Source organism: Mauremys reevesii, linkage group 10 (assembly GCF_016161935.1).
Source record: "Mauremys reevesii isolate NIE-2019 linkage group 10, ASM1616193v1, whole genome shotgun sequence".
Lineage (NCBI taxonomy): Eukaryota > Metazoa > Chordata > Testudines > Geoemydidae > Mauremys > Mauremys reevesii.
Genome location: NC_052632.1, coordinates 15,198,863 through 15,304,846, shown reverse-complemented (window position 1 = coordinate 15,304,846; position 105,984 = coordinate 15,198,863). Strand labels below are relative to the sequence as shown.

Genomic DNA, 105,984 nt, shown 5'->3' with positions numbered 1-105,984 from the left:
GGAGAGTCTGTCACGTGACCACAAGATTCCTCCACCAATGTGTAGGGCAGGCTGAATTGATTTCCAAGGAAGATCCAGTATGTTAGGCCAGTGAAGCTGACTGTCAATCACGCTGCTCTGTGCAGCACCCACCCAGACCGATCTATCTCTGTAGCTGGCATCCAAAGACCTTTGAAGAAGTGTCATGGACCATATCATAACGAGTCTCTTAATCCACTGACCACCAGAATATTTTGAACCTAGTTTAATTGTAATCTCAGAGACCAGCAGCACTCCATTTAGCTGTGCAAACAAACAAAACCCCTGGCCATCCAAAGAACAATGACACGCTACAGAACTGCATCCTTTTGCACACCTGTTTTCATACTCCTTCCCAGTCTTTCCCAGTGAGTGCAGCTGCTTGCTTGTAAGTGAACTTTTGCTGATTTCTCAAATCAGTGAATACAGCAAAAATTAATGGGCAGTGAATATTTACACATCTAGAGCATCAGGAATCAGACTGTGCATTTGCATGGTAAAACTACATATTGTGGGTCTGATTCACCCATCACTCACAGTGGTGGGAATTACACGTCACTCCACTGATGTCAATGGGCCTCATTCTCCACTGTCCAGTAAAAGATATTATTTCACCCACCTTGTCTCTCTAATCTCCTGGGACTGACATGGCTACGACAGGACTGCACTGCATTGCACTAGTGTAGTTATTTCCACCAAGTGCAGATTGGATGTGTGCTACATTTTCTTGCCTCCCTATCAGAGTGACTGGCTATTAAGAATAGGACCAATTTTTGCAGTCCCTTGAGCAGTGGTTCCCAAACTTCTTACTAAGGCGACCCACCAGCTGCATCTTTTTTTTTTTGTGACCCACCCTGCACCTGTGTCCCCTGTGGGATGAGTGTGAGGCAGGCTCGTTCTCCAACTTCCCCATGTGAGGCCTCCCCTCTGCACTGGGCCAGGAGAAGTGTACATTTACCTTAGCCAGGGCCTATTTATGGGTTAATCTGGCCCGGGATGTGGTGACACATCTAGAGCCTTCCTGTGACCCACTAGTGATTTGGGACCCACCATTTGGGAACCAGTGCTCTAGAGAACCGTGATGATAATGGTGCAAAAAGACATTGTGCTTAGAGCATGGCTCTGGGAATCAGCAGCTCTGGGTTCTATAGCCAACACTGACACCACTGTGTGATCTGGGAGAAAACACTTAGCCTCTGTAAACAGTGTCCTTATCTGTAAAATGAGGATAATTATTGTGACGTTCTGTACCTTGAGGGAGCACCACATAACTCCCCACATTCCTCATCTATATATAATTGTGATATTACCTTTAAAGCATGCCTTGTAAGGTATCAGGGGAAAGGTTATGATCTGCTGAACGTCATTTCTCTATCCAAAAATATATATCATTAATGTATGTGAAGTTATGAGAATTGTGTTGTATGGTTGTCGCTAAAACATGCTGTAAATTGGGGAATCAGCCAGATATTAGCTCCCCAAAGGAAAGTAGCCAACATCCGGGTGTGGAGTGAAACAACCCATCAACAACCATTGTCCAGCAAGGCAGCTACAATTCAATGAGGCCACACTAGGGGGATTGCTCAACTTTGCCTGGAGACTCAGCAGTGCCCCCCAGACATGCCTGGACTTGTGTTCTACAAGCACATGGAGTGGCTTGAGGGTATAAAACTGAACACAGGGGGGCCAGGTTTGGCCCATCTCTATCCCCCATCTACCCTGCAAGCAACTAAGACACTAAGAAGGAGACAAGACTCCAACAGAGGAGATTGGCCCTAAGGACTGCAATCGCCAGTGGGGTGAGAAACTGCTTAATCTAGTTGTTGCCCAGTCTAACAGGGTTGAGAGTTTAGACCACGTGGTTGTTTTATTTCTTTTGGTAACTAACTCTGACTTTTTGCCTATCACTTAAAATCTTTTATATTAAATACACTCGTTTAACTGTTTATCTTTACCAGTGAGTTTGTATGAAGTGTGGGGCAAATCTGCTCAGGGTGCAAAGTCTGGTGTAGCTCCACTTCCCATTGATGAAGTGGTGAACCAATTAATAAATTTGCAGTGCTCGTCTTGAGCAATGCAAGATAATATATTCCTGGGGTACAGTGCTGGGAACTGGGGGGATTTGGCTCTGGTGCCTTTCTCTGTGTGATTCATGCGTGGCTGTGAGAGCATTCGTGCAATCTAGCTGGGTGTGGGGTCTCCACATGTGGTTGTGCTGAGTGATAACAGCACCTGAAGGGGATGCGGCTGGTCACTAGCAAGGCATTGTGAGAGAAAGCCCAGGCTGGAGAGAGTTCAGGGGGCACAGTGGTCCCATGATCCCAGGCTGACCCCAGGAGGATCCCGTCACAATTATTATTATTTATTTGCACTGCAGTAGCATTTAGGAGTCATGGACCAGGACTCCTTTGCGCTAGATGCTGTGCAAACACGGAACAAAAGGACTGTTCCTGTCCCAAAGAGCTCACAGTCAAACTGGATGTCACATCTACGGTAATACTTACACACGTTCATAAAGCACTTATGAGACCCTTGGATGAAAAACTTTGTACAGAAGTGAAAAGCATTATGTCTTTGTCATGGGACCCAGACAATCACATCTGTTTTTATTGGAAGGGATGTGAGTTGAGTAAAATTCTAGTAGTTAAAGGATGAGCCTTTTTTTATGGCAATGTTTTAAAACATGTTCCATCTTTACTGCCTTTTAGTTTGAAACTTGAATACTGAGCTTCCTCTCTCCCAACACACGCACACACAGTATTTTAAAAGGGATGTCCAGAGAGAGAGAGATTCTACAGATGTTTTTGGACAATCTGGTGTAAAATTACTAATTTAGTATATTCTGATTTAATCTTTGTTTTCATCTTTCTGCTTTCCAAATAATAAGAAAGCTATGGGCTCTGATCTGAAGCCCGCTGAAGTCCATGGGGTCTTTCCATTGCCTCCAGCCTTTGAATCAGGCACATAGTACATATGATATCTACAAAGATGATTATGCACAATGAAACGAACAGTGTTAGGGGAAAATAAAAGCTAGAATAAGTTTTTACAGTCAGGGAAAAGGGTATTAATTAGATATTAGTTATCACCATCCATTAAAATCATTATAAAGGGAATTTCTGCATCCTTGGCCCCATTTTATGAAGCCATCTTTTATGTGTATAAACAACCATTTGCTTGTAAATTGCAGTCAGGTGACTTTAGCCCTATTACACTTCCTACAGGACATGCCTCCAGGTAATTAGAATGTGAACAATTCACTGGTTTTAAGGGTCTCTCAGTTACCGCGTTCACACGGGAGAGTGTTTGGAAGCACTGAGTGAGAGACATGAAAATATGCCTTTATTCCCAGTTCAAGGGCTAGATGGTCAGATTTGTCCTAGTCCAGGAGCAGTGTGTACAGAAAAGCTCTAATGCAGTGTTTCCCAAACTTGGGACGCCACTTGTGTAGGGAAAGCCTCTGGTGGACCGGGCCGGTTTGTTTACCTGCCGCGTCCGCAGGTCTGGCCAATTGCAGCTCCCACTGGCTGCTGTTCGCTGCTCCAGGCCAATGGGAGCTGCTGGAAGCGGCGGCCAGTACGTCCCTCAGCCTGTGCCGCTTCCCGCAGCTCCCATTGGCCTGGAGCAGTGAACCACGGCCAGTGGCAGCCATGATCACCCAGACCTGCAGATGCAGCAGGTAAACAAACCGGCCCGGCCCGCCAGGGGCTTTCCCTACACAAGCAGCGTCCCAAGTTTAGGAAACACTGCTCTAATGATTGGAAGATCCCCGATTCCACAGCAATATCAATGAATTCAGTAAAACATACCTAGTGTTCAAGCATTCACCTCTGTACCCCAGGTTGGCATGTGCTGGAAATTAAGGCCCACATTTTCCAGAAATGTAGAAGTCTAAGAGTTCGTGGCTAGATTTACCATAGGTGTGCAAACCCCGACTCCCACCCCGATGTGCTTGCACTACCCTGACTAACATGCATTGGAGGAAAAGGGGTTGCACACCTAAGTGAGGCATGAGCAAAACTGAACACACATTTAGCCATGCAGCCTGGAAGAATTGGCCCTACACTTGGTTGTGCAAGGAGACCGGAGGTAGTTTGAATGAGAATCTCTTCACCCATTGCGATATTTGGGACAGGCGTCCTGTCAGTAGAAAATTATCAAGGAACAGATTAATAAAGGATGTAGCCACGCCAATCCCTTTGGCTCATGGGGAAAGCCTGAGAACTGAATGAACCTCAGTAGAACCAAATTTTATGCATTTCCATGCTGCGGGAAATAGAAGGGGGTGAACGTTGAAGAACCAGTGTCTTTTGCAAACATTTCACGTATTGAAACAATTGTTTAACAAGTTAGAAAAACAAGAGTTCATCCATCTGAAGATGTTTATAAATGTGTGTGGGGGAGGAGGGGGTTAGTAAATGGTTATATATTTAAACGCTCTCGCTTTCTTGGCTACCACTTGTAGAATTCACAAACCCAACTATGAGATCGCTGAAAAGAGGAAAGGTAGCGCCTGAAATTGTTTTAAAACCTTTAGACTAAAGTGCCAAGATGCAGCAGCATGTACATGATCCACATGGCACCAGAGGCAACATCACAACGGTAGATGTCAAAGCTAGTCCCTGGGGCAGCAGAAGGCTCAAATGAAAAAAGGCCTTTCAGTTATACAGCAGTATGCATTTTGGTTTGTAATTTGTACTCGCTTTAATCACTTCTACTCTCAGCCTTAGCCTGACAGGACTCTTGTCAATTTATCATGTTGCATAGATTGTGATTTTTTTTGTGCAAGACACTGAGAACATGCTGGTAAGATTAATCACAGCATCTTAGCATGACCTACAGTTCCCATTAAGAGCATTGCTTTGACTCCTGTGAGAGTTTATTTTTGTTACAGATTGTTCAGTACCCTGCATTACTTGCCTGTTGAGAATTGTAGCTGTGTTATCAAACAGCCAACAATAAAATCTTTGCCTGAATTTGCAGAGATTTAGAGAGTGCAAGGCTTTAATGGGAGGGATATAAAGAACCTTATTTGCAATATCTTTCCCAGGATAGGGTAGAGGGAGATGTTTCCGGTTATGTCTTGTATCCAATAATCTTGCATCCAGTTGTGTATGGTGGTCGCAGACACAGGCAATTCTAAATTTGTCAAGTGGTATTTTGTATCATCACTATCTGAAACTGAAGTTCTGGCCCTAGGATGTCACCTGGCAGGTTCCCTGAGCTGCAGCTTTTCGACATGGTTCTTTTTCCTTCCAAATTACATGCTTTGCAACTGACAATATTTTTCTCTCAACCACTCCAGCATCTGTCAGTTTGCTCTCCCCAAAGAGAATGAAACGGAGACAGAGGTTGTACTCTGAATACAGGCTAACGCTTGAGGAAACGCTGAACACCTTCCCTTTGTCTCTAGCCTGTAGTACTCAAAAAGACACATTTAATCCTGGCCTTCAAGAAGTACATAGGGCTCAGCACCTGCAAAAATTGGTTTAAAATGCTTTAAAAAAATGGTTTGCACTTATAAATGCAATATGATCATTATGAAAGTTCCTGCGGGGGGTGGGGGGGGAGGGAGGAGTAATGTTCTCAAGGCCAGCATGGTCCTCCCAGATACACGGGGAAAGGGACGTTCAAGAGAGGACAAGGATAAATAGTGCACCGTTGTGGCTGTGTCGGAGACCTGGAGGAGGAGGAGTTAGTGGGAAAGGTGGGAGTGACACAGCTGCAATGCCAAGTTCTGTAGCATTTAACGTGTCATCCCTAAACACCACTTTCAATAACTTTTTGTGTGTCTGAAGGTTCATAATGAGTCTTACTTTCCTCCCTTAACTCTCTAACTCCTGCTTCCCACTTCTGTGCTTTCCCTAGGCCCATATCCAGTGGCGGGTTCAATGGGAGTTTTGCGTTTTAAAGCTAGTTCTGTTTTCATCATCTTCTCTTTCCTTTCTCCACTTTGTTTTGTATCTCTGCCTTGGTCTACTTTCCCTTTGCCTCTTTCCTGCAATCACTTTGTACACTTCCTTTTTTTTCTCTCTCATTTCTGGAATCCCTCCTTCCTCCGATCTTCCTCAGCATCTCCCTAGGCTCAGATAAGCAGCTACTGACACCTCTTTTATAGCTATTCTCCTTTAGCGGCTTGCAACAACTTAACTAGAACACACACTTGATGGATGAGATGTCCACCTTGAGGTTGGGATCCATACACCTTTATTTCATGAGTTTTAAATGACAGCACGTTGCTTTACAGCTGATTCCCATTCTTAACAGACAAACAGACGCAGGCTTCCAAGGGGTAATTGTATTTTCTTTGAACATTCTGATAGTGTAATAAGGGCATTGATATAATTAAATGTTGCTACTTATTCAAGTGTAACAGCCATTATGTTAATATTAATTAATTAATATTAATAGTCATATTTTTTCATAAATGTCCTTTCAATTTGTACATGATGCTTTTCATGGGACAAAAATCTCTACCAGATTTTGGCCCCGATGCTGGGCTGTAGTTGATGCACATACAGGCATGGTCAGGAGAGGAAGGTGCAAAGGTTTTCATGGGAAAGACATTAAGGACCTGATCCTGCTCACAGGGGGCCTGGTTTTCCCCTGCATTGTAGCATGTGTAGTCGTTTCCGCGTATGCAAAGTGTGTGTAAAACATGAACAGATCAGAGCTTCCCCTACTCACCTCAGTGGTGGCATTTTGCAATCGTAGTGCCCATACTTGGCACAGGTGAAAGTGACTGCAAAATGAGGCCCATTAACTTCAGTGAGAGCCATAATGGGCCCACAGTGAAGACAGTTGAGGATGGGCTATTCCAGCGAGAATCTGCCTTATTCAGCATCTTTGCAGCCCCCCACAAAACCCCTCACTAGCTTTTTGCCTTAAGTGCTCTGGTTCCATCTCATTATTGATCACTTTTTTCAGCCTATGGAATCTTGTTTTTTCACTGAAGTCTTGTCTAGACAATTTTGCAAAACTTTCCCACTGTTTCTAACACCATCAGTTAGCTAAGGCTTAATACTGCCAGCTTCAGTTCTATTGTCAGATACTCTCTGTATGAATCTGTGGTACTGTGACACTTTGGGGGTTCAACCCAGACCAGTAAGGGGTTGCATCACTGCCTCCCTTGGAACTCTGGGCGTCTTTGTGCTTTGTAGCCCGAGTTCAGAGCCCTGACACCAGTAGCATGCTCATAGCTCAATAGCCCCACCTTGGTTACGCCTTGCAAGGTGAGCCTACCAATCCCCCAGGCCCGAACTTCCCCCAAATTGGCTGTCCTTTAGTGCCCAGTTTTCTCCTGGAACATACAGAAATTACTAAGTTTGCTGCTTCTTTGAAGAGACAGTAAACAGCAGCTCATTAGTTTAACTGGAGTTTGACAAACACTCGTTTCAGTCAAAGCACTGGACTGGTTTATAGTAAAAGTAAAAACTTTATTAAACAAAAGATCAGAGGTCTAAGGGGTACCAAGTATAAGGAATAAAGGTAGAAAGGGTTACAAAGAAACAAAAGAAAAAATACACTTCTATGACCCAAACTTAATTTCAACAAGTTACAATCTTTGCCTAAACAGGCCTCTCACTTATCCTCAGTTCCCAGAGACTTCAGCCCCTTGGCCGAAGGAGCCAGTGCTATGTGATTTCCAGAGCTCTGACCCCTTCAGTCCCTCAAATGATGCCTGTCAAAATGGCTTTTTCCCTCTGCTTATAGCTTCCCAGAGTTCATTGACCCTGCTTCAAGAGGCAAGAAGGCTTCCTGGAGGTGCAGTCTCCATCCCCCGTCGAGATTGTTAAGTGGCCATCTTTCTCCACTTGCTCTGCGGATGGCTTTGTTTACCTTGCATGTAAATGTGTCTTCATCTGCAGGTCAGACCAAGCAATTTCAGGTTCCCTTGTCTAGGGCAGACGGCTTATGCATCCTTTGCCGAACATATTTTAAGAACGTAATTCTAGCACACATCCATAACTCTTTGTCCACGCCCCATACATACATCCCACAGCAATATTAATGATCAAGGTGTTACTAGTTTTCCAGTGATATATCACATGCCACCTTTTGAGTATATAGTGTGACAACAGTGTGTTAGGTGTAGTGATTCTGTCAGGCCTGACAAGAGTTGCTGACACAGAGCAGTGAACCACCACTGGACCCCTGTGTCACAGGTACCACACAGTAAGTTAGGCCCCAATCCTGCAAAGACTTACAGAAGTGCCTAGTAGTCCCACTGACTCCAAAGAGGTGAGTCACAGATAAGCCCTTGTGTAAGTCTTTGCAGAGCCTTTATTTATTTATTTCAATTTCTTGCAATCTCTAGGCACATTTACACAAGTTAAAAAAGACCAACCAACCAATTGCAGAGCTGTCCCAGGAGCCCTCCGAGGACCCGATGAAATTAGCAGTAAAACCTTCTGCCACCTCTTGAGAATTCTCTTTTACTATGTTGTACAAGAGAACAGGTTTTGCATTACCGTGACATTACTGTACTCAGCTACTGTATCTGCACAAACATCATCCTAACTAGGAACCATCCAGGAAAGAGTCTCAAATGCGATCGTTCTTAAAACAGTGTTGTTGTAGCCGTGTCAGTGCCAGGATATTAGAGAGACAAGGTGCATGAGGTAACATCTTTTTTTGGAGCAACTTCCATTGGTGAGAGAGATACAAGCTTTTGAGCTACACAGAGCTCTTCTTCAAGTCTGGGAAACTTACTCAGAGGGTCACAGCTCAATAGAAGGTGGAACAGACTGTTTAGCGTAAGTAGTTAATACATATTTCAAGGGACCATTCAAGGTGAACTGGCCTGTTAACACCCCTCCAGTCATAGGGAGGAAAGGAAGTGGGCGGGGAAGAAGCTGGGGGTGGGGAAGTTGTTAGTGGGTTACAGATTGTTGTAATAAGCCATAAATCCAGTGTCTCTGTTCAGTCCATGATTTTTAGTGTCTCACAAAGTCAGGAACTTAAGCTCCCAGACTCGTCCCAGGTTTTCTTTGAGGATGAGGGCCCAAAAGTTTGTCTCTCTCACCAATGGAAGTTGTTCCAGTAGAAGATATTACCTCACCCACCTTGTCTCTCTGTTATTCTTAAATATTATTTGTGTTGTGGTAGCACTTAGGAGCCCCAGACATGGGCCAGGACCCCAGTGTGCTAGGTGCTGTACAAATGCAGAACAAAGAAACAATCCCGGCCCTAAAGAGATCACAATCTAAGTAAAAAGATGTTTTGACATTTGCCAGCTTGCCATAATGGCTCCTCTGAATGTCTCTGTGCACACTCGTAGGACATTCAGGAAGCTGGGAACTAAACCATGGCTCTGTGCTAGAAGTCCAGTGGGTTAACACTTTATTGAACAAGAGAAGAGGATTGTCTGACTATACCAGAGGTCCTTCACTCTCCAAACAATGCTTCACTCCAGCATCAATACTTGGGCAGCTCCCCTGGTTTTCTTCTCTATTCCTCCATTTCCTAGTAATGGCAGGAGCCTTGCTTATCTCTGAAGGCGAGTACTCAAACTTGCTGCAAGGATTATATGGTTAAGCAGCTCTTAGCAATATGTCACCTGCAGCTTGCTATTTTTATCAGGCACTTCATATTTGCACTTCCTCCGAAGCCTCTGGAGGGTATCAATATTGTTAAGTAGGCTTTAGTGACCAGCATGCATAAGACCATCCCCTGGAAAGATGCATCTTAGAGTAGAGTTGGCAATAGCAAGCAGTGCATGAGTGATAATGGGCACAAGTTCTTGTTCAGCTAAAGGCTTGTTGGCATAGCATTGCTTGAAAAATCAATCTATTGAATGATATCCGCCCCGCCAGATGTGCTGATTGAAGAATATGCCAAATTCTTGAAAGTACGGTACTTCGTGCCAGTTCTAGGCAGGAGTAAATTTTTTTCCAATATATTTCTAAACAAAGCAGGATATAACTCTAGAGTGAGGTGAATAGCAAAAAACATTTTTGAGAACATCAGTGTAAATTGAATGAGTTTCTTTCTGCCGTGTTGACTCTCCTTTGTATTTACTTCTCACGGACAGCTGATTGATTGGCACAAATGTCTGCAGAAAGCAAACCACACGATGCTGCTGGAGTGAGTGTTTGTAGGAATAGAAATTAAAATTCACACATGCAAGGATTTGAACCAAAAGTGGTTGCAGGCTGATCCAATCAGGGCAGAGAATCATTGTAATGTGACTTGTCTGACATCACAGCTCAAATTCTGAATATTAGGGATCAGTCCATTTATAAATGAGCCCCACATTGGGCATAATTTTTGCACCCACAGATAACTGTGAATACGAAAGATTGGATTTAGTCACCTCATTGCCAGGTGCAATCAGGTTACATCAGCATCATATCACAGTTAACAGGTGGGCACACAAAGACTGGTGCAGTTAATTACAGGTGAAAAATTGAACCTACCAAATTAGGGGCTGTCTTTCCAACTCAGCCCTTGTGAGGGAATGAGAGTCTAGCTGAATCCTGAAAAGCCGCCCAGACAGAACATTTATCTGTTTAGACATCGCTTTATGTGTTTAGACATTGGTTCCTCTTAGACTGATGCGTGAAATCAGTGGCTAGAGCGACAGGTAACCACTTGGAAGATTTATTTGACCACAGCTAAACAACAAGCTGTATAAAATCTTGAGTCAGTGCCACAGACATATTTGTTTCTTGTTAGCCCCTTGGAGGGTATTACTTCCATACTGGGGACTGGAGAGAGAAAATATTTCTAAGTTGTGTAAAGTAGAAGTTGATTTCAGGTGATTTTTTGTTGCAATCTGTCTCCGGGTGGCTTTCTGACTCATCACCAAATCCTGCACATCAAGATTGTCTAAAAGAAAATAAAAATAACCCTCCACTGAAAGTTAAAATATGAAGGAAGCAACTACTTCCAGGAAAATCCTCCATGCCACAGATAAAATGTTCATCATCCCCACCACCTTCATCCCTCCCATAATTGTCTGCCCTATGGGTATGATCCAATGTCTGTTGAAATCTATGGAAGTCTTTCCATTAACGTCAGTGGACTTAAGATCGGGCCTTATGGTCATCAACCATTTAAGGAGGACTGGATTACAGCCCCTTCAGAGCCTGTTAACCCCTAAGGAATCTGAGGCTCATTCTGTGAGCTACAGCAAAGTGGGGGAGAGCCACTTGATGCCCCCAAACCCATGTTGCTGCATTACAACCATTTAAAGGAGCTAAATAGTTTTAAAAGGCCCTGTGGTCTCCTAGAACCTTACAAACATCTTGATCTTTTCCTGCTCTGTTTTAAGTATGTATTGGGAACTTTTAATAGAATTATCTTAAGATGTCCATCAATATTAATAGATTTTAAGGCCAGAAGGGACCTTTAGATCATCTATCTGATCCCATGTATAACTCGGGCCATAGAATTTCATCCAGTTACCCCACTGTTGAGACCAGTAAGGTGTGTGTGACTAAAGCATATATTCCAGAAAGGCATCCAGGTTTGATTTGAAGACATAAAGACTTGGTGGATCCACCATGTTCCTTAGTAGTTTGTCCTACTGGTTAAGCAACCTCATGGTTAAAAATGAAATATATTTACCACAGAATGCCCCAAATATTCAAACTGCTATATCCACTTCATTGATGGGCTCTATGATAGGATGTTTACCCCATACCAGCAAGGAAGGGTTTAAAAGCAGCCTAGGGAGGCTGCTCAGGGGCAGCCAATTGTAGAGAGGATGCATGGAGCAGCCAATCAGGGCCCAGTGGGCTCATATAAAAGGGAGCTGCAGGGCTAGATATAGTCAGTTACAGCAAGGAGCCCAAGGACTGGGTTCCTAGTGGGCTGCAGGAAGGTTGCACCTTGGACAGGGCAGTTGCTAACAGGGACCAGGGGAGCTAGAGAAAGCATGAGGCTGGTGAAGGATGTGCTGGGGCTGTTGGGAAGTGGCCCAGGGACCTTTAAACAGCACTGGTGGAGAAGTTAAGGAGAGGCAGCAGGAGATGCTAGTTACAGGGTCCCTGGACTGGGACCCAGAGTAGTATGTAGGCCTGGGTCTCCCCCACTTGCCACTGTGAAAATGGATGGACTGGAAGATAGTTCCCCCACAAACCCCAGAAGGGGGAAAAACATGGACAGTGACATGGTCAGAGGGCTGTGTCATGAAGAAGAAGCTGCAGTACTTGGCCTGAGGTGGGTCTGCAGACGGTGACAAGGATGAGTGAGGCACCACCAGGAGGGGGCATGCTGGCTGAGCAAGCTAATCCCCATGACAGCCAGCAAGAGGTGAGTGAACCCCATGACAGGCTCCAACAGCTAATGGACTCTACTACTCAGTGTTCTCTCAGAATTATGTCTGCAAAATTAGAGCATCACATTACAGCACTGAAAAGTTTGGGACTATTCTGCAATTGCTGGTGTGAGGGCCAGCCTCTTTTCTGCCTGGTTTCAGCCCTGCCTTTAAGAAGATGAGGAAATGCCTTTGCAAATGAACAGGGAGCAGATGAATATGATAGTCCCCAGGTGAGCAAATGGGCAGAGGTATATAGGGGCAGGTATTTATTTCCCAGGCCCCAGAAAAAGCAAATACTTTCCTGGAGGAGGAAGTTCTGACTGAGAGAATGAATTCCAAGCACTGCAAGGATTTTGCAGATGACTGAAATTTGCCTGTAGTTTTACTTGATTTTTCCAAGGGTTGCTTTCTTGCTTATTTTGGAGTCTGTGGGCTCCCTTCCCCTCTCGGTCATTGGCAGGAAGGCTCATCTTGCTGCTGAAGCACAAGGAGTTAGGAGAGCTGGATTCTAGTCCCACCTTGGTCACAAGCCTCCTATGTGAGCGCTCAGACACAGGCCTCTGTGCCTCAGTTTCCCCCATTGCTAAAGATGTGAACAATGATACTTCCAATATAATAGTGTTCAGTCTCACTTCAATTCATTGACAGTGTTTGTGAATAAAACTAATTGGTCATATCCCCTGAGATCTGCAGCTGAAAGGCACGATAGAAGGGCCAAGTGTCAGTATCACTTATTGATCATCTTTCTGTATATTGCAGGCTGGACAAGATCACCACTGACACCCCAGGCTGGACAATGATACTCTTCCTTGAAACAGATCCTTCCCCCGCCCCCCCAAGAACTATCTTTAAAACCTGTTTAAATATAAACTGGTTCACATTCCTCCAGATACCTTCAGCCATGTGCTTTGGAGGTTACACTGTTTCTAGAGATATTGGGCCAGACTTTCAGTTAGGGTCTGCCCCCCTACTCAGGTAGTGCACAGGAGTCCAGTTCTGGCCATAACTGGCTAGCTGATCATTCCCCTAGTTGGGGGATGGGGTGACTAGTTGGGAGATGGGATGACTACTGCTGTAAAACCTGCAAAGTAGTGTCTACCTGTGCTAATTACCCTCCCCCAGCATAGCGGGAAGGAAGAGGCAGGGTAGACATCTGCTTTACCACACTGCTGTTCAGCTGGCATGGGACCATGTGTTGTTGTCATCGGTCAGAGCAGCCCCTTGGCTGCTCTACGTCAGATTGGGACCAATGCAAACTGGCCCTCAGAATCGGGGAGCCATAACCAGTTTCCTGACACCCTCCCTACCATTTACTTGCAGAGTGCTGCAAGAGACAGCCTGTTCCCATCTCTATATAATTGGGCCTCTCATATATGATTGCGAACAGGGATGCTCCTGACAATCTTCATCATTTAAGATCACTCTCTTATCTGCCTCGATTTTATTTTTATAACCTTTCCTGTATCACCCCTGCATCTAAACCTGGGGGAATCAGCCTCATGTATCATCGCCCAGATGCCCTAGAATAGATATCAGGCTTTCCCTGATTAAAAGCCACATTCCAGATGGCTCCATCATATATCTTTCAAGGGAAAAAAGATAGTCAGAAGGTAATATGGCACATGGCTGTTATGCCAAGCCCTGATCCAGGTCTTCAGAAGAATGTCGCCTCTGCAGGACCTTCTGCATAGGGAGCCACCGAGAGGTGATTTAGGGTAGTGTAAAGGACTTGGGGGCATGACCCATATGCTGTAGACTCTCTGGGGTATGGACTATCTTTTTGTTCTGTTTGTACAGCACCTAGTACAATGGGGTCATGGTTCATGGCTGGGTTCCTAGGCACTATCAGTATGCAAATAATGTGTTTTAACAGCGACCTCTGGACCTGCCTGTGGCCAATTTTCCTCCTCCTCCTTGTGGATTGCTCTTGCATCGCAAAAGTAAAGTGTGGGGAGGGAAGGGGAAGGCAAGGACTAAATCCTCAGCTTATGTAATCGGCATAGTTCCATTGACTTCAAATAAGCTGCTGAGGATCTGCCACAAGGTTTTTTGAAGGGATTTGTACCTTCATGCTTCAGGACATAAGACAATATCTAAATAATGGAAATCAGGAAGAACCTACACACTGGGCAAGTTATTGCATAACTGCTTTCTTCAGAGCATCTTGTACCTTCCTCTGTAGCAGCTGGTGCTGGCCACTGTCCATGACAGGATGCTAGACTAGATTGCCCAAAAATCTGATGCAGGATGGGAAATCCTAAATCCCATGTCACAGAGTTTGGAAGGAGTTAGCAATTTTAAAAGGATTTTCATAGATTCATAGAGTGAGATCCTGGCTCCACTGAAATCAATGGCATAACTCCCACTGACTTCACTAGGGTCGGGATTTCGCTCAAAGACTTTAAGGCCAGAAGGGACAATCATCATGATCATCTGGTCTGACTTCCTCCTGCATAACACAGGCTATAGAATTTCATCCTAAATTTTTTTTTCTTTTCTGCTGTGTTATACTCCTGACCTAGCTGCTGCTTGATGCATTAAACAATGTGTGTCCTGAAACCATATACTTCATATCAATAATGTTTTTTGTTTACTTAATGTAGATCACCAGGGTAGTATGTAATAAACAGATTATTGTACAATATGTCATATAATAAGTAGCCTAACTTTTGGAAAGGCTCTAAGCTTTCCTTTCCCTTTCCTCCACCACCTACCCCTGTTATCAATGGACCTTTCTTCCATCTGCTGAATTTAATTATACTGGCAAGGTTTGCTCCCCAGGTGGGTTATTTCAAGTTTTTACAGCTCTTCCTTTAATATCTGGAGAATTGTATGCCCTTTGAAGATAAAACACATTGAAGTGTATAGCTCTTCCATAATTGCTTTATCAATAGGGACCTTGTATAACCATCTTTTGGATGACAGCTTTGACATAAAATGTTCTGGCACATTTGGCTGGAAAGAAATGATACTTAATGAGCTCACTGTCATCAAGTTCTGTACAAACAAAGAACGATAAAATCCCACTGCTTTCTGTTGGATCTGACGCGCCTGTATATGACTAAATTTAGGCCCCGTCCTGCAATGATCTCCATATGGGCACTGATGTCCATATGGGCACGTGCAAGGGGCTACTTGCATGTAGCTGATTGCAGGATCAGGGCCATATTAGCTACATGGAGCAAACTATTGCTCCTGACAGGTGATACTGCATGGTCACCACTTTAAATTGATATTGTTCCACTGGGGCTGGCTGTGTGGGAAAGAGCCATAGCCCCACCCTCTTCCACCGGTGCTGGCTAGGAGAGTCAGAGCTATAGTCCCACCTCCTTCCTTCCTTTTGGGCCTGCCTGAGCAGGAAGAGAACATTCCTTATGCTGCCATGAGCACAAGGGCTGCTACTCACTCTGCCTAACCTCCGTACAGGCTGCACTAGAGAGGAATGCTCCCTACTTGCCCTCCCTTACTAAGGGCCAGGCACAGTCTGCCCCTAAATTTGCAGTTGTGTATTAGAGAGAGATTCTTTTTTAATGTTTTGACTGAACATAGAGCTTGTGAAAGAAGTCAGAGAGACCACCTTGGAGACCTAAATTCTCTATCAACAGCACAGGCATCAGCAGTGCAGACTTCCCCACACCATTGAACAATTGGCCTGTGGAACTCATTGCCACAATATATAGCCAAGGCCATGAGTTTGATAGTGAAAGTCAATGGGTGTTATGCACCTAACTCACATAGGCACTTTTGTCAATCCTACTAGGTGCCTATCTGCATCTTTAGGTGCCAAATACCTTTGGAAATCTGGCCCCCAAACCCTTCAAATGCTTCATGGCTTAAGCCAACCTCTAACTTTGGGGGAATTAAAGTGGAACTTTCCACCTATAATTGTTTCTTGTACTTTCCTCTGAAACATCCACTACTGGCCAAGGCTGCTGACAGGATACTAGTCTAGACCGGGGGTGGGCACACTACGGCCTGCAGGCCGGATCCAGGCCCTCAGGGCTTTGGATCCAGCCCATGGCGCCGCTGGCACCACATCCCTGTGGCCCCCGGGTGGGAGGGCAGAGGGCTCCATGTGTTGCACTTGCCTCCAGGCACTGTCCTCCGCAGCTCCCATTGGCCGGGAATGGGGAACTGCGGCCAGTGGGAGCTTCGGGGGAGATACCTGAAGGTGCAGCAAGGGCATTGCACACAAAGCCCCCCTCCCAGGGGCCGCAGCCCTTCCGGGAGTGGCATGGGGCCGGGGACAGGGCAGGCATGCAGGGAGCCTGCCCTGGCCCCAGTGCATGCCACTGCCACCCCGGAGCCACTTGAGGTAAGCGGTGCTGGGCCGGAGCCTGAGCCCCTCCTGTACCCCCCCCCAACTCCCTGCCCTAAGCCCCCTGCCTGCACCTTGCACACCTCCCACACCCCAACCTCCTGCCCTGAGCTCCCTGCTGCACCCTGCACCCCAGCCCCCTGCCCTGAGGCCCCTCATACACCCTACACCCCTCCTCTACCCCAGTCCATTGCCCTGAGCCCCTTCCTGCACACTGCACCCCCTCCCACACCCCGCACTCCCTCCTGCACCCCAACCTCCTGCCCCGGCCCTGCATACAATTTCTCCACCCAGATGTGGCCCTCGGCCCAAAAAGTTTGCCCATCCGGGTCTATATGGTTCATTCTGGCACTTCCTGTCTTCCAGTGACCCACCAGCAGGCCTCAGATTCTGGATACCACCTCTAAGAATAAGAAGGTAATTGATTCCCACAGACAGAGAGAAACTGTCAGGTAAAGACAGACAGACTCATGCTGTAAGATTGTAAATCTTATACTTTTGCCTAAATCAATATAACTACAAGATGCCACCCTGTGTGTGAGGCTCTTAGCCAGGCCTTAGACTGGATATGTGCTTATACCACTCACTCTGATTTTCTCTCCTCTAACCTGACTAAACCAGGTTGTGTTGCAGATAATAGTTTAATTATTACCTCCAACTCCAAGGTATATTCTCTGAGCTGTTCTCGGAGGAAAGGAACCTCTGAGATCTAATGAGAGAAGTGGAAGGAGCGCAGAAGCAGGGAGTGCATAAAAAGTAGCTTAGGCTGGAGCAGTGCTTTAAAGGCATGAGGCAGAAAGGCACCAGTTCCCAAAGGTGCCATAAATTTGCTGGCTACAGTTTGCTGGTGTCCTGGGAAAAGTTTAAGAGGTCACAAGGAGTAGCATGAACATGGGGACCTCTTTGCTCTAGGCATATGCCACTGTGTGCTGATTGTGATAGAGGCTTTTGCAAGGAGGATCTCTAGCCACAAGGACCTGGGCTGAGATGCAACCATTCATTTTCCATGAAACCACCTACCAGATGTCATTCAGTCTAGGCTTTTCTGAACAGGGGCATATTGGACTGAGTACTAGGGTTACCAGATGGCAACTGAGTAAAAAATGGAACGGGGGTGGGAGGTAATAGGCGCCTATATAAGAAAAAGTCCCAAAAAACAAGACTGTCCCTTTAAAAATGGGACATCTGGTCACCTTACTCAGTACCTAAGAGGTAAAAGGCACTGACACCCACCCAGCCAGTCCATCTGGATATTATTTGTTTTGGCTCCAGTGGCCAGCAGCACGATGTGGATTCAAAATGATCAAATACACACTTAACAGTAATGTCCCACGAGAGCTATAGTGTTTTTTCTGTCAAATTTGAATTGAAATAGAAGATAAACCAACTGCAAAGAGTAATTTTTCCCTTCACCGTTCTCTAAATGAAATAAACCAGGAAGTAGAACCACTTAGCATAACAACAGCATGAATGTTTTGAAGATGCCTTAATCTCCTTTAATTATATTTCCCATCTAAATACATTTCTTCCATTGCTTGAGAAGCTGACATCTATTGATTTACATCCACTTTGACAAGAAGAGGTGTTAAAGGCACAGCAGAAAGCCCATCAGGTGACTGTCAGCTAATATGGCCACACAGTAAGGAAGCAAACAATTAAAAGGGGACACTAGCTGCTCAACTTAACATTATCTAGGAAGTGTGATGTCCTCTGTGGATCTGACTTAATGTTTGGGTCCAGGCTCAGTATGAACAAACCACACCTAGGCTCCCCCTGCTATTTGGGCAGTGCATTCCAATGGAGCTAACATTAAGGTTTTCAGAAAATTGAACTTAAAGCCTGCAAACATGTTTTCTATTTAGTGGAATGTACAATGTCTTATTTATCATGAGTCAATTGATGACTAACTCACCCAGCAAATTCATAAAAGCCTTAGTTTTGTATTTGTTGTTCACATTCAGAGGCATTATACATCAAAAAGTCAACACTTCCCAGCTAATTCAATTATAATGCAGTCATCTATCATACTAGTTCAGTTGTTGCCTCTCAGTTTTTGAAGAATGATGCAAGTTGGTATGTACACATTGGATACTCCACTTTAATTACAAACCCTCTCCGTGATACAAAACTACTCGGTGCTGGCTCACTGCAAACCCTGCTGCAGGCATGTTGTATCAACCAGGCAAGGTACTAACACATTTCAACAGGACTTTATTTTTAAAGTGGAAACCTCTTTACCAAGCTGCTGCTGCACCCTCTGTAACTCTCACTCTGCCTCCTCAACTCCTCCCCGCTCCTTCCTGTTTCCTGTCCTTTCAGACTCCCAACAGCCAGTGCTCCCAATTCTAATAATTACAAGCAACATCTAAACACCACAAGGCGTTCTCCTCACCATGTTTTTGTATAATACCCTCCATGATTGGTTTTCAAGGTGACAGCATGTGCAGCCATTGAGACTCCGACTTATACTATATTTTGAAGCTATACTACATCTATGCAGTTTGGAAAACAACAAGCACTGCAGCTGTTGTATTTGCCTGCAGTGTTATAAAAGGCCTGATGACTCGAACTTATTTATTTAGCCTTGTTAAACTAACTCTGATCATGGTAAGATACAGTCCAGCCTCGTGTTTAATGGGTGTAATTCCTCCTGCTGCTACTTCTGAAACCATTCTGCATGAAGCTCTTTGAGCCCTACATTTCAGGAATGGTTTTTTGAGGTTCCCTTACATTCTGCAAAATTATAAGCAAACACACCCTTATATAGCACCATTCATAGAGAATTTCAAAGCGCTTTACAAAAGTACACAATTCTTACCACACTGCTAATTCTTGGAAAACTGAGACACAAGAAAGCGGATGGCCCTCGTTCTGCACCAATATGTTCGTAATCGTTACTCAGTTGAGTTGTTTTGTTGAAGATTTACAGGGCTGCGACTTAAGGGACTTGCTCAAGGTCACACAGCAAATTAGTGGCAGAGCCAAGAATAGACCCCATATCTGCTGATTCAGCATGTCCTTAGTCTAACCACTAGAACACACTGCCTCCCTGTGGGTTACCACAACAAGCCGGGAAGTCATTTTTGTTTGTTTGTTTTTTAGTCTAAAGTGGTTCTAAAGCTTTCATCACAGCAAATTATCACTGAGTGCTAAAAAGCTCCTTCCTTTGTCAGACAATGTATTTAATCATTTTCTCTTTCCTGAACAGCTTTTTCTTGGGACAATCACGTCATTGTCTGGGGTATTTTTCCATTATTGGAACAGAGTTGATTCAGAGACACATGATAAATGCAGGATTTTGTATTTACATTTTCATTGCAATGTGTGGTAAAATTAGATGCATAACTCCTGAGATATGTACATTTAATTTCTTGAACATCACAAGCTGGGTAGCAGCTTCTGATCTGCTGGCAATGAATGAGCCAACTAAAAGCACAAACTTTTGGATATATTGCCATTTGAGAGAATGGGGTGATAGTAACAGAAGTCTATGAGAACTCTGCTGCATATCTAAATTAAATTATATAGTCCTAAATGTGTATAGGAAATGTAGTCCTTTAGTCTGGACATCAACAATTAATTTCTGTATGGCTTCCTACTGTTTGTATCATCTTTCGGGCTGATATTACCATTTCTATCATTAAGTTTATGGTTTTTATTTGCACCAGCTGAGCCATTTCCTTTAATACAGAGCATAACTGATCTTGATTAATTTTATCCCAAGAATACATCAAGACTAACATATATTTTTGCCAGTCAATGAATCTGCATCTGACGTTACAACTCTATGGTGGTTTATGCAGATCATGATCTTTCCCAGTGCATTTCTATGCAAAATCATACTGTGTATCAGAAAACACAATTAATTTTCAATTGAAACCCTCCAGATTTCCTGTGTATGAAAGCAGATTTTATTTGTGCAATGAACAAACATTTGGAAAAGGAATATATCCATTCAAACACCTACTCTGGGCATTGAAATGTGCATTATTCTATGTAAAGAAAAAAGAAAATGGACAGGATATTTGTTCCAAAACTATCTTAGCCCTTTGATTTTACTTTGACACATGACATACATGATGGGCATCTTGGTTAATGATTAAATATGCTAGTGTAGTGTCTGATGCCTCAAGATATGCAGCAATGCTGCCATGTGTCAGCAGACAGTAGGGAATCCAAAAGTGCCAGAGTGTCTGGAGTTTCCTTCTAGATGTAATTGTAGAATGAGGGACTGCAGTGAGCAAAGTGGAAATTGCAATGCCATAGATTGCTTTCAGTTTGGGTGGGCAGTGCCCGTTGACAAGAACTGGAGTCAGTGTGTGTGGCAGTAAGCAAACAAAATACCAAAAAAAAATATCTTTTATTCTGGTATCACCAAACTGAGCAAACACGAAAATAACACATATCACTGATGCCAACACTGGAGTTCAAAATACACTGGTTGAGATTTTCAAAAGTGCCCATTATAGGCCTAATTCTATTGCCATTGACATGGGCAAAACTGCCATTGACTTCGAAGCATGGACAGCCCGTTTGAAAATCCCACCCTAGAATGCCTGGCTCACAGTCAGAGCACTAAAAGTTGCCGTTCTCATGGACTACGTTGATTAAAGGACCTGCTGCTTCTTCCACAAAGCCAATAGAAGTCTTGCTATTGACGTAAGCGTGGGCCAGGATCTGATCCACAGAGAAATTGGACATTGAGATGTTCATTTGAGAATGAAGCTGAAAGCAAGTATAACAAATCCAGGTCCTCATTATTTCCCCAATACACTGCAAAATGAAAAGCTCAGTGTGGTTGTATTGTGGGGAAAAAATGACTTTGTTATAATGGGAATCCATGGTATAGAAAACAAGGGTGTGTAATGTAAGTGAGATGTTGCTTGCGGGTTACTGGCTCTTTCTTCTCTCCCCCTTGCATGATATAAAGGTTCTATTAAAGGGAAAAAATTATGTCGGCACCTTAAAGGAAGAATATTGTGATTTCAGAATAAATATAGCTCGGTCTAAAATGATCATTAGAATGATGTATTTAAAGTTTTTAAAAAAGGACTAATCTACACTGCACTGTTCCTTTGCAAAGGATTTGTGGGAGCAAGGGCTCATTTTCTATTGTTCTCTCTGTTTCACGTGGAACAAAAAATAATCAATTTTTATTAAACAAGATGATTTTAGGAGTTCTGTTATCAGAACCTGTTACTGGATTTGGGCCATCTGTCTCCTTCAGCCTCCTGCACGTTTTCTCATAAGCTGCTCCACCAACTCCAGCCGAGCCTGGGAAGAGAGTTAGCATGAAGCTGGCATATATAGTACCACGTTTCCCATTGTGATTAAACCTGTCATTAACAGACTCTCTCAGTCCACTTTATGAGAGAGAGGAGCTTTCTGTCTCACTCACACACACATTTCCTCATAAACTATTCAACTCACAGTAATAAACAGAACTCCCAGCTGCCAGCCCGAGTCCAGAGCACTTGTATACACACACAAGTCACAAATCATTCTTGTATTATGGCTGAGCCTGTCAACTCTCAATTTGTCATGTGTGTGCGATTGTTCCTCTCACTCCTTTAAGAAGCACCCTTGACAAACAGCCCCAAAGTGTACATATCTGAACTGCACAAAGGAAGTCACGGCTATCCATGCCATTTTCTCCAGATGGTCTTTGGCCCTTCTGGAAGAGGACATTGCTGCATTCGAATGAAGCCAAGATGCTTTGCTGCTTCTGTAGCCATAGCCAGATTTCTAAACTACTAGTTGCAGGATAACATTTTCAAAAACACCTATGTCCCAGGTGACTTTGGCACTTACAAGTCCCATGCAACTTAGGCATCTAAGTCCCTTAGGTGCTTTTGAAAACATTACCCATTGCATGCTGATGGTTGGTTACATCAAGACCCATATAACTTGTTGCCCGATAAATATTTGTCTCCCTGAAACAGCCAGTAATGAACTGTAGGCATGGCATTTTGCTCTTTTACTATAACTCACTAGAACAGCTCTAGCTGCGTGCTCTGCCTCACACAGATGTAGCCCCTGTGCCGAGAGTAAAAGTGTCTCAGTAGCTAGTGGTTTCTATAATAAGATTTCTTTACAAACTGATTGAGGGAAACCACCAGAGATTATTGGCTCCTAGCTAAAAAGAAATGGAGGAATTGCTCACATTTTATTAACATAAACAAGTGAATTATCTGCAAAGCTATTGTTGCTAATGGAGTATCATGCACACACATAGTGCTTTACACTTTATATGAGACATGGGCCCAGATCCTCAGCTGGTGTAAATTGGCATAGCTCCATTGAAGTCAATGGATCTACACCCAGGGTTCAAGTTGCGTGTTTACAGTCTAAATCAAATGTAACAGACAGAAACACAGAACAGGCAGGTGGACAGGGATGGCTGTGAGGAGCACACTATCCATGTTTGGTAGGCTTCACAAAGGGTGTGGGTTTTAAGGCGGGATTTGAAGGAGGACAGGGAGGAATTAGAGGATGTTCAAAGCCTAACAGAACAGCACAAGAATTAGAGTGTGGGAAGGCATCACAAGAACCCTTACAAGAGAGGATGAGGCTGATCATGGAGTAGGAGGAAGTGAGAGCAGAGATGTAAACAAGTATACAACTATAAGATTTGCCACATTACCTTTCAGTCAATGCTACAGATTCAAAGGCAGTGAAGGGGTTAATAAAACCTTGAAATGCACGATGGCTGGATGGTTCTTAAAAAGGTTCTCTCTCTTGGGTAAACATTTCACAAGGATGAAGAAACAGCTGTTAAATGGAGAGAAAAGATACAATATGGAAGCAACATTAGAGAATTCAGCTGGGTTTGCAATATGTTGTTGGAACAATTTTGTTCTTAAATGTATAATGTGTCTGAAAGATCTCTCAGAAGAAACATGTTATTTTGGAGAAGAGTTGTTTGCATTTTGCTAGTAAAAAGAGATTAGGCACAATCAAAGCAGTAAGGCATACAAAAAAATCATTGAAAACCAATTGTGGATTATATTGGTGACTGTCACAGGGGGCAGAAGGAGTATTTTTAATGAGGCAATGCATTAATTTAAACATCCTTTTTTACAACATGGTATAAATGTAACGAAAGAGGCGTAAGGCATGTGAAGCAAGCAATGCCAAGCAAACTGTAGAGCTGGCTTTCTGGTTTGCTCTCCTACTTGAGGCCATTTGCAAATTCACACCAGGGTCTAGATTAGTATTTCAGACATCTCTGACAATCTGAGGATGTTCAGATCTAGTTTCCATTTGGACTTGTAAATACAGTACAGTGAACTAGAAGTCAGACACTACTACGTATGTTGTGCCCTGCAAGGTGCAGTCATGTCATCAGCATTGAAGAACAATGACTTGGAACTTCAGATATTCAGATAAAATAACAACCAGTGCTGAACTTTGACCAATATTTGAACCAAATCCCCAAATTTTTATGAGGTCTGAGGAAAAAATGACCTGAAATTTTGTAGGTTTTTCTTTGCTAACTTCTTTTTGGACATGCGAATACTGCAATACCATAAGAAAGATTGTCCCCACGCTATTAGAGCCTAAAATGCCTGTAACTACTTTAACTCTCTTGAAAATCTATTCTTCTGAGATTCCCAGATTATTGAGGTTTTGGATAAATTCAGGTAAACCTCAACTAGATATTTTATGTAGTAGATGCTTAGTCAAAACTGAGAAACTTCCAAACCTTATGATTGTTTGTGGGAAAATAGCTTATTACTGACACAACATGGCTTGATTAGATGGAGATATCCATAGATTCATAGATTTTAAGGCCAGAAAAGATCATTATATAATCTAATCTGACCTCGTATAACACAGGCCATAGAATTTCATCCACTTACTCCACTATTGAGCCTAGTAGCCTGTATAGAAAGTTATCCAGTCTTGAAGACTTCAAGATATGAAGAATCCACCACCATATGAAGGCCCATTTCTAGGCATATTCAGATGTATTTTGTGTGCATGGCTCAATTAGCTGCTGTTTTATTTCAGTAGGTTACAAAATTATTGGTTTGTTCCTACAGTACCATGGATTGGAGACATTATGCTTATGTGAATTTTACTCTTAGCGTTATATGCTTCCACTGATTGTTCAGAATGTTTCTGGTATCAAGTCTTGCGCCTCACAAAGATTAAAGCAGGGGTGGCCAACCTGTAGTTCTGGAGCCACATGCAACTCTTCAGAAGTTAATATGCGGCTCCTTGCATAGGTGCTGATTCCGGGGTTGGAGCTACAGGTGCCAACTTTCCATGCTCAACCCCAGGCCCTGCCCCCACTCCACCCCTTACCTCAAGGCCCCCGCCCCTTCCTGCCCCCTCCCCTGAGCCTGCTGCACCCTTGCTCCTACCCCTCCATCCCAGAGCCCCCTGTACACTGCAAAACAGCTGATCATGGTGGGCAGGAGGCACGGGGAGGGAGGGGGAGGTGCTAATAGGCAGGGCTGCCGACGGGCAGGAGGTGCTGGGGGAGATGGGGCGGGCTTGATGGGGGCTACTGATGTATTACCGTGGCTCTTTGGCAATGTACATTGGTAAATTCTGGCCCCTTCTCAGGCTCAGGTTGGTCACCCCTGTATTAAGGCATATCCTCAGTGATTTCCTTCAAAGGCAATGCTATTTGAAGTTAATGCAAAAGTTGCTAAAAGTGACTCATGGTAGCAGGGAAATGGTGGCATGGATAATATTTCTAAGTAACTCTTTCTTTGAAGGACTATTGCAACGTTAACATAATATAGATTTGGTAGGGGTCAGTATGATTTAAAGAATATGGTCCAAATTGAGAGGTGAGTAACTTACACCTTCGTCCAGTCCCCATAGTATGTAATTTATACCAATTTAGGCTCCATTATAAGCCACATTCAGAGGTGATAAGCAAGAGAGTGTGAGGCCTGGTCTACACTAAGGGCGGGGGTCGAACTAGGGTACGCAAGTTCAGCTACGCAAATAGCGTAGCTGAACTCGAAGTACCCTAGTTCGAACTACTCACCCGTCCAGACGCCGTGGGATCAAAGTCCGCGGCTCCAAGGTCGACTCCGCCACCGCCGTCTGCAGTGGTGGAGTTCCGGAGTCGACCGGAGCGCGGGGGGAGTTCGAACTCACCGCGTCGACCCGCGCGGCAAGTGTAGCCAAGGCTTCATGATGGTAAGCTGGCGAGAGTCTAAAGGAGCCTAGTTATAAGAGAGTCTGAGTGTAATTTACATGATAAGGCCAGAAAAATGTATAAATTACACCATTTTAAACTTCAATTTTCCCCTATAATCCCCCCCAGCAAAGGGGTATGAGGGAAGAAAAGGGTCCATGACCCTACCACTGCTACAATCTGGTGATCCTTGGACACCAGAACAGCCCTCATGGGACACAAGCACTTGAGCATAAGTTAGAGCAGCCCTGAGTCTTCTTTAAATTGCACCAGGGCCAGGGCCGGCGCTTCCATTAGACGACCCTAGGCAGTCGCCTAGGGCACCAGGATTCGGGGGGGCGGCATTTTGTGCGCTCCCCACGGGGCGCACAGGAGCTTCCGGTTCCGCTCCCGTCGTGCCGCCGAAGAAGGACCTTCTGCCAACGTGCCGCGGAAAAAAGCAGCAGGCAACTGAGCAGCTCAATGACTGCCGCTGTCGCCTGCAGCATTTCAGCGGAGGGTCCTTCTTCGGCAGCGTGATGGGAGTGGAACCGGAAGCTCCCGCGCGCCCCGTGGGGAGCTCACAAAATGCCACCTCCCAACTTCTGCCTAGGGCGCCAGAAACCCTGGCGTCGCTCCTGACCACGGCCAAACCAACTATGCAGCGTATGTCTACACGGAAGCTGGAAGCGAGCCTTCCACTCCGGGTGGACAGACTCATGCTAACAGGGCTCAAGCTAGCATGCTAAAAATAGCTGTGTGGACAGTGAGGCTCCGGCAAAGACTCGGTCTCGTTACCCATCAAGCCTAGGGGATTGAGTTGGCTTGTGCTCAGGTGGCTAGTGCAAATCTTTCTATCTGAGTTTACTATCAGGTGCAGAGTGGACATACTGCTAGTGGCCTCAGGATAAGGGAGCTGCAAAGACAGTGGCTTAACAAGAAAATCTGACCCCTAGGCTCCTTTCTAAGTTTAGCCTTATAGACCAGGGATCCCCAACAGCATCTAAGTACGCCTGCGGCATTTCAGTGGTGAAGCCGAAATTCGGCGGCAACACCTCTGGATGATGCCGCTTGCCACTGACAGGCAGTGTCATCCAGAGGCGTCGCCGCCGAAATGCCACCGAATTTCTGCGGCATTTCGGTGGATGCACCTCTGCCACCACGGTCCTTCGTCTGGCGCCCGCCAGACGAAAAAGGTTGGGGACCACTGTTATAGAGCATCTGTGTCTTATGTAGCAACTGTTTAAATAAAAGATGTTCAGTCCCAGGCCTTTGGTCAGATGTTAACAACACTAAGAGCCTTCACAGCAGGAAAAATTGAATTTGGATTTAAAAAAATTGCAAATTACCTCATTATTTTCTCAGCTAGCCATTTTAACCTCATTTTATCCTGCTAACTGAATGTCCTGTGTGATTTCCATGCTGAGCGGAGTAGAATGTCAAAGTCATTGATCTTGGCTCTGGCTTGGTTTTTACAGGTTTTGGATCTACTCCATCTTGGCACCATGTTACTGGTTTTTATTAGTCAAAGAGCCTGCTCTACTGAAGTGGCTTTATTTTTTCATTCCTTTTTCAATGAATCCCTCTTGACCAGTACCAGAATGAGAGCCTTGGAGACGAAAATCCTCAGGTAATCCATGATGGGTAGTGGCTGGACAAGCTTCCCACATACTGCCATCCTTCCCCATATGCTCCAAGCATGACATGGAGGGACCTCCCTCATAGCAAAATGGGAGACCACTTGCCTTGCACACGTCTATTCTATATGCGCTTGTATACTGTGCTCATCACTGTAGTATCTGAGTGCCTTCCAGTTGTGTATTAAACAATGTGACTACACATCTGTCCCATGTTGGTTGTTCTGTCATCCTCTCCCCTGAGGGAGAAGCATGTAGAGTGGATTGTCTTGTTTTGTAGGGATTTTTAAAATGTGTTTATATAAATATACCTGTTGCTGTGTGTTTATATTTAAAAAGACACATTCAAAGAAATGCACCGTGCACTTGGAACAGAAACTGACAGTGTTTGTAATAGTCGTTACTTCCTGAGGGAGTTCATTCCACCGTCACAGACCATCCTAAGAGAAGGTTCTGCCTCCTGCACAGATAAGCTTTACTCTTGTTGTACCTTCACTGCTCAGCCTCTCTCCAGAGATGCCCAGGAACGATGCTGTTGCCAGTTCTGATGGTTTTTGTGGAGTGCAAGGAGTCTGCCAGCAAGGATCTGACTAGACACCACCAACCCATTCCACTTAGGCCACCTAACAGATATCAAGTGACAATGGCTCTAGTTACCAGCATCTTGAGTGGGGTTTGAACCACTGACATCATCAGATAACAGAAAACAATATAACAATGATTATTTGTGCAGAACACCTCTTCCCTGGAGATCAAAATATGCTTTACAGTGGTGGGGGGGGGCGGAGTTATCTCCTTCATAGAACCACAGAGTTAGAAGGGACCACAAGGGCCAAAATGCAGGATGTTTTGTGTCAAACCATCCAAGAGAGATGGCTACCTGGCCTCTTCTTAAAAACCACTAGCGAAGGAGCTTCCACAACCTCCCTAGGCAGTCTCTTCCATTGTCCTCCTGTTCTTACAACTAGGAAGTTTTTCCTGAGATTTCATCTAAATCTGCTATGTTGTAGTTCAAACCCATTGTCTCTTTTCCTGTCCTCTGTGGCAAGAGAGAACAATTTTTCTCCATCTTTTTTATGGCAGCCTTTCAAGTATTTGAAGACTGCTATCATCTCCCCCTGCCCTCCTAGTTGCCTTTTTTCCAGACTAAGCATACCAGTTCCTTCAGCCTTTGCTCATATGGCTTGAATTCCATCCCTTTGATCATCTTTGTCGCTTGACTCTGGATCTTTTCCAGTTTCTCTACATTCTTTCTTTACAGGGGTGTGACAAGGTGTACCAGGGCCTTTGAGGCCCCCTGGTAGAGGCCTCATGGTCCTACTGCTCCCCCCCACCCAGAAAAGAGCAGTTAAGGTGGGTCCTCCAAGCTTGCCTAGAAAGGCTGCAGGGAAGCAGCCAATTAGAGCACAGTAGGCACAGATAAAAGGAGCTGCAGGGCCTGAGCAGGTCAGTTCCTGGTTGGGACCAGAGGAGTAAAGGGGTGTCTCCTTGCTGGTTGCAGAAGCTCAAGGGAGAGCCAGAAGATGGGTTCTGGTGGTACTGGCATTCAGTGAGGAAGGAGAGGAGTGGAGAATTTCAGCCCTGAGGTAAGGATGAAGAGGAAAGGGTTACATGGGAAGGGGCTCAGGGAATAGCAGCAGCAACTATTAAAGGAAGCAGCATGTAGCTGCTATTTATAGAGTCCCTGGGTTGGGACCCAGAGTGGTGAGTGGGTGGGCTGGCAGAGTGGCCACAGTCCTAAGAAGGGGACAAGTTTTATTTTGTTTGTTTAAAGGCTCCAGGATGGGGGTGAAGACTCTGCAGAGCAGCAACCATTTATTGAACTTTGTTACCCTGGGAAGAGGACTAACCTTAAAGGAATAACATGGCTGGAGATCTGGGGTGAGAACAACTAATAAGGTAAAGAGACTCCAGGGAGAAAGTCCTGGGAGCACTGCTTCATACCAGGGCAGGGATGGACTTGAAGCTGAGCCAGAAGGGGCTGAGAACTGAGTCCAGAGACAGGGCTGCAGCTACCAATCAGGGTACAGTGATAGGCCCTATTGGACTTTTGTCACCCCAGATGAGGTTCCTTCATGGGTTTAGACTATGTATGGCTTAGCTGGAGGGCTGAACCAATGAAGACCTGCCTAATGAGGGCAACCACTGACAGGGGGCACCACAAAAAGAGAGAGAGAGGTGAGTTCAGGTTTGCATGCACCCAACAGAAGTGAATGCACACCGTCACAAATAGTGACCAAAATTGGATACAGTACTCCAGCTGAGACCTAAGCAGTACTGAGTAGAGTGGTACTATCACCTTTTCGGTGACTTGCATGCTATGCCTCTGTTAATGCAACCAAAATTTTGTGTGTGTGTGTAACAGCATTGCATTGTTGACTCATGTTGAGGCTGTGATCCACCATGACTCCTAGATCCTTCTCAGCAGTGCTGCTGCCAAGCCAGTTATCCCCCATTCTGTATCTGTGCAGTTGGTTTTTCTTCCTTAATTGTAGCATCTTACATTTGTCTTTGTTGAATTTCATTTTGTTGTCTATAGCCCAGTTCTCCAATTTATCAAGAATTTTAGCTTTATCCTCCAAAGCGTTTGCAGCCCCCCTTCCAGCTTTGTGTCATCTGAAATGTGAGCAATATGTTCTCTATTCCTAAATCTAGGTCATTAATACAGATGTTAAATAACACTGGACCCAGAACAGATCCCTAACATCATTCCATTCATAATTATTCATTCTTTGCAGTTGTTTAACCAATTATGTATCCACTTAATGGTAATTCTACTGAGCCTGCATTACTCCTGCTTACTTATCAGACTGTCATGTGGGACTGTGTCAAAAGCCTGGCTAAAGTCCAGGTATACTATGTCCACCGTATTCCCCTTATTCACCGAACTAGTTGTCAAAGAAGGAAATCAAGCTGGTTTGGCATGATTTGTTCTTAGTAAATCCATGTGGGCTACTAGTGATCACCCCTTCATCCTCCAGGTATTTGCAAATTGAATGTTTCATACATTGCTCTAGTAGCTACCCAGGTATCAAGGTCAGGGTAACTGGTTTATAGTTCCCTGGCTCCTCCTTCACTCCCTGTTTAAAGTTGGGCACCGTGTTAGCCCTTCTCCAGTCTTCTGGAAGCTCTCCTGTCATCCATGAGTTTGCAAATTTTATTGCCAGAGGCGCTGAGATTTCTTCAGGTAATTCCTTTAGCACCCTGGGGTGAATAGCATCCAGCCCTGCTGATTTGAATACAGATGGTGAAACTGAGGCACGGGGAGATTACTGTAAATGACTTGATCCAGGTCATAGTGAGTCAGTGGCAGTCAGGAATAAAACCCAAGCCTTCTGACTTCTAGGCACAAGCTCAATCCATTTAACAGCAGCTACCTTCACCTTCCTTTCTTCCTGGCTGAGGCACTGTATGCTCCTTGGAGCAGGGTTCTCATTTTCTACAGGTTTGTACTGCACCGACCACAATGAGTCCCTATCACAATATAAATGTCAAATAATAATGAAATCATCATCACATTTGCTCCATTAGCAGAATCGGTTTTCATCTGCCTATACTGATGCGTGTTGCTATAGTGCCACTTACTGGTAAGTATATCAGAGGCAATCAAAGAAAGATGGCTGAGTCCCAAAAATGTCTTGGCTCATGTTACACCTCCCTCTCGTGAATAGTGCAGTTATTAAAATGGCAAACTAGGTGCAGTTGTATATTAAATATCATGGTGTATATCACTATATTTAAAAGCATAAAGCAATCTAGGGCTGAGACTGTGAAAGAATTTAAGGGCGTTAGATGCCCAGCTTTCTTTAGGAAAATCCCTGTGTAAATAGCTTCCTGTTAAATCTTTCGTACAACTCCTTTTCTGCATTTAAAAGTTTCTGGTCCTTTTATTTCTCTCCTTTCCCTTCTCTCTCCCCCCACCATATCCCCCCAGAAGGCTCCATCTACTGCTTCCTGTATATTGTCTCTAGAAATGCGTACAAATCAATTTTTCTTCCACAATGATAAATTATACGAGGCACATTAATTATGAGGCTCACATTCATTTACTCACAATGTAATAAACAAGAAATATTCTCTATTTTTGAAAGTTTCTTTCTTGGATGAATGAAGGCTGAAGTGCCTAAAGAAAAAGACGGGGGGGAAATTACCTCCAAATATAAAAGAGTAGAATATTGAGCCAATATGCAGTATGGCCAAAATCACTTGGAAGACGTTCACAACTGAAACAAGTATGGAATGAAAGAATAAGTGTTAAATCAATGGGCTGAACAGTTAAAAACAAAATTAAAGGTGAACTGAAATGCTGTCTCAAACTTATTTGAGATCCCAAAGCATTAATGTTGTTATTATTAGATGAAAAGACTTTAAACGGTTCTAATAAATGCATTTGAGTTACCACTGCTCTGTGAAAGCATTAAAAGAAAAACAAATGGTCCTACTTGGATGACTTACTGATACACACTCTTCATAATAGGCCAAATCTTGTTCTCTGAGCACAGCCAGGTAAAAAGGAGGTGAGATTGGGGCAAGAGAGACCACAGAATCCTTCCTCCAGACCATATTGCACTAATGGAGCAATACTATAGCTGCTACTGTAGTCTCAGAGCTGAAGTAGCTTCTATGGCTGCTGATTTCTCCCAGTACCGGAATTTGGCCAGTAGAACTTCATTATCGTGGATTCCCTGGGCACATTCGTGTTAATGCAGATGGAGATGTTTATTTCTGAACTTCACCAAATAAAGTCAACCCAAAATGCTGTGGGGAAAGGGAGTGGGGCCGGGGAGGAGGGGTTAGCTTTGTGGCAGTTAGAAACCTACAGAGACAATATCCTAACACAACTGCATTGGATAAGAGCAGAGAATTCACATCTCAATGGACTCTCTGCACACAACTCCCATAACTAATCATTAAAGTCTGATGCTTCTACCAAAATCTGGCTACAAGTTAACTTCTTGAAGCCCGGTTGGTGGACCGTTCGGGAGGGGAGTTTAGTCTCTGCAGCCTTTCCTGGGCTGAGACTGCTAAAGGCAGGTGTTCTAGTCATGACGGTGAGTTTTGTGACCTGGATACGAATACAAAAGAGACTGACCTGAAATGCCCATTCATTTCACATAGGCCACAAAACAAGCATCGGATCACAACAGTTTCCAATTACTGGGCCAAACCCAAAGCAGGGTTCATGTTTGTGATGAAAAGCTCCCTATTGCAGGCCTTGGGCCATCCATTCTCACTTGCTACAAAGAAATGCGTTTTAGAGGTGAATTCTCTTCTCATTGGTTGGGACTACAGCAGGGATAGATCAGCCACTCCTTTCTTTCCCACAGCGATCTGGCATCTTCTGTCACCTCCATCTGCTTAGAGACCAGGAATCTCCAGGTGAGCTCTCTCCTGGACTTTCTACATGGCAGCTGTAATTGAGTGCACAGTAGGAGCCTGATTTGCCTCTACATTTGCACCTGTGTAAAGTGGGTGTGACACACTACCACTAACTTGAGCAGAGAATTCTGATCTGGCAACATTCTACAGCCACTTCACACAAGTATGAATGACAACTCAGGGTAGAAGGCATTAGAGAATCAGCCCCCTAGATGCCAGTCTTTAAATACTGGGGTCTGAGTCTAATCCGGCATTGGTGGAAATCAGGGGGTAAGACCAGTGAAGTAAACCAGGAGCAAAGGAGATCAGAATCAGGCCCAGAGCCTCCTCTTATGCAGGGCCGATGCAACCATTTAGGCAAACTAGGTGGCCGCCTAGTGATTGGGGGTGCCTAAAAGTCCCCTCAGGTGAGGCGGTGGAATGGAGGTGAGCTGGGGGGGCATGCGGGGAGGGCTGCCCGCAGTAATGGGGGGGAGGCACACAGGGGAACAGCTCCCCGCCCCAGCTCACCTCCTCCGCTGAGCACACAGCCCCCACTCTATGTCTCCTCCAATCGGCACCGCACACCTGGGTGGGGAGGAGAATTAGAGCGGTGCCAGCGTGCTCAGTGGAGGAGGCAGAGCTGAGGTGAGCTGGATGGGGGGAATCTCCCCAGGCAGGGTTAGCTTCCGTGGGGGGAATCTCCCCAGGCAGGGTTAGCTGCCAGGGCAGAGGGAGTCTCCCCGGGTGGGGTTAGTTGCCGTGGGGGGACAGGGTGGAGAGGGGTTAGGTGTCGTGGTGGGGGGGGGGGGTAGCTGCCGTGGGGGGGGCTCCCCGGGTGGGGGGCTAAGTTAGCTGCTGTGGGGGGGTGGGGTTAGCTGGGGGGGGTGCAAGGTTGAAGTTTCGCCTAGGCCGCAAAACTTCCTTGCACCGGCCCTGCTCTTATGGACACTCACCCTTTCCTTCCCCTAGGAACAAAGGGTAAGTGCATGCACCAGTTAGAAATGTGAAGCTGGACTTATGTGAGGGTCTGATCCAGCTCACATTGAAGTCTTCCCATTGGCTGGCTCTGGCCCCTTAAAGCACTCCAGAACTCTAAGCCTTAGGTAAAACATGCCAGAGGCAATTAACAGATACAGAGACTAATAGAGCAGAAAACAACTAGAACAATCAGAAAGAGCTGGTAAAATGAAGGGAAGTTGGCCTATGTAACAATCTAATAGCAATACTGGGGGACTGGTTCTCTTTTTTTTTTTTTCTTCCTTCTTCTTCTTCTTCTTTTCTTTTTTAAAAGAAGACTTGTTATCTGGGCAGAAGCCTCACCCCCTGTAATGTGCAGACACCATACCATAAAAAAAATGCTTTAAACAGACTAGCAAGGCTATTGTTCACAAAACTTAATTAGGCTTTTTCCTGCACAAAGTGTCATAGATAGCAAATAAAGATGTCTCATCAGACTCCTCTCAAGTGCTTTGCTACATATCTGTGTAGCAGAAAATGTGATATTTTGACAGTAACTGTGATTTATGAAGGCAAGCGTTATCTGCAGACCACACAAGATGAACACGTGATTAAGTGAATAAAAATCCTTCTGTGGAGGTGGTCTTAATCAATTAGTTTCCATTCCTTGAATGACAGCCAATATAAAATACATTCTTCAGGTTATTTCCAACTGACCCAGGAGCCTTAGGTTGCCAGTAATTTCCTATACTGGGCAGAAAACTTAAGCACCTACAAAAGAGAGAATGTAAGTGAATTATTAAGTCTTCAGAACTCCCTGTTTGCAATCCAAATCAGTCATTATTTTGTAGTTAATCTTCTGCCTATTTGTGGCAATGGGAGAGGCAGACGTTTAATTAGTTTTAGCAAAAAAATTCCATTAAAAATGGTCTTGCTCCTACTGAACAGCATTTATAATCTTTGTAGACAGAAACAATTGGGGGAAAAAAGATAAAAATATTCTACAGGGAATCCAAGGGAATCTGTGTCTCAGAACATTCTTTCCTGCACTCTGGGACCTTTGGGACCTGCAGAATCTGATAGAAAACACCTGCATTTTCCAGCTGTCACAGGCACTTATTTCATTTACAAAGGAGAAAAGAAATCCTAATTAATCATGGGTCCATTTTTAATTTGCCGGGTTAGTGATGTTTGAAAAACACAGATGACTTACCAGTGTGTTTGTATTGCCGTAAAAAGGATACAAATGTCTCCAAACATATAAAAACAGAAGGGAGGAGCTGTGCTCAGAAATCAGGGGATTTACTCCAGGCTGATGCAACATAGTTGAGAGCGGAGTTTGGCTCTGAACCTTTTCTTTCAATAGGATATTTTACTTAGGGCCTGATTCTGTAGTCATTGCTCACGTGCATAGTCCCACCGAGGCTACTTGTGTAAGTGCCTGTTGTGAGTAAGGTATACAGAATTGGGCCTTTAATGCAGCATTGCACTAGTGTCCCAGCACAAAGCAGTCCTACAGTCAGCAGATCCAACCAGTGGAGGATTTTTCCCACACAAGGAATTATTGAGGCAAAGAGCTACCATACCAATTTGTAAACCATCACTCCTGCTACCCAGCACAGGGGGCAAGTCTGGGGGAAAATGGATATAGCCCAGGCATCCCTATGCTCTGCTAATCCCCAGATGCCAGAATTCCTCAAAGCCATTGGCAACTACTATATATACTACAAAACCAGTTTCTTCTCCCTTGGTTTTCACACCTCAACTGCTAGAAGAGGGCCTCATCCTCCTTGATTGAACTAACCTCGTTATCTCTAGCCTGCTTCTTGCTTGCATATATATACCTGCCCCTGGAAATTTCCACTACATGCATCTGACAAAGTGGGTATTCACCCACGAAAAATCATGCTCCAAAATGTCTGTTAGTCAATAAGGTGCCAGAGGACTCCTTGCTGCTTATATATACTAGAGAAGCCCTGAGGTAACTCTAATTTATGCCAAGGACTGGACGGGGGTATTACATAGGTGGCTTAAAGCGAGATTTGTCTACCGGCTTTTGCTCTGAGCACACCTTGGCTGACCCTGAGAATCTGGGTCTAAATAATTAAATCCCAACCCCAAAAAGTTTTGAATGTATCTGACATATACAAAGTGTTCTCTTCCTCTCGCTCTCACTTGTTGTAAGTAACTGAGCACAGCTGGTGTATATAGTACACGGTTAAAGCTGATAAACCTTTTGGGATTAGGGAATCTTTACAACCTCCTAGAACTCTAGGGTAGGAGCCACAAAAGTGCTTGGGCACATCAGTCCCTGTTTTAGTTGCCTTAAATCCCAGTTTGGGCTCCACTAGAATCCACCAGACGCCTGCCAAATCCCATAGGCACCTAGCCTCTCTCTGGGCTTAAGTTTTTCAGGATAAGAGTTCCCTAGGCCTCTGGGCATCAGCACTGCTGCCTCACTCTAGAGCAAGGGGGTGTGATGCTGTAGGCCAGGGCTTAGGACACCCACCTAGGAGGGGGGAGATCTGGGTCCAGTCCCCCTCCTCTTTCACTATTTAGCCACAGTGAAACCGCCTCAGCTAGAGAGACTGAAGGAATCCTACATCCAAATATCCCGTAGCTCAGTGATTAGAGGATTCAGCTGGGATGTGGGAGGACCCCTGTTGGGAGCCTTTCTCCCCCTTCTGAAAGACATGGATGAATTGAACCTGGATCTCCCAAACATCAGTAACCCTGCTGAGTCCTCTAACCAGAGGATTGAGAGCTATCAGGTGGGCTCCTCTTCATCTGATCATTTTCTGTGGAGCAAGGCAGGCATCTGTCTCTATCCCTTTGCTGTATAGGGAGCATAGGCACCTAACTCAGCTTTGTGGATCGCAGTGTAGTTCCTGGATTTTCTAGGCACCTGAAGTTAAGTGTTGTGAAGCTCAACATTGCAATGCCTAAATCCCTTCATGAATCCCACCCGTGGCATCTTGGCAATTACACCTTTTAACATAGCTCTTTGAATGATGTCTGTTCAATGTGATTTTTATGAGACTATGGTCCAGTTCTGTTCTCTGTTGACTCTAATGGATCACTGCAGATCTACATTGGTATAATAGGGAGCAGAAACTGATCTGATCACAGTGGCTGACATTAACATCTTGTTTTTGTTTTTTACTCTCACCTAACAAACACTGCTGGCAGTTGGAGCTGTCCCTTTGTGGATAAATGATTTCACATAGCAATGCCACAATCCCCCCTAATTAGTTACTCGCTAATGCCATTTTAATTGTGACCATTGTGCATTTCCAATTAGCGCAAAAGTGGCCTAAAATCAAAGGAGGGTTAAAAGGAACTGATCCTGCTCATAGAAAGGGATTGAAAGAGACAAGGCTTTTAAGTCTTGTCTACACTACATGTTCCATCATGTTAGGAAACTGCTTTCTAACTCATTGTTCTTAAGAAGTGTTTCAATGAACATGGCGGTTTCATGGTGGCATTCTTCTTTTAAAAACAATTTAACAAAGTGTGATAGGATGTGTTCCCATACTCACCCTGAAGGGGTTAATGTAGGCCCCAGAGGACCTATTGGGCTGCAAACTGGGGGGATTATGCTGAGAGGAAAGCTCTAATTAGGGGAAGCTCACCTGTGCAGGAACAAGCAGGGCTTCTATAAAGCCAGGATGCTGAGAGCAGAAAGGGGCTATAGGGAAGTAGTTTGCAGTCACTTCCTGAGAGAAGGAAATTTGGCTGGCAAACCTGAGGGTGCTAGAAGGTGTAGGGAAAAGCTAGCAAGGTTCAGGATGGTGCAGACCTTGGCTGCTGATTAGAGGGTGGGTCTGGATTCCTCTACTAGCCCCTGAGGAAGTGATACTATGAGGTAGTGAATGAGAAGACTGCTGGTAAGGAAAGACTTTGATACCTGAAAGGGGGAAATACATGTTGTCACCTGACCAGAGGGCAAGTCACACAAGAGAGAGCACATTGAGTGGCAGACAGTGAGAGAGAGAAGCAGCAGCAGTAGGGGGTGCAATGAGCAGCATCTGGGGGCATTGGAAAGAGCTAATCCCAGAGTGGTCAGGAGGAGGCACCACTTGTGGTGAGTGGATCCCATGATGCAAAGTTATACTCCTCTCCACAGTAAGCAGCAGAACCACCTTAGGATCATAGAATATCAGGGTTGGAAGGGACCTCAGGAGATCATCTAGTCCAACCCCCTGCTCAAAGCAGGACCAATCCCCAACTTTTTTTTTTACTTTTTTTTTTTTTGCCCCAGATCCCTAAATGGCCCCCTCAAGGATTGAGCTCACAACCCTGGTTTTAGCAGGCCAATGTTCAAACCACTGAGCTATCCCTCCCCTGTCCAAGGCCTCTCTTTAAAATGCTGTTTTGGCCTATAGCTAGGTCTCCTAAGCTCTGCTTTAAAGCAAATAATACTTTCACCAGCACTACCACTTGTGGATGGATAGATACTCTTAGGGAAAAGATCTGGGCATCATCCTGGACAGTTCAATGAATATCTCCTCAATGTGCAGCAGTACTTTACAAATAAAATGTTGGGAAATCCTGGCGCTATTCAAGTCAATGGCAAAACTCCCATTGGCTTCAGCAGGGCTGAGATTTCATTCTTACAGTGCATATGGAATTGGATGGAAAATAATATAGAAAATGTTATAATGCTGCTGTATAAATCAATGCCACAGCCTTACCTGGAATACTGTACTCAGTTAGAATCATCCTGTCGCCAACAGGATAAGGAGGACTGGAGCTGGTTCAAAGACAGGTGATGAAAATGATGGGTTGCTTGGGAAAACTTTTTTGTATATAAAGAGACTGAAAAGTTTTGGGCTGTTTATTGTAGAGGAAAAGAAGAGGGGACATAACCGATTGGTCTGGAGAATGGAGATCAGGAACTTCTGTTTTTCTCATGATACAAGAACAGGGGGACAATCTTTGACATTGAGAGGTAGCCAATTTATTTCAAACTATTAAAAGGAAATACTTTTTCCACACAAGACAGCCTCTGGAACACCCTGCCACAAGCTGATTCTATCACTGAGACCAAGAGGTTAGCAGATTTCAAAAAGAGAGAAATGTTCACTAGCACAGATTTTTTGAATGCCCTCAAACAAGCATTTAGTAAGGGAAATAAATCCTCATGTTTCAGGGCATAATCTAGCCTCTCACTAATAGGGGCCTGGAAGAACCTTTCCTTGAGAATGTTATTCTCTGCCTGCCTGTCACAGGGTTTCTTGCCCCTTCCTCTGCCACAGTGTTGGAGACAAGATGAGATGGTTGACAAACAAGTCTGATCCAGTCGGGTAATTCCTGTGTCCCTATGCTGCAATTCAGACACTCATTTAGAATATGTTTTAAGAATATGTAGTACTTTGGCTCTAAAGAAGCAGGGCACAGAGCTAAACAAAATGTGAGTCAGAGGAGAGAACATACTTTATCACACACAGTGTAAGACTTATTTGTTTGGAAAGGCCTTTGATTGGCCTAATCAAAAGAGGAGGGTGGGTTACTTAAGCAATTAATTGTCTTGTTACTTAACAAGCAATTAATTGTTCATGGATGCATTCAACTATCCTGGTGATCGTTACCAAATATACATTTCTAAATGAGTGAATACTGTCTGCAATTAGGCAGCTTTCCAATGTGCCCTGGGCACTGCTAGTGCTGCAGCTTCGTGCCAGTCCCCAGCTCCCACAGAAGCAGTGGTAAAAATCTTGAGCATACAACCTATAAGAGGAAAAGGGAAAATGGAAAGCGGTATTTAGGCAAGCTGCTCTGGCTGCCCACCTGCTCTTCACTCAGGGCTCAGCAGTCTCTCTCATACACACTAACACCTGCTGGTATCTTACATTGTTTTTTAATGAAAAACACCTTTTTTTTCCAGTGGAAAATTGCTTGTCCCTCTGGGTTCTGGTCCATTTGCTCCTTTTCTTTTATTCCCTGACCCATTCTATGTGTCCTTGTACTAGGACCCAATCCAAAACCCATTGAAGTCAAAGGAAAGATTCCCATTGAGTTCAACAGGCTTAGGATCAGGCCACCGGTGACCAAGCCAAGCTAGTCATGGCCCCCTTCAGGTCTGTTTAGCACTTCTGCCACAGCTAGCCACAGGGGAGGACTCCTGCTAACCTGTCCAGCTCTGATTCTCAGTGCACAAAGAACATCCATATACTGTCACTCAGAATGACTGTAACAAGGTGGACTGGCCCTTGATCAGCCCTGTTCAATTAGCCCCACCTTGCTAGGGTGTCTGGCATAAAAGAAGCAAAGTCCAGCAGGTGAGTGGTGGCTGGGGAGGAGGATGGACAGGTTGTTCCCAACTAGCCTGAAGAACTGAGAGGCTGGGGAGCCAAAGCTGGGCTAGGAGGAGGCTGGTGAGGCCAGACTTGGGGAGGTTTTTAAAGACTGAGCCTAAGGGACTCAAGAGGAAGGAAGCCCAGCCGCGAAGAGCTGGCTGGAGTGAGGAGCTGGAGGAGAGCACAAGGCAGGTGGAGGCCTGTGCGAGATTCCAGGTAGGCAGACCTAGGTGTGGCTACTCAGGAAATAGCAGGGAGCCAAGCCCTGAAGGCCGAGGCTTACAGGAGCCTGGCAAGGGTGAAAGCTGTGCCAAGAGACTGGGCAGAAGAGTGCTTGATGCAGAGGAAAGACAGACTGACCCTTTGGGAAGGAGGTGGTGGGCCCTGTTTGAGAGTGTAGCAAAGACTGTGTTACTTGGACCGGGATTCCCTGGCAGGAGTGGACTTTTATTAATGACTTAGCTGCAGGGCCAATTCACTGCAGCAAGTCACCTCTGTGGTGGGAAGCCCAAGAGTTAGTTAAATACACAACACGTATACATGACACATATGCTGCCACTGCGGCCCAAGAAATTCCATGGGACTGATAACGAATGTATGGCAAAAATGCTGTGTCACCAGTCTTGGGGCTGCTGGACTCCTGCTGCTGTGCCCTCCTTAATTCAAAGTAGAGCTTGGAGCTTTAGTGGACAAAATAGTAACTAGAAAACTATGTTGCATTTATATATTCATAGGGTGAAATCCTAGCCCCATTGAAGTCAAGGGGAGTTTTGCTATTGCCTTTGATAAATCCAGAAGGGACCATGCTGATCATTTAGTCTGATGTTCTGCATACACCTGCCATGTAACTTCACTCAATGATTCTTCCATCAAGCCCAATAACCTGTGGCTAAGCCAGTCTCGATTGAAAGACTTCAGCCACCACATCCCAAATACTTAGTTACCCCTACTGTTAAAAAGTTGCATCTTATTTCTAGTTTGAATTTGTCAAGCTGCAATATCCAGCTACTGGATCTTGTTATGCCTTTGTCTGCTAAAGAGTCCTCTACTATCAATCTCCTCTCCAGGCAGATGCTTACAGACCATGATCAAATTGCTTTTTTCACCTCCTCTTTGATAAACTAGAGAGCCTGATTGTCTTAAGTCTCTCACATGTTGGCATGTATTCCAGTCCTCAGATCATGCTTTTAGCATTTTCTGAACACTGACTGATTTTCAACATCCTTTTTGAAGTATGGACAGCAAAACTGGACATAGTGTTATAGTAGTAGCCTCACCAGTGCTTTATCCAAAGGCATTACCACTTTCCTGTTTCTGATTAATCTGTCAGTTGAGGAATTTAAAAGGTTTGGCATCCATTCGTTCAGTTTAAAACCCCTCGAATGAGGTACAAAAGTGGGGGAGGGAATATCTTTTACTGGACCAACTTCTGTTGGTGAGAGAGACAGGCTTCAGAGCTACAGAGCTCTTCTTCAGGTCCTGAAGATATGACTTCGCCCACTTTGTCTCCCTAATATCCAGGTTCCAATATGGCTACAACACTGCAACCAGCGCTTAATCAGATAGGTATTGTTGTTGTTACAAGAAAATCCTGATTCATGCTCTGCTATTTTCAGCAATCTGTCAAGTCAGCACATTTTGATTATCTCCTCAGAGGACAATATTGAGGTCAGAATTGCTGTTCACCAATCGGAATTGTACACAAATAGCTGCATCCTAACTGGCTGGTGCTGATTTCCATCCCAACTCTTTTTCTCTGGACCTCTAACTTAAGCTCCTGTCTAAATATTAATTTAAAAGGATTAAGCATGCTGCCAGTTTTTGCTGATAGATGAATTTTTACCCTAGCTTTTTGAGGGTTTAACAGCTGCCTTTCACACAGTCTGGCTTCTTGTTTCACAGAATATTAAGATGTATTGTCCTTTAGGGTGAACATTGACTGAAGTGAAGTTGATGTGAATTTTTTAAATGATTTTATGTGAATTTTAATCCTCACAAAAGGTGATGGCCTGACACACCTCATGACTGGAGCCTTCTTTTTAGCCACAAAACAGACCTGGCTTTTTAATATGCCCTCGGCCCAACTTCCCTTTTCTCTCCCCCTCTGCCTTCCACAGTTGGGAGGGTTCAATCAGGTTGGCACTGTGATACAACCCATGCTGGCAAAGAGGGAGCACAGCACCATAGCTGCATAGATGTGTGCCTTGCAGGCACCAAAAGAGAGGCTAGGCAGTAAAAATCTGACCCAACAACCATTGAATGAGCAGCCGCAATATCCAGTTCCCTCCACCAATGCCTCAGTCCTAACCAGGATGAGCCTTTGACAGTCTTCTAGGTTATCTCCATGTCCACTCAATCTGCAGGGGATCGTGTTAATTTGTGCTCTGACTGGAGGCTTTTGTGATGTTGACACCTGTCAACAGGGCTCAGACTGTTAATCAGCCATCAGACGGTAAAAGCTTTGAATCCCTATGGATATGGGCTTGAGTGGCAATGAGGTACTGGGCTTTCCCATGGTAGCTTGTTGGTTCCAATCTCCTTAGTCATCCAACCTCCCGTAAATCCAGTATAAACAGTTCGAGTATCGGCTGGCAGTACCCATTTTGCAGATTGGAACACTGAGGAACTGATAGGTTATGTGATTTTTCTGTTGTCACACAGTGAATCAGCAGCAGACCCACAAATAGAAACCACAAGTCTTGACTTCCAGTGCCTTCCCTACTTACCTACTATCCCCACACTAGGACCAACTGTTATTTAGCAAACAATCTAAGACACTAGTGTGGACCAATTTTCCAGGCAAAACACTATGGGCCAGATTGACCCTAGTTTTTGTGCAGGAGTGCGGTGGAAGGAGAGTACAAGGCTACTTGCATGTCCCAAGCATGTATCAGAATCAACTGTATCAGCAGTCAGGAACATGCAAGGATGAAATGGCCACTTCCATGCACCCCTAGAGACCAGAAGTGGGAGGGCAATTGCCATGCCCAATGGCTCACGGGCTGAGCCATCCATGGAAAGAGGAGAAGGCTGCACCATTCTCAGCGGTACATCCCACCCTTTACAGTTAGGAGCACAGTCTCTCTCTGAGCTCCTCCTGGGCAACGTGGCTGTTCAATGCCACAAGCCCTGGCTGGTGCCTTAAAGACAGTTTGTCCCCCTATTAGCAAAGTAGCAAATACTTCGGCAGCATGAAAGCAGCTGTGAGGCTATTAAAAAATAAAATCAATCAAGGCTGCACACCAAGTGGCACTAAACCGCTATAAAATTCAAATAGGGCTGCAGAGTGTGGTACAAATCCTGCCCCCCACCCCTGATAGCACCATTATTAAATGAATGTGATTCACAAGTGCTGTAGAGAAAAACAATATGAAAATACCAGAGAGATGATGCATCATTTTCCCATCGCAAGGCTGTAAAATGGCTGTGCTAATAGGCTACCTATTTTGGAAGCATGAAACAGGCACGTTCTCTGCCCCGTCCCAGGACATTTTGATCAAAATCAGCCTGATCTTGGGTTCAGTTGCTGTTTGTAATCTGTGACAAAAGTGAGGCAAGCAGATTATAAAACAACATGGTTGAGTTTTGTGCTAAGTGGCACTAACTAGCTCTGTCACCAGAAACATAGCGTCTTATATGTGCTAATATCCAAACCCATCACTGGGGGGAAGAGGGGCAGAGGAGACGCAGTACAACAAAGAAGACGTTAGCAACGCAATCAAGCCATGCCTTTCAAGACTTCACTCACTTAAAGATGTTGGGGCTGATTCTCTATTTCCCTGATTCTTGCCATCAGTTCATCCCCATTGAAAGGAGAGTGTCAAATGACAACATTAATGCACAGGGATGGAGAATCAGGCCCGTAAAGAGAAGGCAAATCTAGGACATACAGTTACGTTGATGAGTACTGTTTACTAGAGACAGTGAACTAGCCAGCCCTGTGGGAGGATGTGGTTTTAGGTGGAATCTCCAGATTGAGCTCCCTTCAAATTGCATTGATTTCTAGAAGCACACGGGAGTAACTAAGCTTAAGGTAAAACATTCAAAGCCAATCCTTCAAGCCAGTCTGAGTCGCTCGTTTAGGTGCTGTGGTGCTCCACGAAGGATACTTTAGCCTACAATAACCCTGAGCAAGCCAAGCATTCTATGGGGCAGAGGATGGGAGGGCTCATGCAGTGTGGTTCCATCTCTCTTTTCTCTGTCCCCTTCCCTTCCCTTTATCTGGGGGGAGGAGGGGAAGTTAGGTAAGGGTTTAAGACAGAATCTAGCAACTCTTGGTCTAGTTTAAATTTTATTTCTGCATTTTTCTGACTTTTGAAGAACCAATCTAGTTTAATACTAAATCTGAACAGAAAACTATGAGTTGATGCAATCCCAGAATGCTGTTGTTTGGGCACAGTGAGTGGGTCACTCAGGTTTCCCCACTAGAAGGCGTTTTATTGGTTGTAATTATCTCTGGTGGGTCAGCTGTGTCATTTCCTTGGCCTCTCAAGTGCCAGATAACACTTCTTCCATGAATATATTAACACTCATCTGAAATGATGCTTACAGAAATGAGTGGAAATTTTCAGTAGGCAAACAGCAGCCATGGATAGTTACGCTCCGAGTCGGTGTTCGCTTGTTACACGCTAAATGTGACATTACCTCTTTGCAGAGGGCTATCACTTGGCCACTCAAACTGGGGCTTAAGTGGTGCATAGGCCTTGGGTTAGCCATCTGCACAGGGGTGACTTTCAATCTCATTGTTCCGTAGGATTTCTATATAAGTACGAGCTATGTGCTCTCGACATAAAGTAAGGGTGGGTGGGTGTTTGGGGGGGGGAGGGAAATTGCAGAATTAGAAAGCACACATGAATGGAAAGATACAGATTAAAAAAGTTATGAGTCAACTTTCCAATTGCAGCACAAAGAGTTCAACCCAAGCATACTTTGTAATGAATTAACTGTTTTAAGCAGGCTCATAAATATGCATTAGCTGACTCACAGCGTTGCCTTAGCTGAAACAAAAGTTTTAATCATTCTAGAATGAGATGCAGCGTCTCTGAACGAGAGCTATACTGTATATTATGACAATAATGATGAAACTGCCATTTCCTGTGGAAGGTGGCTGAAAGCCTCAGCTAGACCAAGTCTAAATTGGATCCTGAGACATTCTATCTTTAAATAACATACATTTAACTTCTGTAAAAGGAATAAAGTAGTAATCGAATTTATGGATACAAAATATCTGCAATCCTGTCCCCGCACTGATGATCATTTCTGACAGGAAAAGTGAAACCATTTCATATAATCACGAGTACAACAGATCATATTCAGATACTGTTAAGGAAAGAACTTCATAAATCTACACTTTTTAATCTAGTATGACATTCAAACAATAGGTCAACAGTTTGTTCCACCATTACAAATATCACTTGTACTTAGGATAAGGCAGATGCAGTGACAGCTTTTTAAGTGATTGCAGTATGAAGTTGGACAAATGACAGAATTGAGGTTAGCTCTACAATAGTATTTAGAGAAAAATCTTTAAAAACAAAGACGTATTTCAGAAAAATGGTTCTTTGAATGTCCCTGGTAAAGGTCTACAAAATTATCCTAGCTACACACAACCAAAAATAATAGAAATTTTTTAAAAGCAACCATTTGATTTTATAAATTATGGTTCGAACAGGCAAATATTAATATTTCAGGTTGTTTATGGGGGAAAAAACTGAGAACTAGGAGATGTAAGGAAACATTTTATAGTGTAACATGATTGTAATATGCAATATTGACTTTTGTGGAGATGAATATCAACACTTATTGTCCTGAGAGGTAAATATTGATTATAATCAACATTTTAGTCAAAAGGCAATAAATCTTAATTTTATTACAACTAGAAGTCAGTATATGTATTTGTCATGTACATGATTCATGTCTCCTTTATCAGAAATACTTGGAATTCTTTCCATTGGAGCCCAAATTTAAAAAAAATGCAACGCTTCCTGAGAAATAAACATTCTAAAGTGGAACTGAATTAGGCATTCAGAAACACCTATTTTCTTTTGATGAAGCAATCGGGAAGCAGAGATTTCAATGACATCTGATTGGCTCAAAAATAAATAATAGTTTTGCTCAACATGTCTGTAGCCAATCAGAATACCCCACTTTAGTATCTGTGATCCGATTGGCTAACCTTGTACCCTCAGAGTCTGAGCATCTGTAACCCCACCAGAAGTCAATGAGCTTCAGCAGCTCAGTGCCTCTGACAATTAGGCATTTTATTGTCTACTCAGTTGCTCAGCTATTTGGTATCTTCTAGCCAACCTTATACTTGGCTTTGGTTGGTTTTTCTGTATCGCTGAGATAACCCCTTAACCACTGATCTCTAGCTCTTTGTGGAATATCCAAAATACTTTCTCCCAACTTCATATGTTTCTTTCCAGAATGATTTAGCTTCCACTCAATGTGTCGTTTCAGTAGATCTCTTAAATTGCATGAGGAATGTTCCCACCCTGGCTTCCACACTTAGCACTTCCACTGACACTAATAAAGGCTCCAGACATAGATCTGTGGCAATACAATCCCCTAGTAGTCATTGACACAGTACCATATTTTTAAAAGCATGAGTTCTTTCCCTTCCTACTGGTTTTATGGTTCAGTTTTCTTGCCCACGCACAGCAGTGAACTAGTCATTGTCCAATGCCATTGCCAGCCAGACATTTGAATGAGCCCTTCTAAGCAGGGAGATGAGTACAGTAAGATAATTAGTCCTAATGGTGAGAGTTGTAGAATTCTTGGTTCTAATGGGAAACCTGACCCATCCTTTTCTTTACATTTGCCCTTCATTCTAACAAATGCCAAGCAGGACGCTAGCAAATTTTTGAAACTCTCGCACCTTCAAACTATGAAACTGAGGCAGCCAACAATCTGCGGCAATTCTACCAGAGCAATTTTTTCCCCACTAGTGGAATGCCCTGTACCCTGCTCAAGATATACCACACCGCGTTCATGCATATGAGGGATCTACTCCAGGAAGCTCTGGCCGCAATCGTTTGTGGGGGAATTTTATAGATGCAATTATTTCCATTTCAAATTATTTCCATTTCGTATTGACATTTCAAAACGACAGGCCCACAGATAACATTAATAACCATTCTAGTGTAAAATAACCCCCAAATAAGGCCCATTTGTAGAAAATATTTCTGTTGTCCAAAAACTCACATCTGCTGAATCCTTAAATGCTCCTAGGACTTGCCCCTGAATGCTTTGTGTATTTGTGTGAATATGGGGAATTGAAAAAATGGAGGATCAAGATTCTAATGTAAACCATTTTCATCCAACTCCCATTCGAAAGCAATTTGAATAGAGTCCGATTCATTTTAAAATCCTTTAGTTTTGAAGGAAACACAAAACCCATTGTAAATCACTAACAGATTTTCTTTTGAGTTATCATTTGTGGGAAATGAGAGAACTCAGCCCAGAAACGTATCATTTGGCTGTGGTTCACTCAGTGCTTAATATGCATATGAGCTGTATATTGCTATTATTCTGCACCTACTTGGGTAGATAAATACAGTTCAATGAGGAACATAAACATTTTCAGTTTAGCGATTGTTAATTATTATTACTTATGGTAGTGGTCATCTGGTCACATCAGAATCCAAGCAGAACATCAACCGTAAGTCAGTCCTTAAAGAAAAAGAGATGGAGAAACACTAATCAACACTTAAATAATTTTGTAATGGTGTTTTTATAAACTTCAATTTCTGTTAACGCTGCTTCCCGTAGAGAACAAATGGCTTAAAATGGCACGCTTCAAGCCTCTCTTTTATCTGAAATGGATTCTATTCTCTGGGTGAGAATTAAGCACAGTATGAATTTGGTTTTCAGGGAAGCCCCAAACACTAAAATCAGTGCTGCTAAACTGTTTAATAATGTATTTGCCAGTATGAAAGACTCTTGTACAGCTTCCGTAGGGTTTGCTTATGGTCCATGGAAGAATGATGGGGAGAAAAGTTTATTAAAGACAATACTTTGCCGTCAGACACTTGCATAAAGTAGGCAGAGTGGTTTGGTGGAATGAGCACAGGTTAGGAATCAGGAAGTAATGAGATCCGTTCCCGGTTCTGCTACTCACTTGCCATGTGGCCTCGTGACAGTCACTTTTCAGTTTCATACCTGTAAAGTGAGAATGATTATACTACTTACCCACCTACTTCATGGGCATATTATGAAGATTGATTAATGTCTGCACAATGCTTCCAATACATAAGGTACTATATAGAGCTCCTATTCAGCAAAATACTTGTGTGAGCTTAATTTTAAGCATGTGTTTACATCTCATTTAAGTTAATGGGGAATTAAGCACCTACTTAAGTGGGCTGTGGAATACAGAAGTCCTTGCAGAACCAGGACCGAAATGATAAGTAACACTTTAACTCCTTTGATTGGGTTCAAAGTTTAGAAATGGTTTTGTTTTTAATTTTCCAGGAGCCTGTTTGGCAAAAGACTGCAGTGATGACATGATGCAAGAATTAGGATTAACATACTTAATAAAAATTCACTCACTCACCAGCCTGTACGACTTGCCTCACCTATGCATTGCTTGCTCAAATAGGACTTAACATCAATTTGCACTGGAGCTAGACTGGCCTTTACATAATTTGAGGAGAGCAGAAAGAACTATCTGTTCTCTCTTTTGATGCATTCCCCAACTGTATCGTATTAGTTTAACACTATGGAGACAAACTCATACACTAAACACTTGATATGCTCAGGGGCAGGTCAAGATTCAAAGGATGACTGATTGTCTTTCACTTTAAGGTGATGCTGAATCTTTACAGACCTAAACCTTATTTAAAAGCTAGGCTACTCCTAAATCCAATGCAGCCATCCCCTTCCCCTATACTGGCCCCTGGCCCCAGATTCAGCCACTTTGCACTGTTCCAGTGATGCAAAGGGGCTGTCAAGCTGCTTACATGGACAGACTTGCAGAAGTTCTCAGCACACTGCAGCTTGCCATGGAGACCAATAGGAGCTGTGAGTGCTGAGCACATTTGAATATCTGGCCACTTCAGCCCGTGCCTAAGTGAGAGTGGAACTGTTTTTAAAAATCATGCCTGAAAAAGCAGCTGAGGATTCCCTGGCATGGGCCTCGCCTAGAACCAGCATAGCCTGGATCCTAGCATGGGAGGGTTCATGATAGGGAAGGGAGTTGGCATGGCCAGAGCACGTTGTACTTCTGCGATCCTTGGCCAGCATAAAGTGGGCTAATATAAACCACCATAATTTAAAGCAGCTCTAACAGTGCCTGAAGTTTTGCTGGAGGCTAAACCATCCCCAGGGAGTCACCGGAAACTGGGGGAGCGGAGAGATAATATAAAACCACACGTATCCCTCTTCGCTTCAGGTCCCATCCTGAGTGCAACCTGACCAGATCCAAGGACCAGCACCTGGCATGATGGAAGAAAAAAGTGGTGGCTTGGTTTTGTTTCTGTCTTAGCGCCAAAGCTCTCCTCCCACTGGTAAATTATCAAGAACGCGGCAGTCCTAATGAATATAAATAGAGCATGTATTTATGTAATTCATGACATTGACATCTACCAGTGCTTAAAATACCTACATTCTTCAATCAGGAGAAAAATCAACCTCAGTCAATCATTCTGCTATCAACATCTATCACAACATATTAATCTCGGTGATAGAATTAGTTTTAGATACGTCCTATTACCTCTCTCTGGTGCAAATGAGTTTACATAGTCTGTACTCCTGCAATCCCCATGAGAAGCAATGAGACCTGCTACCTCCAATTCTAATGATGAGCACAGACTACATATCCATATTTTTATAGACACCCTGGAGAAAGGCGGTTGTAATATACCCTGCATGAGCCTACTGATGAGTTATGTAGAAGAGCTGCCAGTATCTATTAGACCCTCTAATATGCTATAGTCTATTAGGATGGATACTGAGACTCAGTGAATTACTGCACTTAATTTATTTTATGGGTGTTAAGTGAGTGTGGATATGGGCAGAATAAAAGTTCTTTGGCTAATTTTCTAATCAGATGGCCGTTAATATAAGGTTTTGACTGGGAAAGGCTCCAAGAGAGAAAAATAATGTTCTCAGCTAGCAGTCAAGCTAAGAAAATGTACTGTGGGGCTGGGGGAGAGTTCTGGGGGGCATATTCCCCATAGACTTCTACTAGCTGATTCAGTTTAGCCGCTGTACAGTTATGAGCATAAAGTCTATCTAGTTGGTAATACTGAAAGCTGGTGGGGTGACTGAAATGTTAAAATCAATGGCTGTAACCTATTTAGGAAGGCTCGAGTGGGCAAAAGGGAAGGAGGAGTGGCACTCCATGTCAGAAATAGCATTATCTGTTTCTGAGTCACCGATAATTTTCTTGAATGTTTATGGTGCAATGTCCCAACAACACAAGATTGGGTATTAGTTGATGTCTGCTACAGACTTCCAAATCACAATAGTGACCAGGATGACCACCTCCTTATGACCTTGTCTATAATGTGTGCGCGGGGGGGGGGGGAGAGGCTGTATCATCATGGGGGACTTCAATTTGAGTGACATATGCTGAAGGTCTCATGCTGCCAGTTCTAAAATATCTTTGTAGTTTCTAAACATGACAATTTCTTAACTCAAGAAGTGTGGTAGCCAACATGGGGGCATTCTTTATTAGACCTTGTCCTAGCAGGCAAAGAAGAACTGATTCCATAAGAACATAAGACCGGCCATACTGGGTCAGAACAATGGTCCATCTAGCCAAGTAGCCTCTCTCCCAGAAGTGGCCAATGGCAGGTACTTCAGAGGGAATGAACACAACAGGCAATCATTGAGTGATCCATCCCTGTTGCCCACTCCCAGCTTCTGGCAAACAGAGGCCAGGGACACCCAGGCATGGTGTTGCATCCCTGTCCATCCTGACTAATAGCCATTGATGGACTTATCCTCTATGAACTTATCTAGTTCTTTTTTGAACCCTGTTATAATTTTAGCCTTAACAACCTTTCCTGGCAATAAGTTTCACAGGCTGACTGTGCATTGTGTGAAGAAATACTTCCTTTTGTTTGTTTTAAACCAGCTGCCTATTAATTTCATTGGGTGACCCCTAGTTCTTGTGTTATGTGAAGGAGCAAATAACATTTCCTTACTCACTTTCTCCACACTATTCATGATTTTATAGACTTTTATCATATCCCCTCTTAGCCATCTCTTTTCCAAGCCAAACAGTTCCCATCTTGTAGATATCACCTCACATGGAAGCTGTTCCATACCCTAATCATTTTTGTTGCCCTTCTCTTTGCCTTTTCCAATTCTAATATATCTTTTTTGAGACAGGGTGACCACATCTGCACGCAGTATTCAAGATGTGGGTGTAGCCTGGATTTATATAGAGGCATTATGTTATTTTCTGTCCTATCTATCCCAGAACTAAAAACTAATGGTAGCTTAGATACAAGTGATCATGACTTGATCACATTTATAATATGCAAGCAGAATAAAGTCCAGCCCAGTAATAAATATACCTGGAACTTTAATAGGACCAACTTCACAAAGTTGAAAATAACTAGGAACCAATTCAGATGGGAGTAAGAATTGTATCCCCAAAATGTGAATGATAATTGGGAATCACTTAAGAACACCTTACTAGATGCCCAAAAAGCCACAATCCCAGGACTGAGGAAGAAGGCTGTGCTGGTTAAGAGTGACCTGGTTTAGAGGGGAAGTGAAGGCACCTATAAAAATGAAATCTATCTCTCTCTCTCTCTCTCTTTCTCTCTCTCTCAAGCAAATGGAAGAAAGGGGCAGTTGATAGTAAAGAATATAAATCAGAAATTAGGAATTGTAGAAAATTGATAAGGGAAACAAGGAGAAATCTGGGCAGAGTTAATGACAATAAGAAGGAGTTTTTAAATATATTAGGAACAAAAAGAATCCTAACATTGGTACTGGAAGAAAGCTAATGTTATGACATTTTTAAAAAAGGATATGGGATGACCCAGGTAACTTGAGGCCTGTCAGCCTGACATCAACCCTGGGCAAGATAAAGGAGCAGCTGATGTGTGACTGGATTAATAAAGAATTAAAAGAGGGCAATGTAATTAATTCAAATCAACATGGGTTTAGGGAAAATAGATCCTGTCAGACTAACCTAATATATTTTTGATGAGATTACAAGTTTGGTTGCTAAGAATAGTAGTGTTGATGTAATAAACTTTTCCTTCTCTAAGGCATTGAGTTGGTACCACATGGCATTTTGATTAAAAACCTAGAACAATATAAAATTAGCATGGTACACATTACATGGATGAAAAACTGGTTAATGATAGGTCTCAAAATGTATTTGTAAATGGGGAATAATCATCAAGTAGGTTTCCAGTGAGGGATTGGTTTTTGGTCCTATGCCATTTAACACCGTTATCGATGACCTAGGAAAAACACAAAATCTTGATTGATAAAGTTTGCAGATGACACAAAAATTGGGGGAAAGGCAAATAATGAAGAGGACAGGCCACCGATTCAGAGCAATCTGGATTGCTTGGTAAACTGGGCGGAAGCAAGCAATATGCATTTTAATATGGCTAAATGTAAATGTACACATCTAGGAACAAAGCATGTTGGCCATACTTACAGGATGGGGGGACTCTATCCTAGGAAGCAGTGACTCTGAAAAAGATTTGGAGGCTGTGGTAGATAATCAGCTGAACGTGAGCTCCCAGTGTGATGTTAATGCGATCCTGGGATGCATAATCAGGGGAATCTGGATTAGGAGCAGAGAGGTTATTTTATCTTTGTATTTGGCGCAGGTGCGACCACTGCTGGAATAATGCATCCAGGTCTGGTGCCCACAATTCAAGAAGGATGTTGATAAATTGCAGAGAGTTCAGAGAAGAGCCATGAGGATGATTAAAGGATTAGAAAACATGCCTTATAAGTGATACTCAGAGCTCAATCTATTTGGCTTAACAAAGAGAAGATTAAGGAATGGCTTGATTACAGTCTATAAGTATCTACATGGGGAACAAATATTTAATAATGGGCTATGGGCTCTTCAGTCTAGCAGAAAAAGGTATAACATGATTCAATGGCTGGAAGTTGAAGCTAGGCAAATTCAGATTGGAAAAAAGTGAAAGTAATTAACCATTGGAACAATTTATCAAGGGTCATAGTAGATTCTCCATCACTGACAATTTTAAAATCAAAATTGGCTGTTTCTTCTAAAAGATCTGCTCTGAGAATTATTTGTGGGATGTTCTATGGCCTGTGTTGTACAGGAGGTCAGACTAGATGATCACAATGGTCCCTTTTGGCCTTGGAATCTATGAATTCATGAAGGGAGCTGTGGGAATGGAGGCAGCAGGTACTGAGCTCAGCTGTAGATACGGTGACCAGATAGTAAGTGTGAAAAATTGGGACAATGGGCTGGGGGTGGGGGGTAATAGGCTTCTATATAAGACAAAGCCTCAAATATTAGGACTGTCCCTATGAAATCGGGACATCTGGTCACCCTATCGATAGAGCCAGCTTCTTGTCCCCCTCAAATCAGGGCCAGAGCTCCATGCTCCGTGATGCTTGTTCTCCCCTATTGCATGTTCCCTAAAAAACTGGATTTGCTCTATAGTGTTTACAAGATCCTGCCAGGGGTGAAAAAGGAAACAGGGGGATAGTTCCCAAGAGTCAATTAAAAAGAGCCTTTTTTCTCAATGTGATGGGCTGTTCACCCCACACAAGGCCTGGAGGGGCTAAGATGGCTAAGTGGGCCAAGACCGGGAGCAGGGATTTAATTAGAACAGGCTCAGCTGGGCAGGAACAAGCAGGGCCTATATAAGACAAGAAACTGGCAACAGAACGGGGCTGGACAGAAGGAGTCTTCAGTCACTCCCTGGGAGGCAGGCAGGTGGTTTGGCAAGCCCAGAGAAGGGGGAGAACCAGAGAGGTAGGCAAGGCTCAGGGGAAAAGCAGGGAAGCATGGGGTAGGTCAAACCTTGGTTGGGCCACTGAGCCGGGACCCAGAGCACAAGGCAGGACTGGGCCCCCTAGCAGCTGCTGCTGAAGTGACACCACTGGGGCAGCATGCAGGAACACTGCCTGAGCCCCTTTGTCACGAGGGATTTTGATACCCTGGAATTGGGGAACACGTATGATGACCTGGCCAGAGGGCCAAGTCATGAGGAGGAGGCTGCAGTTTCTGGAGAGAGAAGGGTCCACAGAACGAGAGGACGATGGGAGAGACACCACTAGAGGAGGGTGCAATGCCTGGCCCGCACTAATCCCCAGAGCGACCAGCAGGGGGTGCCACCTGAGATGAGTGGAATCTGTGACACTCAACAAAATAATTTTGCAGAAAACTTTCCTTTTTATGAAATTTTCTATTTTTTACTGGAATAAAAAACAAAAGTAACCCCTCAGCCCCATTTTTCCTGCAGTACCAGAACATTCTGTGAATGTTTTGGGGAAGGAAAAAAACAATTTTTTTAATTGCTTTCTGGATTTTCCACAGCAAACAAATATCACTTTCCAACCAGCCCTCTGTATCAGAAAACATGTTGGTTTGGTTCTACTAGTGCACAAGACCTGAACTGTGTCCATTAAAGTGAAGGAAGAGATTTAAAAGGCTCAAATGCACAGGACCAGTGAAAAGCAAAATATGGCCAATTAGCACAAGATGTTCATTCCATTTTAGATAGTTAAATATTGAGATTAAATGTTATGAACTATTAAATAAAATTAAAACCAAAATTAACCGGAACGCATTTCATGCATCCCCCTTTTTATTATTGATGTTCACAAAGGGATCGGCCTCTCCACTTGACACAGAGAGATGGAAATATCCCTCAGCATTTGGGGCCTGAATCAGTTGGTGATCTGCTCTCTCAACTCCCACTGAGATCAGAGACAGCTGAGAGAACTCAGCACTTTGCAGCATGGGACCCTGTGGAGTGTCAATCACCGAGCTTGAAACAGCTGGTGATGCATTACAACCGATAACCATCATCCTAATGTTTCAAATGGCAGCACCTTTTTTAGAGCAGCTTTAAAAAAAAAAATCACCCTCCACATGTTCGTTAATTATTCTCGCCTAAAAATACATCACTTGCCCTGGAGACCAAGAGGAGATTTAAGTTACAGATTTTTAAAGAAGACAAGATATTTTTATGTGAAGAAAAATTCATAAATATATGGAAATTAACAAGCTCTCAGAAAAGGTTCTCTAATTTTAAATGAAGATGATGGTTATGCATCACCAGCTGTTTATAATGCACTGATTGAAGATCTAATTGACAAAGGATAATTGCTTATTCTTCCTAATATATGGTGAAATGCATTTTTCTTACTCAGCACATAGTGCTGATGAAGGGCCTTGTGATGGAAGGCAAAACATTTATGACAGACTCCATTTTGTTTTGAAACTAATGGATGAAGATTCTTCAGCAGGAGTAGGTCAGTTGTCACCATCATTTTGGGTTTTAATATAGTAAATTTTGTGGAGAATCATACTCAATTATGAAGCAAATATGTGACAGTGGTAATGGCTGGTTGTCCATAACTATGTGGCATAGTTTAGATGAGTTGCAGTATTATGACAGAATCAGCAAATCATTCTTAGTACAGGATCTGGACTCAAGAGAAGATGGACATTTTCTTTTTCTTCCTTCAAAAAAAATGTAAAATAAATGAGAATAGGATTTGAACCAAAAATGGCTCTTTGAAATTCTTGGGACTAGAGTATTCTCTATAGCTAGGGAATTAATTAATGCTGAAAGGCTGATTTTAAAACAGCTAAGTGTGAGCAACAAGAATATTAATTGTTGATCACTAAAATTAAAAGTCCAGCAGGTATTAATTAAAGATGGTTGATAGCTATGGAGAAGGATCATCAAAGAATGAGTTACCAAATCTTGACGACTGCTACAGGGTTTTGTTTCTTTGATGATTAGCACCTTTTCAAAGGCAGTGTGAAAAATGGGTTTTGAAAGCCAAACATCCTAACTGAGCCTGGGGGGAGGGGAGATTTTTTTCCAAAGCTCTCATGCTCCTTAAGCCACTATGTGCTTTTGAAAACCTCCTTCTAGTAGTTTTGGGGCTTGGCTTGAAGCTGCTAAGCACCTCTCGTGTAATGCCGAGTGCCCTCAAGTCCAGTGGATTTCATAGATTCAGGCCCAAGAGAAGTGAGATGTCACAATCCCCTATAATTATTATTTGTATTGCCTCACACGGGCACCAGTCAGGGTTGGAAACACATGGTGCTAAGCACTGTACAAACACACCAGTAGACAGGGTCTTTACCCTGACAAGTTTAATACTTTGGAACTTGTGCAAATTCTCCACATTATGTGAAATATTTTCACTGAGAGAAAATGTTCCAGTAATCTTCTGGGGACTATTACAACTGCCTCTGCCTCCATGGACACTTGCTGCAGAAAGGGCCTGAGCCGAAGCCCACTGAAGTCAATGGAAAGAGTGCCGTTGACTTCCGAGTGCTTTGGCTCAGGCTGCAAATACTCCACAGTGATATCTGACTCTCTGCCTTGTCAGACTTCCCAAGATTTCAGTCTGTGAGAAACTTTTGAAAAGATAGCTAACTATTTTCTGTTTGCTTTTTGCCTTGAGTAGAAAGATGTTCTGCCCAATCCCTTTTTAACTCTGGTTACAGTGAATAATGAGTCAAAACAAGCAGATAAGTAGCTAAATGTGTCTGGATTCTCTTTTAACTGCCTCTCTTGAAAATAAGCTGTAGCACGTTTAGTGGACTTAAAATAATTAAAGCTTATTCAGTACATTTTTCTGCTGTTCATTCCTTTCGTGTACCTCGACAGCACTTCTAATAGTTTGAAAGTAACTATGGGCATTTCTTATCATTAAAATTTGTTGTGGTGAGCAATAGCATTCCTAGTGTGTCCTTTAGAGGAAAAAGCAAAAACAAATCTCTTGAGTAAACTTGCATCCGAAAGAAGAGTAATAAGAACTTTCAAGTAAAATAAGATTAAAGATTATGTAAGCGTGCAAATTAAAAGTGGCCTTTTGCAAGAGCTGAGAAACTAGCTTCCATTGAATTCAAGGGGATATGTGAGCACTCCCACTATGAAAGAGGACAACGTTGTTTCACTGTTTTAAGAAGCCTCTATAAGCTAGCTAACCTGTACCATCAGGAAGGATTATAAAGAATTGAGGTGTGTGGATAGCTAACTGCTTGAAAGGAAGATCTAAAGATGGTGGAATATCCCTCCTGGAAAGTTCCACTGAATTCCCCAAGATACACATTTATTTTGAAGTTCCAGTATTCACAGCCAAGGCAAAGCTTTCCATTGATTGATGGGCTTTCCTGAGCTTTCTAATTTAGGTTGGGAGTGACAACTATGGCCATACCTATATAGCCATACCAAAATTTGTGCTCATTTCTTCAGTGAGGACCCACTCCACTTATACTGAATAGTGTTTTTCAGCTAGCTGGCGATGTAAAGATACACAAGGTTGGTCAGTCTGAGGAATCTGGCCCTTAGTAGTAGTTAGTTATTATAATGCTTATCAGGTACTATTAAGTGTGCTGTAATAGAGTTCGCATTTTACTATGGCATCTTGTTTTTCAATGTCATTACAGTATTCTGCTTTGAACCTTTGTTACGTGCAAACTGAAAACTGCAGATCAGAGAGGTCCTATTGTATATTTCAGGGCTCTGGCAATGATGCCTGACTAAGACAGCAGCCAAGCACGGCAGTACTGCTGAGTGCACCTGACACAGTAGACATAGATTTTATTGCAGCACACGGCAAGGTACACACACCACCCTGCCATTTCCATTTGTCCCACTAGTGGTGTTTTCCACAGGCCCTAGTGGTACCTCAAAGAAACTCTCTTCTTCGTAACTCATTGCCTTGGGCTACAAATCTGGACCAAACATAACAGAAAAGAGAAAATCAGGACAGTAGAAGATGGAAAATCATCACTACAACCACAATCATTCTCTCAAAGAGCTCAGGTTCATCCGTCAGTGCAGTTAGATGGGGCAGAGGCTCTGGTGTGGTATTACTGAGGTTCTGTCCCATAAAATGATACAATAGACCCGAAGGATGTTACATTTACCTACCTCTCCGGGGTGCTGTCAGGCTCGGTTAAGCTTGTTTGTAAAGGTAAAATGTTTTGTGATCCGTGGGTGACAGGTGCTATAGAAAGTCTGTGCTGCTGCCCTTTGCTTCAGATGGAAGGACTTGCACTAGCATTGTGTCAGTCACTACTAGTGGAGATTTAACACCCTTGCCACCCACTAATGTCTCTTTGCACTTCTGGAGCAATGGAAAAGAACCTTAAACCAGCCCTAAATGGTCAGCTGAGGATCGCTTTGTTGACTTCAGTGGGGTTACTGCAATGTAACAGGGTAGAGGTTCGCCCTTGCTGGCCAGACAACAATTAAAGCTGAGGGTCTGCCAGTGTAACCCAAACACCAGGTCACCAGTAGCAGCAGTGCCCGGAGTGCAGGTTGGCAGTGGCAGATAGCATCACCAACCCCTGCTCCATCTGGGAGCCCACAGCCTGCTGGTGCAGAGCAGAAAGTGCATAGTTCTGCCCAGGGAAGGGGCCTGACCAAGCCACCCGAGCAATAGCCAGGAGGGTTCTTGTGGAACCCCAGCTGCACTCTAATCACTCAAGTAGGGAGATGGCAAACACACTGGCACCTTCCCACCACTCGGTGTAAATCTGACTTGGGGCATAGCAACCCTACTGGCATAAGCAAGAACTCAGCCCTTGCTATGTAGCAGAACAGTGATACTGTACCATTCTACATAAGGTGCCAGTTACCCAAGGGCCTCTATATCGAGGGTTATGTGCACAAGCAAATTGCAGATTAACAAAACATTCCTTGCCTGCTTCTGCAGAAGTGACAATGACTTGGAGCAAGGCTGGAGTGTGAGCATGAGTGGTCAGTTAGTGAGCCTGCAGAGGAGATACTCAGGAACCCAAGTGCAAGAGAGAAGAGGGAGGAGTTAGTGATACAGGAGAGAGAGCCTCACTATGAAACAACATGATCTTCACTATGTCTGAATGAGACCATGGCCAGACATGAAGATGAGGTGGTGCTTCCCCAGCTTATAACTTGTATCCCAGTGGTTACAGCACTCACCTAGGATTTGAACTCAGGTCTCCCATGCCCCTTCTTCCCCTCTGGCAGAGCAGGGAGAATCAAACCTGCATCTCCCACATCCCAGCTGAGTGCTCTAACCACTGGGCTAAACGTTATAAAGGAGGTGCCTCCTCCTCCAGCTATTTTGTGTGGACAGAGGCAGGGACCTAATTCATTCCCACAAACAACACTGTAGGCATCTAAGCTGCCTGACTCTGAGAGTGGAGAGTACGCCCCCCTCTTGGCCGCATGTCCCATTGGCTAGTTTAGGCGACTCCCTCCCTAGCGCAGTGGTTTTTGTGGATCACATTCTAAGGTGCCTGTCTCTCTCCATTAATTGTACAGGGAGCCTTAGGGGGAACTCAGGCTTTCTGGACCCCTGTGATTTATCTAAGTGATTTATCTAAGTGCCTAAAAGTTAGGTGCAGTGATGCTCAGTATTGTGACATCCTCTATCCCTTTGTGGATTCCACCCTGTGTGAATGGGTCTGGGCCTATTCTCACTCACACCATGTGGGAGAAAAGAAATAACTACACTGAGGTCAACAGAGTAACAGGTGTAGAATGAGACCTATAATTGGCACCACAACCTCAGCTGGTGTAAACTGATGGATCTCCACTGAGATCTAAAGAACTATGCCAATTTATCCCAGTTGAGGATCTAACCCTGGAACTTGGTCCCTGGCAAAAGTCAACTGCACTTTGTTATGCTGCCCTGGAGTTAAAGGCATCAGATCAAATGAGTAAAGAGAAATATGAGAGAAAACAAAGATGTCTGTGCTAAAGATACAAACTACATAATTATATCTGACCCAGTTGTTTATTCCTTTAAAGAGGGAGGTAACTGAACTTGAGATCATTAAGGGCCTAGCACAGGAAGACCAAATGACCTCTGAAATGTTTGATCTGAATAGATAGTAATAAGTTAGGGTTCATTGCAGTTTTTAATTTCATGCATCTAATTGTCCTGTGTTTGGGGATAATCACTTTTCCATCAAAGACACACACACAACTGGGAAACAGAGATGTGAAAGATAATCAGCTTTCCCTGAAAATCAAGCCGAGGAGGACAGCAAAAGCAAAAAAGAATATCAGAAAGTTAACCCAGGAGAGCACAATGACAGCATGTGCGGTAATAAACCACTGCCTGACTCAAGTTTGCAGCAACCAGAAGAGAGATCCATGTAGCTCTGCAGTATCTCAGGGCTACCGTGCAATCTTTGTACAGGCTGGGGCCAGGGGAGGCTCTAAGCATTTTGCCACCCCAAGCACGGCAGGCAGGCTGCCTTTGGCGGCTTGCCTGCGGAGGGTCCACTGGTTCCACGGCTTCGGCGGACCTCCCACAGGCACGCCTGCGGGAGGTCCGCCAAAGCCGCGGGACCAGTGGACTCTCCACAGGCAAGCCATCGAAGGCAGCCTGCTTGCCGCCCTCACAGTGACCGGCAGAGCGCCCCCAGTGGCTTGCCGCCCCAAGCACACGCTTGGCGTGCTGATGCCTGGAGCCGCCCCTGGCTGGGGCTCCTCATTGTAGCACACTGTCAGCCCCACCTCCCTCTCACCACCAGCTGGACAGGAAGCAGCAGTGGTTGCTTGGGCCAGAGCTGAACGTGGAGTGAGAGAAAGGACATTTTTGTGACTAAGGCACTGGACTGGGACTCAGGAAATCTGGATTTGGTTCTAAGCTCTTTGGTACAGGAATTGTCTCTCACTAGGCATTTGTAAAGTGCCTCACACAATTGGGACCCTGATCTTGGGTGGGGCATTTTGCTACCACAAATAGTGTCCTTTGGTGCAGGTGTGAGCATGGCTGACCCTGTCAATGAAAGAGAAATTTGCAGCTTACTTTTTGCTATGGGCCCTCTCCATCTGGTGTGGAGTAATTTGGAATGATTGCTTTATCTTTAGATTCATGGCAACATGTTCTGTGAATGTTCAGTAAATCTTTGAAAATCAAACAGTGCTGCTTAGCTGGGATTGGTCAGATAAATTACATGGTATCCTTTCTATTCCCTGATCTGATGTATGTACAAGCAGTGCCAGTGCAAACACTTGAGTGCTTGTTTAAAATTTGTTAATTCTCATGCCAGGAAAAATTGATTTCTTCAATATTCATGGAAAGCAGAGGGTTCTGAGCAAGGCTGAAGTGAATTCAGCTGAAATGGGAGAGGACCAGTTGTGTGTAATTATTTTGCAGTATTTATCTAGCTTTCATTCTGACACTAAGTCAATATTTGTAGCAATTCATTCTCTTTACTGAGAATCCTGTTGGGTTCCCCATGAGCATAGTGCTCTCTTAGGCCAACGCTTACTAGACTACATCATCCAGATCATCAGGCTTCTTAGACAGCTTTTGCTGTAATTTAGGTTTCTTCCCAAGCAATTACATCCTTCTTCACTCTTTGCTGACTGCTAATTCAATTTGTGCATGCTGTTAATTTTGGAGTGTAGTTTACATTTTTATCCAAGTTTTAAAATGGTTAGAAGTGCTGCTGCTTCTTAATCTGTCCATGCGTCTGACTCTTTTGGAAAGAACATTTTGAATCTTTCATCCCTCCCTGCTATCTTGATGGATCAATTTCCCTAGGATTTTTTTTCACTAGATATCACTAGAGATGTTGAAAATGAACAGGAATCCTCTCTGAAGTCATTGCCATACACAAGGGATAAAGGGTGCCTCCTGCAGGGTGCTGTGCAGCCTTGACTCCCATGGGAACTGGACACAGTGCAGGAGGCACTCAGCACCTTGCAGCATTAAGTCCCAAATCAGGATATGTTAAGTAAGTTGTCCTACACTCAGCAGCAAGCAATTCTCAAGCTTCCAGCCCAGTCCAACTAAAAAGGGTCACTGCCATCTTGACAATGGACAGCCACAAAACCTGTTCTTTAGCAGCCCCATTTAAAGTACCAGTTTAAACACGGTAGTAACGAAGGGCAGTAATGAGTGGTAATAATGAAGGGCAGAATAGTGTGGGGGTACTGCATACTCTAGAAACACATCAGGCCTGATTCACCATTGCTCTGTACCTTGTGCCATCATTTACACTAGTGCAAAGCAGGTGCAACACTACTGTTCTGGTATTGTTGGGCACTCACTTTGCATTGGTATATTATTTGGATATGGTAACTTCTAGAGGGCCCATCTGATATCAGGCCCCGTTGTGTTAGACCCTGTTCAAATGCATAGTGATAGACAATCCTTGCCCCAAACACTTTACAATCTAAATAGACAGGACAGACAAAAGGAGGGAGGGAGGGAGAGGAAATGGAGGCTCAGAGAGGGAAATTGGCTTGCCCAAGATTACCCAGGAGGTTAGTAGAAGGGTGGTGAATAGACTCTATATCTCCTGCCCTAACCGCTGGATTGTTTTTCTTCTAACCAATTTGTAGAACGACTGAATTTGGCCCAGTGGCCTCAAGCAAGTGGATGCAGAGGGGACTCAGAACTGTGCAGTATCTGACTGTTTCATAATGGACAGCTCCACCCATGGTATTCGTTTTTATTCAATATATCCAATGTAAGTGGTATTCAGGCAGGCTGGAGAATGTATGATGACAATACATGGGTGGATTTGGCAGCTGGTCAAAGGGAGCGAGCAGCCATTGTAAAAATGAAAGAATATGAATCTCTGCCCCCAAAAATCTCTCCCTTTAGTGAACACTGGTCTAAAATTGTTTTTCATTCTGGGAATGTAATTTTGATTCTAAGAACATTTCTACTGGAGGCAACAATAAAAATTGCTGGTGGTTTGGTGAAGCACCTGATCACAGAGAATACAATTGTTACTGTAAGGGTTTCAACAACAAGGTAAAATCTTGGGGGTTTTCTTTCTGTAGCCTTTGCTGTTAACTATAGGATATTTAGGCAGCTTGTGTTGAATGATTCCATAGGCTCTATTAGCCAGTGTGGAATAAACATTATCATCATGTGTACACTGCGTTGGGACAGTGTATATGTCATGACTCCTAGATCTCAAACCCTGATCTGCAGGGTTCCTGGGCGTCATCTCGATCCAACCTCCACTTGATTCTTATTGGCATGTGTTAGGATCAGGCTAGCTGAAACCCAGCTCACATAGACTGCTCCACCCAGGGGCCCCAATTGGTGAATTCTGGAGTTCCCGACTGGCTTGCTCCCCCTACTTAAGCCAGAAGGAGAAACGGGAAGTTGTTTGTATAACTAGGCTCCACCGTTCTTTGGACTGCTTATCCAGCACTACTGTCTCCTGAGCTCCCTGTCTCCTGATTCTTGGTATCTGACTCTCCTTGGTATCCTGACCTCAGCTCTTGGCCTCCTGATTCTGAGTTCTGGCTGCTGTGGCCTGGACAGCATAGGGAAAAAGCAACTATACAGTACTACGTGCCATTTTAAAACTAAAAATTGAATAAAATTCAAGGACATTTTGAACTGAAATTGTCTCAAACTCAAAAGATTTCATTTTCAAAATGTCCAAAAAAAGTTTTGATTTCTTAAAAAAAAAAAAAAAAAATCCACCTTTTTTAGTTTTTTCCAACAACTAAGTGAAACTGACAAAATTTTTAAAATGTTCTGGTGTCCCTGAATCTGCATTGTTTTGCCAAAAAAAAAAAAAAAAAGTTAATGTGAAAAATTTCACCCAGCCTCAACCTTCCCATAACCATCATCTTGTTTCTCCTTTAGGGCTCTCTCACAGCTTCCCAATGTCTGCTACTAAAACGGCAGGGCCTAGCAGTTGTCAGCACCTCTCTGCTGAGCCAGTTCCTGTCTGAATTAAAATGCTGCATGCTCTTGTGTGCAGTGGCTGCTGGGAGCTGTAACCAAACCAATTTCGAATTGGGAACCTGAGGCGATATTTAAATTTTGGCTTGTACAGTGTTTCATAGCAGTCCAGCTATTCCTATTAGTAATTCACTTAAAAGCCCAGTTGTGGTTTGTTTTCTTTGCTAAATGTTCATGTAATTCCAGTCAACGCTAGAACAACAGACTCTCCTTTTAATCCAGTGTCTATGCATTATGGCTTATGATTCCTATTTCTCATGTAATGTTAAGATTTACACTTTAACATCTCTCTTGCTGTTAAGATCAGAAATGTAAGGCTGTTTTCAGCCTCAGTCATTGCCTTGCTTGGTTTGTCTAATAGATCTTTGAGTGATGCTTTAGACTACATGGTTGTAGCAAGATCCCGAGTTTGCTGCTCTTAAGCACAGTGCTCTGAAATACATCAGTGACTCGAGGTCAGAGAAAACAGCTGGTAAATGGCTAGCAGCATTCCAGTTGAGGAAGTGAGGCTACACAGCCTGCAGAGAGTATTTATCGGACTACAGGGAAGCTGACTTGCCTGCTAAGCAGTTGTGGTTGTTGTTTATTATTCAGATGTTCTTGAAAAAGAGTAAGTATATACGGTACTGATTGCTAGAAAGGAACCGCTTCCTACCCCATTGATCGTACCCTCTCCCTTAACTACTGCTCTCCTGACAGCTAGGATATATTGTTTTAAGTTTTTCCCAGAGCAAAATACATTGCTGTGCAGCAGAAGTCCCCGTCATTAACTGTACAGTGCCAGAAATTTGACTTGCATGTATCACTCATACAGGCCTCTTAAAAATGGAATGAAGTTTTTTGGGCACTGGGGTGAGGTTTCTGATACGAACCTTCTTGAGCAGTAACGGGGACCATACGTCTTCATTACAATGTAGAACCACAGTCTGTGCAGATGTGACCTTGAAGAACCTGGATGTCATGGTCTGATATCCACCTTCCTTTGAAAACATACATTGGTGTGAGGGCCGTTTCCCTGTACTTGGATGAGCTGCTGAGCATTTCAGTCATGAGCTTGCCATCTACCCAGAGCCCCGCTAGCAGCATTTGCTGGCCTGCCTAGGAAACTGTGGCTCACCTGCAGTCAGCACTGAATGTACCTGATCACTTACTGAGAGAACTAAGGAAACCAACATGTATTAATGTGCCATCTCTGCTATCCCTTTCCTGGCTCTAGGAGGAGTCCTAGTATTGCCAACCCCAAATGCTCAAAAATCACGAGTAAGGCCCAAACCAGTCAGATTTTAAAAAATCTTAGGACATTTGGAGTTATTTTCATTCGCCTTCTGGTTTGGGGGCCTTTAGGATATACTCAGTTTATGTTTTCAGGCTTTTCTCTGCCAGCATGAAGGCTAGAAATATACTATTGGTTTTTTTAAAACTCTGATTCTCAAATCTCATAACTCCAGGAGATAGGGCTTTAAGAAATACAGTAAATATAGTAGGACCTACAATAAAGTTGCAAGAGTTGGCAACCCTGTGATTACCTGAGAGATAAGGCACTGCTTTCAGTTGAGTAAGGGTATCGGACTCTGGCCCAGTGTTGGTAAAACAGGCCACTATAAAGTCAAATGCAAGCAAAGATAACTTTTTCTTTTTCTTGTCTATTTCGTGTCCTGCATTCCGAGAGAGCCTCATTTCTGTGCTTAAGGTTAAGCCATAAAATTCACATATAGATCAAAAGTTTTGAGTTCTTCAGATCTGGGGTTTTGATCTACTCTCCTCCAGTTTTAAAAAAAAATCCATATTACAAAGAATGCAGCAGAAGTCTGAATTCTTCCACTTCCATGTCTGAGAGAATGAGACAATGTGGCTGTGCACCAGTGACTTCAGCTTCCCTATTCACGATGATGGACAAGTTCCATTTCCTCTAATGGAAATTGGTTCTCACACCTGGAAAACTGCTTTCAGCTAACAGCTAGAGTAACAAAAGTGTGGGAGGAAGAAAAATCTTTTAAAATGTTTTCCCCCAAGCCAGTGAATGCTGAATTTCCCTGGGTTGACAGATGTGAAATAAGCAACATGACTAACTACTGGAAGGCACTCAGGTACAACAGTGATGACTGCAGTATAAGAACCTATAGTATGAAACTTTCCCCAAAGTCCTAACCAGAGCATCAAACTCCAACAGTAATCAGTGAAGATGAGATTCTAGATACCTTGAGTGTTATCCCTCTAACCATATTCACTGGTACTTAGTTTCTGTGGCATACACGTGATTGCTAGTCAGCAATACTCAAATTAGGTTGTAAACACCCTGATTATATTTCACAGCATAGAAATAATTTCCAGGTAGATTAAAGGACTGATTTTAAGTGCATTGAAGTCAATGGACCACTGATTCCAGTAGCTTTGGCTTGAACCCTGGAAGGAAAAGGAGATAGAAAGATACCTTAACCCTAATTTATATTTTTAATAGGAATTTAAAAAAATATATTTTTAGTGACCACTCAGCCACACTACATTCAGTTTGCAATCTCTTCTCATTTATTTTCTGCTTCGTAGAATAACTCTGTTGGAAACCTCTCACTGCATACACCCAAAGAAAATCACATCATCCATTTTGTTATTTTGATTGACATGTCAAATAATAAGAATTCCTCCTAGCCAGTGCTGTAAATGGCTTTGATAAATATAGAAAGCACAGTGCTTACAAATATTCTGAAATCTAGCAGCCTTGCCTCAACTCCAGAACTAACATTAGCCAACCAGAAAATTGATGCCTCATGTCAAAAGAATAGATGTTTAAAATACCACCTCCTTCTCTTAAATCCCAGCCCTCTCCACGCATGCACTCCCCTCCAAGTCAGTGGAAAGTACATAGTGTCAGAGAAAAAGGTCCTGCAAACACCTCCTACTCAGCTCTCTCTTCCATAAAAGAAAAGGATTGGGGAAGTCAAGTTCAAGTTCCTTCTAGGATAAATTATTCCTTTGAGGCCTGAACCAAAGTCCATTGAAGTGAAGGGAAAGGCTCCCATTCAGAGACAAGAGCCTGCAGAAATAAATAAGCCATGTACTGTGTTCTGAACAGCAACAAATTCTGTCTCTTTTGAACTGACTGGGGAAGCAAATACTGGTTGAAGATACTCCACCAAGAATACCCTGCCTCCTTGGAGACATGAGGAGAGAGGCAATCCCGGAGATATTAAGCTATTATCACTATATTGACAAATAATAAGAAAAAGCAAAGCAAGCCCAACAAATCTACCTCTTGGATGAAAAGCAAGCACTGGATATAAACTTAGGCCATCAGCGCTTCTACTAGCTAACGTTCATCCAGTCACACTTACGGCAGGTCTACACTAAAAGCACTGCATCGGCGCAGCTGCGCTGCTGTAGCACATCTGGTGAAGACACTCTATGCCGACAGGAGAGTGCTCTCTCATCGGCATAATTACTCTGCCTCCGCGAGACATAGCGCTGGTGTGGACAGCGCTTAGGTCATTGTAACTTGCGTCACTCAGAGGAGTCTCTTTTTCACACTCCCAAGCAATGTAAGTTAGAGCTACTTAAGCAGTAGTATAGACCTGCCCTCTAGCAAAGATTTGCACACATCCTACACTTTAAAGTTTACACACTGCAAGTAGCCCAAATAAAGTAAATGAGACTATTTACAGTGCCTAAAGCCAAATACACATAAGTCATTGCAGGCTCTGGGCCCTGGAACATTTCAAAGGTTACAAAATGCAAACTAGTATATTTCCATCTGTCATACTGTACAATATCTGTTGTGTAACTAGGAATTACAGGATATGCATGGTCATAAACAGTGGTTAAGGATTTCTAAACAATCCTCAATAAACCCCAGAAAAGGAAAACTGGTGCTTTGTAGATACAGAAAATGCCTGCCTTAGCTGAATCAATTAGCATTTCTTGCTGCTGAGTACTAGGGATTTCTTCTGTGGTCCCTCTTGTATTGATAACACTCAATACTTCAACACATCTGTAAATAAACATTAACAATTCATCTGATAGCCACCTTTTAAACTGCCTACCACACATGGCTGACATATCATCTTGACAATCTTCCTCCTCCTTTATTGCAGCACTTTGTGAACACACTCACCGCAACTTGATTGACTGGAAGTTCTCTTCGATGATAATTTTTTCACAGAATTTGCCTTTAATTAAGAATCCATGTAGCCATCTGGAAAATTCAGAGTTGCCTTTTTTTTTTAATTTGGGGTTTATTAAGGTTGAAGTGGCTCGTATAAAGATCCTCTTAATATGCAGTTGCTATCAAATCAGTTGACGATAACCTGGCCACACCCACAATTTTTCTTTTACTAGAATAGACCTGATGATTAATGAGACAATGCCTTGTGCATGATGTTGTCCTAGAGGGTTTTTGTTTGTTTGTTGTGTGTGGTGTTTGCAATTGACAGTGAATAGCTGTTACGACACTAGAGTTAGGCATTTGAGTTGCAATTTTGACCTGAATGTTAGGAAGGATAGCCAGAATTAGCAATAGACTTTAAAAAAGGACAATTCAACACATTCAGTTGAAATGCTTTTCATTTGACATTGTAGGAATGACAATAGCCATGGTGTGACAATTTAAAATGGGGGAGGGGGAATTATGGAGCTACTCAGCTTGGTCCTGATCCATATTCCAGTGAAGTCAGTAGAAGGGTTTCCATTGACTCCAATGGACTTTTGATCAAGCCCTTCAAAAAAGGGATGTGAACACATTTTAATGTATATTCCCTAAAGGAAGCCCATTTTAAGGGCACAGTCTGCATGCCATGCATAGTGACTGATTAATTGTGGTAGATGTCACACTCAAACTAGTGTATTTAATTACCATATACATTTGTGGCCTAACCACCCCAGCTGCTTTCTAGTACCAGGTGCAGAAGAAGCTGAATCAAATTTAAGCAAATGATACCTTCCACCTTCAGGGCTTCAGTGGAAATGCTCTGAGTGATTCTGTAGCTGTGGCATTTGCTGTGAAACTAAGCATTGCCCTGGAATCATGCTTCCAATTTTTAGCTTTAATTAAAGGGTAAAATTGACAGGTACATTCCAGCTGCACTGCACCTCTCTGACCAAGCATGCATCCATATATCCATCTGAACACTGCTGTTTTGGATGGCTGGAGAGGCACGAAACAGCCAGAGTGTACCAGTGAATCTGTCCTTATATTCCTAGAGCTCATTGCTGCAAAGATTGTCTTCCAAACAAATGTAACTAGTGCAGTCATGTCCCCAGAAGTCTGCACACAGCCTGAAACAATAGCTGTCATTTCAACTGAGTGTTAGCTCCCGAGCCTAATGATGACTCAGGAAGTCATCCCTTATTAGGACAGTATTTAAGCACATTCTTCCAGTGAAGCACATTCTTTAGTGATGTCCTGAATAGGGATGGATTCAAGCATGTACTCGAGTTCTTTCCTGAACAGCAGAAACATCCAGCTATTGTACTTATCCCACATTCACAAATTGCCACCCACTTGTGTCAGGATGCCAAAAGCCCCAATTGCCCTGTACTCAGCCTGAAAAAAACTCTTAGTTTCTTCTCCATGAACATTTCCACCAGACACTTCTGCATTTGCTGCAGAGGGGGAACCAAATCTCCAGCATGTTGAAAATAAAAAATTTAGGGGCAGAATGAAATAAATTAAATTAAATGCTAAATCACATAACACAAGCAGTGCTAGTGTGATTATGATTCATATTTAATTCAATAAAACCTTCAGATATTTAATTTATCTCTAGTCTGCTGTGCTAGAGTCCTGCATCATCCAAGGATTTTGACATAGGATATAGGTCAAGCTTGCTGAACAGTACAGTGCTGTAAATGTGATACATAAGAATGGCCATACTGGGTCAGACCAATGGTCCATCTAGCACAGAATCCTGCCTTCCACCAGTGGTCAGTGCCAGGTGCTTCAGAGAGAATGAATAGAACAGAAAATCATTGAGTGATCCACCAGCTTCTGGCAAACAGAGGGTAGGGATACTGAGACCATGGGGTTGCATCCCTAACCATCTTGGCTAATAGCCATTGATGGACCTAGCCTCCATCCCTCTGGCTGCAGTTGTATCCCAAGAAGTATTTGCATCAAAGTGTTCTTTCTGATCACATAAAATCATAAGAAGGAACCACAGTGCCTATAAATTCACTGATTCTCCTGTTTTGCACCTTGTGTTATCACATCAGTGCAAATGGGTGTAAAACAACCTCCAACCAAATTGGGAAGGTTAGAGTCTCAGTCCACCGGAGCTTCAGCCACTTATAAGTCCCTTTCTCACTGAACTAGTGGTACAAGGAGGGCTTAACGCTGCCTAAAGGCAGCAGTAATGAATTCCCCTGATAAGGGAATCCTCCCCAGACAGAGGCCTGAAGAATCCCAGGCATAAGGGCATTCTGAGAATGGCAAAGCCAGGATGGAAGCTGGGAGGATGTATGAGGGTGACAGGAGGACGCAGCAGCTTATGGGGCTGGACTGGAGGAAGACTCCCTCGCTGGTAATTTATCAGGAGAACAATTCTCTAATTAGCCTCCATCTCTGCCCAAAGTCACACTGAGTGACTGCCAGGGGAATAGTGATGTAGTTCATCGCTTTCACAAACTCCCTACAGTTTCCCCTCCTCTCCCTTCTTCCTTAACCTCCTTTCCTTTAGTAGCTCACTCTTGGGTATGTATCTTACTTTCTATATATAAATCTTTTGACACGACCCCTTGCTCTATCCCTTCGAATCATCTGCCCCCCCCACCCCCATACACACGCTCCCTCTGGCGCCTTTTCTGCAGTGATTAAGACTTCCAGGATATCTCCATTCTGATGAAAGTTTCCTTCAGTCCCACTTGCCTCTCCTATTATTGTCTTGTTTCTCTTCTTCCTTATGTCTCCTAGCTCCTCAGGCGTGCAGGCTACACCTGCTGCCTCAAACTCCTCTCATCCAATTCCCTCTCAGATCCCTCTCCAACCTGTTCTGCTGTTGCCAAGGTCACCGTTAACCCCTCCTAGACAAGTCTAAGGGCCTCATCGCTATACTTTGCCTCCTCAGTCTATGTGCCACTTACCCACTAATGAATCCCAGCTCAATGTCACACTGGTACCTATTGGTATTTTATTTTTTTTACAATACTTACATTTTTCACAGTTCCATAATAGGTGGGCTATTTTTTACATGCACAGTAAAACACTAGCTAATAAAATCACTACACTTGGGGCTCTCTTTCACCTCCCATTTACCTTCTGATCAGGGAATTGTAGCATATTTTGGATCTGACTCCGGAAAGCACAGTTCAATTGGCAAAGCAAACATTATGATGCGTAGGAAGGGACCTGAGGGAAAAAAAATAACACCAAGACAGCTGAGATGAAAACTACCGCATAGAAAGTAATGTCCCCAAAGGCTAAACTATTGAAAGACTTTGAGGAAACAGATGCCCTTCATTTCATATGCACTGCTTTACACTTGATGTGCCATGGCTCCATTGCTCATGGAACTTAACAGAAGATTATATATTATACCAAGCAGAATGTGAGACCGTAGTTGTTATTGCTATGTGAACCTAGCCCTTTTGCAGTGATGAAGGTATGATTTACATATCACGGTGCAATGAATTTAAATTCAAAGTTATAATAGAACTGTCTGTTTCCTGGGCCAGTAGCAAGCAAGGCGTAAAGAAAAGTTAACTCTGAGGGAGGTGCTGAAGCAAATTACTGCATTAACTTCACCCTCTGGAGTTAGTGTTTAAACAGTAGTTTGCAGTAGTTTACTGACAAATGTTGTCTGTGACACAAAACCAGCACTCACTCAGGAACACATTGGACTAATCAAGATCCTGCACTGAACTGGGAGGAGCTGTGTCCTGTGCTACCAGATCTTTGCAGGGAAGCTTGTTTGTTGCCTACCCATACAACGATTGGTTCTAGCCGGATTATAGAGATGATGGGGAATATTTTCAGGAGATTTTTCAGGAATATTTTCCCTTTTGCATGCCACAAAACTTCTGCATGCATCTTTGCTCCTGACGAGGAATTGTGCAGTGTGTCAGGGTGTACAGCCCCCAAACTGGAAAAGAAGCAGTTAAAGAGCAAATTTGGAGACAGGCAGCTCCACCCTATCAGACCAGCAAAGCATGTGTAGGCTGGAAAAGGAGCTTAAAAGGCAGCAGAACAGCTCACTAGGAGGTAGACAGATAGTGGAGAGGAAAGGACTTACTCGCTGAGCCTTAGGTCTGATTAGAGTGACTTGGTCAAGGCCACAAAGGAAGGACTTGCGACTCCTTGAAGAGTTGAGACTTTATTTGAGTTCAGTTATTTAATGACCTGACTTTATCTGTTGGGAAGAGAGGAAGACTGGTGGAGGCAGCAGGATAGCACTTCAGGGTACAGGACTTAGCTGCCTACAACTAGGGTGACCAGATAGCAAGTGTAAAAAATTGGGACGGGGACAAGGGGTAATAGGTGCCTAAATAAGAAAAAGCCCCCAGAATATAAAATCCCTATAAAATCAGGACATCTGGTCACCCTACCTACAATTGGGCCCTGGACTGGAACCTGGTGGAGAGGCTGGGCCCAGGGTCCCTTACTAACATCAAGGGAGTGTTGAAGACAGAAGTCGATTCTGGGTGTGATGAATCTAGTTGAGGGAAGGCTCTGCAGATACAAGGGTCTGGACCACAAGATCCTGATTCAAGTGGAAGCCTGAAGTCACTTGTGTAACCCAGAGGATTACCCCATTGCTGGACTCTTTATATACCAGATACAAATGAGCGACCTGGCAAGAGGGCTGAGTCAAAGAAGGGACAGACCACTACAGGGCTATAGGCCATCAACAGAGGGTGCCAAGAAAAAGAGTGCCTGCCATGCCCCTCGACAACTAGTCAGTGCCAGCAGTGAGTAAACTCCTTCACATGCAGACACATCCGAGTGGTTGCCTCTCTGAGTGTCTGATCCATACAAATCAAATAGTTAGTCTAAGCATCTACATTTGTGCCTGCAGTTCATTGTGGCAGATCTAAAGATGTTTCATTAACTTTTAGGGGTACAAATTATCCCCACAAAAGGAGGTTAAGCCTCAGCCCCTTCCTCGTACCTACATACCTCTAACTGTCAATGTGCAGCCCATGAATTAACTTGATGAGCCATAAAAATTCCTTTTGGGGCTATTAAAATCGACCAGTTCAGTTAAAGATGTAAGTACCGTGCTGCCTTCATGCACATGGCTGTCTGCCTCATTTCTTTTATTGCACAGTGGCATAAGACAAGACTGAAAATGTCCATTCACATTAGCCTTAAATATGAAATATTCCTTCTGTGTAAATTGTCAGGCACCTAATGCTATTTTAACACATTTTTTCTTCTTGAATTCATATTACACCTATACCTGGCAAATACTTATTCTCTCAGTTATAAGAAACTTGAAGTGATCAAACATTACTTATGAGAACACAAGTTAGTCATTGGTCTTCTCCCTGTTTTCAAGTCTGAACTATACAAATGATTGATTTTTATCTATTTATATTTAAATCTCTGGATACTTCCTAGAATTGCATCTGATTCCAGGCAGCAAAAGGTATATTCTACTGCCTTGCCTGATGGAACTGATAAGGTAATCTTTTCATGCTATATCTTGGTTAAATTAGGATGGCCTGAGATGAGGAATTCCAAATGTGTATAAACTCTGTGGGCCAGGCTGCCCTGTTACTTTAAGGGCCAGGAGGCCTGAGGCAAGTCAGCTCTGTTCAATTAGTCCCACCATCCTACACCTGTAGGAGGTGTTGGACTTAAGAGAGAGACAGCCCTGCAGTTGGGGGGTGGGGCTGACTGGGGAAGACAGCAGACAAGCTCTTCCTAGGTAGGGCAAAAAACCTGACTCAGGCTAAAAATTGTCTGAAGTTTACAGCCTGCCAGAGGCCCTTGGCAGGAGGACAGACCTGACCGGGATTGTCAGGTTGATTGGAGCTAGTTAGGCAATAAGACGAGCCATTGCTGCTAGGGCCTACCTGCAAGGAAGGGGACTGAAGGCAGAGCTGACGAGTTTTTGGATGCTGTTTTTGGACTTGGATTAAGACTCTTATGCTAGAAGCGATGAAAATATAAATGAGACCTGGTCAGAGGTCCAAGTCACCACCCCAGGCCACAGGGGCCTGGAGAAAGAGAATGAGGTGGAGAGGCTGCAACACCAGGTTATACCATGAGGGGTGCTCTGGGATGGTGAGTTTTGTACACTCGGTAACATTGTTCCCTCTGGCCGTTATCTAGGTACCAGCTAATTCTTATGAAAACTATATCTCAATGAACACTTATGTCCCATCTATCTATTTCAGGTTTCTTTAAATGTATTTCAAAGGGTGATTACTAGCCTCGAACAGTAGTAACTCTTGAAATATAGCAAACTTTCTATTCGTAAATCTCAGACTTTGACATCGATCAGTAACTGCAAACATTTATTGCCACAATGTCATTCCAATCACACGGTTTAAAAAAATGTAACTAAGAAAGGCTTACCAGAAAAGGAATGGCTGACTCTCTAAAATGTGGAGCATTCCTTTGTTTTAAGGAATTCTTTAATTTAGTTTCCTTTATTGATACAAGCTATGCATTCCTAAGCAGTTCAGTTGCATAATTGTAGCTAGAGCTATTGGCAAGGTTAGAAACAACTTAAGTTCAAGGTTACCACGAAAGTGATCAGGCTATTGAAATCTGAAAGTACTATAGGTAAGTAGGCCAAATAACATCTTATCGTAGGACTGTTAAATAAAAGTGTATTAAGTAAAGCAATTAGGATGAGGTTCAAGCCACTGTGCAATTTCACCCTGTGCAGTAAATAGATGAAGAGTACTCTAAGTGTGTTATCTTATATAAATCTGTTATGCTAAAGGTCTGAAGAGTTGGCTTTCAATTCCTATCGGACAATTACCTTGTCTCTCTGCTGACTCTCCATCACAAACAGGGATAAATCTCAGGGACTCTGTACTGATGTGCAAAGCCCTCCAGGGAACTGCCCTGTGTTAATACTCGAACGATACAACTGCTGACCAATAGGGGAGACATGTGAGTGTGAGAGACAAAACTTACACAGAAGGCCGGCTCAGGCCTGGTCTACACTAGGAAATTAGGTTGGTGTAACTACGTCTCTCAGGGGTGTGAAAAATCCACGCCCCTGTGCGACACAGATAAACTGACCTAACCCCCAGCATAGACAGCAGTAGGTCGACAGGAGAATTCTCCCATTGACCTAACTACTGCCTCTCGGGGAGGTGGAGTATCCACGCCGGTGGGAGAATCCCTCCCATTGGCGTAGGTCAGTGTTTCTCAAACTGTCGTCGCCGCTTGTGTAGGGAAAGCCGCACAGCCCGGCAGGAGCTCGCAGCCCCACTGCCCAGAGTGCTGGCAGCATGGTGAGCTGAGGCTGTGGGGGTTGGGGGACAGCAGGGGAGGGGCCGGGGGCTAGTCTGCCTGACTGGGAGCTCCAGGGCCGGGCAGGACGGTCCCACGGGCCAGGTGTGGCCTGCGGGCTGTAGTTTGCCCTCTTCTGACCTAAGGTCTTGTACTAGCTTTCAAATGCTAGTTAATTCTGGGGAAGTTTTTCAAAGGCCCAAATGGCAGTTGGGCACTTAACTGCCATTGACAGTGAACTGGAAGCTGGATTTCTAATGCCCATTTGTGGCACTTGTCCATGCATAAAGTCAAACAGACATTTTTGAGGGTTGTACTTTCTAGGTTTTTCTACAATGTTCTTAGTATATTAAGGTTACAATCAATGTAGGAATAGAGTTGCTTTGAAAACAGGGAAAATGTCTTAAAAAAAATCCTGCATTTTTAAATTAAAAATTGAATTTTTAATTTAACTGATTTAATTTAATTTTAGTTAACTTCCTTAACTGATTTTTAAGGGAGGAAATCATGAAAAATTATTGTAATTTCTCTGGATTCCCACCCCCATTTCAACTTTTTGCTAAAATTTGATGTATATGTGTTTGCAGGATTGGGGCCTTAGATTGCAAGATCTTTGGGGCAAGGATTGTTTCTTTAATATATTGAGAGACTTTTAGGGCCAGAAGAGAGACCATTAGATCATCAACTCCAGGGATCTCAAAGTCCCGGCCCGCGGGCCATCTGCGGCCGAAGAACCACCCCAATTCGGCCTGCAGAAACTTTTTTAAAAGTTCTTTCATCTAGCCCTCATGGCTGCTGGCCGAGGGGCGGGGGAAGGAGGGGAGCAGGCAGGAGAGACCCATGCAGCCAGGATGCCAGCTTTGTCTGCTGCAGGCACCGCCCCCCTCAGCTCCCATTGGCTGGGGAGAGGGACAGAGGTAGCATCACTAGTTGCTGGGCAGAGTCAGCCATGGAGGCACTATCATTAGTTGCCTGACAGAGTCAGCCATGGATGCAGTGTCACTAGTCGCCGGGCAGAGTCAGCCAGGGCGGCATGAGTGACATTATTGGCCTGCTAGGAGGCTTTGAGGACTTGCATTGGCCCTAAGGTAAACTGAATTTGAGACCCCTGATCTACTCTAACCTCCTGTATAACACAGGCCGGAGAATTTCACTTAGTAACTGGGCTCTGTGCAAGGGTAATTAAGTGTTTTTACCTCACCTGGCATATTGGAGCTCCAGTTTTGGTTGGGACCTCTAGACATTCCCATAATACCTCATTATTATTATTTCACCTCTACCCCGATATAACGCTGCCCTTGGGAGCCAAAAAAATCTAACCACATTATAGGTGAAACCGCGTTATATCGAACTTGCTTTGATCCGCCAGAGTGCACAGCCCGGCCCCCCACGGAGCACTGCTTTACTGCATTATATCCGAATCTGTGTTATATCGGGTCGTGTTATACTGGGGTAGAGGTGTAATAGTTATTTGTATCTACACATGCAAAAGTGTAGTAAATGTGTAAATTTTGCTAACTTTTTAAAGCGTTGTCAGTGTAAAGGCTCATAATATTTTCCAGTTCCCTCAATGAGATTTGCTTTGCTTTTTCCCATTGACTATATTAAGCAACATATGAGCTACTAGATTTTTTTTCCCCAAAGAGTTACTAGCCGAACAAACATTGCTGTGTCATAAAATGAATGATTAGACAGCTAGAGTAGTGGTGCTCTCACGATTAATCTTCCCTAAATATTTCATTTCTTCTCTTTGAATTATGAACCTCTTTTTATACAAATAGCATCAGAGTTTATAAATCATTCCTGTATGGCATAATTTTGATAAGAAAATGAAAAACACTGGGGAAAACTTAGGCCTTAACTAATGAACAACTTTGTCATCTACAGAAGAATCTATGCAATGTCAGATGAGTCATTTAAATAAGTTTGATAGTACATTTATTTTGACTAAGAGTGTTATCATATGAGTCCTGTGCTACTTCTGCAGTTGTTGGCTTAATGTAATAAAACATTTGCTTGGGATAGAACTGTTAGTCACAGTCAGTGAATATGTGCGAGATTAGCTGTTCTGCAGAATTTTAGTGCTACACGTATTTTGTAATTCATTGAGATAGTTGTCAATAAACATTTGCTTCAGAAGACTTGGGGGTCTGAGAAATCCTTAGGCGGACAAGATGCATGACTGCTGGGCTGCAATCAATATAAATTACAGTGTTAGTAAAGGATAAAACCACCTCTGTCCTTGTGCACTGGAATCTATTATGACCATCTACAAACCCAGATGCAAAACTATCTTGTGGAAATCAGAGTCTTTTATTTACAGTTCATTTGGGGGAAGTCTCAGTGAGACCTGTTTGTGCAATAACAGTAGAAAGATTTACAGAAAAGACCTTCTTGATAGGAACACTGATGTCTGGCAGTGGTGCTGGAACTAGAGGTGCTGTCGCACCCCCTGGCTTGAAGTAGTAATAACACCAAATACATGGCTCCATCATCAGCACCCCCACTCTAAAATTGTTCCAGCACACCAGATGTCTGGTTGCCATTTCTATAACATGTAATGTAATAAAAATGTGGATACATCACTGTCGCTAAAGGTACTCTCATTTACTAAATATCCAGTGGAAAAGATGACTTCGGTCTGCACTTGGAGTAAAATTCCTGATCTCCAATACAAGCAAGTTTCACAATACAATGCATCGTGTATATTTTTTCCTGATATCAGTGCCCGGCTGCAATAAGTTGATTGGCTTGAAAATGGAGTGCGTTAGGGCAATATTTTCGTACAGGTGCTTACAGAAAATTAGCATTATTTTTCTTCTTCCCCAGAGGTACTGAGTACCTGCAACTCCCCTTTACAATGTTTTGTGCTGTGCATGAATGTTCAAAGTAAGGCAAAAAGGATGCACTCCTCAAATGTGCATGCACTCATGGAACATGTATAGACTTCCATATGGAGTTAGGGCCACTCAAGTGGCCAGTTCTGTGATCCAGCTCCAGCCCTTCCTTCAACTCCGCCCACCCCAACCTATGCAGGGCTGCTACAGACTAGAGCAGTTGTTCTCATCCAGTGGACCTCAATCGTGTACCCCTGAGGGTACTCAGAGGTCTTCCAGGGGGTACATCAACTCACCTTGATATTGTATATTTATATTCCAATTGATTTATTTTATAATTCATATGGCAAAAATGAAAACGTAAGCAATTTTTCAGTAATAGTGTGCTGAGACACTTTTGTATTTTTATGTCTGATTTTGGAAATTTTTAAGTGAGGAGAAAGTTGGGCGTACGCAAGACAAATCAAACTCTTGAAAGGGGCGCAGTAGTCTGGAAAGGTTGAGAGCCACAGGACTAGAGACTCCCCGTCCTGTGAAAAAGAGCCCAAAGCTGCATGATTACTTCTGTGGTGCCATCTTGCCCATCTGCTTCAGCATAGTCATGAGGTACCTGCCAGGGGCCCCAAGCACAAGGGTGAATTTCAGCCTTGTTTCCACAGAATCGATACGTGCATGCGCTGACTGTTTTGTGGGCCGTGACCTTTTTTGAACATGTGAGCGGGAGGCTATGGATGTTTTGGGAAACAGCAGGTGGTTTTGTCTGTTTTCTAACAGCATGAGCTCTGCCTTGCTGTAAAACGAAGCCCTTAAAGAGCCCCTTGCCCTTGTGTGATGTAAGAAGGAGAAAATTCTGTTCTGTGGTCACTGCTTCCCTTATCCAGGTGACAGTATAAGGGGAATCCATACCCATCCTCTTCCATTGGTTTCCCAGCCCTGGAAACCCTACCACTGAGTGTCTGCATCCAGTAGCCTCAGCCATGCTGTCTCTCCTTCTTAAGACCTCTTCCTAGACTCCCAGCGTTCCTGGTCTTTTAGAGATCACTGATTCCCAAAGCTGCTCTCTCTGGAGTTAGGCTCCACACAAGCTACTCCTGTTCCCCCAGCAAGCATCGTTTAGTCCCATGGTTCTCAAACTGTGGGTCAGGACCCCAAAGTGGGTCACGACCCTGTTTTAATGGGGTCACCAGGGCTGGCTTTAGACTTGTTGAGGCCTGGGGCCAAAGGCAGAGCCTTGGGCGGCAGGGCTTGGGCTTCAGCTTCAGCCGTGGGTGGCAGAGCTCAAGTTACAGGTCCCCCACTAGGGACTGAAGCCCATGGGCTTCAGCTTTGCTCCCCCTCCCCTCCAGGGTAGCTGGGCTCGGGTTTCAGCTCCCCCTCCTGGGGTCATGTAGTAATTTTTGTTGTCAGAAGGGTGTGGAGGTGCAATGAAGATGAGAACCCTTGGCTTTAGTCACATGATCTGCAAGTCACATGACTCCACTCATTTCCTTCATCTGGGGAGACTAGCTATGCCTGTCAGGTGCAGCTGAGTCTCAGCCTTGCCCTATGGCAGGACCCAATCCTACAAGGATTAAACCAACCTAAATAGCAGCAAGAGTTTGAAACTGGGTATTCAGGTTGATTTAAAACCTTTTCTCAACAACAAACTCAGAAAAATTCACTCTGATTTCCAGCAAGTTACACTTTTCTTTTATTAGTCCAAAACAGGCAGTTTTCCTGCCAACGCTGAATTCTACCCCCTTATTTAAACACACCCTCACACACCTACTAACTTCAATAGGACCCACAAATGGGAAAGGTCAGAGGAATCTCTTATCTGGTGTAACTCCACAAATTCTAATAGAGCTAGTCTAGGACTCTAGGGATGAACGGGGCCCAGAATCACTATACATCTCAAGAGATAGCATAAACCAATATAATAGGATGCTAAATTATGGATTTTGTTTAACGTTCCATGTGTTTACTACATCTGGACAATCTGGGTAGCAAATCTCATCTGACAGCTTCCTTCAATAGCAGATAATAAGTACCATTAATTACCAACAGACCTGAAGATATCCCTTCTTTCTCCACTACACTAATTGCGTTTACACTGTTTGATATGCTGTTTCTGATCTTGCAAGGGGGAAGGGTTTGTATCTGCAACATGTTAAATGATCTAAAACTGCTTTCAAAATAGCATTTGTAGGCTGATAACATGTAGAAGATGCTTGCTAAATTTGATGCACTGTCTCTTTAAAAAAAAAACCTGCTTTGTACCTTATTTTTCCTGCACAGTTTATCAAAATTTATATCGCATTTTTGTGCTTCTATATTCCATCTTGAACTGACCAATTTTTCAGTATTCTATAATCAGCTCCCCAGAGCACAGTGATTTCTTCTGTGCAGTACCTCTGCTGCTCTGAAGCTGCTGAAATAAAACAGCAACTGTGTCACACCAGTAGAGGAAAGAAAATCATATGGACTCCAAAATAAATTGCTTTAATTCTTATGCATAGGCTTTTGTTATCAGGAGAATGTTGTGACATTGTAGTTGCTCTGTAATCTTTTAATCCATTGATTTATTGTGACACTTAGCACAGTTTCGTATGGCACCCTTATATCCGTTTTCTTTCCTGAAGTGGGGCGGGCTTACCAATGGATTGTCACCATTTAGTAATTACAAATATAAATGTCACTGCTGTCAAATGATATAATATACCTCATGCGTCAGGACACAAGCTGTTTAAAATCAAACTTAGGGTAAAGCTGCTGCTGTGTGAATATGTGTTGATTAAATTCGTAGACATTAATCATTTTAATAAAAAACTGAATTTTGTCAAGGCAGATAACAGAATTAAATGCACTCTCTACAAAGCACTATGCAAACCTATGCTCACATATACAGTAACTTAACTAAGTATTTCCATTGTAAAGATGAGAGAGAGAACCTAAAGCTGCAACCCTTTTGAATGTAAGAATTGCTTGCATGAATAAGAGTAGGCCCATTAAAATCAATGGGATTGCTTGCATGAATAAGGACTGCTTGTGTGAGTAAAGGTTGCAAGACCAGTCCCGGGGTCTGTAATGATTAGTTTTCACCGGGCTGTCAGTTCCACCCCTGGGGAGAGATTTCATTGCTAGCCTGTTCAACAATGCGGAGACATTTTCCACAGTAAGTCTTAAATCCTATCAGATTCCAGGCTGTGGAAGGCAGACCTATCCAGGCAGTCTGTGATGGATACACTGTGGCGGATTGGCTGGGTTCTGGAATAGGAAATACTACACTTGTTTCCCTTAGGGTCTTTCAAAGCTATCGGATCCATCCATGGTCAGCCTGCTGCTTTAATTTTTCTAATACTCTGTAACTGTGACCTCAAAATAAAAGTCTGTTAGACAAAATATTAACCAGGAGCATTGCTACACATTGCACGACTCTGATTCTTTTTCTTTGCAAAGGGGGAAGATCCTGGGCAAACAATATTAGAGAAGTTATTTTACATCAGGATCAAATTATAGTCACTGTGTGGAACAGCTGTTTGGCATCATGATAGATTGATATATCAATCAGACCTGTGAAATGTATTTACAGAAGCATCATAAAATATTTGAGTGGGAAGCCATCCCATTTTGACAGCAAACAGAGCTAAACAATTTTGATTAAATTCGTAGACATTAATCATTTTAATAAAAAACTGAATTTTGTCAAGGCAGATAACAGAATTAAATGCACTCTCTACAAAGCACTATGCAAACCTATGCTCACATATACAGTAACTTAACTAAGTATTTCCATTGTAAAGATGAGAGAGAGAACCTAAAGCTGCAACCCTTTTGAATGTAAGAATTGCTTGCATGAATAAGAGTAGGCCCATTAAAATCAATGGGATTGCTTGCATGAATAAGGACTGCTTGTGTGAGTAAAGGTTGCAAGACCAGTCCCGGGGTCTGTAATGATTAGTTTTCACCGGGCTGTCAGTTCCACCCCTGGGGAGAGATTTCATTGCTAGCCTGTTCAACAATGCGGAGACATTTTCCACAGTAAGTCTTAAATCCTATCAGATTCCAGGCTGTGGAAGGCAGACCTATCCAGGCAGTCTGTGATGGATACACTGTGGCGGATTGGCTGGGTTCTGGAATAGGAAATACTACACTTGTTTCCCTTAGGGTCTTTCAAAGCTATCGGATCCATCCATGGTCAGCCTGCTGCTTTAATTTTTCTAATACTCTGTAACTGTGACCTCAAAATAAAAGTCTGTTAGACAAAATATTAACCAGGAGCATTGCTACACATTGCACGACTCTGATTCTTTTTCTTTGCAAAGGGGGAAGATCCTGGGCAAACAATATTAGAGAAGTTATTTTACATCAGGATCAAATTATAGTCACTGTGTGGAACAGCTGTTTGGCATCATGATAGATTGATATATCAATCAGACCTGTGAAATGTATTTACAGAAGCATCATAAAATATTTGAGTGGGAAGCCATCCCATTTTGACAGCAAACAGAGCTAAACAATTTTGGTTTTGTCCAGTAGAATTTACAACTTTTAAAATTAACTGTGGTGTGCATTTCCCCCCCACATTTCATCAGCTCCTGCCTGGACTGTTTTAAAGCCGTTTCTTTCCCTTATTAGTCACAAAAATCTAAAGTTTTTGTCAAAACAGAAAATAATGGCTTGATGCTGCACAGTCCATTCATGGGAATCCAACTCTCCAAGACCAAGAGCATATGAAAACAGGAGGGAAACGTATCAGTAGTTTATGTATGTATGTACGTATTTAGTTAGATTCTCCTCTCAGCTAACTGTTGTTAGTTCAATGGTGTTGCTCTGGATTTACACCTGTTTAACTGAGATGGAATCTGATTCCAGGGATCTTAATCAATTTTAACTATTGGTATTTTAAATGATAGCTTCCAGCATGGGACTTGCACAGGACTGAACTCTGTCTGGCTTAGCATCAGGAGTGGGGAGGTCATGCTGGAATGCTGTTGTCAATCAGAATTACATTTGCCCTCTCTGGGGCAGATTCTTCCCTGTAATAGCACTTATTATGGAGAGAGGAGGCAGCTTGTACTCCCCCTTATTCAGAGACTGCTGGTGGCCAAAGTGGTCCCTAGTGCAGGTTAAGGCAGCCCTTAGAGCTGCCCTAACTTGCCCTCCTGCTTCAAGGCCATAATGGAGCTCAGAATTGGCAGGGGGAAGGTCCATCTTGGCCACATCCCTCCTGTGCCCTCCCTCCTCCATCCTGCCTAAGTATGCCACCTGTGCGTGGAGCTCCTGGAGAGGCAGTTCAAAGATGGTGGAACTAGGTGTTGGGGCTCCCAGTACCTGGGGTGTCACCTAAAGAGGCCTTATACCTGCCTTTTAGCCCCTTTGTTTCACTTTAGCCTGGTAAAGTGGCCACAGGACAGAAGTGAATAGGGTGCCCCGAGTATAGTTGGGGGTGGTGACAGAGGATTATCTTGGGCAGTGCCACTGTCCATATCTCAGGAGGCATGTTTGGATGGGCTGGAGATGTAGCCAGGGTCATGCCTGCCTACCCTTGGCTCCCGAGCAAAGGCTGATGATACCTGCCCTTCTAAGGCCTGATTCTACTTTGACTTTGTGACTGGGTGTAGCAGGCCTGAATGTCACCTGCTGGAGGCCTTGTGAGCCTACCAAACCCTGCCCTAGGAAAAGAGCAGAAGAGGTGAGTCCTCCAAGCTGCTTAGAGAGGCTGTGTGGGAAGCAGCCAGTTAGAGCCAGCAGGCTCATATAAAAGGAGCTGCTGGGCCTGAGTAGATTCAGTTACTGGCTGGAGTCAGAGGAGCAAGAAAGGTGCTCCTGGGTGGCTGCTGCAGCAGCTCCAGCTCCAGTATCTGGACAGAGCCATCACTAGCAGGGACCAGGGGAGCAAGGACGGTGTCCCTGGCTGGCTACTGGGACTCAAGCAAGGCTTCAGCTTGAGGTAAGGGTGAAGGCTCCATCACAGCTTGGGGCTGTGGGTAAGTGGTCCAGGGAAAAGTAGCAGCAATGAGTTAGTTAAAGGGATGCAGTGGGTGGCTGTTATTTGTAGGGTCCCTGGGTTGGGACTCGGTATAGTGGGTGGGCCTGGGTTTCCAGCTGTGGCTGGTGGGAAGTGGCCAAGTGCCCTGTGAAGGGAGTTTACATAGGCTTAGGAAATAGACTGAAGGCCCAAAAGGGGTTAGTATGTATTGAACTTTATACTCCAAAAAGGGGATGTATTGAACTGAAACAGTCACTCAGCTGGGGTTGATTGAGGCTCACTATAGAGCGAAGAGTCTCCAGGAAGGAAGCCCTAGGGGAACTGCTCCCTTCCAGCACAAGGACAATTTGAGAACTAGCCCTGGATGGGCAGCAGAAGACCAACCACGGTACTGGGATAGGCCCTGTCAGGGCCGGCACCAGCTCAGCAAGCAAGTGCAGGGGGCAGCCAAGGGGAAGGGGCGGCACGTCGGGTTCTTTCAGCAGCAGGTCCCTCGGTCTCTCTCGGAGGGAAGGACCTGCCACCGAATTGCAGCCAAGAAGAAAGCGGTGTGGTGGAGCTGCCGCCGATCACGATCGTGGCTTTTTTTTTTTTTTTTTTGCTTTTTTTTTCCCCAGCACTTGGGGCGGCAAAAACCCTGGAGCCAGCCCTGGGCCCTGTTAGACTGTTTACCCTGGAAGGGGTCTATTTTGTTTTGCCTATGGACTGTATGTGACTCAATGGAGGGCTGAGTCACTGAAAACGCACCTGAAAAAGAGAAACTCTCAGTAGAGAGCACCGCAAAAGCTAAGAGAGCACCCACACCCAATAGGAGGCGCTCACGTGACGTAAGTGGACCCCCTCACAGACTTACACTGGTGTCAATTGAGCATAACCCCACTGCAGTCAGGAGAGTAAAACTAGTGTAGATGAGATCCAAAACTGCTCAGCACCCCTAAGTAGGGAGACGGAAAGGTGGCACCAAGACACCTTTCTGGTTCTCAACCCTGCGGTGAGGGGAGAGGAATGCAGGCTCACAGCTGCTGTGACTTAAACTGCCTGGGGGCCATTCCCACATCACAGCAGTGCTTCCTTCTGTCCCCAACAAGTTTCCCTCCCATCCTTTATGCCTAAAGGGGGAGTAGGTGGCATAAAGCCAGGGGAATCCTCAGATGCTGGTTTAACATTCCTTTGTGCCACTTCAGTGGCACCGAGACACTAGTGGGTGGTTGAGGACCGTGCCCCAAGCCTTCTAAAAGGAGGTGTGAGACATTCTAAGGCCTTGTCTATGCTGGTGGCAGCACGTAGGGTACGTGTAGCTACATGCTGCAGTGAAAGGCTCTGGCAGTGGGAAGGCAGCAGGAAAAGGCTCCACAGCCAGAGCCTTTCTCTGCTGCAGGGAGATGCCAGAGCTGCCGGACCCTGTCCCTGCAGCAGGATGCTACACTGCTAAAAATAGCCATGGGGGAGGCACTGCTTGGGTGCATAGGAAGCTGTGTAGCGTATGTGCCCTAATGTTCAGGTGTGTCTTTACTCACCTAAGCAGTGCCTCACCATCCACATGGCTATTTATACCCATGCTGGAGGGGGGCGTGCAGTGTGTTCTCTGTAAGGGGTGTGCAGTGTAGATACACCCTAAATGTGTGTAGCCCATGCTTACAGAGTGGTTCTCTGTCCCCCTTAGTGCCTGGACCACATCGCTGTCTGAATGGGCTACCTGCTTTACATTAACAAAGATGGGTAGCTCAGGTAGCAGGGGTTATGCTTTTTGACCCAGAAGGCCATGTATTCCATCCCCCCTGCTGACAACCCACACAGAGATACGGCATGTGCACCCCTGGAGACATTGGATTTGATTCTCTCTGTTACATTGGTGTCAATCTAGAGTAACTTCTCGGAACTGCATTTATCCCATTGTGACATTGCTCCATTCTGTCCCTCCACTGGTAGAAAGCCTCCACTTTTCCAGTGCGGTACAGCTCAGCATCTGTGTCAAACACAGGTCCTGCATTAAAGCTGCAGTAGAAACTATAGGTCTGGATTCTTGTTTGCTCTGCACTGCACCACCGCTATATAGCAGCCATAAACCAGCCAGATTCAGCCTGTGTAGGTCCCACTATTTAGGAACTGCTCTTGTTGCCCTACACCATTCTGTGTCCTCGCACTAGGGTATGGTCAAGGAAAGGGAGCACAACTAGAACCTCCCTGCATCCAAGTAGTCCCTGGCTAATTCAGGGGTAGGCACCTATGGCACATGTGCTGAAGGTGGCACGCGAGCTGATTTTCAGTGGCACTCACACTGCCCGGGTCCTGGCCACCGGTTGGGGGGGCTCTGCATTTTAATTTAATTTTAAATGAAGCTTCTTAAACATTTTAAAAACCTTATTTACTTTACATAAAACAATATAGTTATATATTATAGACTTATAGAAAGAGACCTTCTAAAAACATTAAAATGTATTACTGGCATGCGAAACCTTAACTTAGAGTGAATAAATGAAGACTCGGCACAGCACTTATGAAAGGTTGCCCACCCCTGATCTAATTGATGCAAGCACCAGCCTTGTGGCCAGCTGGTTCCAGGACTGGGGGGCCATAACGATGGCACCTTTTCCACCACCCTAGCTTGCTCTAAATGCACACAGTTCAGGATTTGGCCAATAGCATGCAAACTGGAGCATGCATTGTTTTTTAAAACATTCTCATTTGGGAAAATGAATGCAGCTGGAAACCTTCCCAAATATTTGCTCTGGTAAGTCATGTGAGTGCTGGGGATGTATTGTACTGCATCTCCAGAAAAGGGGAATTTGTTTTGCCTGTACGTAAACTTTGCCACCTCATTGCTGTTATAAATGCCACTAGAAAATGAAAAGTGCTGGTCAGCAGGAAGAGATTCATACTAGCAAAAAGAATAAGCCATTCAGGTGGGAAAGCATTCTAGAATTATAGATACCCACACACAAAACACATTACCTATTGTATTTTGTTTGGATCTGCTTTAGTTTAAAGGTCTAGGTGGATAATTGCCATGAATTGGAAGGGTGCTTTCTTTGGTGTATAAATTTTAAAGAGGTTTAAAACATTTTATAGAGCCCCGAAGAAGAATCATTTTATGACATAATAGGAGCTCTTAAGAAAAAGGATTTGCCTGGGTAAATTGTGAAGTTTGTGAGTGCCTAATGAACCCTGAACTAATATTAATGCGTAGGCCCAATGTGGCTTGGGCACTATACTTGATGTGTGGGCTTGGTTTTCTTTAGTGTTTTCTGTTTTGTTAGCTCCTCCAAGATTTTCTATGTATTATGAGGGCAAAGCTATAACTAAAATTCAGCCTTGGTATGAGCAGATGGGCAGCACACAGACCTGAGAGAGCTTCCCCCTCTTGGCTGGCACACATGGGGCCGGATATTCTCTCACTAGATTGAAATTTCCCATGAATGCCTTGGGGGACACAGAACACCTTTTAAGATTGGTTTGTTTGGGCTGAACATCTTGTAGGAGTCTATGCTCTACAGCATGAGCAGTTCAAACATTTTCAAATGTGTTGCCCAGAGCTGGTCAAAGCTGAAATTTTTTAATGGGGGGGGGAGGGGTAGATCTTCTTTTTCAACTGTCTTTGGCAGGAAAAATATCAAGTTTCCCACAGGAAACTTCTAACCAATTCAGAACTAAAGCCTTTTGTTTGCGATTGACATCTTGAAAGGAAAATGTTCACTTAGCTTCAACTTCAAATGTTTCAAAATGAAAATTTCCATTTGGAACCTGTTCAAAACTCTTCTGTGGGGAAAACCAAAAACTTTTTCATCAAAATTTGATAATTTCTTGTGGAAAAATTTCAGTTAGGGTGAAACTGAATTTTTCGGATGGAAAACTATTGGAGTAAAAATTTCACCCAGCTCTATTATTGTTCAAAGACCAACCAATCCCATGCATATATTATGTCCCTATATCTGCATGGAAACCCCATATTTGCTCCTGTATTCCAGGGAATGTCACTGCTGCAGATTGTTCATCCACAGAGCTAAATCCCTTGTACCCTTTGCATAAAATAAAGCTGTAAAGGGGGCGGGGGGGAAAAGACACCTGGGCAGTGGTAAGGCAGCCAATTAGTAACTCCCCGATCTCTTCACAAACATTAAGCACCACCTGCAGCCAGTTATACTCAAGAGTTCACAGATGTTCAAAGAAAGGACTTTTATTAAGGGGCATTTCATTGTTTTTAAAGCTCTTTGCATTTGGCACATTAGTGGCACACAGTTAAACTAGGAAACAGTAGTACATGAGTGTAGACAATGGAAAGAGTCAGTCCAGGCTGTGACCTTGTTAATCAACCCTTCACTGTGGGCCAAAGGAGACATGCAGGCCACCAAGCAAATCTCCTTTCTTTGGCTCCGGATTCTGATCTGAATAGCCCCATGTTCCATAAATAATTCCACTGAGGTGAGCAGGATTACTGGTGGAGTAAGGTGCTCCCTAACATGAGTAGTGGGTATCGCCATCTGGCCCTTGGTCTTCTTAAACGTTAAAGAAAAAATTGCACCTTTCTAATGTTCCCAATGCTGCCATCTATAGGCTAGGTAGCATCTGACTCACATTCAGAGGAGTGCAGGGAGTGTGCTGCAGATCCTTCCCTGGGGAGCACATGAGTGTGGAGGGGTCGGGAGTAGACAGATCTGGGGCTGTGCCCCTCTAGGCTCTGGTGAGCAGAGCTGGTGGGATGCCTGGGGTGGAGAAAAGTGGTAGGATGCACGCCATAAAAGGGTGTAGGAAACTACTGCTCATCCCAATGCAAGAGAAGAGCTCTGGGAGCCATTGTGTCTTGAAGCACAATGTTCCCCTCCCGCTCAGCATAACGTGCCTACTTGCTACCCCTTACTTCAGACTCTGCCTAAAAGCACATCTATCTTATAAGGGGTATAGTGCAGATTATCTGTCTTATCTCTGCTCCAACCCTTTACACCATAAGAAACCAGTCCCCCCATCCCCAATGCATTTAGTGCTATAATCCTCAAAAGTCATTCTTGGGTTAGTATTTTCAGTATCCTCTGTCATTCGAAATATCAGATACCCACACTGCTGCTTAGGCATCGTAGTAGTATTGTCTTACTGTAGCCCCAGTTGTGGCCCAGGACCCTATCGTGCTAGGTGCTGTACAAATACAGAACAGTCTGTCCCTGCCCCAAGTTACTTGCAATCAAAGTATAAGATGAGGCAACAGGAAGATACAGGCAGACAGGGGAGTACAAGCATGCAATAAGAGACTGATCAGCATGATAGGCAGCAGCCTCTGCAAACCCACCTCTTAATCTGCAAACCTGGCCTTTCTAACTGGCTGACTAGGCTGGGCTTTTGCTGCCATTCTTTGTCTGCGGCACTGGAGAAGAAATAATTTGCAGAAATTCCCACTTTGTATTGGAGTCAGCAATGTCAGTTTGACTCCTTCGGATTGTTTTCAGCATTCCTATACTTCCATGTTATCCTGCACCAGCTGGCAGCAGAAGTTTCAAGGTATCACAAGATGCTGTCCTTGTGGCCTTTCCATCCTGGTTAATACCAGGGAGTATTAGAAATTGCCCAAGAAAGTAGCTTCTCCTTATGAGAGATGCAGCCCAGTGTGTAGAACAACGTTCATAAAAACGTCTCCATATTGAAGGATATAGACTGTTTTTCACAACAACCTCTAAGCTTCTCAGGTCCACTCATTATTAAATGAAATGCCCACACAGCTCTAAACTCCATTCCTTTCCACTTCCTCTACCAATGATGGGAATTAAGTACTATAGGTATTTAAGCTGCAGTGCCTTTTTAACCAAGATTGCAGTATTTTAAACTTTCTGATAATGGTAATAAAAAGCTCTTAATTAATCGAGGGTGTAATAGCTATGCTAGCTTATGGAGCCAAATTCAACAGGAGAAATTACTTCTGCAGAAACATAGCAATGAACTTGTGTGCAAATCACAATCCTGATAGGAATTATGTACTGCATCTGGTTTCAATCTGTAGGTCTGACCTTTAACTGAAAATGAATTTTAATAGGCAATTGACTTAAATAATTGGTATGCTTCCAAATCAATATTGGAACACAATGGATAAGTGGTTAAAATAATTGAGGTGGGTTTTTTGTTAGACTTTAAAATTCAGGTCATAGCTATAGTGCATGTGTGTATATATAGAGACCTGAGTTCCAAATCTGTACTGTCACTAAAGCACCATATTTGTATATATAGCTTTGGCAAAACTTTCTTTTATCCCCTGGAGCACTCTTAGCAGAGCATTATAGAGTGAATGATGACTTTGACCTAATTTTTAAGTGTCCCAATTCGCAGTTCCTCTGTTCATGTGCTTGGGATAGAGAAGATGGTGGCTTTAAGCCCCTTCTGCACTCCCCATGATCTGAGGCATCCAGGTGCCCACCTGGCTACCATTTTTGAAAGTTAGAGCAGCCTAAAGGCTGCTCCAACTTCCATTCTGCCTCTCTGCCACATATGGGTTATGGGAAGCAGAGAATAATTGTAGCAGAGTGCACTCTGGCCACATCTGCAGCCTGCCCTGGGGTTCATTTAGGGCACCAATCCTACAAACACTTAAGCCATGTCTACACTGCAAAATGATATCAACCTAACTTGTCAGCATACAACCACCACAGTTATTAAATTGCTTGTGTGTGTGTGCACCTTGGGCGCCTTGTGTCAGTGGTGTGCAGCCTCACCGGCAGTGCTTGTTTCAATTGTATTATCAGGGTGGGGCATTTAGGGATGGCTCCTGAAAGCAGGTAACAGTCTATGTAAACAATGCAGTGTTTTCACTGACACTGCATTGACCTAATTACGACAACCGTGGCTCGACGCCGCTCATGGAGGTGGTGTTACTAAATCAGCACAGAGAGGCACTTACATTGGTGGGAGCCAAATTCCACAGCTAGGTTTACACAAGGCAGCTTATGTCAACCTTATTCTGTAGTATAGGCAAGGCCTTAAACGTGTGTGTGTAACTTTGCTACCATGAATGGTTGGTGCCCCATTGATTTCACTAGGACTGCTGACAGTAGTAAAGTTAAGCAGGTGCAGAAATGTTTGCAAAATGGCACCTACAAGAGGGGATTGGGTCTCTTCTCTTTAAAAGGAGTTTGGGGGCAGCATAAATGGAGGTGCAGAGGCCCCAAGGTGGAAAGTGTGCCAGGAAGGGAGCTTGAGGTGGCAGAGAGCAGCCATACCTGCTCCTGCACCAGGGACTTATGGGTAACTCAAAGCCTAGTGGGTAGTGCTCACTAGGGAGGGGACATTACCAGATTTGATGGACAAATTTTCCCTAAAACCCTCTTATGTCAGGGCATAAGCCATCCCCAGTTCCTCCATCTGTTAAATGAGGATAATGAGAGAGGCTTCCTTTTGTAAAGTGCTTTGAGATGTACTGATGAAAAGTACCGCATAAGAGCTAGTTGTGTTTGTTGCCATCTCTCAGGGGTTAGGGAGAACTTCCTATAAGGACGTTAGCCTCTGCAAGAATTTAGTCCCTTCATTTATAACCACTGTGGAAGAAAGGATTCTGGATTAGCTATATCCTCATGTGAGATGGCAAACCCTGTGTTTCTAAGACAGTGGTCGCTGCAATGTGACGTCTGAGATTGCCTTAGTTTTCTTGTATATGGGGCTTTGAAATGGAAGGGTTGTGTGTTTGTGGCACCTACGGCTGTGATCCTGCCAGGTGTTGACTAATTTTGTGAGGTGCGGTCAAACAACCTCAATGCCCTTGACTTCGAGGGACTGGGGCACCTTACAGAATCAAGCCTTATGAGGACAGTTTGATAAAAGTGTTGGGGTTTGTTTTAATCTATTCTTATACCTGCCCCCGCTCAAACTTCTTCCCAAATGTCCATTTTTCTTCTCTGCCAAGCGCCCGTCTGTGGCAGGGTTTAGCCCTTGCATGGAGAAACAGGACTATTCTGTGGACTCGGACTGGAGTCCAGAGCAGGTGAAGCTCATTAGCTGTAATCCAGGTTAGGAAAGGGCTTGTGCCTCACCTGATGGGAGCCCATCAGGGGCAGAGCCTTCCAGGGAGGAACATGGACCTGAGGCATTAGCTCCTGATCCCCACAGGATTCAGGGCTCCCCTATGGAGGGTGACAGGGACAGCTGAATTTCTGGCTCCAATCAGAGGCTTCTGTTTTCAGTGGCTGCAAGAAGAACAGCTGTTTGAGGTGCTTAGATGTAGGTCACTAGGGTAACCACTCTTGCCTTGTTTGTGTTCAGAACAGCTGCCGCACATTGAGGCTGAATCTCTAATTGTAGGAAAAGCCACTGAAGGGGGGGAGACAGACCTGCACTTAGAAATAGCAAACAAGAAAGCTGTATGTAAGTAGTGTAGCTAACCGCTGTGATCCTTCTAGGGTGCATCTGCATTAGGGAATGGATTGCTAGTGGATGGAAATCAGTGTAGCTCCAGTGCTTCCATTGGAGCTGTCATAAACCTAGAGCTACGGGGTAGCATAAAATCCCTCCTTACCTGTAAAGGGTTAAGAAGCTCAGATAACCTGGTTAGCACCTGACCAAAAGGACCAATAAGGGGAGAAGATACTTTCAAATCTGTGGGGGGAAGGTTTTTGTTCTTCGTTTGAGAGACCAAGTAAGTAATCCAGCTTCTACTGAAATGATACATCTAACATTGCAGAAATAGTAAGTAATAGTAAGGAAAGGCATTAGATCATCTTTTGTTTTAGCTTGTGAATTTTCCCTGTGCCAAGAGGAGGTTTATCCCTGTTTTTATAACTTTAAAGTTTTGCCTAGAGGGGAAATCCTCTGTGTTTGGAATCTTTTTGTTACCTGTAAAGTTATCTTCCATCCTGATTTTACAGAGGTGATTCTTTTATCTTTTATTTTTTAAATAAACTTCTTTTAAGAACCTGATTGTTTTTCAGTGTCCTAAAGACCCAGGGGGTTTGATCTGTGCTCACTTGGTAACCAATTGGTTAGAATATTATTCTCACACCTCCCCAGGAAAGGGGGTGTAGAGGCTTGGGGGGGATATTTTGGGGGAGTTAGGGCTCTAAGTGGCCCTCACTGAATGTTTGTTTAAATCACTTGGTGGTGGCAGCATACTGATCAAGGCAAGGTGAAATTGTGCCTTGGGGAAAGTTTTTAACCTAAGCTGGTAAAAATAAGCTTAGGGGGTCTTTCATGTGGGTCCCCACATCTGTACCCCAGAGTTCAGCGTGGGGAAGGAACCCTGATAAGCTATGCCAGTTTACACCAGATCTGGCCTGCATGTGTCAGACCTCTTTTCCTGAGGGAGAAGAGGTAGATGCCTAAGGTGCAGAATTGTCCATACATACCTTAGAGCCTTGTATCCAGAGAGTACATTATTCTATAGCTTTCTTTTCAGTGGCTTCTTAACTTGAGGGAGAGGAATACAAGCTGCTAGTAGTTAAATGGTTTATGCTGTGATGGAACTGTGGCTCCAGAATGAGAAGGAGCACATTAAAGGGAAGCTGGCCTTCCTGGGGAAGCTGATAGAAACCACACTGCTTGAATGCGGTGCTTTCCGCCATTAGGCTCTGTGTAAAAGGAAGTTGAGCAGCTAACTTATAACAAGTCAGTCTACAAATTTCACCCATTTGCACAGAGAACAAACATGATTGTCTCAGTTCTGGTATAACTGCTTCTCTGACCCCTTCATGGCATTGCCTCTCAGGCCTCCAGCCTTCACTCCTCTTGAGGCGGGAACTCTTGTGCCTCTCCCTCCAGACCAGGGGTTTAGGCTGCAATTTCCTTCTGTGACTCACTGTGATCCCCTTAGCAAGTCAGGGGGGCGGAGTCTCCCAGTGACCAAGTTATGCTTGTTCTAATTCTGCCTGGCCATATCAACCTCTAGCCCTTAGGGCAATTCCACTGCTTCTTGTGGGTCTGAATTTAATAAGTGAACCTGTTCCAAGAGTTGCACTTCCACTGTTGGGAGTGGCCCTGATGAGATGGGGTCTAATCATGCCTAGTCACCTTCACCCTTTCTATTTAATCTCCTTCTGTGACTCTTCAGTAACTGCTGAGCTCTCCCCAACCAATGAGGGGAGTGGGAGAGAAGATACCACAGTAAAGGACTCCGGTTCTTAGGAGTGTAGTTTCCCTGCAGAGAGGAGATCATGGCCTGTTCTCTGTTATGCTGGAATAGTTTCTGTCTAAAAATATGCCTGATTTTTAAACTATCTGGGTGGATTATTATGGGAAGGGTTGATGGAAGGAGTGTGGTTTAAGGAGGATTTAGAATGAAGTCCAGCTTTTGTGCCCATTCAGATTTAGGTCTCTCGGCTGTCGAAGGTGCTAGTTAATGGCAGCTGTGTTAGTGGCTTTTGTAATGTAGGTGCCTCCCTAGTGGGAACAGACACAAGTGCTCCACTTGCTTTAGCTAGGCCAGCGCATGGTAATAGCAGGGCCAGCTCCAGGCACCAGCATTCCAAGCTGGTGCTTGGGGTGGCAGTCTGCAAGGGGCAGCAGTCCCTGTTGTTTTGCCCCCAAGCAGTGTGCCGAATTGCCGCTGTGGATGGCGGGGGCAGTCCCTGTGCCCTTACGGCAGCAGGTGTGTTTCCGTAGCGGCAGCAATTCAGCAGCAGCTTCTATGTTTAGCTGTCCGCAGCGGCAATTCAGCGCGCTGCTTGGGGCGGCGAAAACTGTAGAGTTGGCCCTGGGTAATAGCCATCCATCATGGCACAGGTTAGTCAAATATCCAAGTAGGAGGTTGGGCTGTAGCACCTGCTTCGAAGCTAAGCTAGCGCCATGTGAATGAATAGTAATTGGGAGCCATGTTCCCTAGGGGTTAGGGCAGGGGACTGGGAGTTGTGTAACCTGGGAGGACTCTGACACTGCTTTGCTATGTGACATTTGTGTAAGTTGCTTCACTGCTCTCGTCTGAAGAAGAATACATCCATACTTCCAGGGATGTTGCTGAGGATTAATTCCTCTGCACCACTTTGAGATCCATGGCCAGAAAGTGCTAAGCCTTTTGATGTAATAGTAACTTGCAAAAGGGAGGCAATTCAAAGCAATTTATAAACTACTAGGATCTAGTAGTTAGAGTAAGAAAAGAAGCTCAGCTGAGATCACCCAATATCAGGGTCCGTGACAATCCCAGACAGAGCATGGTGGTACTTTTGATCTTGGCAAAAGAGTGGCTGAAAGTACTTTATGGGGTTATCAAATGATGTATTACATGCACCATGGGTCCAGGTTTGCAGTCATTTAGCGTAGTATTGACTGAGGAGAGACTGGAGCATATTCCACCACCTTTTTTAAATTTCAGTCTGCACTGGCTGTGACTTTGGGTTTGGGGGGCGGGGGTGTTAATGAATCGAACAACACAAATCAACCAGTGGAGCCTCCCAACAGGAGTCAAAATCACCTGCTTTTGAAATAGCTTGTAAATTATTTTTAAGGGGGAAAACAGAGAACAAAATGGGTCGGCAATCAAAATCCAGGATAAAGTTTTGCAGTGCGTATAAATGGTTCTGTGACAGCTGTAAATGGGCATCACTCAAATACTTTCGGGGCAGTAGCAAACAATACATGCTGTCTGTTTCCTTCTATTATTGTGCTGACTTGGAAACATAGGGCTGGAAAGGACCTCAGGAGGTCATCTACTCCATCCCCCTGCGCTGAGGCAGGATTAACTTCTATCCAGTCAAAATTGTTGTAGATGGCACAATAAAGCCAAAGTACACATGGGCATTTACAAAGGCTTGTAATCGCATCACTGCAGCAATGGAGTGAGTTGGTAGAGTTCCAGATCATTAAAACCATACGTTACTCTCCTGAATTCTGTGCATCCGCCCTAATGAAAGGGATCACTTCTAAGCTCTGCGCAAATGCGCATTGATTGTTCCGTTCAGAGACCGTAATGGTCAGAGCATTAATCAGGTAGCAGGAGATTTAGGTTAGATATTAGAAAGTTTTTCCTAACTATATAGTCCAGAGCTTAACTTAGCTTCCAGTGGATCCCTGTCATTGGAGGGTTGTTTTTTTTAAGAACATGTTAGACAAAAACGTGGTCCTGCCTCAGCCTGGGGGCGCTGGATTAGATGGTCTCTCGAAGTCTCTTCCATTCCCATGCTTCTGTGATTCTATGTAGGTGTGTGTGGTGGGGGGGGGGATATCATTTTATATCGATTATCTCTAGGAAGCAGGGATTCTGTCCTCCCGTTGATCCCTCCTGGGGGCAGGGGAGGCAGGAATAGCACTGCAGATCATCTGATGGTCTAAAATCCTTACATGTGAGTGGCACTGTGTAACGTGGCTCCAAGAGGGGAGTGCACATAGGGTCAGGGGCAAAAGTGATTTTAATCCACCTTTACCGCCTTCCTTTCTGGGCTGGTGAATGGCCAGAATGATTCCTGTGCGTAACTTGGGCACTGCTTTAAGTTACAGCAGCTTCCCCAGGGTTGCCTCCAGGTGGCTGCCCAAGCCAGAGGTTCCCCAGAATCTCTCTAGCACTCTGCGCTACGGCCCTGTCCCAGTGCACCCCCTACAATGGGGCTTGAAAGCGGCCTGCCCAAGGCAGCCTATGTCTGTCCTATGCCATGCATCTCCAGGGGAGATTCCCCAGCTAACTAAAAAGCTTTTATAGCCCCTCTATAGCTTAGGAGGAGGGCGAGTCCTTCCCAGTGCATCAAATTTAATCTGTGATGTAACTCCACTGATATTTCTGATCAGGTTAGAGGTCTTGTGTCTGTGTACGAGCTTTAGGTATTAATGCACTAGGAAAAAGACATCTGTGTGAGCTGACAGTGAGCATTTCCATCCACCTGCTGCTGTGGGAATAGGGAGAGAATGAGCCCAGCAGCTAGTTTTCTTGAAAACCTGTTTGTTTTCTCCCCCCGCCCCTGCAATCATGAGCAAAATGGAACTATTTTATTACAGGTTCTGCATGAGTTCCAGGATCTCATCTTAAGAAATGCTACCATGCTGCACCACAGGAACCTAGATTAACCTGTCTCCAATTGGGGAGGAGCGGGGAACAAATACAACTGGCTAGGTAATGCAGTGCTAAAAGGCCAGATTGTGAAGGCTGTATTTACAGAGGAGGTCTCGGACGTGATTCTTTGCTTCCTCTGGCTGGCTTGAGCCCTGGCTGCAGGCATTGATGGGACTGGCCCGTCTTGCAGAATCTCCCACACTGCCGGAAGGATGGCATTGCCTTGTCCCCCAGGCTCACACGAGTTAGCAGTGGTCACTGCTGTGGCAGCCAGTAGGAGCTGCTCGCAGGGTGCATACGCTTTGTGGGGTTGGTAGGGCGTGTATGGACCTGAGAGCTGCAGACACTGTGGACTGAGCCCTTTGTGTGTGCAAGTCTGTCATCAGATTCCTGTGAAATGTCTACTCAGAGGGGAGAAATCTGTGTCACTGCCCTCTCAAAACTCCCAGAAGGCAGGAGCAATATGAATTTAGGCTGGGCTCGATACACCCCTGCTCCTGAGCAAGTCAAGACCGCTAGTGAGTCACCCGGAGCAGGGTGGTGTGACTGATACCAGGCATTCCCTACCCAGTGTGTCTAGGCCCTGCTGCTCACAAGAGTGAAGGACCAAAATCAGAGCTCAAAGAATGATTGGGGGTTTTTTGTTTGGCAGCACAGTGCAGTGCCCGGTGTGGCCTCTGGGGAGAAAAACTAATTCAGAGTTTCTTGTTTCTTTATGTGACTTGGTTTTAGTCTTGGGAAGAATAAAACTGATAGCTTGGACCATTCAACAAGGTGCTCTCCTTGGGCAAACAGGTGAGCCTCTCTGATCAGCTTCCCATAGATCGCACACTTCTCTGTTTTCATAATCTCTAGAATAACCTTTCTCACAAAGTAGGTTGCTTGAGAAGTACCATGGGAAATGGGGTCACGTAGAGCCAAGAACTTGATCAATATTGTACTGAAAACCACTCCTGAGATCACCTCTGCAACGTGATTGTGTAGATCATAGGCACAGGTACAAGTAAAGAAGATGCCATAGCTTGCACCAGCTTTCAGGTATTGGATAAAAATAGATTAGCCCAATCTATTATATGACTCTCAAAACCTGATATTTGTAGTGCTGTTTTGCAGTGCATAGGCAGGTGCAGAGGAGGAATCATGGTAGTTGGGCTGATTGGTGTCTCAAAGCACTTTCCTGTTAGAAATATTTTTCTGTCTCTAAGTGCATGCTCATTTCAGTCATTCATCATTGCACCTGTGTGGCTCTTCATAGACATAAGCAGATCCTATGAATACAGGGAAACATGCAACCGTGTAGTCTAGTATAATGGGTTGGAGATCTGAAGCTCAGGTCTATTGAAGCTGAAGAGAAGACCCAAAGGGATAAAGCTTTTCAGTCTTCCTCGAGTTGAATAATACTTGATCCACTGAACTGGGTTCCCTTGAAATCAGTGGACTGCAGTCACTAGCAGTGGACCGCTCAACATTTATTCATGCTGCGTATCAGAACTTGGGCTATGGTGATTCAGTGTTAAAAGGCCAGCTGTTGTTTATGATCCAATGGGCTCACTGCACCTGCCTGCCTGTTTGCCCACAGGAGACAGGCAAGACACAATCCTGCAGAAGGGTTGGTACAAACCAAACTCCAACAGGTGGCTCAGGAAGGAAGCAGCCTCACCAATAGCATGGCGTAACATCTCCTCCTGCCGAAGGCTGCAGAGGAAATCCATGGCCCCATCAGCATGCCTGTGTGTACAGGGGTCATCTAGCAATCCCCATGTGGTAGGGATGCTGGGGAGCCTGTCTCTGTTACCTGATTCCCCACCCCCTGCTGCTGATGGACCGTTATGAAAATAAAAACTAAACCACCTGGGTGCCCTTGTTGCTTTGTTTAGCCCAGGATATCAAAGACCTGGAAAGTTATTGGCAGTTTTAATTAAAGCTAGCTCTGAGGTACAGAGCAAACCATAATGGTGCAGTGCTCATTCCAGATCATCTTGTAATAACCCTATCTCCCATTAAATATAGCAGCAATATTGTTCACCAGAGATTAGGATGCTAACACAAATAATCAGCCCAAGCTAGCCTGGTCAGGGAGGGCTCTTCAACCAAGAGAAGGATTCAAAGGATCACTAAAAGGCCATGGGGAAAGAAATCCTGGGCAAAGGCATTCGCTCCTGAGAGGGCAGGCAGCAGTCCCACCAGACCCCACCCCTAAGGGCTCCATAAGGGGAGAGCAGCTTTATCATATAGCCATGGGCCCAAAGCAGGCCTTCCATCCTCCCCAGCTGATCAGTCTCTGCCTTGTCACTTGCCCCTACTAAGTGTGAGGGGAGTTCAGTTTGCATGATAAAAGGGGACTGGATAAAATTCATGGTGGCTAAGTCCATAAATGGCTATTAGCTAGGATGGGTAAAAATGGTGTCCCTAGCCTCTGTTCGTCAGAGGATGGAGATGGATGGCAGGAGAGAGATCACTTGATCATTGCCTGTTAGGTTCACTCCCTCTGGGGCACCTGGCATTGGCCACTGTCGGTAGACAGATACTGGGCTAGATGGACCTTTGGTCTGACCCGGTACGGACGTTCTTATGATCTAGTCAATACTTGACTTCGGCCGAGTGTGTCTACCAAGGCCCAGTTGTGACATAGACCTGTCTGTCTCTCTCACACCTCTCAGATGAGTTTGCAGGAGGAGCTGCCTGTGTCGTCAGCCAAAGTTATGGCAAAATCTTCTGATCTTGGGCCCCAGACCCCACTCAATGTGTCTGCAGCAAATATTTGGCCTCTCAAGTTTACACTTTGTCGTAGTGTCCCCTGTGGGGCTTGGGGGGCATAGTCACACTGCTTGCTCTGATCTGCTTTGGTATTGGGGGTAGCTTGACTGTGCTACTAAAAACCACTTTACTGGCCAGTCATTAGGTTCCACCTTTTCTAATGAGCTCTGTGGCATTATATAAAGCAATATCTGCCATTGTGCCTAAGCAGGTTACTACACTGATGGACCGCAATGGCTGAAGAATCTTTTAGCAGCTGTATTAGTGACACAACCCTCCATAACAGCTGGGAGCGCGGTGCTTTTTCAATAAACTTTGTCTTCACTTACAAACCCACACTATGGCTGGAGATAACTGAAGGCAGCCCAGGGGGTTGAATGAGACATAATTATCCCTGGTGCCACTACCGTGAAGTCAATGCAGTTACATCAAGAATGGTTTCCGCTTAGTATCTTTATCTTTGCTCATTTTACCTTGCCCCATTTATGTATTCACTAGCACAGTAGGATCCAAGAGCCAGTGCTTTCAAAGCTATTATTTATATTGAGGTTGTGAGAACAACAGAGCAGAATTGGCTTAAGTGCACCATAATACTCTCTGTGTTGTACCTTTTGTCAACAAAACACCTTCCAAATGTACCTACAATATCCCTATTTTCAAAATATTTTACTTGCCAAATCTTGGGGGTTTTTATGTAGCCTTAGATGACTGTCTTAAAGATGACTACTGATTGCTAGGTGAGAAATGGAACATTTTGAAATGCCTCTCCATGGACTGAGCTGTTGTGCGTTCAGAAGGTCTCTAGTGTGGGAAAAGGCATTCTTCACTTACATAGATATTCCATTGGGCCAGATGCATTGGTTTCAATGGAGCTATGCCAGTTTACACCAACTGGGGATCTGGTCCATAATATGTAGTAACCCATGCAAACTTCCCTCCGGCTGAAAACTTTGGCCAAACTTTTAATGCAGGTGCTGAAAAATGCATTCACAAGCTTTGTAAGCTCACAAATTGGCATGTGCAAAGCCACACATTTGTAAAGGAAGAACATGTAACTGCGTGTGCTTATACCTATGTGCATATGACTATCTAAATGATCAATCGGACTGCATGTACAATTTTTAGAAGCTGCTTTGAAAAGGTGGCCCTATACCTCATGACTGGCAACAATGCAGCAACCTGTGATGGTGTTTTCCCTTTTGTAATGACATGGGAAAGCATATTCTATGTTCCCAAGCAGGACTTTGAACAATCTAAGCCAAAGTGGCCCTTAAAGAATCATCTCAGTGCAAATTTAGAGCATGCTGGGACTAAACTAGACTAGGCAGCTGATCCAGCACTCTGATCACTGCAACTTCAATTGGTTACCTGCGCACACGTGAAAATGGGAACTGTGCCATATTCATAGACTGATTATATCTTGTATCTCTCTCTCCAGACTAACCATTTCATTAACTCAGAAGGTACAAAGGCATAAGAAGGAAGTGCAAAAGGGAGAAGAGAGAAAGTGGAAGAGCTGTAGGCTGGTAGAGCCACAGTCACAGGCGGACTCTCCCCTGCTGGGCTCAGGAGCCTTCAAGCCCCAGAATACTGTTAAAGCTGGTACATGATCTGTAACAGTGGTGGGAATGAACTTTGTTTATCCATCATTGGGTATTCTACCTGAAGAAGGTCTCTGAATAGTTTGTCTGGAAAGAGGCAGGAGTGGAACGTGCCCTTGCCACAATCCATTAGAGTGTTAGTTGTTTCCAGGCACGTCGCTGGCTAAGCTTTATGTACTCATAGTATCAAGGCCAAGATTTTAGATATCCAATCCGAAACGCCTTAAGGGTTCCTGGTTTAAAGAAGTTGGGAAGGAAACTCAGCACTTCCGGAAACTCAGTCCCTTTGAAGGTGTCTCAAGTTGGGCACCCAAAAATCACTAGTAACTTCTGAAAATCATGACCCTAGTTCTTTGCCGTTAACACCCCTATGCCTAGAGCTGGTTTGACTATTTTATCCAAAAAAACTATTTCAAGGGGAGGGAGCATTTTTTTAAATAAAAATCTTGCTGAAAAAAATTTTTTTTGAGAAATTTTCCAGTTCTTTCAATAGAAAAACCCCAAACTGGAGGCAGGGGAGAAGGGGGTGGGGGGAAGAGATGTCTTTTCCCAAACTTTCCGTGGAAAAAAAGGTTGGAGAATGAAAAATTTGGAGGGGTTCTTTAAAAACCTCGGAAAACTTAGAAGGAATTTTAAAAAAACAAAAACCCAACCTTTTCAGAACATCCAGTGAGGAATACTTACAAAGGGATCTCCCAAACCTGGGTGACTGGGCAACAAAATGGCAGATGAAATTCAGTGTTGATAAATGCAAAGTAATGCATATTGGAAAACATCCCAACTATACATATAAAATGATGGGGTCTAAATTATCTGTTACCACTCAAGAAAGAGATCTTGGAGTCAGTGTGATTAGTTCTCTGAAAACACCCACTCAATATGCAATGGCAGTCAAAAAAGCTAACAATGATAGGACCCATTAGGAAAGGGATAGGTAATAAGACAGCAAATATCATGCCCCTATATAAGTCCATGGTACACCTACACCTTGAATACTGCATGCAGTTCTGATACCCGTCTCAAAGAAGATATATTAGAATTGGAAAAGGTACGGAGAAAGGCACCAAAAATGATTAATGGTATGGAACAGCTTCCATAGGAGGAAAGATTAAAAAGACTGGGACTGGTGAGCTTGGAAAAGAGATAACAAAGGGGGGATATGATAGAGGTCTATACAATCATAAATGGTGTGGAGAAAGTGACTAAGGATGTGTTGTTTACCCTTCACATAACACAAGAATCAGGAGTCATCCAACGAAATTAACAGGCAGCAGGTTTAAAACAAACAAAAGGAAGTACTTCTTCATACAACGCACGGTCAACCTGTGGAACTCATTGCCAGGTGATGTTGTGAAGGTCAAAACTATAACTGGATTTAAAAAAGAATTAGGTAAGTTCATGGAGGTTAGGTTCATCAATGACTAGTAGCTAAGATGGTCAGGGATGTAACCCCATGCTCTTGGTGTCTCTAGGCCTTTGACTGCCAGATGCTGGGACTGGACGACAGGGAAATAACTTTGATTGCTCCGGTCTGTTAATTACCATTGAAGCACCTGGTATTGGCCGCTGTCCAAAGCCAGGATACTGGGCTAGGTGGACCATTGGTCTGACCCAGTATGGATATTCTTATGTTCTTAAGTTCTGTTGCCTGGGTTAGTCGGGAGGTCAGATTAGATGATCACAGTGGTCTCTGGCCGTGGAATCCATGAATATTTCCAGTGGAGAAATGCTGCCAGGGACAACACGAGCACCATGAGGGGCCAGAGGTATGAAGGCCTCCAGTTTAATTGTCCTGGCCTCCTCCTAGCCCCCAGGATATGAGGAGTGCCACCCCATTCAGCTGTCTGCATTAGTTCTCCCTCTTCACCTCTGTTTGCAACACTCCCCACAGAGGTCATGGGGAACCCACCTTTCCCTTGCTTGGTAAATATTTAGGTGGACCTGCCCCTTTGCGTTCAGATGTGAACAGAATCTGAACTGGATCAGTCTCAGATTCCCCATCACTGCAGCAAAGCTGAGTGAGGAAACAGACAGGACGTGTGTTTGGCTTCTCCGAAGGGGTAGCAGACTATTTAGTGACATTAAAGCACAGAACCATCTCCCATAAAAGTAATCACCCCCTGGCATAAAAGCTTGTAACAATCTGCTTTCTCCAAATTGTGCTGCTTGTGTTCCCCCATGTGGATCTCGGGGCCACTGTTAGTTTGCTTGCATAATCCTTTGAGTTCACTACACTTTTTTTTTTTCTTTAAAAAAATCCTAGATGGCTAAGTTCCACACTCAGTTAAACCCAGGAAGTTCCTTTGACTTCACTGAGGACAGATTTCAGCCCCTCCAAAAGAGCAATTTAAACCCTGATGGATTTATATCTCTACTTTATATTGGTATTTACAAGGCTTTTCATTAGCTCTCAGTGGTGGCAGCAGGATCATGTCCCCAGCTCTGCAGTCACCCTAGCGGCTTGGCTCAAGTGCTTTGAGGCAGTGGGAGTGGAAGACGTGCCCTTTAATAGTGGAAGATTAACTGCCTAGGATCCTCTCCAGAATGTTTGTTTATAGAGCTGTTTACTGTGCTCCAAACATGTATGTATTTTGCTGCCCAACCAAGGCAGTCAGGTGGCTTTTGGTGGCATGCCTGCAGGAGGACCGCTGGTAACACAGATTCGGCGGCATGTCTGCGGGAGGTCCACTGGTAACGCGCCTTCAGCATACCTGCTGCCGAAACCGCGGGACCGGCAGACCTCCTGCAGGCATGTCACCACAGGCAGCCTGACTGCCACCCTCACGGCGACCAGCAGGCCCCCCCGCTGCCCCAGGCATGCACTGGTGCCTGGAGCTGCCCCTGGCTCCAAAGCACAATGTACATTTTAAATAGCTGATCATACCAACAATTCTGTAGGCCTTAGGGGAAAGGGAGACAATTGGCCTGCATTAAAGTCATGACTAAAAATTAAGACACTTCATCAGTGTCCTGGACCTGGTTATTCCTTTGTGTTCTGCATGGTGTCTCCCCGCCCCGAGTTATCTTGGTCCAGGGGCGGCTCCAGGCCCCAGCACGCCAAGCGCGTGCCTGGGGCGGCAAGCCACGGGGGGCGCTCTGCCGGTCGCCGTGAGGGCGGCAGGCAGGCTGCCTTCGGTGGCATGCCTGCGGAGGGTCCGCTGGTCCTGTGGCTTCGGCGGACCTCCCGCAGACGTGCCGCTGAATCCGCGGGACCAGGGACCTCCCACAGGCAAGCTGCCAAAGGCAGCCTGCCTGCCGTGCTTGGGGTGGCAAAATACCTAGAGCTGCCCCTGCTTGGTCAGACACATTAGTGGGGCTTTATTCATTACCGTTCTGTGTTTGTTAATAAGCACATCTGGGAATAAATACAATCAAACAAACTGACCACCTATTGAAAAGGTGAATACATCGGCCCCCATATCATACCCCCTCTTCCAGGGATGACTGCCGTGAAGCCACAGTTGCTCTTTGGGGGACAGCGTCAGGGCATGCGGATTTCCCAGCCACAGATCCTTGTCAGTGTGCGTGTATGGCAGGAGGGTTGATCTAGCCTTAGTGCTGTTGTAGTGGCCACATATCATTTCTGCTGCCGTTCCGCAGCCCAGGGAGCAAGGTGGGGCTGGGGAATCTTGCACAAAGGAAACACGAGGCTTAGCTGCAGAGTCAGGCTCTTTATTTCTTACCCTCCCACCCTTACTCCAACTTAGTGTAGGATTTAAAAAAAAAATAGTTTGCTTAAGTTTTGATTAAGGAAATATCTGTGTGTTGTAAAGAGAGGCCCTGACTAGGAGGTAGAAGGATGGCCTTGAAAATGAGTTATAAGGCCCAAAGGGAATGCAGTAGGGAGGATGTCTGGTTCAAAGCATAACTAATGGAATAAGGGGAAGCGTCTAAGAAGGCCTCTGACTCATAGGGGTGACTGCAGATGGGTTTCAATAAGAACTTCTCTTAAAAGGAGCCGACGTGGAGCTTCCCACCCCACAGACCAGTGTTATCGCCATCCTATGTGAACCCAGGTGCAATGAAAAAGCTGTTGGCCAGCAGGAAGTAGGGGAAGAGATTAAGCAGGAAAGACCCTGGTCGGGGGGATGGGGTGGACATTGTAAATCTTATTTGGATCAAAATTAGGATGAGTTGTCTAGCTAACAAGTGATTTGAATGTGATAATTGGCTCTGACGATTGTTTGTTGCAGGGTATGAAAGATATGAATGTGAAGGTTCTTTGTCAGACCCTACTATCATGCTGGAGTATGCCTAGGTCTGGCCTATTTGTAAGTACACTGATCCCATGCTTATGAATACTTTTTGTTACTGTATTGGGTGTAGTATATTGCAGATTATTTAGGCTTTGTACGCACGTTTTGAGCAATTGTATAAATACCATTTGGCCTTTGGATTTAATAAAGGAATTTATGGTTAAATTAGTGTTTGGTTTCCCACAGCGATATTAATTTCAAATAACATTCTTATTTCCAACACTTAGTAACACACACCTCTCAGTGAGGGTGGCAGCTTTGAATGGTTAAAGCTAAATGAGTTTTGAAAGGCAAAACAAACATCTGAACCTCTCTAAGTGTGTAAAGGATTGTTTTCTTTCCTGCTCGTGCCCTATGCTTTG

The 105,984-nt window shown here is 44.1% G+C and overlaps 2 long non-coding RNA genes across 4 annotated transcripts; both read left to right on the top strand.

The window, feature by feature from the left end:
* The first annotated feature begins 28,839 nt into the window (after positions 1 to 28,839).
* LOC120373105 lies at positions 28,840 to 62,833 on the top strand. The gene is made up of 3 exons (XR_005585382.1): positions 28,840 to 28,963; positions 29,152 to 29,276; positions 62,500 to 62,833. It is a non-coding gene; the product is annotated as an uncharacterized LOC120373105 (long non-coding RNA).
* Positions 62,834 to 83,893: 21,060 nt separating this feature from the next.
* On the top strand, positions 83,894 to 101,786 carry LOC120373104. 3 transcript variants are annotated; one of them, XR_005585381.1, is made up of 4 exons: positions 83,894 to 84,035; positions 96,954 to 97,068; positions 97,741 to 97,803; positions 101,204 to 101,786. It is a non-coding gene; the product is annotated as an uncharacterized LOC120373104 (long non-coding RNA). The 3 variants fall into 3 exon arrangements; XR_005585380.1 differs by lacking the exon at positions 83,894 to 84,035 and adding an exon at positions 92,361 to 92,405; XR_005585379.1 differs by lacking the exon at positions 83,894 to 84,035 and adding an exon at positions 92,672 to 92,726.
* Positions 101,787 to 105,984: the final 4,198 nt, after the last annotated feature.